Source organism: Embiotoca jacksoni, unplaced genomic scaffold, assembly GCF_022577435.1.
Source record: "Embiotoca jacksoni isolate LCO1_2020_lvr unplaced genomic scaffold, fEmbJac1.0.p SCAF_10, whole genome shotgun sequence".
In the NCBI taxonomy this organism is placed as follows: domain Eukaryota; kingdom Metazoa; phylum Chordata; class Actinopteri; family Embiotocidae; genus Embiotoca; species Embiotoca jacksoni.
Genome location: NW_027185230.1, coordinates 17,270,651 through 17,414,829, shown reverse-complemented (window position 1 = coordinate 17,414,829; position 144,179 = coordinate 17,270,651). Strand labels below are relative to the sequence as shown.

At 41.9% G+C, this 144,179-nt stretch overlaps 4 protein-coding genes and 1 long non-coding RNA gene across 23 annotated transcripts; 3 read left to right on the top strand and 2 right to left on the bottom strand.

The window, feature by feature from the left end:
* The first annotated feature begins 49,216 nt into the window (after positions 1-49,216).
* On the top strand, positions 49,217-57,347 carry LOC138211308 (alpha-synuclein-like). The gene is made up of 6 exons (XM_069171084.1): positions 49,217-49,530; positions 49,920-50,078; positions 50,228-50,257; positions 51,916-52,058; positions 56,180-56,251; positions 56,520-57,347. Exons 2-6 carry the CDS (start codon positions 49,958-49,960, stop codon positions 56,535-56,537), a joined length of 384 nt encoding a protein of 127 aa, XP_069027185.1. The 5' UTR covers positions 49,217-49,530; positions 49,920-49,957; the 3' UTR covers positions 56,538-57,347.
* A 1,996-nt stretch (positions 57,348-59,343) lies between these two features.
* Positions 59,344-68,626, bottom strand: nop14 (NOP14 nucleolar protein homolog (yeast)). The gene is made up of 19 exons (XM_069170914.1): positions 68,477-68,626; positions 68,035-68,217; positions 66,775-66,909; positions 66,277-66,418; positions 65,739-65,887; positions 65,461-65,598; positions 65,253-65,375; positions 64,556-64,687; positions 64,075-64,417; positions 63,799-63,929; positions 63,632-63,717; positions 63,382-63,517; positions 63,039-63,140; positions 62,571-62,724; positions 62,297-62,456; positions 60,374-60,521; positions 60,144-60,262; positions 59,854-60,009; positions 59,344-59,764 (listed from the first exon to the last, which is right to left on the bottom strand). The coding sequence occupies exons 2-19, from the start codon at positions 68,215-68,217 to the stop codon at positions 59,668-59,670; spliced, it is 2,634 nt and encodes an 877-aa protein (XP_069027015.1). The 5' UTR covers positions 68,477-68,626; the 3' UTR covers positions 59,344-59,667.
* On the top strand, positions 65,800-68,247 carry LOC138211301 (uncharacterized). The gene is made up of 3 exons (XR_011179327.1): positions 65,800-65,891; positions 66,271-66,582; positions 66,726-68,247. It is a non-coding gene; the product is annotated as an uncharacterized lncRNA (long non-coding RNA).
* A 1,251-nt stretch (positions 68,627-69,877) lies between the features above and the next one.
* Positions 69,878-96,238, bottom strand: add1 (adducin 1 (alpha)). Of its 16 annotated transcripts, XR_011179317.1 has the most exons (20): positions 96,074-96,238; positions 87,356-87,564; positions 86,672-86,834; positions 86,206-86,357; positions 85,776-85,856; positions 85,450-85,599; positions 85,213-85,356; positions 84,440-84,538; positions 83,918-84,091; positions 82,876-83,226; positions 79,804-79,899; positions 79,541-79,633; positions 79,154-79,171; positions 78,072-78,158; positions 77,063-77,219; positions 75,173-75,265; positions 74,208-74,241; positions 73,354-73,369; positions 72,468-72,521; positions 71,969-72,069 (listed from the first exon to the last, which is right to left on the bottom strand). XR_011179317.1 is itself a non-coding variant. In XM_069171001.1 (19 exons), coding segments are annotated over exons 2-18 (2,088 nt in total). In that variant the 5' UTR covers positions 87,551-87,564; positions 96,074-96,238; the 3' UTR covers positions 71,969-72,069; positions 73,354-73,368. The 16 variants fall into 16 exon arrangements, 15 of the variants coding, with proteins under 15 accessions (XP_069027026.1, XP_069027042.1, XP_069027035.1 ...); XM_069171001.1 differs by lacking the exon at positions 72,468-72,521; XM_069170975.1 differs by lacking the exon at positions 74,208-74,241.
* Positions 96,239-104,721: 8,483 nt separating this feature from the next.
* Positions 104,722-137,266, top strand: sema4d (sema domain, immunoglobulin domain (Ig), transmembrane domain (TM) and short cytoplasmic domain, (semaphorin) 4D). Of its 4 annotated transcripts, XM_069170881.1 has the most exons (20): positions 104,725-105,211; positions 107,608-107,723; positions 125,312-125,445; positions 126,887-127,032; positions 127,120-127,182; positions 127,282-127,380; positions 127,499-127,592; positions 127,730-127,846; positions 128,859-129,010; positions 129,465-129,640; positions 129,825-129,981; positions 130,104-130,326; positions 130,683-130,795; positions 131,027-131,199; positions 131,394-131,440; positions 131,750-132,121; positions 133,805-134,035; positions 134,942-135,154; positions 135,316-135,407; positions 136,439-137,266. In XM_069170881.1, exons 2-20 carry the CDS (start codon positions 107,686-107,688, stop codon positions 136,466-136,468), a joined length of 2,670 nt encoding a protein of 889 aa, XP_069026982.1. In that variant the 5' UTR covers positions 104,725-105,211; positions 107,608-107,685; the 3' UTR covers positions 136,469-137,266. The 4 variants fall into 4 exon arrangements, with proteins under 4 accessions (XP_069026973.1, XP_069026982.1, XP_069027002.1 ...); XM_069170901.1 differs by lacking the exons at positions 134,942-135,154; positions 135,316-135,407 and having other exon boundaries at positions 104,728-105,211; XM_069170872.1 differs by lacking the exons at positions 133,805-134,035; positions 134,942-135,154; positions 135,316-135,407; positions 136,439-137,266 and having other exon boundaries at positions 104,722-105,211; positions 131,750-133,761.
* The last annotated feature ends 6,913 nt before the right edge of the window (positions 137,267-144,179 follow it).

Sequence of the window (144,179 nt, the reverse complement as noted above, 5' to 3'; positions counted from 1 at the left end):
AAAACCATACTGGGTATTTATGGCGGCTTTGAAAAAAACCCACCTGAAATGAGCAGAGATAAATCATGAAAACCCTCCTCGCACACATAAACATTTTATATTAAGACGCATTTTAAAGGGTTTGACCACTTGTCGTTCTTGAACTAAATGCTGCAGGTTTTTTTTCTGTTCACTTCTCCATAATGTGTTTTAAACAGCTCCTTTTCAAAAGGCCTCCTTCTTCTGAGGTCCACGGCCTGAGCCGCAAAATGTGAGAGACAGAGACAGTTTTTGTCACCGACAGGAGCAATTTGATGCTTATCACCACATCAGCGCGCCACTCGGTCTCCGCTCCATGTCATGACCAGCTACGGCACAAAATGTCATAATTTTTTGCTATAAGGAAATGTTAAAGTGGACCACAGAGCGCTGGCCCTCATCTCATACTTCAATCAGATATGGCTGCAGACCGTGGTGACAAAACGCAACCGAGGAGCCTCTAAAAGAGACCGTTTGTGACTTTGTCCACTTCACTGTCTAAACAAAACTAATAAAAGTACTCGGAGACAAGGTCCATTTCTAAAATACACACCAGCGCGTAATTATTGGCGGCTAATTGGCTAGCACGGCGTTACGGTACAAGGGCAGCGTGGTCATTAAAAAGACATTTCCTGTTTGAGTTGACTGATGCTTTGATTGATAAGCACAAAGACAGTTTTATAGCGACAGAGATTACAGGCACCAGTCTAAAAAAGCAGAAATGTTCCATGATAAAAACGGAGCTCCAAGAAGGTGTCATAATGCAATATTTGTTCATTTAGGCCCATTTGAGTTACATGAGTCTCAAAGTAGTGTAATAGAGATTTATGCTTACAAGGCGCAAAAAGCAGAAAACTGAAGATCCAGTATGCTTGAAGCGAACGATGTGACATTCGACCCCGTTTAAAAGGTTTTCTAAACGTTAACACATCCCGAACAGTCAAACTTAAAGGTGTGGCGAAAAGCCTGCCTTGATTGCATCATCCTGCATGCATCATCGCTAATCTCTCTCAGAAATCTGCTTCTTCTGTGTGTCTTTTTTGTCTTGTACTGTACATTCTTGTTGGCTACTGTGTGGGCGGGACTCAGCCACAGCCGGGCTTTGAGCTACGTGAATGTCTCCGTGCTAACATGGTCACGGCGGCAAACATGCTGACACAATGCAAAAGTAAAACTGCTGCGTATAAATGGGGGTCGTGTTCACTGTGTTTAAAAGAAGATGACCCCCCCCCCCATCCTCTTCTTGCGGTATTCACGACGTCGGACCTCGGAAATTTCTAAAAGTCCCGAGTTCATGATTGGTGATGTATTTGCGGACATTTATGGGAATTTCTGTCTTTTTTGAGACACACAAAAGATAGTTTTGAGAGCAAATTTTTCTCACATTGCAATCATAAATCATGCTTGTTATTAAAGTCAACTGACCTCAACACAGTCTTCTGTCGAGCATTTACGATGGAAGGAGAGTATTTTGTGTGTGTGTGCGTGTTTCAAATCAAAACCACCAAAGGAAACTCTCGTCTCGTCCGTCAGCGTCAGTGTCGCCTGTTACATCCCACTCAACTCGCAACCAAAAGTTTTTGAGACTCACAACCGAATTCTGAAATCACAATCAAAAGGTTTTGTGCCACAACAAAGAGGCAAAATGTTCCAGTCTGTGACCAAAAACCAACCAACCTGAAAGGGACCATTTGTTTGCAACCCAAATAATTTTATTCTCATTTCATATGTTTTTACTTACACGCTTGACTTTTGATTGCAGCACGAGAACATTTGCTCTCAAAACCCATTAAAATTGTTGTCACGATATCTCGGTGTGGAGCAAAATCGTGGTCCGGCAGACTGATACTATCCTCGCCAGAGTCGCACCGTCGCCATCGCTAAGAATGAGTAAAGAAAAAAAAAAAAAAAAAGGGGAGACGTTTAACTCCTGGCCTCTTTCCTACCTACACACACCTGGCTAATTACTGCGTGAAGTGACCGCTTCTATTCAGCCACTGCTATGAAAAGCTAAGCAGTGAATGCTAACTTTGTAATTTGTCAAATGCTGTGTTGAATCATGATACAACACCTCCATGTTATTGTTTCCACCCTCATATACAGTGGTGCACCTACTGTAAGCAGCGAGCCTGACGTCACCGCCGACTCAGACCTACTTTCACTACATCACAGGATGCACTCGTTGAAGGGAGGAACGGGCAGCGAGTCGAGCCCGAGCTGGTCGGAGGTAAGCAGGCATAATGTGGGTCAAAGGACGATGACCTCATAACATTGTGCTATCAAACCCAAAGTTATGTAACAATCCCAGCGCCACCCATGTTGGCGAGGCCCGGGAGGAAGTGCCGAGGACAGACAGACCCCCCCCCCCCTCTCTTTCTCCCTCTCGGGGGGCCGGGTGGGGAGACAGGCCAGCACTCAGATCTGATTTCGCAGGAAGGAAAGGAGAAGGGAGGGGAGCCGTGGATAAGAGCGCTGCTGTTGCTTTATTTTATCCTCTCTCTACCACAGAGGTGGAGTTATTACACACACAAAGCCTGCCAGCTCTAATCGTGTTGCTATTCTGTTCAGTAACAATGCCGGGCTCTTTTTTACGGGGGGCCACAGTTCAGATAAGTGGAGTTCAAGACAAACAAACTGAAGCAAAAGTTATGCAACAGCTTGATTGAAGTATTTAAGAGATTGGCCTCAGAACCTTACGACATTTTAATTTTCTTAAAACCACCACAGAGCACTTAGTTTTGCCTGCTCACCTTTACTTCACTTTCTCCTTCACTGAGTGTAGCAGGTGATTTTTGAAGTCTGTTAGTCTGCGACGGGCCAATGGGGCGCCTCCGTCTGGCTATAAAAAGACAATTACTACAACAGGAAGCTCCTGTCAGCTGGAGGGATACACACAACAAGGCCCCGTCCACGATGAAGTAATGCACACACACCCATGCGTCTGCCGGTGCACACACAAATACAAGCTCAAGTGCCTTCATACACCCTGGAGAAATCCATGTGTCCACCCAAACAACATGCATGCCCGCTCCGATCCGCGGCCCTCCTTCCCCTCCCTCATTCCTCTGCCATGACGGGGCACTTCATCACCAGACAACACTGAATCTTTCCACCCACCGGAAGATACGGAGGCCCGTGCCAGAGATCTGACACAACGTTGGCAGGGGAAGCGGACCCACACCCTGCTGGCTTGCTGCAGGCCTCAATACCTGTCTGCCTCCATCTGACAGCCACCCTCCCCCTCCTCCGCCCTGCACCGTGTGAGCCGGTAGTAAGTTAAAACCTCTTTAAAAGGAAAAGTTGAACATTTTGGGAAGTATGCATATTCGCTTTCTTGCCGAGAAGATTGATAATTGTCTGTGAAGCCGAGTGTAAAAGAGGATCTGGAGGGAAACAACTGGCCTGAGTCATTATACAGCAGCAAAAATAAAAAAGTAAAAATGTGTTAAAATTCTAATTTTAACCTCCGTTTTCCCGTTTCTTTGTCCTCAGTTAAGTTATCTGGCTACTTATCCACAGATATTTTCTATTCAACACACACTGTATTGTCCAGTAGCCCAATATTTGTTTTTATTTGAACTCACATTGGATTTTAAATTAGAAATAGCTTGGTTATAGTGCATATAAAAGGTGAACACCCTTAACACCGAGAAGTCAACACTTCAGCTTCACAGTCTCAGTTCATATCTAAAGTGGTGAAATGAGGCCAACGTAGTAAAAGTCATACCACTTTCCAAATGCTGACAGATTGCACTGCATCAGTAAATCTGCATGTTTAACATAACATATCATCTGATGGTGAAAAAAACATTCTGCAACATTTTTTTTAAACTGCAAAGACACTGAAGAGCTGCGATTTCAAGACTTTCTCGTATAATCTTTTATCATTCTGCTGCGCAGCGTTTCTCCAGTGGACCATGCAAACACTGGCAGACTTATTTTTCTTTCTACATCTTTGACTCTCAACAACTAAAGCTGGGCTTATAAAAGTAAATTACATGTCTATAAACTAACCTCTTGGGTTTGTGGGGGCCATATTTGAAGTTGCGTCATAGCAGCAAAAACAAACCCTAAATTATGTAACACACACTCATGGTCCTCTGAGCTCAGCAGCTGCACAGATTAAAACATAAAAAAATATACTGAAAAGACATCTCAGTTTATGATGTTATGTTGGTTTGTTGTTCTTTTGTTGCTTGTTTGATAAAAGCTCCACATTCGTCTGAGCTCTCATTTTCAAATGATCTCATTTTCTATGGAGACTGAACTGGAGTGACTAAAGTGCTTTTGTTCAGGCTGCAGACAAATCGGATTGTTTTCTGCAATCAGATCTTCAGAACAGACCGTCTGCTCTGTTATTCGCAAGTGAGCCGATCGGTTTTGGTCTGTCCAGACATCAACTGCCTTATCTGCGCGGGGTTGCTGTGGCAATGACGTACGTGGAGCTACGCTGGTGATGCGGCTTCCCGACGCATCAGCTTGACAATTTATCTCCGCATCTGTCCACACGTTTTTGTTCTCGTTGTCCTCCGTAGAGCCAAAATGTCTTTCGACAGCGCTTTCTGGAAGCGTGCGGCTTGAGACGTATCTGTAGAAATTCAACTGAAATCTCATTTCAAACGACCTCTGAATGTGGTTTGTTTTTTTTGGTTTTGCTGTCCAGACTTTTGAAAAATCAACCAGGAAACAGTCTGGATGTGACAAAAAAAAAATAGATCTGGGCTTGCAGTCTGAAGGAAGCCATAATGGTCCAAATATACAACCACCAATCACAGTCAGTCAGCCACAGCTTTTTTTTTTGTTTTTTTGCATCTAAGCACTTCCAACCAAACAATATATTTGAGACTTTCAGTCTATTCAAGATTCAAGAAAAAAAAAAGAAATCTCCCCCACGAAGCTAGTAATAAATGACATATACATATATATATAAATTTTCTGCTTTGATATCTGACTTCTACCAAATTTGTGTTTTTCTGATTTGGATATAATCGTGTAAATCCAATCGTCTAAATCTGTCAACTCTCAGAATGACTTTTGCGAACGAGGACACGCATGTATCTGATTTACAAATGCACAGGTGAGGTTATGATGTGTGGCTGAACTCCATGGTAACGTCCCACTCCTGAATACCTGCGTCCCTCATTCTTCGACTGGCCTACTTTCACCCACACGTGAGTCATCACCAGCCTGCCATCTGATAAAGACTCTTTGTCCTTCTCCTCTATTTTGAGAAAACAAGTTTGTCTACCTGGTTACTATTTCCATAAATTCTGCCCAATTCCTTCAATAATATTTTGAATTTCACGTCTCGTCAGAACTAAATAAATGTCTCTGTCCATGTTGTCACAATATTAAATTATGAACCCTCTGCTGATATGCTCTTATCGCTGGTGGACTGCGTGGGAGGCTTCTCGTGGAATTTACTGCCACAAATAGGCCAAACAAAGTCCAAGTAATTAAACTGGGTTGGCTTCGCTGACGGGACAAGAGGAGGACAAACAAGCTTTAAGGGAAACCCCCCCCCCCTCTCGCCCCCCCCCTCAGAGACCATGGTCACATGTATGTTAGGTTAGGTAGTTACTTTATTAATCCCCAAGGGGACATTTTTTAATTACTTTTTATAATAATATATAATAATAATACATTTTTGTATGTGGTGCTCTGGATTTCCTTTAAGGTGAATCAATGATTTTAGCTTGTTCTCTGGTTCACAAACACACTTTTCACTTTGAGTAAAATTACTCCCATTTTTACTTGTTACGACAGAAGAATCTCAGAAGTGGGTAAAATGGGTAAACATATCTCTTTACATCAGCCTTTAACGAGCTACTCTTGAAGCTCTCTTGCACTTGAACTACCGCGCCTTTAAAATGCATATTGCTTATTTTATATTTTAACTCTATTTGTGTTTATTTTATGCATTTTCTCTGTTCTCATGCATCTCATTTCTTTTCTATATTTTTTAAATGTTCCTTTATATCTGTTTATATTTGAAACACTGCATGTATTTATCTTGCTGTGAAGCACTTTGTGCTGCATTTCTTGTATGAAAGGTGCTATACAAATAATGTTTTTTTATTATTATTATTATTATGATTATTATTATTATTGATGAGGATGCAGCCAATAGAGTAAAATAGGCCAACAAAAACTTAGGAATGTGAAATTAAAAGATTTTGTGTTGTGGACCAACACATTTTGATGAGACTAAAATATTCTGACGGATTATTATTATTGTTATTATTCATGTTCTGCCACAAGGTTTAATTGTGCAAAGTTTCCATGTTGCAACTCCATCAGATAAAATTTTGACCAAAACTTTAGTTTTTGCTGAAATTGCTACAAAACTAATGATATTCCAATTCAGCCCGAGCTGTACATTGTGTTAAGTGCGAACTAACCAAAACGCTGCATGTCAATAGCCTAAAACTAAGATGGTGCACATGGTGAACATTTGCATGTTCGGATTGCCACAGTGAGCATGTTAGCATGTGGAAGCTCACTACAACTAAGAGTAGATTGTGATCTCAACAAATGACTGGAAGAACACAGTCTTGGTCAAAACGATGAAATAATCAGACAAACAGAGAATAAAGAAGAAAGAGCAACACTTTGCTTAAAGTACTGTAGACTCCAAGTCTGGTCTCTCTGTTTCTTTTTCCATTTCCACCACTTACTCACTTATCTCAACCCTTTTTCCTTCCTGCTCCTCTTTCCTCTTTCTCTCCTCCTCCCTTTTCTACTTCCTCCTTCTCCTCTTCCTCAATCTTACCCTCCTTCAGTACAGACGTAATAAGTGAGTGTCCATCCAAAACTCTGACTGACTGCAGAAAACCCCAGAGGACGCTGCATACTTTCACCCTGCCCTAAACGTGTGCGTACACACACACACACACACACACACACACACACACACACACACACACACACACAAAAATGCGCATACCCCTCTCAGCTGCCTGTCTAATCACCACACCCATCTGCTTGACATCAGCCTGTGATGTCATCATGGGACCAACGCTGGCACGCTGTCCAGTGCAACTTCATCATCAGCATCATCATCATCATCATCCTTTGGCAGTGGCGGACAAGTCTCGGATGGGAGGCAGCTGGATTGTAACAATTCCTTCACCCTTTGCACATGCGTGTGTGCGCACGTGTGTGTGTGTGTGTGTGTGTGTGTGCACGTGTGTGTGCGCACGTGTGTGTGTTTGTAGGGAGCAGAGGGAAGGCTAAAAGACGCAATTTCTCTAATTCAAACAATCTGAGCCAGTTTGAGCCGGACTTTCTTTGGCTACTTTGTCCTGTTTATAAAGCGCTCATATTCACATCATGTTTGTCAATATTTCATCTGCTTGGTAAACAGTGTTTATTAAAGAGAAAGATGAGATAGGAATGCGAGGCAGTCGAGAAACAGAGACCAAGGGACATAGGGGGGGAAAAAATAAATCAGAGACCAATGGAAGGAGAGGTAATAAAGTCTGAGAGGAGGAATAAGTTGGCATGGATGGGACTGGACAGGGCAGGATGGGGTGGGGTGGGGTGGGAAAGTCAAGGCATGACAGGACGGGATGGGACTGGACAGGAAGCTGTCAGTGGTGTAAAGTGGGTCAGCACAGGGTGGAGAAAAGATAGGAAAAGTGGTGTAATATAGGCTGAAAAGAAGGGATTGGATAGACGAGTTTTGGGAAGGTAAAAGTAAGGATAGAGATGCAATGAAAAGAAGGTGAATTTATGACTTTATCACTACATACTTCCTTCTATCACCTGAGCAATCTGTCACAAGTCTTGTCATGTCCTCTAAAGTTTTAACTTTTCTCTGTTATTGAGAACAGTGCTTCAACAATTCATGCAACTATAATTCAGTTCCCAGAGTTTGGAAAGAGTATTAGCTTTGTTCACCCGCTTCTCTACACAGCTGGACTCGAGACGCTTATTTTTTCTGTTTTTTTATTCCAATCGGACTTTATTAAAGTCAACACATTAACCCCTTAAGCCCCAAGTTATTTTCTTTAAATTATTCACCTGAAAAAACATCCCCAAATTCAGAAAGTACCAGCTTCTCAACTGTGTGGCCAAAATGAATGAACCTTTGGGCTCCGTGGATAAGGGACACCTAGGCAAGATGTGGAAATACAATAAGTCTCTTTGTCCTCATCACCAGGCCAGAGGGAGATTTTAAAAAGTCAAACAAAAAGAGATTTTTGTTGTTTTTTGTCTAATCAAAATGGCAAATTAGAAGCTAAATAACAGCCTTGTAACAATGAGTCAGTAACACTGATGTTATTGAACCTGTTTCTCAACTGCAAAGCTTACAAATTTAATAAAAAACAGAAATGAAACACCAAATGCAACATCCATTTTAATCATAGAAGTAGTAGGCAGTCTCTGTGGAATGTGCCGTGCTCGGCAAACCTCTAATGGCAGCAAGTTGCTGTAACAACAAGATACAAGCCTGGTCCGAGTACAGAGACATTTGTATACACAATGCAGGATAAATAAGTTCATTTATGAGTTATATCATAGAAAAAGATGAGAAACAAAGTGTTTTTAAAGCAGGGAAAGCTTTCATTGTTGAAGTCTGAGTTTTTGACACTGAAGCTTTCTCCTGATCAGTAATTCCTCAAAAATGCAGATCAACATGCTGATCAAAACATCATATAGTTGCTCAGTGCAGAGGTTTTAGGACTTGTTGTGACTTTTGCTCATTTAAACCAACTGTTGATGAAAAACCTATCACGAGGAACCGCAGCACTCTGGCGCCTGAGCACTGAGTGTGTCAACTGGAAACAACCGCAGTGTTACAACACACCTGGAGCCCATCCCAGGGACAGACAGACAGACAGACAGACAGACAGACAGACAGACAGACAGACAGCAGCCCCGATTTTTACTGATTAATTGCCTCATTTATTAAAGTGCACGCTGCTTTTGGAGGGACCATCTCGTCTCTCTCCTGCTGGCTGTCAGGTATCAGTGCTGACATCGTGCTACCATTCTGCACAGATCACCTCCAGATGTGGCAAAACACTCTTCAGCCAGGCACACCGTGTGAGAGATAAGCTGTGTTTTACTGTATTTGTTTTAAACTGCTCTAGTGTTCCTGGTATTTCTGTGAGCCCACCTGGCCGAGCGGAAATCTGCAAAAATAAGTTACTTGAGAAGATGCTGCATAAATACTGAAGCAGCCTTCTCAGCACTATTGGCCCTTAACCCACTTCAGGGCGCAGAGGACTAAAGTATGTAAATCTGATGCAAATCTGATAATCTGAAATATTCAGTTTTCTGCCGGAGAAGTCTGTGACTGACAAAGGGAAAATCCTGCCTATAGTGTGCAGTGTTCGGCTGAGTTGGACAGCAGAAATCACCAGTGATGCATGTTTTACATTAGGGTAATAAAGTGGACTGGAAGAATCCACATTGGATCAATAGAGCAGGGCAGCTCGCCAAACCATGTCATTAACCGCATATTAATTCTGGCAGCAGACGGCGAGCTACATTCTGATCGCGCTGGTTTCTAGAGAAGTGTTTACCAAAACAAGACTTCCAGCTCTGCTTTAGTGGTTTCACAGAGCTATCCAGTGACGTAGGAAAATCTGGACGTATTACTGACTTTATGTACGCATGCAGAGATGTGAGGTCATGGCAGTCTTGTAAGTGTACTTTCTCACCAGAACGTGTTATGCTGTGGACCAAGTCCCAAAGAAAATGAAAGCCGGAGTCCTGCAGTGGATAAAAAGCTACATTTTTCTACTATAGCTTTGCTCCAAACAATGAAAGAATGTGAAACTCTGTTGACTGAAAAACTTGCATTAAAACAACTTTACTCCAGCAGGAGCAATTGCACTCTTGATGAAAAAAAAAATAAAACAGGACATATAATTTACTTGGAGTCTCAGTTTAAGATTTGCCATAAACCTAAAAGCACCTCGTGGATTTAACATCAACGGTGTATCAAATGTCCTCCATACAATCTCCACCTTCCTCTACTGCTGACATCTGATTCTTCTCACCCCAAATATAAGACATGTGTCAAAATGTTCCTCTCCTAATTGACCCTTAATCACATTTGCTGAACACACAGACGTCTGGGGGGTCAGTCCAACTTCTCTCTCCTGAGGGTGTCATGTTTGCTCGGCCCGACGCAGCCTCTGTCCCACAAACGCACCACATCGTCTGCGTACTCTGTATTTTTCTGAGAGCCTATATTTTTCACCCCTTCACAGAATAAAAAGCTCTGTTACTTTGTTAACTTCACACTAAAAAAATACTGGGCCAAATTAAATTGGATCATTGTCTTCCTAGATTTAAATGCTCTGCAACCCCATTTCATTCTTATGACCTAATTTCATGCCTTTAATTTATCTTATATCATTTTGCTTGAACTGTCTGAGACGAGCGGTCATAACGAAGGAGCTACTTCAGCAGAAATGAATTCTTTTTCAGCTTTGACTATAAAACTTTTATGTCTGTTGAAGAAAAACACAAAACAAAGAGAACATTATAGTTTAAGGGATGAATTTGGGATGAAGAAACGCTCGAGATGTTGGCACCAATGTGGACGAGGAATTTCAAGGGCTAATTTAATGAGAAAAACTTTGGAGGTTCAAACCCCGTGTCTAGAGCGAGAGGCTCAAGAGGATGGAGGTGAGAGTTCATGCTGATACTTATTATCGGCAGATTAAGATGTATGATGACCTCTGACCTCCCCAAAAATCTAAGCCACTTGAGGCCAAAAGACAACACTAATAAAGGTGATCTTTTTACTCCTTATGTCAGTCTTTATCAATTTAGAAAAGTCTCTTTGTTAGTCTTTCAATTTTCCTTATATTCAGTTTATAGAAGCTTTAAGAACAATATCTCTCTACCTTTCTTTCTTTCATAGGAGTGAGGTTTCATTGTAAACAAATCATAAAACTATATTTAAAATGCCAGAATGTGAAAATAAGGTTTTCAAATGTTTACGCATTGTAAAAGCCGATATGTTTTTTCTTGCTGTGTGCATGATGTTAACCCAGTAAGTTACAGGTAACTATGTCAAGTTGATTGACTCCAGTTGGGCTGAAAGGCTCAAAGTTAATTGGATTTTTATCAAGTTTCTGATCAAAACAATGAATCTAAATGAGTAAGTAGCTACGTACATTCAAACTGACTTTTTAAACTGCGTACAAAGTACGGCACGCTGTCAAAAACAAATAAAGGAACATGAGTTAAAGCCATACTTCCTATTAAACTTTTTTTTTTTATATTCCAACAGGCAAACTAAATCATTGGCTTCAACTTTCACCCCCGCTGCATCTCTGACATCAGCGCTCAGCAAACCATCGAGAGGAATTTGGCAGCTCATATCTGGCTCTAATTAGGAGCCCTGTCAGTACAGTTTGTTACAGAGCGGCACAGAGAGTTGTTGGGAAGAGGAGGGGGAGGAAGGGGAGGGCGGTAATTTTGCAATCCGAGATATGCAATTCCTTACTCATCATTAAATCAAACTTGTCTTTTTGATTGGACTTTCATACGAACCACTCACATCCATCAGTGACCCCTCCAAAACGTTTGACACGAGCATGTAAAGTTTTACAATGCAAATATATCCCATGCAAATATATTGGTGTTCATGAAAAGCGACAGTTGTGTATTTCCCACCACATTATGTGAAAGGAAACAGCCAGCGGTTTTCACATTGAACGACTGTGGTGGAAAGTGAGGGTGTTGTGGTTCGGCCGGTGGAAGGCTGGACGTGACCTCAAACTCTCCTGACCTGACTTTCATTCCCAGCTCATGCCAATGACTTTTCTACAGTGAGACATATTTCTTACTGAACCACTACCAAAATCTAAACCTCACTTTAACCAGCGATTGAGTTTCTCAACCATAAACAGAATCTGAACCAACTTGTTTTACGTTTCTAACCAAAACCCTAATTTTAACACTAATGCTGTAATTTCTGCAGCAGAGAAAGAAATCTCCACATGATTTATGTCAACATCATGCAATCATCATATTTCACAGTTGGGCTCTTTTCATTTCACTTGGATCATATGTATATCATTAGTGCAGAATATCCACAGGCGAAGAAACCACTTCACTGATTACTGACTAAACTTTTATTTGTGGTTGGTTATGAAGGTATTCATTGTAAATACCGCGGTGGAAAGTTTTTATCTACTGGTTAGTTTTTTTATGATGATGCTTTGCTTTACTTTAGAAGGAACAAAAAAAAGAGCAGTAACGGACAGCTATAACGAGGAGCTAGTTACTCAGTACGACGTGTCAGTTTAGTTGAGATTGCACTAATACAGTATGATTAATGAATTAATTCATGTGAGGTGACTAGTTTGCGCTGCTCAGACGCTGGTTCACATTTACTAATGAAGAAGGTGATTGTGGTTCCGTTTCACAGATATTTAACTAATTTATTACAAAATCAAAATAAAGTTTGACGTTACATTTTTTCGTTGTACTATATGAAAGGTTTTGTCACTAACAGTATGAAGAACACACTCCGGTTAAAGTGATTTAGTGAATGTGAAAGGACGTTTTTAGGGTTCAGTGAATAGCGAGCTGTGAAAATACTGCATCGTTTGTGTTCATAAACGAGAATAAAAAAAAAGAGACATTGCTCCATTGCCATGCATTTTGTGTGCTATGAGAGTGGCAGCTTTGTATTTTTCAGTCGGCTCACCACTTCGGTCCAGATCAATTTAGCTTCACTTTGCAAAAAGCGCCAAAAAAATATATTTTCTTTGCTTTAAGACCAAATGTCTGCAAAACTAACAACAAGCTTGATTTCACGATTAGTAATCATTTTTAGGGGGTTGCGAACCAGCATGTATGCACTTAACCCAGATGGTGGCCGTGGAAAAATAATGGCATGTTAGCGTTTTTTTGTAAGCATGTTATCACACCGACATTAGCATTGAGCTCAAAACACAGCTGTGCCTCGGCTTCACACGAGACACGAGCGCGACTGCAGACTCTCAGTCTGGGAGAAGCTGTAATCTCGTCTTTGTGCTCAGAGTCACCGAGTAGAAAAAGGATCAGCGCTGCTGCGACAACACTGAATTCAATCGGGTTACGTCCAGAAAACGGGAGAACATGGCCATAGCCACACATTTACAGAAAACTGTTCAAATGCATGCTACACTTTTTATGGAAGACACGGTTGATAATAAACGCTGCTCTACTGCAGGATGTTGCAAAACAAAAACACATCGTCACAATACCTTTCTAATATGAACATTAGTTGTTGCTGCCGTCTGGAAACACAAAACCCAGATGGTAATAAATGGAAGGAGATTTGATTGATAGATATTTCAGGCACTGATAACAATAAGATCAAAGCACTTCATGTGTCTGCCGCAAGTTAAACAAGTTAAAGACGACGCACAAAACCATTAACACACATGCACGCACGCTCGCAAATATACATACACACACAGATGTGGATGCAGAACAAAATACGACTAAAATCATGTGGAAATGTACGCGCGTAATCAAAAATGTAGATGCTGGATAAGCTGCAGGAGTCATCTGTGGTGGTGAATACTGCCAGTTATAACAGTAATTATGATGGAGTTAATAATATCAGAACACATTGAGTAACACTGTGCTTACCATTGTCTCATATTGTGTTTAGGAATTCTATTGAAAACACTTTTATAGGATCAGTGAGTTACCCACAAACACTCTGCCTAAGTGAAGTTATGATTACTATAATGATATAATGTGCTAACCACCTCCAATTTTTCCCCCCTTTACACAGAGAGATTGATGGTGGCCAGTCAGTTCCCCGAGGAATCCTTTGAAACCCTGCAACAATGTTGATATAACAAAGATTCATTATGCCTTTTATAAAACAAGTTGTACAATAAGATTGTGAAAATGATTTATCACCTTTGGAGGAAAACATTCCTAATTCCTAATAAGATGCAATAATTTCAGAGCGGCCATCTAAACCAGTTTTATACGACAATAGACGTAATGTCTCTTGCTAAATAAATTAGCATTTGCGAACAATGATTTTCTCCAAGGGCTTGAACCACAGGAATTTGACAAACTCCTGCTATTAATCCTGGTTAAATACCAAACTCCACGCAGCATAAATATAACTGTAAGCCAATACAAAGTTCCAGTTGGGTTTGTAGTTAATTGATGCATTAAACCAATTGTTTTAATGTTCAACTTAATGTGTGGCGTCATTTGTTTTTATGAGTTAATCATTTCGTAGGTACCTTAATTATGAAAGTGGATTTCAGGTATTTGTTTGGATACTCTGTTGTTTTTTGTCAGAAGTCGTGTCCAAACACTTGAACAGGAAACTGCATTTCAGACGTGATCACAGTTCAAAGCGCTGCGGTCTCCTCCAAAAAGCTGAAACTGAGCAGCCATTCATCGTAGGAATCAGACGCCACCATTTCCTGATCCAAGTATTGATCTGACTCAACACGAGCTTTTAACTCAGCCCCCCCCCCCCCCCCCCCCACCCCCCCCAGATCCACTAATTATTCATTGTGACTTTAGCTGTGGCTCGCTGGCCTTTTTTTTTTTTTTAAATGGAGTCTCTCCTGCCGAGTGAAACATGGTTTCAATAACAACACTGTAACGATTTGACAATCATCATGGTTGCCATTCGCCACATCTGAAATCAGCACATTCTTGGCTCGATGCGTCACCTTGAAGTAGCTCTGAGGAGCCGTACCTCTTGTGAAAGGAACGTATGCTGCTCTTATAATATTCCTGCCACGGTCAAAGGTTAAAAACTCTCATCTGACAAATAATACTTAGACTGACCTGAGGCAATCACTTGAGATACTGTTTTGCTGTGAGTGAAAAGGAGCTTGATTTGTCATTTGGCCAGTGAAATGAGCTCATCAGTACCACATGAGGCAACATCTGGGGCGTAATGAGCAACTGCAAAAGTTCTGATTTAGAAGATGGGAAACCCCCCCCCCCCCCCAAAAAAAAAGGCCTTTCACCTAATTCACAAACACATACATGACTTCAAAGTGCTATACTTGAATTATTTTTGATTTAAAACATTACAATATTATAAACAGAACATGCAGAATTAACACGTTTTGACATCATGTCCGAGACGTGTGCTGTGTTGCACAGATTTCTAACGATAGCACGCTAACACACTTCCCGCTGCCCCTTTCCGTCTTGTAATACCACTTCGTACCTCAAGAGGCGATAGTGAGTCACTGTAGCCTCCAACATTTGATGCTGAAGTCACAATGTTTTCTTCTACACTGGGAAGTAAACTAATGCTAACGGTGGCTATGTAGCGATGTCCAACTGAGGCCACTTTATGAAGCAAAACAAACCAGGAACACTGAACTTCAAAATGGATCTTTAGTGCAGCGAATGACAACTAATACTGGACCAAACCTATAGTTTTGCTGTGGTCCACACAATACAACTTTACAGTCATCAGTTATTAAAAAATGTTGACAAGTAACTAACATCGGGACAGAAATACACCACAGTGACTCACTATTGCCTCTATAGGTACAAGATGATTTAACAAGACAGGACTTCAAACACCTACATATATGATACCCCCAAAGCCCAAGAAATACTGATTTAGTATTTCAATATTGTGACACACTAATCAAAAGTGAAACAAACAAATACAAAAAAAAAAAAAAAAAAAAAATTCTGTCAAAACCCTCAGCTACATTATGTGTTTGGGTGGATAAGTCAGGTTTCCAAGGCTTTTAATGCAGAGCTCATGATCTCGGTCGTTGCCTTTTTGTCTCTAATGGAGATTAAACAAATAATTCAACTCAACGAACGGGTCTTAAAGTAGCCAAATTCAGCAACATTGATAACACTGGGATGACCTTGACTCTGACTCAGTCAGAAAGGCACATTCATTCTCATGAATCACACAGCCTCTGTGGCTTGGAAAAAAAAGAAACAAGGAAAAATCAACTGGATTTTCTGCATAGGGAGCAATTCTGTTTTGACATTTCTTAAATGTACTGATGTTGCATCATTTCACATGCAAGTTTTACTTATTGCTCATTTCAAGTAAAAGATCTGAATACTTTCGTGACTGTTACTGTAGCTCGGGAGAAAGAATCCAGCCACCAAATTCTCATGCATGAACGTGAAACAGACCTTGAAATCAGAGAAAATAATTCCTATGATGCAAAGACTGGATTAGAAGTTCAGTCTATGAATGCACCACTCTGCAGCATCTTTTACAAGGTGCCATGAAGCGAAGAAACACAAAGGCAGCATAGGTTTTTCATTTGTAATATGCTTTTGATCACATCCTGGTGCTATAAAACTATATGTTCCCTTTCATTCCCCTGCCAGGTCATAAAACCCTAATTGCTTGTTGTGATAAAACTAAATAAACCTTAAACTGGATTTTATGACTCCATACTTCCTGCAGAGTTTGGTAAGCAGACTGAAGGTGACATTCAGGGCAACGCGCCGTCGTATCAAACTCAGCAGATGACCTCACATCAAACATAACAAAGTGGGACTTTTGTGTTCCCATTCGTTTATGGACCGTGGTTATTTCATTAAGGCAAGCAATGAGATATTCAGGATTGAAAGAAAAATTGGATAATTAGTGTTTTCTGCCTTTTACAGAGTCAATCAATAAAACTTTTTATGCCTGCAGGCCCTGCAGATGGATTTGCATATAGCACAATCACTGCAAACAGCAGGAAGCAATAGCTCAAAAGAAAAGGATTCCAGCTGTCTTATAGACACATGATCTCTATTTATGTGGCTTTGGAAGCAACTGTAAAGTTTAATTTATTTCTTGTAAATGACTATTTACGAGAATCTCTGGACTACATCTCCTGCTGCTGCAGGTGCTGAAGTTGTACGTCCATTTTTAAGCCAAGTGAATTAGGAGAGACAGAAGGATGCAGTGAAACAGTTATTCTTGGAAGTTACTTGAAAGCTGCAGCTTATGTAGACACGAGTTTTATGGAACATGCAAACAAATATTGTTTCCAGTTTTTCAAAAACTCTGAGCCAAACACATGTTGGGTGGACTGAAAGCGTCAAGTGTAATTCATCTGAACTGAAGTCTATTACTTTATGTCACAGGATATAAAATTCCGACAGACCATCATTCTCAATTATTTTTTACTTGTCTTTAAGTTTGCAAATGTGATCTAGAAGGATTTAAGGTATCCGAGAGAAAGCTTGTCCAGGGATCCACACTTCTAAATTCTGCATTGAAGCAGAACTGCCATCGAAAACTAAATGTTCAATCACCCAATCAAAGCACGTGGTTTTATTAAACCGATAAGCCTCAGAGACGTTCCACGGTTTGACAGTGATTCGATTCAGGCCAGACAAGGGTGCAAACTAAGTCAAGGATATCCTCGCCGCACCCTGCCTCAGCAGGCAAGCTGCCCGCTGCATCGCGCAAATTTTCCATCAATCATTCTCAATCCAACTTTAATTTCACACCAAAAAAAACAAAAACAGGTCCCTGTCGCACCTTCTTCTCTTTGTTTGTTGCATGTTTTTCTTTCTCATTACTTCTGTGGCTCTTTCTGTCTTTCTTTCTCTGTTTCTTCCCCCCTTCGTTTTCTCTTTGTTTGTCCTCTCCAGCATGTCCTACGGTCCTGTGGTCTTTCTTTAGTGTCCATATGTTCTTAGAATTAAATTTGGGGGGGGATGAAGGGAGAGAGGAGGTGGGCAGCTCAAACCTCCTCCTGAGGGAGCATCTGCTTCTCTCCTTCTTCGTGTTCACGATCTCTCTCTAACTAACAAACAGCTCTGACCTCAGACAGTTGGACACATTTCAGGAGAGCGACGTGATATAAAGCAAAAAATATGCAGGCAAATGGCAAATCAGGTTTAGGGAAGCGAGCGCTCTCCGGTGCATCACAAACATTACCAGATAATTCAAATAACTTGTGCTGTAACCTGACAAAAGCACCTTCTCAACTCTGATATTGTGTTAATTAACATTCGGGTCAAATTAAAGGTCGTGCTTCACAGGTGCTTTTCATAACCGTCCGCAGAATGTTTGAGTTCAGCCTCTATGTTATTTATATCGTAGCTTTAGGAGATAACCGAAACATCTGACTCACGCTGTCAGGAATGAAGGTTTTTAGAAGCACAATTTGACCAAAGAACAGCTTGTGACGAGTTATTAAATGTCCAATAGTGATAAATAGTGTAGTTTAGAATATAATATGTTTTTACATTCAAATTGGAGCAATTCAGATGGTGTGTCTCTGCTTTTGTTGCTCACACTTTACTTTAAGTTTAGCATTTCTAAGCAGAGGAAAAATAGTAAATACATTTTTATTACACAGTGTAATGTTGGATATTTTAAGTGTTTAATTATGTACAGTACTTGTCAGTAGTTATAGCTTCTCCTATATGAAAACATGTTTTATTATTACATAGTTTGGAGAGTTTTTCTCAATAATTGAACCTTTTCTTTGGGAAACCTTAAATTAGTAACTGTGAATGCTAACTGCCATGTAAAGCCCTTTGTTTTTTTACGCTGTTGTTGTGGTTTTAGAGGAGTTGTAAACACTTCTACCACCTATCTGCTTGTGAAACACACTCAGAACCAGGAGTCAACAACAACAAGTAGAAGGTCACCACACAGGCGCCCGGGTGATGTGAATAAAATGCATTTTAATTGCTTTAAGCTGGTTATTTCCAAGAGGCATCATGGTGGCTCACTGTCACAGCGCAGCAAAAAAAAAGGTCAATGGAGTCCTGTAGTCAAAGACACGCAGGTCAAAAATCTGTATCCTCTGAATTATCGTTTCATGTTCATATGCTACTATATTAGTCTAACTTATATCCTCTAATAATGGACAATAAAGAGTCTACTCTGTAGAGAAAAGTAAGTTGTTGCTTATGAATTATCTTTTTTTGTTTTGTTTTTCTTGACTGACAGGTGACAAGTCGTGCAAGGGTGTTTTTTACGTCTTTGAATTGCGATGCATTACACTGTGGGATTTTCACAGTTATTTGGTTTCTTGCAGAGAGTCGACTATAAAACAAACAAAAAGCAAGAAGCCAGAAGATGTTTATCTTCGCAGAGCATCAGGATTGCAAAATCGTGTAAAACCCCCAAATGGAAGGTCTCCCACTTTAGTTGTAGTCTGAATGAAACAAACAATATCAGTTCATTAGAGAGCTATAGTGTGTTGCAGGCAGATTTTGTGACCTTCAGACAGCTGTTTCCCATCTTTATGCTAAGCTATGCTAATTGGCTAAGGCTATAGCTTCATATTAAACATACCATGAGTGTCATATTAAACATACAGAAATGAGTGACTGGTCTACTTTCCAGTAAGAAAGAGAGGTGAATGAGTACGTTCCAAAAATGTCAAACTTTTCTCTTCACGATTATTACTAATAAGAAAATATTATAATATTTAATATAAGTACAAATTACACCGTTTTTAATGAGAATCTTTATGCAATTACTTTCTGTAACTGTTTTTGGGCCTGTCCTTCACTGTAAAACACAAACTTAAAAATTTGACCTTGCAGCTGCTTACAGCCTGTAAAAGCATCTCTTTGCTATTCATTTCATCATCATTTCAGATTTGATTGCTGTCTCACTGTGTAAACACATCTTCACTGATTAAGTCTACATTTCAGATATCCATCAAGAAATACAGAGCAGCTGAAGTGTTAAGCATGCAGCGTGTCCATAAATCACAGATGAACCCAGTAACACACCCTGAGCCGTCATTTTCCATGAGCTATTCCAGAATATGACCGATATAAAATTTCATATCTCCAAACAATGCTTTGAAACATCCCATGAAATACATAAGCCTCATGTTGCCCGTGAGAGGCTGAGCAGCTGTTTAAAAACGAGACCAGTGACAAATTCGGCCCCAGAAACACGGGCGACGTATAATGTGCGTCTCGGCGGGCGCAATAAATACTGCAATAAAATTATGATTGTGTCAATGTTTCCAACTTCCACACAGGGAGAGCAGCAACGCGAGGTGCAGGCACTTCAGACAGATACAGGGCCTTTTCTTATGCGGCATATAAATTTAAATGGGTCCTATGACAGGTGATATTAAACCTGGAATATTTCAGCAAAATCATATCCTTTAATGTCTGCGTGATGCAGCCAAGCATTTCATCATTGGTGCAAAAAAAACCCCCAAAAAAACACAACCTCTTTCTTCTGCTAAAAATATAAAAGTTTGAATACGTCAAAGATCTGGTTTTACCTGTAAAGATCTGGAACCACTGATTTCATACTTCTGCTAACAGTGCAAAAACAGATTATTTTCATTTTTAATAATATGGAGAAATGTTGAAGTCTCTTCTATTGTGTTGTAGTACAACAAAACTCAACCCCATACTTTTCTATGATTATGCAATTACCTCTTTATACCTTTGTTCTGTCTTGCCGACTGTGTCATTAAAGTTGCCTAAAATACAGCTCAGCTCTTGCATTTCTTGTGTATAAAATTATGCTTCCAACCCCGTCCGCCATGTCTCACAGGAAAACACGGACTAAATCTGCAGGGCACCAGCTCCGCTCTGCTGACTCAGACCCGTTCAGGGCGTGGGGAGTCTTCTTTTTGGCACTGGGGCAGGAGTGCAGATCTGGAATAACTGGGCGACCTGCCATGTGAAAATGGCATCACACATGTCTTCTGCATGCAAATACATAGCAGCACGCTTTATATCAATCAGATTACACAAAGGGCTTTCCTCAGTGCGTAGGAAAGGGTGTGTACAGGAGAAAGCCTCTATACTCGATGATTCACGTGTCCTTTTAAAAGGATGGCATCCTTATCCGGTTTGCACATGACGTGTCCATACCTTACCTCCATACCTGACCTCCATCTGCAACCTCAAACTGAAGGGTTTGGTCCATTTCATAAAAGCCATAAAGCTGCTGCTACCCCGAGCTGCAAGTCTGACATAGTTGCGTCATCGAGGAGCAGATGTTTGTGACATTTTGCATCCAAACTCTCTCTCCTTCTGACGCCTGCCTCACTCGGTTTCTCCTCTCAGAGCTGTCTGAACTCTACCATCATATAAACTGCTTCTTTTGATGTCAGGGCACCTTTTGGGGCATTTACAAAGATTTCCCACTGAACATGTCGTGATGATGCATTTGCTTAAGTAAGATTAGATGATACGTAAACAAAGCAGTATATCACGGCAACCGTGCTCTCAGTCTGCCATGAAGTAAGGAACAAAAGAAGAGGGGAAAACTGGGATAAGAAAATAATGACAAAATCATGCTGTACGTTTGGCAGCCGACACAGAGGAGTAGTTCAGAGGCAATCCAGGGAAACTGAGTAAGCATATTTGTGTTTCTCTCTGGAGTGTCGTCAGCATGTACTGTGGTGGAGTGAAGATGAGACTAGGCATTTTTATCATGGTTTGATTTCAAACTTTTTGCATGACAAGTTCGGATAAAAAAAGGTGTCGATCAGAGTGAGAAACGAGCAGATTTCTCCAAATGATTGAAAAACCCTGCGTTTTGTTGTGAGGACTGAACCAGATTTCTTCCAGGCTAATTACAGGCCAATGGGGGTACAAGCAGAACCAAACAGCTTAACACACATCAGAGAGGAGAATGTTTCTGGTCTTCAAAGCCCTGCGTATGTGTCCTCAAACCACAAGCTGCTAATATACTGTAGCAGTAAAAAGAGCTATATTAAGTGAAATATAAGCTCAATAATAACCGTCAGACTGCTCCTACACAGGCTGCCGTACGACATGTAGCTCAGGGGGAGGAAAAGCAAGATGGGCACGAGACACAGTTTTCTCCTTTTGTTTGGCCTTTAAGGAAAATTTAAGACGTATTGGAAAATGTGCATTTTTGCTTCCTTGCTCGTAGAAGATTGGTGTCACTCTCAGATCAATCTGGTCATTGTGAAACTAACTGGACAAACATGGAGACTGGAAGCGAGCTCAGCCGAAAAAGAAAAAAAATAGTCCTGTGCATAACCCGTCTTTATGAAAAAAAAATTTAAGCTATGTTTTTTGTAATTTTTTTTACAATCAAAATATAACGTGTAAGTTAATGAGCTTTATAGGCTAATTTTTTGTAACCTTTTCTGGTAAGTTTTGTTTCCCGTTTGCAGTGAAACCTGTAAACTGAGTCAGTGGAGTTCCCCGGTGTCCCAAAGGACATTAAAATAATGATCATGTTGCCTGAACGCATCATTCTCCTTTGCAGTTTTTTGCAGCTCTCGTTGAATGTTTACACAATGAAATATTTAAAAAAAAACATATTTTACGCATCATTTTCTAACCCCCCCTCCCCCCACCACCACCCCCACACACAAAAGGCAGTTCCAGCAAATTGATGTATTCTGTTACTTTTGAGGAAGTAAACCTGACCTGAATGTGTACACAGTGAGAAGTTGAACACTTCTGCACCCCACCTGTCCATATTCTGCAACCTTTACCCCCATCATCCCCCACTTCTCTCTCACACACACACAGACAACGTCAACGCACACACAGGTCAAGTAGACGGTTGGAAATCCAAGCTATTGATGGTTACCTTGGGAAATGTCAGGCAGAATGGAGTCAGCCATCTCTTCCCACACCTGCCGCTTTGTGTCACTTTATCCCGGTGTGTCTTCTCCGGTCTCCGCATCCCATCCGTCCCTGAAACCAGCAGGAAAGTGATTAACAGGACGATCGTCGAATGTTTCAAAAAAATCACAGGCAGCTCACAGAAATATGTATTTTTATGTTAAGATATTAAATAAAGCTTCTATTTGCTTGCAAAAACAATACACTGCCCCCCCACACACTCCCCAGAGGTACACAGGTAACCAGAGCAGCGAGCAGATCCAGTGACATCAGACACCAACAAGGAGAATTGACTCTTTTCTCGGAGCCACGGGAAACACAGGACGCAATCTAGGCCTCTCACAGTCGACACGCTAACCAGCCACACAGGCCCGGAGCTTCGGTTACCACCTTCCCTTTTTCCCTTTGTGCATCTCTCCATTCAGCAGGGAGGAAGATGACAAGAAATATTTTAGGCCCTGAGGTGAGATTTAATGGCGTTTTCACACCAAAGAGGCTCGTTATAATCCCGAGGACTATCTATGAATTAAACAGGAAGGAGCCTAAATCCCTCATTGTCGACTTCAACTTTTGTAAATACTGTCATAAAAGTACTTTATAACTTTTGTTGCCAGTTTATTCCCACATGACGAAGCTAGTTTTAATGTACGAGTGTGTTAAGTGGGCGAGGTTGTGCACGGATGTTTTCTCAGGCCTGGGAAACAAACTTAATCTGAAATGATTCATTTTCTCAGAACATAAATTTCGGACATAATTAAACACTTCACAGAAGATCCACCAAAGGAGCGACCGATGGCAGGAGCATGTTTCATCGGTCTCAACCGGAACTGCAGTGTTTGGCTAAATAAATAGAGGGTATCAGCTTTCCCGCAAGCCCACTAATTAAATGTGGAGGTTTTTTATAGTGCTGCTTTGCATCATATCAGATAGGTTAGATAAGGCAAACATCTCGATGCAGATTGTAGAACTCGGGGAAACTTCTGACACACTCGTGGCTTTGAATTTTAATCAGATTTGTTTCCAGTAAAAATATTTGCCCAATCAATCGTTTCCCTCCGAGAGAAAGACAAACAATCATCACACCACGGGTCATTAGGCGAAATGGGCACACGCCTCGGTATGACTGTGCCCAGAGAGCCAAGCTAAGTGCCGCACAGCCGTGTTTTGATCAGCAGTAACAAGCCGACTTTGGTAGGTACAAAACAGTGCTGTTCACCACAGTGGAAAGACGTTCTCATTAACGCAACATAATAAGTGAAGGCACCAAAGTGCCGTCTGGGAAACAATGGCTGCGGGCCCAGTTTGTTCAAAACAGGCTTCTGATTAAATTATTGGCAAAATAAGAGAATGTGTATGTTACTAAAAGTCAGATTGCCATCCAGTAATTACAGCACTTCATTGTTAACACGAGTGTGGGTAAAAATAGCCAGGCGGGGAAGATACACTGTGATTTCAGGCGGAGAAATTACGGTGGAGGGAATGAAGGCAGCGCAGCGGTGGGATGAAGGTCAGAGAGCACCTGTTAAACATCAGCAACTAACAGCAGGAATATGAATCAAACCATCTGGGCACAGCTCTGCCCATCAGATTATTGTTTGGCATGCAGTGTGTGTGTGTGTGTGTATGTGTGCGAGTGTGTGTGTGTGTGTGTGTGTGTGTGTGTGTGTGTGTGTGTGTGTGTGTGTGTGTGTGTGTGTGTGTGTGTGCGACCAGCAGATACATGAGAAGTGCCACAGAGGAAAAGCAGAACCCATTTCCAAAACTACTCTGCTAGTGGAAATGTCAAAGACAAGTTGCTGTTATCGTGTCTCTCTACTATAAGTAACCTCTCGGTTAGAAATTAAACGCTAAAATTTCAACAACACGCCATCAGTCAGCCCGTCCAGGTTGAGCCCGCCAGTATAAGAGACCATTCAACAAACACTGCAACCTGCAGCTATGCCTGCGTTCAGAGGATTTAAACATAAAAAGGTATTTTTCCAGGTTCTGACCTCCTGTCCCTGTGCGAGTTGTTTCTTTAGCTCTACATCTAAAACCCTCTCTTTTGTCTCACTGTGAAAACTTATAACAATATTTTTGATTCTTGTACTCGCGCTTGAATATATGAATTGTGATTGTTGCTATCATAGAGAGACGTGTGTATTTGGACGTCAGCTGGCAAAAAAAAGTTTGTTTACATTTCTGGAGAATGGATTTTGAAATCAAATTTGTTTATTTGTCTCCGGTTCGCCTCCTCCTGATGTGATGGATGGAGGCCAGGAGCCCTCTATTGCTCCCCATTCGCTAAAATAAACCACGGACACATTTGAGTGATCCAATCGCTGATGAGGAATTTCATCTCAAGGCTCGAAAACGTATTTTCTCAATCATCTTGTTATTATGAGTGATGTGGTCCTGGATTAACACACAGTTCTGTGCCAAAGTCATTTCACAGGTTATTTCACAGGAGACATTTCCGACCGTGTTGTTTTGTGTCTCGTTGGTTTAAAGGCGGCTCTGATGGAAAACATCATGTCAAGTATTTCTGTGCCCCAGAAATATTTCACATCAGCAACATTTGAATGAAAAACTGATGACAGCTTTAAGATCATCACATTATGTTGTAAATTAAACGTGATTACATTACACCCACACAGCTCCGATGAATATTAGCCGGGTTTCTGAGGGAAATGTAGATAAATATTATCCGTGTTTCTTTCCAAAGCTGAAGTGTAACCGTTAGATAGATATACATTAGGTGTTTAGATCCATCCCATAACTGCCAGGTACGATCAAAAGGTTCCAAGACTGCCGAACACAGCACAGTAATTTAAATAACTCCGCGTAGTCCAAGTTACGTTGTTTGATCAACATCATCGTCTGAGTTACACGAGCTTTTATCATTACTGCTACGTGTGCATTTACGATGTCACCATGGATTTGAGCCAACAATGTTTCAGAAAGGTTGCAACGATGAAACAATGAGCCGGCTGAGGTGTTTTGAGTGGAATTGGCGCTTCAAAAGAGGCACTATGTCAATCTGTAAGGCCGAACCAGGCGGGTCGCGCACCATGAATTCGTCCCCTTCGTTCCACTCTGATGTTCTGAGATCAAACATCCAACCTGAACTGTTGTGCGATGGCAGTTTGGTTCTCCAACACGACAACATGCCTGCTAGGCTTTGAAAGTGCACAAGTCTCTCGCCCCCTCAACAACACAATCGTCACGAGGATTTGGCCTTCAGCGACTTCTTTCTGTTACACAAAATTGAATGATCATAAACCTGCATGTATCAGTGGTCATAAAAGTGGAGATGTTGACAAAAGGACATGACTTCAAATTCTTACTCATGAAAGTTGCTTCCCTCTGCTCCAGGTGCATTTTTTTTTGGATCGTATATCTCGCCTTCATATTCTGTTTCACTTGGAAATGATCACATTATGAAAGATTAAGATGCAATAACTTACATTTCAACAGTGAAGTGATAAACACACGTGGAAGACAACAGTCCCTCCCATCGCAGAGTTCTTCAGCATCCGGTTTTGTGGATCATAAAGTGGGAGTTCGGTAATGAGCTCATCTTGTTTTACACATATGGATTCACTTCGATGAGAAGATAAACCTTGTTAGATGGGTCAGCCTGTGTGAAATGAAGCAGAGAGATATTATATAAGTATTGCTGCACGATGATGTAATGATCTCAAGTGTGGTCGGGATCAACAGGACACAAAGGAAAGCTGTAGTTAACACCACAATCATTTCTGACAGTGATGGTTATCCAGCATCTAAACTCCAAGTCTTCAGTGAGAAATGAAGTCCAATAAGAGTCTGCAGTTCTTCATGTCGAGGGGACGTGTGGAGTTTACTGAAGGCTTGTGGCTCTCTGGGGGAAAAAGAAATTCATGGACTAACGGGACGTCACCTTTTAGAAGAAACAGATGAATTAACGGACAGACGAGAGATGTAGAAGTACCCATAAACAGCTTGTGTGTGTGTGTGTGTGTGTGTGTGTGTGTGTGTGTGTGTGTGTGTGTGTGTGTGTGCGAGCACAGCATTAGTGCTATCTCAAACAATGCTTAAAACTTTCTTGTTGTGTCACCGAATCGACTGTATGCTATTTTAGCTAATCCCTTCTTAGATTATCCCTCCAGGCATCGCGTATGTAACACCTGTTGTTTACCTCGCAGTCATCACGACACAAACAGCCTCGATGAATCCCTAACAGGCGCTCTGTGGCGAATCTCGAGAAAGCATGTTGCAGAGTAACATCTCGCCTACCCCCCCCCCCCCCCCAACCCCATTCCCCCCCCCCCCCCCCCCCCCCCCCCCCTCTGTTGGACACCTCCAGCAGCAGCTGCGGAGTGGAGAGCGAGCTGCTGACGTCCTCCGGGGGTAATTGGGTTGTAAATGTGAGGTTTGCGGGGGTAAATAAAGAGCTCGGAGCCAGGACCAAAGAGCAAGAGAGAGACAGGGAGGGTGGGTGTGTGTGTGTGTGGGGGGGGGGGGCGGGGTAATCCGACCCCAACCACCACAGCCTCTATTATACAGAGCTTCACCAGCACCACATCTGCCCTATATATAGCTTGTGGGCTGCTTTCAGTTTCAGTTTTTCCTTCTTTTTCTTTGTGTCTCTGATATTCTCACTCCTATTTTCTAAACAGCCTCCTCCCTCAGCTGCAGTCGTTTTCCCTCCTAACCCCCCACCCCCTCCCTCCCCACCTACATGTCAATCAGAGTGGGGTGTCATGATGTGTCACTCAGAAGTTGAGGCGTCAAGCACGCTGGAAATAAGTGACATTAGAAAATAACATTTCTGGGAGACGTTTGACGAGATGGTCCTTTCTGACAGCCGCATTTAACTTTTCCCAAAGGGCAATGCATCAGCAGATAAATCAGTGGAAAGTTAATTAATGGTTAATGTATTTAAACCTATATTTTGGAAACTTATTTTGGGCAACAGCCACCTCATGTCTTCAAGTTGTATTAAAGTCTTCCATGCAGTTTGCTTCAGGAAAGAAAATCTGCTTCGTCACCAGGAAGCTATAGCATCAAAAAAATATGCTAAAAAGGGAAGGAAACTACCATCAGCAACTTTTAATTATCCACAGAAGTCAAATAAATCTCATGGGTGAGTGCAGCTACTGCAAAAGGTGAAAATTCTCACCACTCTTATTTTTCTCATTTAGGGAAAAACACAAAGTAGTGGCTGTAGGCATTTAATCGTGAACCGAAGTACAGATAAAGTAAACCTGCACAGAAACAGACTGTGTTCGCCCTGAAAAATCACGCAGACTTTAAAAATCTGAATGAACTGCTGATGTTATTGCAAAATCTTTTGCCGGCCTGAGTAATAACTCGCTGCAGTGAAGATATGGGTTATGAAACAGTACAATCTGCAGTGTGTGGGCCAACATATTTCAAAAGTTTTACATTTTCATGTGACTCTGTTCTGTCATATCAGCCGGTAAACATCTTGGTGTGCAGCTTCATTGAGAGCTGTTCGCTTTTTTGGTTTCAGTGTGATGTTCAGGGAGACATGCAGACGGTTCCTGGTTCTTTGTGGTTCCTCCATCAGTGCCGAATCTGAGTGGGTGGCTGACTAACTAGTCGACTGGCATTCCCCCCAGAGACATAAGGAATGACAAAAACTTAGAAAAACAAAGGCAGACCAAAACCCCAATTGACTTGCACAATAAAATCCTAATTAGCTACTGGCAATAATGATAATAAAAATATAGTCTAGACATGCTGTATTGAATAAAAAGAGGGGATTTTATGGGCGTGTAATGCACAGTTTAAAAAAGAACTCCACAGTATCGCCTGCAATGCGAGTGACAGTTTATATTATCTTGTTTTATGAATAATAAAAAAAGCTTTGCCGTTTTCTTGTTTGCTGATGTAAGGGGAAAGTATGCTGGTGGGTGTGAGTGAAGTCTGGGTCAGACTCACACGCTGGAAACAGCTCAGTGTTTCATTAGCTTTCCTACTGTTGCTTTATTGTTATTGAAGTGGCTGTTAATTTAAGTTAACTATAATGAAGAGCCAGCACAGAATTAAGGACCGTGGCGGAGCCGACTCTTCAGCAGTAACCCTTGAAAACTGCTTGTGTGTGAGAGTATTTGTTTATGAACACATCGTAAGCAGCATGGCTTAAAGGAATAATTTGACATTTTGAAAAAAAAAATTGTTTTTCTTTTTTTGTGTTGAAAAAACTCTCACGTTGTCAAGGGTGGATCAAAAAGTTTCGAGGCTGCTCCTGTTGAACAGTAAGAAAGCAGAATGTGCACGCAAGCAGGGGGAAGCTACGACCTTCATCATCGGCACCTGAGTTATACATGCTTTTGTGAGTACCAGGAAATTGGCAATGGAGACTTTTCAAATACATGGAAGTATTGTATGAAGCCGACAGCCAGAGTAACCTTGCAGTGGAGAACTTTTGTCTCCCCCAATGGCAGTGTGAGTAGAATTGGCTCCATCCAGTACAAAACCCTTTTGGAAAGTCTAAATCATCTCTATTCAAGTTAGCGTCGGGCTAAACGGGCTAAAGTCTCTGGTGCTCATGTTGTACCCATAGAGCACAGAGCAACACCAGATTTTAAAGCTCTGTATTGTAGATACAGAGAGATTTACCAAGAGGAGACTGGCTTAGTCAGCATTATGGGAACTTGTATGGTAAGGACTTAAATATAACACCCACACCATGATTTTAAGTCAGTATTAAGACTGGAGGTTAAGCCTGGCTCTGTCCAAAGGTGAAAAACAATGCTGGTAGGCAAACACGCGTGAGGCAGCTCACTACTTCAAGTGTTATTTCACTTTTATTTAATCCAAACAAAAAACCAAAGTGTAAAATGCCAAATAGGGCATTTTATAGGGAATCATGCGTTTCTTGGCCAAAGTCGAACCAAGATTGCAAATGCAAATGCTCTTTCCCCACATACCAAACTATTCTTTCAGCAACAATCCCGTTCTACCTGTATCTGGAAACTGCAATTTAACCGCCTCATTTGCAGTCTTAGCTCTCCAACGGAAAAATTACTGGTTCTTTTAAAGATTTACCACAAGGTGTTTTTGTTACAGTTGTAAAGTGTACTCGCCTTTAAAATGGAGGAGGCAAGTTTAAAGTAAAAAGCAGACCTCAGTAGTAAAAAAAAATTGCATTGTATTCAAAAATATATAGAGCTATAGTTAATGACAGAATAAAATATATATTTTTCTAACTGATAAACATGTAGAAACAAAACAGACTGTGTAAAAGATGTCGAAAGGGAAACTAAATGACTGATGGCTCATCCAGGTGGTCAGATGTTCATTTGAGTTGCTGCTACATCATTTACCATCTTTAGAAATTTGGTGTATCCATGTTTGTCACAATGACTGACACCAGATCCTTTTGTCAAGTGACTTCCTGCCACTGTGTTTTATTGTGTGGAGACAGTGTGGCGATGCTGGTTAGAGCCGCAGCGGACAACCATAAAAACAAGCCAAGCTCTAATTTAGTTTGTCATTTACTGGATGTAACACATGTGGCAAAAAGGTCTTCCACTACAACTTTCTACAAATGTATAATGTGTGGAGGATCCACTGATGGAAACGTGCATTGATTTTTTTTTTTTTAACATGGTTGAGATGTGAACGCATCTATTTTCGTAGACCTCTGCTGAGGAGCTTTTCCTCTGCAGTGTGCGGCTTCCCTTCAGCTCCCTTTGATCTTTTTCTGGAATCAAATGTAATGATTGTGGCTAACTTTGAAATCTGGAAACACACTTGCTGCGTCTCGTTGCAGACCTCCTTTGCACGACTCTCTCCGGCGCAATTTAAGCTGCTGTTTTATTTATTTGAAATATCGGATCGTTTTTGATGAGATGCCGTGAATTGCTGACCGAGCGTCGTCTCATTAGTGCCGAAGTGAGTTTTCACCGTGTCAACAAAAATACACCAGGAATAGTTGGATATTTTGAGGAAATAGAACCGATTCACTTTCTCATTAAGCCATGGATGAAAAAAGTCAATATTTCTCTCGTCTGAGATGTGAAGCTGGAGCCAATAGATGGTTAATTTAGCTTAGCACAAGAGCTGCAAACAGCAGGTACACCAACACCTTTGAAGCTCAGACAGACATTGAAAAAAATGATGTATGGTGTACAGGATGAGCTTTCCTGTATCTAAATAAATTCATTTCTTGTTTGTGGATAGAAGAGATTAGATACACCAAATTAATTAATGAGCTTAAAAACGAGGCAGCTGCATCCTGCATCCAGTCTTGATGCTAAGCTACGCTAACCACCTCCTGAATAAATCTCCATAATCACAACATATCGGGTGGTTGGCAGAGGTGGTAAAAAGTTCCCGTGTTTAATTCAGGTCATCAAACAGCTCAAGAGGTGTCCATATGAACCCGTTCTTATTCCCGGGTTGTCAAATACTGACGTTTTATCAAAGACTTTCACGTCTCCTATAGACGTAGAAGGTGCTGTAGGTTTTGGCATTATATGGTTAGGGGTTATGAAAAAGATCATGGTTTGGGTTCAAATAAGTACTTCTAATTGAAAGAAATCCATGTTAACTTCTGCTTTGTAAGTCCTGGGTTTATCCCATCCAACCATGTTCCTTCCTGAGATCATGTGATGAAGTACCTGATGATTTACCTTTTATAATTTTTTCTTTTTTATAAAAACTATGTACAGTCAGCTTTCCATTAGTGGATCACTGCGTAAAAACTGGTTCCTTAAAGGGAAAATCCTATTTGTACTTGATCATAAAACAATTCATCGTCTTTGTGCACATCGATTTATTATCCCTCTCTAAATAACCTCACCTTGTGCAGTTTCAGTTTTGTTGCCGTTAACTAGTTCAGGTTATCTTCCACCATATGTTTTTGTTGAGTATCAACCATCATTACATAAAAACCAGTAAATGCTGAAAGGCTGATAAACAGAGCGTCAGTGTGAAGAGGTAGACCCAGTAAGACACTGCTGACTGCATGTCAGACTATGATGGTAGATGGAACTGGAGCACAGCGTGTCTTTCATGTGGCAATAAGCCTATTTGTTGGAGTTGGGGGATCGTGCTTTTATGTTATTTAAATGGCTTTACGAGGCAATACTCCAATATATATAAATATCTTCTTACCACAAGACTCGGAGTTGTTGTTTTTTGTTTTTTTTCATGTGAGCGTGCATTTTGAAGGGAATATATAGATGCATTTTTTTTGCTTGTTTCCCTTTTCTTGTATTACAGTATAATAATGAACTCTTTAATTATGAGGAGCAAATATTATAAATGTGGTACAGAATAAACTGAAGAAATTCTACTCTTAATACAATTTTGGGACTTTTGGGGATTTAAAAGAAACCATTTCAGTTTGTAAAATCTTCATTTGTTTCATAATTATTATTTTTTTGACTAAATGCCAGTATTTAAGTATATTTTAACATTAAAATAAGATGTTGGGGACCTATTTTAACATTTCACTATCACCACTATGTGATCTGACATCGCAGCCTCACAAAGCTAGATGGAGAACGTGACCTCTCCACCTTGATTATCCAGTGTAATGAGTTCAGAAGGTGTAGCCCATTAATCTGTCACTATGTGGTTAGGCTGCTGCACCTTACCTTGTCAAGAAAATGATTTGGCACTGCAATCAGTTTTGTAAAGGGATGTTGTAACTTGCACTTTTGTGTTGCTGCCTACTCTCTGTATTGGAGTTTCTAACTTTAAATCTTAGGTACAGCATGTTATCATTACGCCCGAGGCACAAGTTGACACATGCAAACAAGGTCCAAAATAAGAGTTTGTAATTTCAGCTAAACAAAGAGTCTATTATGGCCGACTGAGACGCTGACTGCTGATATTTCTGTTTGTTTAAACTTTTTACTCACAGCGAAACAATGTTAATTCTGGTTTGTGGGTTGACGGTGGTCTAGCATTGCAGAGCGGTGTGAAGACCAGATGGTCGGAATAAAACCTGTCGGAAAACGCACAGCCAGTTGTGACAGTGCAGTTTCTTTTCCTCTCCTGATTGTGAAAGTCGCCACTCTGTGACAGATCGCAGACTCGGTGAGACGGCAGATATTTGTTTTGAGCTTTTGTTTGATTTTTTTTTTGTGTGTGTATTCAATGCGATATGGTAATCATAGAAGAGAACAAGCCAAAGACACTGTACTCATTTAGCAATCAGTGAACGCAAGAGAGAAAAAATAAAAAACGAAAGCCCCATTCCCAGCCGTAGCACACACATGGGAATCCGTTCCCACTAGTGTCTTAAAATAGTCACAGAGGGCTTTTCAATTATACAGGCCACGCTGTAAGAAGGGGCCCAATCATAAAACCAGAGTGTTTACCTCGTCTCTAAATCTTATTCTGCTTTGATTAAGGAGGCAGAAGGCGGCTGGGAAGCTGGGATAGGAAGGACGAGGCCGGGGGAGAGCGATACTGCACGAACAGTGTAGGAAACACAAAAGGGAGCTGTAATTGTCAGCCATCTGTGACCCGAGGCCGGCAGATTTTCCGCCATAATGTCAGATCGGTCCTGTAAGACTGGAAGGAGAGCGAGAACATGAGTGGGGTCACTGAAGTGGCAAAGTTATGTCAAGGTGTGTGAAGCTGAGGTTCAAGTCAGACTGTATTAAAGGGGCCCTCTTCCATTTTACATGTCAAAGTCAATTGATTTGTCATGAGGAGTAAAACTCAGCCTGAGAAAACAGATGAATAACGTCTGTGAAATCACGTGATATTTCCAGAATATCCCAGCTTGTTTTTGGAGACTACAAATTTTAAACTCAGTGTTTATAAACTGGAAGAACCAGACAGGGAGGAATTAGCAATCTATGAAGTTGCATTATGGAAAGTGTTTCGGTAAAATCAAGATAACTCAGTCTTTGCTGCTTCAGTTTTGACCATATTCATCATCTGTCTCTTTAAATTCCTAAAACTTTATTAGGGGTGCTTTTACACCAACCTTATTTGGTCTGGACCTTTGGATTTTTCAGTTTGGCCAACAGCAAAACAAATAGCAGATGTGAAAGGTGCCTCAGATCACAGTCCGGACAAATAAATCAAAATTTCGGTCCAACTGAAACAGGTGGTCTCGGTTCAGGTCAAACTGAACCCTGGTTTGATTCATTTACAGTGTGAAAGGAGTTTGGTTTGGACTTTTGGACCAATTACAGGAAACTGAGGCAGGCAACCATCACAAATTCAACAATAGAAGGGGGGGAAAAAGAACTGGAAGAAAGGTAAAAATGAGCCGTGGCAGCACATGGGAAAAGGAGGAGACAAAGTATTTAACTGTAATCTGTTCTAATAAAAAAAAATCTAAAGTCAACGTGACAAAACGCATAAATATGCTGAAACCTATTTTCTGAGAGGAAAGTAAGTGCTGGTAATAATGCCATTATAATAATAGTTCAGTGGCAACGAAATGAATGTCAAACAGTAAAGGCTGCCTGAACTGACAACACGTTATAACAACGTCAAACACACGCTTTCCAATGAACAAATGTCAAATATAATAAGACGCAGCCACGCAGGTGACGATGATGTGACGTTGGTATGACATGCAAAGACCTAGAAACGAACCAGATGAAATGCTGAGACTGTAACAAACATGAACCGTGAGATCGGTCTTGTTCTAAATCACTGCAGTATTCTTTTAAACGAATAGTTCTACATTTTTGGAAATGTACTTCTGAACTTTCATACAGCACTGAAGAAGATCGCCTATTACTCAATACATGAAGTATAGAGTTGCACAGTAGGAGTCCCGTGCATATGCTCACAAGATTACTGTAAACTTCAGAGCAAAGGTTTGTCCTCAGAGTTGCACCACAGGATTCCCTCACTGTCATCATGGAAAATATTGCAAATCCCGCATCCACACGCACATTCGGTTGGGCTCGTCTTACTTTATGGGTCTGCCTAAAAGGGTGTGGATTCACGTGTTCCCAGGTTTCATTGTCCACCACTGCTTTTGAAGAACCAGTCCGACCTGTTCGGATTGAGCTCCCTCTCAATTAATTGCAACATAAAGCACATCTTTTATAGCACATCTTGCCATTCATGCTGCACGACAGGCCAGCTCATAATGTGCTGCTTTTGCCTCAACCACTAAATACAGGCTTCAGGACAACATTTTTCTCCTGTCTGTTATTTGTTCAGTTCCCCAAACTTAAATTGCAATGAAATTATCTTCATAATTCAGGTTTTGTCATTTGTAGAAAAGCACTGTCGCGAATACATTGTGTGGTACGAGTCATTAGATTTACAATAAAGAAAGTTTGGTAGAAAATACTGAACATTTTCACTCTTAATTGTCAAACATACACATCTGGGAGATGATAGTGTCCACTGAAAAATAAATATATTAAACAAATACTTGTTTTTAAACATAGGACTTGGCTATAAATCATTGATGCTCATTTAAGGGTAAATTAGATTTTTGTTGATCTTTAATTCAGCAGGTCAACCTCAGCATAAACACCCCCATCTGATCTTTTTCTGCTGGCTGGATGCTCAGGGGATTATGTTTTTTAACGAGCTTCTCCTCATAGGAGGTAGATCATCCCTATCAATATTTCAACGCATATATTAACATTATCCAAATTGATTAAGAGTTGTTTATCAAAGGAAATGTCACTTGATGTATTTGGCTGTCCAACAGGGTATCTTCCTGAGGACTCCATGGGAGGACACGGTGTAATATTGATAAATGGTTTAGCTGGGCTTATCATCACAAATGATTCAAGTAAATGTTTACACATGCCTTCAGGGAAACAGTAAAGGAAACATCGGTGTGCGTGTTTTACAAAATAAGTGGGGTCCAACTGAAAAAGCAAAAAATGTATCAACAAAGACGGTTATCGCAACGACTGCATGCAAATCAAAGTTCACATCAGTGAGAAACCGTGAAATTTGTGTTTAAGAGCCGGATGACAAACACTGCAAAGTGCCTCACGACTGCAGCGCCGTTAATCCGCCGCTCTGTCTGGTTTGGGCTGCTGTTCTGCAGGCGTTCAGGGTTTTAGGCAGTAAAACTACAGCAAATAAGACGAGATGAGTAGAGCTGGGAGGAAACATGACACAAGAGACGAACCCGCAAAACAACATGTTTGGCCTTCTGTTGAAATGTTCACGGCAAACATGAGACAAGCAGGAGTTCATTTTTGACGCAGTTTTTGATCATAAAAGTGGAACACGGCAGTCATAGAATAAAAGAGGAAAGAGGATGAATAGTTAAGACTACAGAGTGATGTAATTTCACTCACTTCAGTCTAGTTGATATCACATTTGATTCAATTTGAGAACAGAGTATTAAATTATTTATCCTGGCAGAGATGGAGACCTTTAATGAACACAGTGGTGTATGAAGCCTGTCTAATACTCCATTTGGCCTTTTGGAGGAGGTAAGATGATGTTACAGAGTGAAACACATGCGTTAAATTTGTTTATTATTATTATTTTATAAGACAATAGAGAACAGATGATCCATCAGTTCACTCCTCAGTCATTATTTCTTTCTTTCTCTGGGTAAAAACACAAAAAAAGAGAGATTTTATTCAAGTTAAAGATGACGTTTTCTGACACTGTGGGAAAATATAACTAAAAACATTTCTGTGAATCAGAGCAACAGTTGAGGTGCAGTTTAGCTGCTTTATCCTTCAATCAAAATGTGGCTTTGGCGCAATCTTGTATGGAAATGAAATGTGAGTAAATATCCCCGAAAAACATGAACAGGCATGCTGATGGGAATTCCCACCAGCTGATCAGGATTGTTTCTCTGGCTCACAATAAGAGATGGAAAACCCTCCAATGTGTGATCGGTCAACTGAGGAGAGAGACGGCTGTGATTTCATTTTTAAAAGGACTGACTGAAGTCTGACCATCAGAGCACTGATACAGTCTGCACCAACTGTGCAAGTTGTGTCAGCTGGCATGTGTCAAAAGATTTTTCATGGGTTTTGATATAAAGCCATTTTCATTTTTGCCATCAGCTTCTGTTCCCTGCAGCCTGATGGAAGTTCGGCCTACAGCTCTCAGCTTACAGGCCTTTTAGATGATTAGATGTTGCTTTGTATAGAATGGAAGAAAAAAAAAGTACAAAACTGGGACTTTCTAGATTATTCTACACTGAGATGCATTTCTTGTAAGCCTATAAAAACTGACATTTATCTCTTTGCAACATACACCAGAACCCGATTACAAATCACAGGCCAGATCTGAAGTCATCCTGAGATCCATAAAGCACTAAACAACGCTTACCACACAGACAAAACTGTGTCGCAATCACATTCTGTGCGAGGTTTTAAACTCCGACCCTCCCTGCTGTGTTTTCACAAACATAAACAAGCCTCGAGTTTGCAGCCCATTCATGAATCTACTTCTTTGGAGTTCCTGTTTGAAAGTGCGAGTCTACCAGTTCTGACTCAAAGCCAAGGGACGCCCTTGTTCTCTTTTCACTGTCTCTGCTTTGCAACCATTCATGCCCTGCGGAGTGTATGCTCCACCCAAACAGTATCTCCATGGTGACACACATACTGTATATAGAGCAAGCAACTCTCAAGGTGTGTGTCTAGGTGCATTTTTTTCTTTTTCTTTTTTTTCTTTTTCCATCTGTACCTACGCAGCCTTTGAACTGTGACAACGTCAGCAGATAAAAGGGTTTCCCTGCTTCGGCCTCCGGTTGCCCGGGCAACATTCCCTAGTCGACAAACATACGAGCGGCTGCATACCAGAGGATCTCCCAGGAAGTGTTGTTGTTGTTGTTGCTATAGTAGTGGCTGCCAGCCAGGGGGTGTGCACAGGTGACAGCAGGTAGGCTTCGCTGTTGCCATCCATTCAAACTATAGTTAGAAACACAACACTGTCTTAACAGACAAGAGGAGGACACACCTGAAAGACGTCACGAGTGGTATGACGCTGTGGGCTATCCCCGACGCTGAACGTTAGGGCATGTTTGTATTGCAGATGTGAACCGACATACATTAACCATATAGGAGTATAAAGATAGCGAAATAATCATTAAGTTGACATTTCTTATCACTGCAATCCTCCACAGGATTACCTCGAGTCAGTCAAATAATAATTTGCAGCATCAAAGCTGCACATAGCAAGATTTAGAAGATTTTTCAGACTCGACCTTTGAAAAAGTCATCGTACGTGGTCCTGCGCGCGCACGCGCGCGTGTGTGTATGTGTGTGTGTGTGTGTGTGTATATATATATATATATGTATACGTGTGTGTCCATGATTTGTCATGGTCACAAGGGAGGCGAGAGGCTTGCAGCCGTTCAGTGCAAACCCAAACCAGGGCCATCTGCAAGCCTGGATCCCCTCCAACAGCAACACTAGCGCACACACACACACAAGTATATCCACATCCACACACACTTTACATGATATCATGAACTGGGTGTCAGTGGCTGTAGCACCTCATATTTTGAGGTGCATGTATACGGTTTGGAGCCAAGGCAGATGTTCTGCGAGAACCTAAAGGAGTTTACGGCAACAAGTCCGATTCAACGCTCAGAGATGTTGAACAATTAACATGTTAAATCCGGCCACTATGATTTCAATTAAATTCCTGCAGAGTTTGTAATGGAGTCACATCACACAGATTGTGAATCAAGATATGTCTTTGCCTCAAGTCCTAGTTTCAGTGTTGTTGGGTAATGTGGAGAAAACAAGTGAAGCATGTTGTTATGAAACAGTGACTGATGCCGTGTAGCAGCAGGCCAAAGTGAAAATGTCTTTTTCCCTGCCAGAGATTTGTATTGGAAACCGCAGAGCCATGGCAAAGAACCACATAGGCCTTCCTCGAGCAGCGCCCAGGAAAACGTGGACGTGTGTTTGCGTGTGCGGTTGCCTGCCCGACACGCCGACGAGTGTAAAAAGGCTTCAACTGCATCTCCAACTGCAACCGTAACCAAGTTTCTTGTCGATTTTAACAGCAAGAAAATCAAAAGCTACAACAAACGACCTGAAAGTGGTTGCCATAGCGCTGAACGGACATGTGATGAATGCGCTGTCATGTTAAACTTTGTGAATGAGCTGCGACCTGAACATAAACTTGGGATCGCTTTCCACTCCAATCTCCGTCTTTGTTTTCTCTCATCTCTAATGGAAATGTTTTGAAGAAGACATCCGTAACTAATTAGGTCTTTGAGGTTGTCTTCTTGATCCACGTTGCTTGGATACAAAAAAAAAAAAAAAAAAGCAGCAGTGGGCTTCCAGCTGTATACACTGTACAGTTAACCATCCATCAAGCTGGTCTCCTTCCCTCTGAAACTCCACAACTTCCCTTTGAACTTAACATTATGGATTGAGAAAGAAAAACAGTTGATAGTCACAGTGAGCGAGCGAATTCTCCTCGTAACTCAAGACGGTCTGCCGTGTCCTCTTATCAGCCGTGCAGACGGCTAACGCACGCGGATTATTAGTCAGCGCACGTCCACATTGAGCTGGAGCCTCTTGAGCTGCAGCACAGCCTGTTATTTAGAGAAGAAATGTGGTCATTAAATGCATGCTTTTTTTTTTTTCCAATTCCATAAATTCACGACAAACCATGAGCGGCTGTAGCAGCAGTTACATGTTCACCTTTTTACATTCTGATTGAAGATTTCAGGTCAAGTGTTAAATTAGATGTGATCTAATACGCCTGGAGTTGACATGACATAATTGTGTTGCTCTTAACCAACAACTTGAGAACAATGCCTGCTTGCTTGTACAGGAAGCACTGAAGAGAAGAAAGTGACCACAAGAAGGCCTCTTTTGTGTGATGGCACTATGCGATGCCTCTGGGCATCCAATAATGTTTAGCTCTTTAAGAATTGAAATCAAAAACAAACCCTGTGGTTCAGTTCAGCTCCTTTCCATCGGATCATCTTTCTTTTCACTGGTTTCCACGACCGATTTAGATTTCAGTCGGTTTGGACCCGTTTATTCTGTTTGAGGAGTTTATAGGAAGCGTTTTGGACTTTAAAACTGATTTTAATCTAGATTTTAGACTCTTTGTAAACATGGCTTGGGATCAACTTTAAGGATAAAAAGAAAAATGAAGGACCGAATAGTGAGCGAATAGTGAGCTCACCAGATATTCGTCACAAGAAACAGCTGCATGCTGCAGCAACTATATTCTTTTGTCCACTTGGGCACACTTGCTGCAAACACAACCCGAGTACTCACTCCACTTCTGACTCAGTTTTGGTCTCCACCAACCCTGACAGAAATATCTGGGTCTTTAGCAGCTAAATGGTCCATTATGTTTACCTGATAGTCACTAACTGCATCACTTCTAATTCTACACTGTAACTTGACCCATTTATAATTCATTGAAATGATTCGTGTCTCTTAAAACAGAGATCAACTTAACAGTGAAAAACTGACATCACAGACTGACATGCTCAGTGACAACAGATCAGATTAGATTAAACTCGATCATGAATTAGTTATCACTCAATCTGACCTTTAGCGGTCCCTGTTTTTCCAGGTGGGTTTTCAGACGAGTCACTCTGAGGTTTTTCAGCCTCTTCTAGTTTTCTGTTTGGATTTCAACAGATACATTAAATTGCTACCAGCCTGTGCCACACTGATAAGATCACCGATTAGATGTACTGTAATACGGCCCTCACTGAGTAAGAACTTAAGCAGTTATGTGGCAAAGCTTTATCAGAAATCCCCGTTACACTCTCACTTCTCAACGAGGAGTTCCCTGAAGACATTTTCATGCTCTCACTAAAAGTAGTTATGCAAGAGACATCATTTTCAGAATTTGTGTAATTCCTTCAGTGGCAGACAAACATATTTGTGATATTCAGTTTTGAATTCTACGTATTGGATGCTTTTAGATTTGGTAGAATATCCTCCATTATACTGGTTGTGTTTGGCAGGGTAGCAAAAGTTGTATGCATCTTATCTGTTTCATCACATCACATAATCTTTCCTTTTTAGCTACCACTACCATCTAAATATGTAAACTCCATTTTCCTTCCTTCAGTGTTCACATTGAGATATGGACCACCTGCACAAACTGTGAGGGTGATAGCGGACAACAATCTGATGTGGCTGGTCTGTATCACAGCTGCACAATTCCCTCAAGATCTGTTGCAGAAATATTTCAGTTTTATTACGCCAATGCCAATTTAATATCTTGAATATTTTTCCTTCTGTTTCAGGGTTTTCAAAACTTTCAGCTCAAATCTTTATCTAACACTTACAGCAACTTTATCAAGAATTTGGGGGTACTAATGTGACCATGTTCTGCTGTTGCATATATTTCTCTGAATAATCAAGGCATGTATATAACTAAACTGTTTTCAGCCACAGCTCGGTTTAGTCCACACGAGGAGGCCCGGTCTACTATTTTGGTGTCATGTGGTGCCATCTAGTGACAATTGTGTGCAGGCAGGCAGTTGTCAGCATGTTATAAGGAAAGTAATTAATTATGAAATGTCTGACTTGTGTTTGTGTTTGACCTCTGAAGGAAAAGTAGGTCAAAGCCGTAAAACCACAGGAATCCTACACCCACAGCCTGCAGAGCCGACATAATCGGTGAGACTACGAAAACGTCCAGGTGGGAAACGTCAGGCCTATCTGAGGGAGCCGTAGCAATAAAACTGGTCAAGCAAAGCGGAAGATCACAGAGTCAGTGCATGAGATTCTCACCAGTGAAACCAGAATGACTGAAACCATTGTTGGGTTGCGAGGTGGGAGTGGAGACAAAAAAATAGCGTGGTTTGAAGAGGTATTGCGCAAGGTTCGGGTTAATCTATGGTATCAACCCACCAGTGCAATTACCTTAGTCATAGCCACAGCCTTAAATTTATCATATAGTGGTTGAAATGAATCTAACCAACTGTTGCATCCTGTATGACTCATCAACGGTTTGGAAAATAAAGGAGTCAAGTTGTCAAGTTGAGGCAATTTCATCTGCAGAGCTCAAAATGATCTCCGACCATATGAATATACACGGTACAGATCTGGGAAACAAAACTACCGCCACACCCCCGTTCTCACTGTGTCCGTCAGTAAAAGGACGAAAACAGCAGAAGAAAAGCATAGAAGCTTAGAAAATAGAACATTAGAAGAAGATATATTAATATGCACATGTGGGTGGATCAAATATGTAATCTTAAATGTCTAATGAAGGACCTATTATTTATATTCTTTTAGGTAAAAGGTAACAGCTTGTACACAATTGAAAAAAATCTGGACTGTTTGCCTGTACGGTACTATATACTATCATATATACAATTTACAAAAACACTTTAGGGTATCATTTATTGCTCCTTTTCTCTAAAATGTGCAGTTTCTACCATGCTCCGAACAGTCGTACAGATATTTTAAGTAGAAGAGGGAATTGCAAAAGGCAATAAGTGTTTTATGGTACCAGATTCATACAACAAAAGTTCACTGCAAACCACAGGCTGTAAAGTGTTGCCAGAAAAAGCCCCCCTGAGGGGGACACGAGTGAAACGACACAAAAATCAATAGGAGGAGGGAGCCGCTTTCTGCCAGAGTTAACAAAATGTCGCAAAGCTGCGATATAAAGTTAAGTTAAAATTTAAAGTGTGGAAATGTGTGCTGTAAAACTGCAGATAAATGTGCTTTGCGGAATTACTTAATGCAAAATGAGATGCAAAAGCATTTAACATCACATGTAAGGGCAACAAGTATAACTGAATTTGTATATTAAGAGTTAAATTCTTAAATCAGCGATTGTCTCATTCATAGATCACAAAAAGACACATCTGGGTGCATTTAACAGCCACTGACAATTATAAATAAAGGAACAAGCATGACGATAATACAGACAATCAGCTTTTCACCTTTTCGTGGCTGCACCTACTCTCGGACAAAAACATTGAGCAACACCCAAGGAGTGACTAACTACCGAACCGTCATCGCTCCTCCACGGCCTCCCAAGCGTCTGATGATTCAAAGTGTGGACGATGTCCAGGCAGATGCAGTGACAGTAAAGGTTTGTGAGCCATAAAGGGGATGGATGCGTCATCAAAAAAAAAAAAATGCTAATAAGAAAATCTGTAGTTGAGGTCATATGTTGGACAAAGCTTAAAATGTTCATTTTTTAAATAAATTAACTAGTATCAGAAGAGAAAATTCAGCAAATAAATAAATAAATGACATATGTGGAAATTTAATTTGTATAAATGACAAAGCCTGACGAAGCGGGCTCATTTATGCAGGATCGTGCAGTAGCTTGTCTTTGTGTGTGCAAGTTTTCACAAATGTTAATATAATGATTTAGAAATTTGTGTGATAGATACTCAAGTTTAAAGCCACTGAAAATATTATTTTGTGGATTTCTGTGGAAAGTTTGATATTTCATCATCTCAGCCAAATATACCAAAATATTAGAAGGATTAATCACCCTGATGTTTGCAGTAATGGTTCATTTATACAGCAGGTACACCTGGAGCCAGAAAAAACAGATGCGGCAATGACATTTTAACCCAATTAACGAGAGCCACGTGTTTTTACAGACGCATTGGACCGGTGTGTCGTGACCTCACCGAGCGCAGCAGACAATGTGACTTTCAACACAACTCAAATGCAGTCAAAGTCACAGGTTGTTTTTTTTATCCGAGTGATCAATGGATTTTAATTCTCTTGTGCAGGTGAGTGGGTTCAAATGGCTGTTGCACAAGTCCTACACTAGATGGCACTGCATAACATGAAATGAATTCAGGTCATTAAACACTTTTTGACACCTAAAAAGTTTAATAAAAAGTAAAGAAATAAATGATCATTATAGTTTGGTGCAACTCCATGTTTGAAACGGTGATTATCATCATCATTAGCAGCAGTAGAATTGTTCCTATTGTAAAACAATAGGTTGATCATTTCTTTCGCTTTCTGTATGATTTTCACATCCCTGTTTCTCTGTAACTTTAGATCTCAGTCAGTCAGTCCTTAATGAGGCCAGAAAAAAAGTTTCAGAGTGAAGTTCTTTGCTTTAACTTCATCAGCACCCTTCTGGTTTCTGCACACACGCGCGGTAGAAAAAAAAAAAAGAAAAAAAAAGGGAAGGAGATGACAGACTCACCAATTACTGTGACCGGTGGTGAAAGCAGTGCAGAGCTGCAGGGTCACACAGAGGTTTTGATGTGTCTTTATCCTCTTTATGGTCACTGTGCATCATTGGACTGAGTCTCGCTCTCCTCATACACTCAGTGCAATTCATCCTTCAGCTGTAACAAGAAAAGGAAGATTTTATAACCATAACAATAGTGAAAACTGTATAATGGATGAACGCAATATGGTATAGATGTAGTTTCTATGACTCACGAGGAGGCCCCTTCATAAAGTGAGTTGAGAGAAGAAAAAAAAAAGGATTACTCCCAGCTGTTTATGAGTGGGCTAATTGTGACTAACGAGCAGCATGTTGTTATGGATTGTAACTGACTGACGTCACTCCTTAAAGAAACTGCCTTTCTCTAGGAATGACAAGTGTCAAAAGAATTATGATCCCAACACTTCTGATATGCATATAGTATGTGAAAGGCCTTTCACCTAACACTGATATGGTCAAGTAATACACGAGAGTCCTGTGTCAATGACTCAATGGGATGACGATGATAATGAAGTGTCTTTTTTAAATGATTTGGGAAGAAAGCATGAAGAGAAAATGAGCTGAAGGAGAGAGAGCCTCGTTGGCACCGCCACCTGTCCATGAGAGGAAAAACATATGTAAATAAAACAGTGATTCGTGAAAATTGTAAAAAAAAAAAAAAAACAACAACTGGGTGGTTTCTTCAATAAGACGGTGTAACAGGGCATCACATGTTCAGCTGAAGAAACTTTCTTCCAATAGTTGCCTCTGTAGAAGATCTGTTAGTGAGTTTATCTATCAGAGTATCAGGGATCATTAACGGATCAAAGTCACTGACACTAATTCATTACTTTAAATGTAATCCACTATTTATATTCAGTATCTGACGATTAATATTCAGAGTTCCATGTCAGAAAATATAAACGAGGTGAAAACAAAGTTAAGATTTGACTTCATAATTATTTTTTTTCCTACCAAGAGTATAGAGTCACTAATGTATAAAAACTAAAAGGAATTGTTAAACAGTTGAAACAGAAAAACAAACTGTTCAACTGAATGAGAAGAATACATATGGTGTCCAACCAAATAATAATATCCAGTTTAATATATATTCCTCTGAATAGCCTACCGCAAGATGGATGTCTGGATAAAAAGGTTGAGAACAGACAAGACCATAAATTCATGTCTGTAAACACATTATATTCCAGCACATTATATTTCAGCGCTGTGGAGGAGCTGCGTCTGATATTAGAGACATTTTGACCTCATTTAATTCAACACCATTTGTCTCATCACTTTATTTTTTTTTGGCAGAGTAACATTGACATGATTAATATTTCATCACTGAATTCCATGTTGTCTCATAAAATTTAATCAATATCAATATCAGAAGTCAACAGAGTGAACCCCCCCCCCCCCCCCGCTCCCCCATTAACAACAGTAACAACAATATAGATACCGATGTACAGAAACGTCCTTCATGAAATACATTCATCCAGAACAAGAGAGGATTACAGGGTTTCTACATCACTCTGAAGAAACGCCAATGCTTCTTCAATATTAGTGTGGAATCCATCAGGTGCTTTTAATTGAGCCTTTGGGCGGCGGTGCTGCCGCTGCATCACGGTGAGCCCGCGGCTCGACAGCACAGACAGTAATGAGCCCGACTTGTCCCCTGCAGCTACTGATAAATGGCACGAGGCCATGACAGCTCGGCTCTCCAGCAACCGACTGACAGCACAGCGAATTAAGATTTGGTCTCGTTACACTGCGAGTACTCGAACACATCACATCCACAGTATTTTCTGATACAAAATGACAAATTCAGCAGTGAAGTAAATTTTAGAAAATATACAACTGTCATAAGACCATGTGACCAATCCCTGGACTAACTGAATAGCTATTCATACTCTTATTTACATAATCGATGTCTTGAACATATGTTATTGCCTTGCCTGCTGTATTAAGAAATTTCCCCCTGGAGACGAATAAAGTACCAACCCACACCTCTGATTGTGCTTTTCCTCGACACCTAGTCGTCTATTGAAGTAAATGGTGATTTTCTCTTTTGTTGTTGTTCTTTACAAAGTACATGTATACAAGTCAATGCGTGTGGCGCTGTCTACAGTATATAGTCAATATATGTATTCATAAATGGATGGTACCACACACACTCAGTGGGCTGTTTGCTTAGTGCACTTTGGTAATAATACAACTTTCAAAGTTTGGATTCAGCCTTTAAATCAAACAGAGTAATCACATCCAATGAACAAGTAACACAGGTGAAAAAAAATACTCTTCGTGTCTGTGAGAGCGATCGTGCATGATGATTCACAGGCAGGAAACATAGCAACAGACTTTGGCAGCGACGCTGCCTCCGAGCAGGGAGAGAAGTAGAAACTTGCAGAGCAGGAGTGAAGGGAAGCTCTGAGGCCATCTGGTTTCTCTGGAAAGATGCCAACTGCAACACTGAGGTTCAACGGAGAACGTTTAAGAGATGAAGTCTTCAAGCTTTCTGCAGTACAAAAATTGTTATCAGGGAGGACTAGAGGGGGCAAATATCACGCTGTCGTCATGGTAACTTGAGTTTATGCATGACCATTAATATTAGTCACGCGAGTCCACCTGTAAATTTGTCATCTAAGCACCCGGTCTGACATCAAAATGTGTTACAGTGTTGGTCCAAAGCTCAAAATGTTCTCGATTCACAATAACGGCTCTAAAAATGTGAGATAAATATTTGCGACTGGAAGTCGGGGTGGTCGGATAGCTCAAACGTAGGACTGTCACCCCGGAGACTGGTCTCCGAGATGATGAGAAAAGCAAAATATAATGTGGATTTATGTCAAGTAATGTAAATAAGTAAACTCACATAAACTCTTAGGTTTGAAACGTTAGCTACGTTGTTTACTTACTGTGACTTAAACCATGACCTAAACCTGAGACGTCTTGTTCACATGCTGAGGTCAATAGAAAACAATAGGCCAAGAGAAACAAAGGCATCTCACAATTCTTGGAGCAGTTATTGTAAAATATTACAATATTACACATGTTGATGTGAGACTGAGTTGCATATAAAAGATCCTGTGATTTGTGGCTCTCCAGACATACACAGTGTATTTGTTTCAGAGCCCCGCAGGTTGTATTTCACGGTTCATTTTGTGGTGTGAAATACGATTTTGAGAAGCGAACGCTCAAATCTGTTTTTTGTCCAACACACTCCGCCGGCAGCAGCCGTCACAACAGTGGTGCCGTAATGGCACCGGAGCAGTATCTACTAACCACTTAGCCATAACCAGGGGAAAATGGCTGCAAAACATTTTGCTGTCAAAACAAACTAAAACGAATGAAAAAGCAACAGGAAGCGATTTGCTTCTCACCTGTCAGATGGTCATACTGAGTTATGAATTGATATGATCTGGGATTTTCTCCCGTAACCTGCCAGTTAAAGAGTTTAAGAATCGATAGCAATGCCTGTGAGGTAATGATCACCGAAGTCATGTGGACAATGAATGTCTGCAACAAATGAAAAGGCAATCTAGTAAAATAGTTGTGATCCTTCATTCTGGAATCTAATTGGTGGATCGACCGACCGACCGACCTCGTGTAAAGTGAGCCGAGGCTTCTCACTCGTCATTTTTCAATACGTTGTCCGATTCTCACTTTTAAGCGGCATAAGAGGTTGACAAGATCCCAACAGCCTTCTCTAAACTTCCCAGGTCCATGTGTCTATTAAGACCGATGACTTTATGAATTACATGCACCAAGAATGATCAAATGAGGTTCTTCCGAAGCCAAATGTAGACTAAAACTAGTCAAAGGTAAACTCAGAAAGAGATGAACAAAAAAAACAAAAAAATTACACAAACATTTACAGCTCCATGACAACCGGCAAACTCCCATCTACTGATGAAGGTCATGTGATGTGTTCAAAAGGTCTAGAGCAGCAATGACTGTTCAAAGTCAAGAATGAATTGCCAAACTCAGATCATGTGGCTACCATCTCACATAAATACTTATTTATCTCATTTCAGTTGTTTTACATGACAGGTTCTACATGACACATTATCTAAACAAAGACAACAAAAAAAAACTTTAGAAAACTTTGAAAAATGTTGTAACTGTTCACAAAGATTAAATTAGAGCCTCTGACGTCACTCATAACCTGAAAGAAGCGGCACATCAGCCCAAACAGCTCACCGTCCTGTCAGCTCACCGTCCCGTCAGCTCACCGTCCCGTCAGCTCACTGCAAAACAATCTGGTTATTTTAGGATTCACGCTCTCACTTATGTCACGTGCCAATGCAGGAAGTAGCGTGCTCTATGTGGGTTAAACTTACCACACTTGTCTTTCCAAAACCTTTAAAACCTCCAGGTGAAGAGCTTCTGCCGGTGAAAGTATTTACAAAACACGTGCTTACATCCCGGGAAAAATATCTCTTTTTAAATATCAGAAATGTATCCATTTGGTTCAGTAACATTTCAAAACAAAGTCTCAAAGAGTCGCGCGCACCGGAAATTAGCCGAGCAGGCCTGGGGGAAGTCGCTAATGCGCATGCTCCGCCCACAGCCATGCCAGGTATGCTTTATCCGCTCAGCGCGGGAATGTCTCACAAGACACCTGATTTTACAAACTCCTCATCTACTCGGATCAGATCAGAGCTATCTGACAGTGAAAGGGTTAATCAGAGCTGCGCGAACTCCTAAAGGCTCACAGATATGTAAAAGCTCCACATTATAGTATTAACCTTATCAGTGTTGCTCTGCCCAGATAATGTAGAAAGTAAGACATTTAAAATCTTGTGGATGTAAAAAAAAAAGAAGAAGAACAGATTGAGGGTTGGCCGGTGTTTATTCTTTTGTTGTTTTGTGGTAATAAAGTTCTAAAAGCATCAAGTTTGCTGTTTTAAATGTTAAGCAGTCATTTAATAAGGGTTTCAATCATTCTGTCTGCAGTTAGGCTGGTTTTTGAAGGATAACAGAGTGTTTTTTTTGCAGCACTTTCCTAGAAATAGATAGCCTTTAGTTGAAGGGAGTTTTTACTAAGTGGCATTTCAAAACTTACTCTCCTATAGGTGTTCTAAATTACTAAATGACCCGTCAAAGTAATCCAACCATTTTTTTTTACAAATCATAAACATTTTATGAAAGGAGATCTTTTTCTTTTTTTTTAAACGGTGTGTACCCATATGATCAAAAACGGTCACATTAAGAGTGAATTAATTCCCAGATTAATTTGCTGTGAGCCAATTCCAGCGCTGCCTTTTAATTCACACTGCAATAACTTGACGTGGTCCAGCTGTGCAGCTGCAGTTAACACGTGGGAGCAGTGGAAAGCCCAGCAGTGTCATCTTACTACTGCTAATTGGTAAGTTTGGCCGCAGATGTCTTCAGCAGACTGATGATTTTAAAGAGCCTGCTGCTACCTACACGCTGTGGACAACCCACGTACAGAAAGAGCTACGTAATCTTCGTGTGTGTGTGTGTGTGTGTGTGTGTGTGTGTGTGTGTGTGTGTGTGTAAGAGAGAGAGAGAGAGAGAGAGTGTGTGTGTGTGTGTGTGTGTGTGTGTGTGTGTGTGTGTGTGTGTGTGTGTGTGTGTGTGTGTTACAGACAGGCAGCGGAGCATCTCTTCTCTCGCATCAGCATCACGGGGTTTAATCGCACGCGCTCTCCATCGCCGTGGCTGCAGGAGGCGTCTGTCAAACCTGTGGAGCGTCTGTCTGTCTGTCTGTCTGTCCCCTCTCTGTCTTTGTCCGTCGGTCCGTTTGGGAAGACACACTTACACTCACGTCGGCTTTAGAGTAGCTGCTGGTTGAAGTTTGGAGACAATAAACCGGTTTTACTGCTCCTCGGAGGAATCTCCGCTGTCATCCCGGAAGACTCATCACGTTCACGCCTCAAAGGAAGTTGAAGCAAACAGGTGCGTAAATTACAGCTCTTTTATTTCTTGTCTTTAACCTACAAATTTAAATTAAAAAAAAAAAATCATTTTAGAATATTGGCATCTTTACAATGTTGTCTTACTGCCACATTTCACTCCGATAGATCCGTTTTATCTCCGTTTGTTTCATTTAAAATAGCCTAATAGTAAATCCATTGGTGGTTTCTGAGCCGGACCGTAACCGATTCCTACAGGTGGGATTTTCAGCAGAGCTGCTCGCATCAGCAGCAGCAGCCGACGACAATATGTTGGCTTGTCAGAGAGAAAAGCAGGGCGGTGGCATGGTTCCGGGGGTTTTCATTTACCGAGTGCTTCACCATTCGTCCCCCGTGTGCCTTCTCATCGCGCCTGTTTTGATTCCCTCACAGCTGTGTGTGCGCGCAATTTGGGAGCCAATCGAGCAGCCATGGACGCGTTCATGAAGGGTTTCTCTAGAGCCAAGGATGGGGTCGTGGCAGCGGCGGAGAAAACCAAGCAGGGAGTGACTGGAGCGGCCGAGATGACGAAAGATGGGGTTATATTTGTCGGTGGGTTCTGGGAATGCGTTTCATTGATGACCATAATGGACAGAGGCTTTATTTTTTTTTTTTTATGATCTTATCATTATTATTATTATTATTATTGGAAATTCTGATCACAGTGGGACTAATTGAGCTTCACCTGTATTTTGTTCCAGGTACTAAAACAAAGGATGGCGTCACAACAGGTTAGTACAAGTCTTCATGCATCTGTTTCATTCCCCTTTCCTTCTTAAAAAAAAAAAAAAATCTATATTGTATGACTTTACACGTTTTGTGAATCCAGACTGACTTGTTAACATCTGAGGAAGTTTTTTTTTTTTTACTCAGTACATCTTTGACACAAAAGCAAACAGGGGTAATTTAACTGAATCCTCAGGTGGTCAGTGAGAGATGTACTGAAACTCTGCAGGTGAGTTAAGTGTCATATTTCACCACCAATAACTCAACACAACCCGCCTAACACCTGCCCTCCCCCCCCCCCTCCCCCCCCCACGGGCTGAGCCTGGCCTTTTCTCATACATAACAAGCAAAGAAGCCGAGGGAGGCCACCTGTTAAGAGGCGTCCAGGGAAACAGCTGTATTGTTGTATATGTTGGCTTCAAGTAAAGCATGTGAGCGTTTTGAAAGCTGGGATTATTATGATTTTTGCGGTTTGTTTCTCTCAGTGGAACCAAGCGATCTACATGAGGTGATCTGATATCCGCTTTCAAGAGGTCCACGTAGGCAAAGATGGTGGCCAAGGAGTAGCTGAGTGTTGATTCATTATCATTTGTTTTGTTTAGGCCTGAAATAACTAACATTGTCAAGAAAGGCAAAACAAAACAAAAATAGTAATAATAATTAACATTATTTCATGTAGTGGATATAATGTCCTCAAATAACTTCTCATTGAACCTTTGTTGGGGGTTTGATTTGGGAGTTGCTGGTCTACAGAGCACTCAAACAAGACTTCAAAACACAATTGGCTCCATTTAACCGAAACGTCACTGAAATGAAAAACCTAACACTCCACAACAGTTACAGAAAACGATAAATGTAAAACCAGATACGGAAAATTACACAACAATGACTTGCTTCAACGGTCGAAGGCGGGGTGAAACCTAAGGAAGTCTGCAGAAGGGTTTGGAATGGAAATGCCTCGAGGCTGTCATGAAGGTGTGTCAGTTATCAAATGACTCCACAGTTGATGATCCTGTTTGAAATAATTGTGTTGGCCAGATCACAAGGGTTAGCACCCTACATAATGAAAGTGCTATTTACAGGGTTATATAGTCCAGATCATTTATAAGCACTCCTACTTTTGGGGGTTTTGCAGCAACAGAAATGGGCATAAATGTATTAGATGCATTACTTACTTGTGATGATCCTCGTGTTTGAGTTTATGTGATCGCCTTCGTGCAAAACTGGGGAAACCTCATTTCTTGTGCATGTTTATATTTCAAATAGAAGGAACTTTTTTTTTTTTTTTGTGCTTTTCGATACCTTATAAGTGTTCCTTCATGTAAAAATTAAAACTCTGACGGAAGGTGAGAGTGGAAGTCTGTAATCAACCCAAATAGAGCTTTTTCACGGCAGACATTTTATCTTGCCGTTGTAGGTTGAGAGTAAGTGGTAATAGTACTTTCTATTTCCTGTCTGGAAATATCACTGACAACTGAAGACTAGTCAGTAAGTGCCACCACTCAGATCACTGTGGCAGCTTTGTTATCCAGTATTGTGGGAGCTGTGTCACCTTGATGTCTTTTTCTATATGCTAATCCTCAAAGGTATTGAGGCTCTATAGAGATACACCCTCCTCAAAATGCCCCCCCCCTCCCCTCTTCTCCTTCCTCCATCCTTACAGTTGCAGGTAGAACTGTGTCTGGAGTGTCTCAGGTGGGTGGAGCGATGGTTACCGGGGTTACCGCTGTGGCCCACAAAACTGTGGAGGGCGCAGGCAATATCGCCGCTGCCACCGGATTGGTCAAAAAGGACCCAGCCAAACAAGTAAGAAAGATACTCACATTTTTTTTTTTTTCTTCTAAGAAATCAGTAGACAAACTGATGCAACAAGTCCTCCAACCCAATACGACCACAGAGGTTGTTTGTTTCTACCCTGAAATCTGATCCACAGGTGTGCTTCCTAAATTAGTGCCTGTGGTTTCGACACAAAAACAACTCGTTAGTGTTAGTTTCACGAATAAAAACACATTCAGAAACGGTAGTTTGCAGCAAAGCACATCCTTCTCCTCCATTTCATGTGGCTGCAAGCTATAACTCTTCACGGTTTCAAAATGGCCCCCTGACCTTGAATCATTTTTCATCACTTCTCATATCTGCTGCGTGTCTTTTCTTTTCTGAAATGAAAGCTGTTACATATTGTTAGCTTTCCAGTATTGTTCATCAGTCAGTCTGGCCTTCGTTTGTCAAAGGGGGAGGAGGACGAGGCGAAGGCAGTTTACCGTAGCAAACCATTTACTGCTGAGACACAAGTCAAATATGAAAAATGATTCTCCTTTCGCCTTTTCCGCGGGTTCTCTGATCCTATATTTTGCTGGTATCTTTCTATATCGTTCTCTCTTTCACTTTAGCTTTGGATTTTAATAGCTACTTATGTACAATCTGGCCCACAGGTAATATTTACAACCCCGAGGTCGTGTTTTTGGTGTTTTGATGAGTTTATAAATTTAACGTGCTCATTTATGTGCAGATTTTTAACAAAGCAATTTTAAAAAATTTGGAATTGGGAAAAGCTTGGCTCATTTGCTTGACTGTTTGTCTTTCCAGGGTTCTCATAATAATCAGGATGAACTTTAAAGACCACTAGTAGTGCTGCAAAGTGAACACTATAGGTGGTCACAGCTGTCACAAGACGCACTTGTGTCAATCACTTCAAGCTCTTCTGCCTTTGATAATTGGTGCCTGCACTGCACAAAAATAGCAACGCGCCAAAAATAAAGTAAACACAGTCAGAAACAATACAAGTACGGAAAAGTTACTCATGAAAGTTATGAATTCATTTCAAAATTATTAATGGGAAGGAAATGCTGCATATGAGGTGCGATTTAAAAGTTGGGTCAGCACCTGATTCACACCTTTTTGTGACCAGTGGTATGGACGCGTTTTCGGTTTCACCGTGGACCTGAAACTGGAGCAGATAGAGCGCATCCAATTTAGTGTCAAGTTTTTGGTGGAACAGAAAGAAGTTGGTGGTGGGGAGTCACGAATGTGTTCTTTGACATTTGAGCGTCATGTTGTGATGTCGGAGAACCCAAAGTGCCGTCACGTCACAGTTCGGGTCTTTTGTGCTGAATGTTTTTTTCCTCAGTCTGACCCCGGGGGACAAATTCACAACTCCGCTGATGCCAAAGAAAACCAAGCTTCTTTGGACTCGGACGGCGAGGTGTCCCTCGAGTTTGACACCAAAAAATTCGATGTGCACTCCGTGCTCAAGTCGATATTAAAATCACAAATGCACACTTACCAATGGTCACAAAAACGTGCGTAACACAGGTGCTGATGTTGATCAAGACGTCACTCAAGAGCGTTGTAGCTTCCCTCCGCTCCGTGCTCATCACTGTGCTGCACTTCCTGCACATCAGGAACCATCTCTGGACTTTTCGAGCGCTCCTCGTATTTAACTGTGTTCGACATCGAGGACACACGCAGCATGTTTAGCTGAAAAACACTGAACGTGACAAAAATACCATGCAGAGCACCAACGTTTTTACACTTTTTACTTTCCACCAGCTCCAATTAGAGATGAAATTCTTAAGCAGGTGAACTTCAGAGGAGCAGATGGACTTTATGCTCTGCTTTACACAGAAAAACACTCTGTCCTTCATTTGTTGTCAAATCCAAGCAGTCACACTTCCTCGTGCTATTCTATCTCTGGATTAATAAAGGTGTTAATATCGGATGTAGTTCTGAGGGGATGGCTGCATTTGCTTGTAATTACCCTCCTCTCTCTCAGCACTGCTGTTGAGTTGCAGGAAATAATAAGCTGATGAAGTATTTCCCAGGGCAGTACAAACACTTAGTCGAAGGTTTGTTGTGATGCTCGATCTCCCGTCCCTTAATTAGTGATGCAACACAGGGGAATCCATAGCAACAATTTATCATGCACACGTTTCTTTAACTTTAATAGGCTGTAATTAGTAGATAAGTAATGCACAAAACGATGAAATACCAACAAAATGATCAAGTTATTTTGCCAGCAGTGGGAACACCTGACACAGCAGTTCCTTCAGCACTTTGTTGCTTGCAAAAAAAACAAAACAACAACAGGTATTTGAATCGGTTATCAAATCATGGTAAAGCATCCAATCAAATCCTTTCCTCTTTCGAAGCCGTTGTCCTGGTGAGGCAGAGAGATAGGTGACTCTGGTTTTCACCCTGAAGGATAAAATGATCAATATGATCAGTGTCATTATGAGGACTCCTGACGAGCCAAACTGGCAGGCAGAGGAGACAAACAGATGGACGGCAGACTTGAGTGGAGTGATTGATGAAGAGCGAGTGGACTGACGGACAAGAATAACAGCACAGACTTCAAATATATACATAAATATCCCAGAGAGAGAGATTGACATGCAGACGGCAGTAGATTGTCCTCATTTAACTGTCGTTCCCAGGTGGCGCCGCCATTTAACATCATTAATATTGATTTTATTTAAAAATTGATGGCAGGTTGAGAGTTCATCAGCGATTCTCTCCGATGTCTGACACACACACACACACACACACACACACACACACACACACACACACACACACACACACACAAGCACACACAAGCACACACAAGCACACACAAGCACACACATGCACACACAGATCAGCAAACAGATGACGGTGGGATCCTGAGTCCTGATCAATCTCCTCATCTGGTTGCTTCACTAATTCATCCGCTGCCGATGACTCATATCATGACACAGAGATGCCGGGAAGGTGGAAGACAGGGGAAATGACAATGAGACGGAGGCGCAGGCGGCGTGTCGTAGGTAAAAGTGGACGAAAGCAGAGGAGGAGGATGAAAGATAGAAAAGGCTCTCAATCAACACGTGTTACAGCTCAGATCTTTTTAGATAGATGTAATAAAAGATGTCAGCAGGAGGAGATTTCTATGTGAAAATTGCCCTTTAAAAACAGTCTCTGTAGGCGAGGCAGCGCTTTGATCTTGCTTTTTACTTTTTTACAAACTTTGATCTGATCACAGACAGTTTTACGGGCGTAGTCCAAGTGTGTGTGCGCGCTTCACCCGAGCACGCACATCTCTGTGGCTCTGCTACGTGAACAGATGGAGGCTTGATGGGTGGTGTTAAATGCAACAGCAGGAGGAGACGGTGCAATAACTAATTTAAGGTTATGTGAGCCGTCGGCTGGCGCTTCACATGCGCACGCACGCACGCACGCACACACGCACACACACACACACACACACACACTGCACTGTGACCACTCCCCATTAGGGAAGGTCAGTTCAATGACACAGTGTAATCAAGGCATCCTTTCATCTAGACAGGAGAGACATCACCCTCATCCTTCATTAGCACTCACCTCGTCCCCGTTTTAGCATCCCACTCACTCTGGATGACCACCGATCGTAACGAGTGTTATGAAATGAGCTCAAGTGCCTTTTTTAATGTATGCAGGGACAGAAGCAAGAGTGGGGTCAAGTGTCTGTGTTGTTTAAATTCAAACAAACGAGCGACCATCATGACTTTTCGTAAAAGGCAGTAACAGACAGACGTGCCTGCACCAACCGGTCCTCCAAATTAAAGAAGCCAGTCGTCATCTACCGCCCTTCAAAAGAGCTCATAGAAGTGTGTCAGTAAGATGACGTCGTTGTGCTGTCGTCACGCGTGTAATCTTGAACACGCTTCAAATCGCAGCTGCAAAAATAAAGCCATTTTCCGGTCGTACAAAGCTGGCTGTGGTTGAGGTTTGGTTAAGTTTGGTGCAAACAGGAGTTGGTTATTGTTGTTAAAAGTTGCACAAATGCAGGGACAACAGATGGAGCAGGACGTTCAAAGTAAAGAAAAAGGTTTTATTCACTAAACGGGAGCTCTGATGCATCAGAAAGCAAAACTGGTCTGAAAACGTGTTTAATTTTTGTCTTATTCCAGGGTGACGACGCCTCAGCGGTGCAGGACATGGCCGAGTCTCCGGTTGACGCCGACCCTGCTGATGCTACAGAGGTAAGACCAAACACACACCTCCCGCTGGGATACTTCTCCGCTAGCTACGAGCTAAGAGTTGTTTTATATGACGGTGAGTTATCTCGTCACTCGAATCCCATTTGATTGGATAGGAAGAGAAAATCGAGGTAATTTGGTATAAAATGACTCAAAAATAGCATTATCTTTTTTTTTTTTTTTAACAAAAATGAACTATTAACACGGGGACAGGACTTCCAGGTATGTATGGAGGTATTTTTCACGTCACTTTTCTCTCTTCCTCTCTCAGGACGACACCGACGACTAAACTCCTCGAGAGCTTCTCAGTCAAAGATCAACGACCGAAACATTCCATGTCGCTCTGCCAAGTCCCGTCGTGCCTCGTTTTGGTCCTTCATGGAGTCTGTGCTCAGCGTCTGTGTGTGTGTGTGTGTGTGTGTGTGTGTGTGTGTGTGTGTGTGTGTGTGTGTGTGTGTGTGTGTTGTTACATATGTCTGTACAGTACATGTGTAAATGTTGTAAAGATTGAGAGGAGATGGTGATGATGTTGTGTGTGTGTGTGTGTGTGTGTGTGTGTGTGTGTGTGTGTGTGTGTGTGTGCGCGTGTGTGTGCCTTTTGCACATCAGTCCTGAAACGGGACCTCAGGTGTGTGTCGTCTGTGACCAGCTGTCATTTTCAGTGACTCCCTCCCACTGAGAAGGTCACCTGCTCGCTGTGCGTGTGTGTGTGTGTGTGTGTGTGTGTGTGTGTGTGTGTGTGTGTGTGTGTATATATGTTTCCTGTCTAGTCTGTGGCTATGTCAACAACTCAAACATGGAAATATACCACAATCCACAAACACCTAAGTGTCTCTATATAAATGAAGAGTTGACAGTGATGTTTGAAATGGAAACATAATGATAGTCTCTATTTTTGTCTGTATAATGTCACTGGTTTTTGCGGTGGATTATGAAGTGCTGAGCTATTTGTGCATTCATATTGTATTTTTTAAGTTATCACTGTTATAATAGATAAATATGATAATGAATGGACTTTTCAAAGCATGTAAACTACTATTCAGCGCTGTGTCATGAATTTACTGGGATTTAAATGTTGAATAAAAATATGTAAAGTGTGGGATCAGTCGTGTTTTTAGAAACCGTAAGAGAAACAGAATTACCTCCTCCGCCAATCGATAAAGTTAGTTTCCATCCACATCTGTGCACACACTCATCACGTGTTCACATGATTGGCTCATGAAACTGATTGACAGTAGAAACTGTCAAATATGGATATTGATGCACAGAAATTCTGAAATGTGGATACGTCACACGCATCTTTAATCCTGACATCACAGAGGATCTATACAACGGTCATGATGTCACACAGCGTTATGGTGCCGCAGTAAAGTTGACCTTTGACCTTTTGGACATAAAATGTTACCCTATTCCACATTTGTGCGAGATGTTGTCATAATTAGTGCATGTTATGGCCACAAACGTGTCCGGCGAGGTCACAGTGACCTTTGACGGGACGGACGGAGACACAATGGGTCCCTATGATGAGTAATGGTGTGGTTATTAATTTAATAATATAACAAACCCAACAAAATACAGAAACTTATTTTCTCGTCAAATAATAATAAAAAAACAACCACATGCCTCTCAATCATCGACTGCACCAATTATCAAATTAGGTGTTGATGAATTTTTAGTTGATCAACTAATTGATTAATCAAATTATTCCTGCAGCTTTAGTCATCTTCACCCTCTAATTATTATAACATGCACCAATAACCGGCTGCTGTTTTTGGGGATTTCGGTATCTTTAAAAGATTTTTAGCAAAATAGGGTTTTATTGTCAGACGGTGTCATTTTGCTACATTTTAATCATAAAATAATCTGTATTTGGCCACGTGGTTTAAGAGGAGTGATAATCTTGCCTGTAGCCATGCAGCAAAACTCAAAAATAACAATAAAACATATTGTCCTTGACGACATGCTGCATCCGGCTGCAGGCGTTACAGCGTGTGAAGAAAGACGAGACAGACATGAACTTCTGAAGGTCCATCCTTGTAATCAACGGCTTCAGTATTTCCAGTTTTTTTTCCTCCGAAAAAGAATTCTGCTCAATTAATGCAAAGACCAGCGAGTCCTGCAAGTACATCACCGCCTGTACTGTGGTGCTTGTTGCTCATGACCTACAGCTGCAGCACTATATTACACCGTACTCAAGAAGATGTAGTAAAACATGAGAGATCCATGCACAAGTACACAAAAATAACTGGCTTACACGAAGTGGTGGCTGTCAGACGGAAAACAAAAGTGAGTCATTTCTATCTCTTCTTTCCGCCTGCTTTTCTTCCTAATGAACCCTGAAGTTTCATGAATCAAAAAGTTTGTTTTTTCATCCACACTTGTTATCGAACATACCTGTCATCAGTCGTTCCCTTGCAGGCCCAAAGAGGCGGGCGACTTGATGTTGTTGTTGTTCATCATGACTCCTGCTGAGGGGTCTGTGACAACAACACAAGCTTCTGCTTTATTATCCCAGCCCAGCTGCAGCTTTAGTTTTATGTGTAGTGATATTTCAATAGTGGTCTGCAACCTACCTAAATAATAAAACCCATCCTGTGATTCAAAGATTATGAGATGCAGGATTTTTTTTTTTTTTTTTTTTAGCTGGGACAGTCACGGTGCTCATGGGAAATCAGAAAATTCTAAAAGAAATAAGTAGAACTCTGAAAATAGGCTTAGAAACACTGTGCATGACATCCAGAGTCTGGTAAAGCACATAGTGCTCTAATACAGGTGAAAGTGCATAAAAAGTGGCGTTGCACAAGAGCCTGAAAACCCTGTTGTATTAAATAGCTGTTTAACATGGTAAACATGGTTAAACATGGTTTAACATGGTAAACACGCAGACGTGATGTTATAATGAGACTCTTGGGAGCTTTTGAAGCCGTTATACCAGCAAAGGTCGTCAGCCTTTCACTGTCGGGAGCCTTCATCACTCTCTACTGTTGCTGTTTTCAGGAGATCCTTTATGCACATTGAAAACAACAGGGTTAGATGAACCTTGACCTTACTTTACTGTCTAAATATGTGCAACATTGACCGGACATACGACACCATAAAGATGAGGTTATTTATTTTTCCTGTATTTTATCACATCATGAAAGAAAGAAAAGAAAATATTCGCTGCTTTGTTGACTGACACTTCCAACAACAGTATCCCATCGTCACATCAAACACCTACATTGTAATATTTGACAACTTGGTGTGCAATCATGACAGCAAATTGTCAAACAGTTTAAAATGTGTCCAGCAAGGAGGTTGAGTGATAAAAAAAAAATAATTGTACAAATTCCACAATTTTCCACCTCGTAGACGTTATCCACAGCTCAACATGAGAAGTCCACTTGAAAAGGAAGAGATGATGAAGAGGACCGGTGGTTTCACTTCCTCTTCCTCCTCTTCAGGGCTTTCCACTCTCCCTCCTGAGTGGCCAAGCTGCCGAAGAGCTCTTTCACTTTCCTCTTTCTCTCGGCATCCCTGAAACACACGATGTGTATAAGTTACAGTCTTTTACGAATAGAAGTAGAAAAACGTTTTGGTTCCCCTCTTTTAGGTTTCATCCGTACCTGCTCATGACCTCGTTGAGCTTCTCTCTGGCCAGGAAGCGCGAGTCCTTCCTGATCTCCCTCAGAGCGCCCTTAAACTCCTTCTTGTACTTGTGCTTCAATCGCTCCTTCTCTCTCTCCTCTCTGGTGCAGCCACGCTTCTTCCCATAGTCCAACCTGGTCAATAAAAAAAAATAATAAAGAGGCAAACGAGATATTAAAAACACAAGCAAATACACATGTTTACCATCAACTTATTAAATAACGCAAGACTGATTAGGTCTGAATGAACAAGTCCTGGTTGTGCTTACACTTCAACAATCTTTGGTGTGAATAGCTTCAGTGGAATCGGCTTCTTCTTCTCAAAAACTATCCGACTGTGTGTCACAGGAGCGCTGCTGATGGTCTCCAGGATCTCGCTGCGAAGCTCCTGCAACACAAACAACAAACAACAGACAACATGATGCCACGAAAGAGGAAGATACAAAGACAGAGAAAGCCAGAGACGCAGCTCGCTGTGTGAAACCGATCCGCCACTCACCTGCAGAGGCTCCGCAAGTGTTTGGGTGGAAAGATGTTTGGAAAGAAGCGTCCTGATTGGCTGGAAGATGTGCGTGAAGGAGGTGAGTTCTTTGTAGAGCTGGCAGCATCTCTTCACCAGGTCGAGGCAGGTGGACAAACAATTCAACCTGTGAAGAGAGAAGACTTCAGCTTTTAGGATTTACTGTTTGTCACATGGTAATGAGCCTCGCGACCTCTGACCTCTCAGTTTTCAGCAGATGAGACTTCACATGCACCAAAGGACAGATTACCATCTCGATCCTCTCCACATGCCGCATGTAACTTCTGTCTGTCCGCTGATGCAGGACCGTATGATGGAGTATTAGTGCCACAATATAGGAGGGTTATGTAAAATAAGTTTTTTTTTTTATTTTGAGAATAAGGTGGAAATGTCAAAAAGTTTTGCACACAGGTGTAAAACCATCAATTGACTGAAAGCTTCGACCTGCCTGAGGAGCTTAATTAAAGGTCAGCGGACCAACAAATTCATTAAGATTCATCTTCTGGGGACCACGAAAGTCTTAAAATTGAATTTCAATCCAGTGCAACAACGCAGTTTGCAGCAGTGGCGTTTTTTTTTTTTTTTTTTTTTTTTTTACATCTCACGCATCCATCTTGTAGAATTAGTCACATGTAGGGCAGAGAAGGCACACAACACTACGAGACAGAAAACTACTACGGACTCGACTCTATCTGCATCTACAGCAACTGTCCTTCATTATTACTGCACGTCCTCATCTTCACACATTTGGAGCCCCTTTAGCCTCCGTGCGGTGGACCCTCACTCGGCCCCGCCTGCTTCATCACCCTGCTGGTAATTACCACGGCGACTACACTCCTCACACACAGCTGCTGCTACTAATGTGCTGGCGTCACTGGACGGCCTGCAGGAAGGCAGAAATTAGAATATGACTCGGCACCCGTGTGTCAGGAGCCGGACTCACGATAGCAGGCATTTAAAGATGATTGCATTTCGGGTAAATCAAGAGTTAATATGAAATAAAATGCTGAAAAACAAGCGCTGCTTTCTGGTGAGTACACTGGATATATTGGTGTATTTTATTTTCTTAAATTATTACAGGTAAATAATGACTTTTTATATGTCTATAATAAAATTGGGGGAATAAGTTCATTCGTTGTGACTCACAGGTTTATTTTCCATTTTTAAACAAAGACAGTAATTGGAATTTGATGAATTCTTTCTAACATATCTGCATTTGAGTGTTTGGTTACGAGTATTAATTTTAGTTGAGTACAAATCAAATTAAAAAAAAGTATTTTCCTCACTAACTGTGCACCATCGCGGTCCGCTGAAGCCCGTTCGCGAGCTTCGCTTTGTGCCCACACACCAGCTGCTGTGTGAAAACACGCTGGCGACTCATCAGAATCACACGAGTGGAGGCTTCAGCTCCGAGCCGCTCAGCGAGTGCAGGTAAACACAGTATGATGGCCTGTCAGAGGCTTTCATATCCGTACAGCGGGCTCCACAATAACAATGTAAGTCGTACTGTACATTTCTGTAATATGCTCCAAAGCAGCTGGTTACAGGAGAGATCTGTTTGAGTGCATGTTTTTTTTTTGTTTTTTTTTTGTCTTCGTAGAAAAAATAATATATGAGGTTGTCTTTTTTTTTTTTTCTTTCTTATAAAATGTAACCAGTCTCATTTCATCTCTCGTGGTCGTACTCTGGTCAGAACTGAACACGAGAAGCTGCGTGAAGGAGAAGACGAGAGATTTTCTCACACTTCGGCTCCCTCTCCGTCCTCCAACTGTGCCGCACAACAACAGCGTCTTATATAACTTGTATAAAAAGTCAAATAATAGTAAATAATTCTGTGGTATTGAAGTTTAAACCAGCTTCTTTGCATTCAGTTCAGGTGTGCTCCCCCCCTCCCCCTCCTACCTGTGGTCGTCTCTGTCAAGGTCACTCTCCAGTTCCAGATGTTGGGTCGCGGACAGTGGCAGGCTTTTCTTGCTCCAGCTGCTGTGGGACTCGGAGGCCGACAACACCAGCAGATCACTGTGCTTCCCCGACCGCCTGAACGGCGGCACCACGGCGTAACCTGCGGCGCAAAGTCAAGGTGAGTCGGTTCTGTTTCACACCGCATCAGTGCTGAAACCGAAACACGCACAAGGGACTTGTGGAGAATCATTTTAAAGAAGGAGAGTGACGCTACCTAAAGAGGTTTTGTCCTGCACCGCCAGGTGCAGCGTTCCCGCCAGGAAGTTGATGAGTTCGGGCAGGAAGCGCTTTGAAAAGGAGACGTACTCCACCGCCAGACAGCAGAGCACTAACCCCGAGGTTAGGTCCTGTAATGATCTCACTGGACACTAGAAATGTACAAAACACAGACACACAGATATAAACATAATATTATGGAGGCATTTGTACTAAAAAGCTGAACATCCATTCTTCTATTTACTGACACTGAGGCAAAATCTGAATAACTTCAACTGGCCCTTCATAAATAAAATAAATAAATAAATAATCAGAATAAAGAATACGGGAAAAAAATGTAAAAAGATGGTGAAGCGCCTCCAGAAGCCAACAGTGGTAGTAGGACGGCAGAAACAAAGGTCATAACAGAACAACAACTGCTCTGATCAACACCAACATAAAGGAAAACATGGAAGGCGGTTTGCACCTTGGTGAGAGCCTGGCTGATGTAAAGCAGCGCTGGAGTTGTGACTCGGTGTCTGAAGTCGGAGGTAGGAAACAGCAGCGCCGTCACCTTCAGGTAGATGAGCTAAAAACACAACAATTATTTACATGAAGAAGAACACGTGGGGCGATGAGAGGCGACATCCCATTGAAATCCCATTTAATGTCTCCTGCAGTTCTATAGTTTCAGTTTGACTTAAAATCATGTCGGACGGACCAGATGAGGATGATGAAATATATAATTTAGTATCATGAAGCCCGCTGACTGAATCAAGTGACATTTAAAACCTCTAAAGATCTCTTGATGTTTGAACATGTTTGCTTACCATGTCTAGCGTGGGGAAAGCAGCATGACCTTTGACCTCAACCACTTCCTCCATGCTATGAGCAGCATCTCCGAGGACACCCTGCATGGCCTTACAGGCCGCTTCTGGAAACATCTGGCACAGAGCGTGCAACTCACTACAGAGAGGGAGAGGGATGATGGAGCACAGATGAAGAAGAGCATTTAGTTTCCAGGATTAAATGTTTGAATTCTTACGTAAACTTGAGAAAGAAAAGCACTTGTGTACTCACGGTATGAGCTTATCGATGGCGGTGAGTTCAGGTGGACTCCTGGTGGCCACTTCGCCGACGTACTCCAACAGGAAGCCAAACAGTTTCTGAGACAAACGGAGATGACAGTGACACACCGAGAAGAAGCCACCACACTAATCTAGAGAAATGTGTCCTCTGTGTTGTACCTGCAGTTTGAGCTTATTGCCCACAGCCAAACTGGGGTGGTTGCTCTTCTGAGTTCTGGCCACAATGAGGCGCTGGTTGTCGGGGGTGTGACCCTGGAGCAGATGTTTGAGGTCGCTGTAGCTCTCGGGGGCTACAGGAGGAAGAAAAACAGATTCAAAAAACACAATCAGTGCTTTTCTCATCTTAAAAAACCTCCAACGTTTCTAGTTTATGTAAAAATAATAAATCACAGCATCCTGCTTCTTTAAAATTGATTTAATCACACGTGTAGTTACCAGTGAATGTGTATGGCAGCTCTGCTTTGGCTGCCTCCTGCTGGGCCTTCAGCTCCTCTTTGGTGAGACTCTTCTTCGGTTCGGCATCGGTCTCTTCTTCCTCCCGTTTTGTCTCCTCACTCTCGCTTTCTTGCTCAGAGTCCAAGTCCGAGTGGCCATCTTCTTCTTCTTCCTCCTCCTCTTCTTCTTCACTGTTCCCCTCCTCCTCCTCCTCCTCTTCCTCCTCTTCATTATCTTCATCTCCTTCTTCCTCCTCTGCATCTGATTCCTCTTCCTCATCACTCCCTCCCTCCTCTTCATCCTTATCTTCCTCCAACTCCTCCTCAATGTTCCATTTTCCATCCTATACGTAGGAAGACAACACATTAACATTAAAAAAACAAAAACATTGGCATATGATTGTCTATTCTTCCAATGATATGCCAATGCTGTAGCTTGAAATTAAAAATAAACTGTTCTTCAGCTCCGCGTCGTCTCCTACCTGATAGGAAAGCGTCTTCTTGTCGAGTTTATCCAGGATGAAGCCGTCGTTGAGGTCATCGGCCGACATGTAGACCTGACTCCGTGTGCTGTCCCCGACTTCTTCTCCCATCATCCTCCTCAGCCGGTCAGCCTGGAGAACGCACAGAGAAAAGAAATCTATCACACGCAGCATTAAAACATCTGATTAAAAATCAAGGTCAGTGACAATTACAGCAAAAAACTGAGTTTGTTTATGCACTAGTCAATTTTTACATTTTGTTTTTTCAGTTTACTTATCTTGCATAACATGTCTTTCAGATGAGTGGAAATAAATATCCATAAAATAAACATTTAGGTGGATATTTTAATACATTTTGTGTTTTTATGTCTGTAGATTTCTCCTAAATTCTTTAAAATGAGCAAATCTAAAATGTTTTTTAAATTAGGCTGCGAATGAAATATGAACAAACCTGCCTGGTGTGTGTGTGTGTGTGTGTGTGTGTGTGTGTGTGTGTGTGTGTGTGTGTGTGTGTGTGTGTGACTGAAAAATTCATTCAGAGAAAATCCAAATCCAAAATAATTCTATCTCATTACAAGTAGTATAAGTTTCATTGTTAAATCTTTTATTTAACATTTTCACCCTGTTCACCTGCAGTTTCTTGCCTTAAATAAAAATGCACAACGACTTGAGGGAGGTTCCTCCACTGTTTATGTACCTCCAACTTCTGCAGCTTCTCCCGCTCCTCTCTGGCGAGCTCCTCCGGGGTTTTCAGCTTCTCCGAGGGCTGAGCTTTCATCTCAAAGCCGAGCTCTCTGACCATCATGTCATATTCTTCCAGCTGGAACGCACGAAGAAGAAGCTTGAGATCAGAGGAATATCAGAGGAGCAACAACGCTTTTGCAGTTTGATGGCTGAAACCCTACTTTGGGTTTCTCCTCCGGTATGTCGTCGCGTTCAGCTTTGGGCGTCTTTTTCACCATCAGAGCCTGAATGCTCCTCCACTCCTGATCCAGCTTCTCCGTCAGCTCCTGGGCCTCCTCCTTCTGCACCTGTCGTTCCCTCTGAGCACAAATACAAACATCAGTCAACCGCTAAAACGTCACTGCAATCAATAGTCAGTAAAAAATGTTTAATTACTAAATGAAGTACAAACAAGAGTCAACTTGGACAAACATCCTGACAAATGAGGTGCTTTCATCACCTTCTCCTGCTTGGACTTCTGGATGAGCTCTTCGATGAGCTCCTGCCTGGACTTGGCCCGCTGCCTCCCTTCCTCGTCCTGCTCCCCCCCTGATCCCTTCTTCCTGAGGAGGCCCCCTCCTCCTCCGAAGTGGGAGGCAGTCAGCTCAGCTAGGTGAGAAAGAAAAATATTGTCACTTATACCTGCCAGTTCTGTCGTCTGATAAAAACATTTAAAAAAAGAAAAATCACCAAAAAAGAAACTCACAAAAAGGATTTTGCTCTACGAGCATCATTTACTTATTCAGGAATTATTCCTTTACTTTGTTACACACACACACACACAGATTACACATTTACTGTTGTTGTTGTTGTTAAATGGATTCATGTAAAAATACTGATATTTCTCAGACCACAGTAAATTCACCTGAAGGAGCACATAACATCAGAAACAGTGACTACTCCTGCATATTTCTACGATTATAAATTTGTTTCATGTCGTTCAGGGCAAAGAGGCTCAAGGTTTCACATAAATATGTTCCCGTTACGTCCAGACTCACCCGACAGAAGACCCTTCTCCTCTGACTCATCGTCGCTGTTCCCTACGTCGTTGAATTTCTCCATTTCCGCCAGTGACTGGCCGTAATGAGTCAGTTCCTCGTCCTCGTTCAGGTTGTACAAATCCTTCTTATCGTGGGCACGCTGAAAACAACAACATGAAATAAAAGAAGCTGAGGGTTTAATGTGTACGTACATAACCCCATGTTTAGTCACAGACATAAACATCGTGATAACATTTGCCTTTATTTCCTTTTATTAGAATTATTACTTATTGTCACATCTGGATATTGAGGAGAATAAAAAAGGTACTTTATCCATAATAATCTCAAGCTGGTAAAAAAAAAAAAAAAAAAAAAAAAAAAAAGGGGCATGAGGAAGAAATATTACAAAATATGTGGTTATATCTGTCCGCTCTGATTATTTTATGCTTCTCTAAACGGCGTTTCAGGACCTGACGTCCTCTCAGGTGATCAGAAATGCATCATCACGTCGCTGACCTGTCTCTCCATCGCAAACCTCTGCAGGATTTTGTCTTCTGGCGCCATGTTGGTGTCGTACTCTCCGAATCGCCTGTCGATGAACTTGTTGGACTTGTTCTTCTGTTTGTATTCCTTCAGGAGGGTTTCTTTTCTCTGCAGATTGAAAAAAAGAAGCAGCAAGAATTGGTTCTGATTTACATCCACTCCCTCTTATCTGAACATGCACACAGAAATCTCCAACACCTACCTTTTAAAGTTTAAAGTTTTAGTTAAAGTTCCATACACACAAGCAAAACAAATTTAAAATCATAAATTAGAAGCAAACTGCAGTTCAGAAGAAGATTCAACTTTTGTCCAGCTTGTGTTTGGATCGGTTCACGGTTCCCTCTGTTCCTACAAACCTCTCGGTCACTCCTGCAGAAAATCCCTCTCGCAGCGTGACGCTGTGATCACCAGGCGTCACAGCAGAGTGTTGAATGGATGGCGAGTTGTGACCAAAGACTGCGAGATACGGCGCCACGACAGTAGATTTTTTTTATCCTTTCATTTCATCCGAATACAGAATCTTATATCATTTATTCAAGAGTCTGCCTTCTTTTTCTATATTCTGTCGTATTCCCATTTTTATGTTATTCACCCCCTACGACTTTAATTTGCAGTTCTTTGGGTGTTTGGTCTAAAAAAAAAACTAACAAAAAGGGGTTTTCTGTTTATTAAACATCCTATGGAGTTTGCAGAAACTTATAAAGACTTACATATTTATTCACAGTATTTTTAAGTGTTAAAACAAGCTCCTTCATCTGTTAAGAGGTTAAAGGACCCATAAGACACTGCTGATCAACTTTTATAAAGTATAACTTGATGGCAGTGAATTTTTTAGGGAGTAATTAAAGACTTTAAACACTCCGATTAAACTGGAGATGATAATTTAGTGCAAAAAAAACAACTTGCAACACCGACGGACGTCTCGACCAATTGTCAGATTTGTTAAATCAAACAGGAAAACTCCACAGTATCAACACACAGACGGCCTTTGACGCCAGAAATAAACCGTTTTGACAAGTCAGTATTTATCTTTGTTGCATGTGTTAACTTCTGCGACAGTTAAAAGAATAAACTATTAAATGGTTGGTACTTAAATGTGCTCCTCGATATCCTTTTCAAATTGTGACACAGGGAAGACGAAGAAAACCATAATGTCAAAACCACTCAGTTTGATTAATGAAAATAATAATAATACATTATATTGGATGTGAAGAAACAGGAACACACTCTCACCTTATTGTTGGCTTTGGATCGAGAAACACCAGGCAGACCCACATCGTGTTTGCTCTTCCTCCCCAGAACCTCAAACTTCTTCCTGTTGATTTTCACCTCGAAGGGGTTGTTCTTGATCTCAGTGGAGGTTTTGGCTTTGCGGACTTTGTCTGCAAGGCTCCTCTTCTTCGGTGTCTTCCCCATCTAAAATGAATAAAGATGAATTAACATCAATCCTTCTGCATCTGTCCCAGCTCTATATATCCCGTCATATCCATAAAGTTGTGTTTCTGACTGCTCCTACAGGTTTTAACGCATGTTGGACTGTAACATAAAAAAAAAAAACACATGAAATTAAAGAGGAAACTTCGATTCTGTGACGAGCGAAAAAACAAAAGCTGAAGCAACTTTAGCTTCCTTGTAAACAAACGAATGAACATGTTGTTGTTGTTGTTTTTTTTACCTTTCAGCTGCAGTCAGGAGTTGAATTATTAAATCCAGTCGGAGCACAACATGGAAACACAAACGCTCTGGCAACTCTGAATTTAATAAATAACTTCAAATTGTTTGATATCCACGTTGCTTCACCGGCATCCCATTTTCCAGCGTGAGCAGCCCCGAGGTCAAAGTTGAAATAGTACAAGTCACTTCCGGTGCAATGGTCCCTGCAGCGCCTCTAGCGACGTAAAGTGGAAATGCGCCCTAAAAAAAACAACAAAATAAAATTCAAACTGCAAGCAGTGATATGCGGGCAAGCTGCACCGGGGAGCTCCCGCCTGCAGTTTAAAAAAAAAAAAATTCTCGATCCTTATTATTATTTAACCATGAACCAACCGTGAACCATGCGGAGATCGAAACCAGTTACTTCTCACTGTGAGGCCACTGCTCTAACCACTGCACCACTGTCATACTACAGCATGTCCTCCGAAATATGATTAACAAAAAAAAAAAAAAATCAAATATGAAAATATGTTATAAATCACACTGGGATTTTGGGGCATGAAGTTTGTGGTAGTTTGGACAGAAATCCCCCAAAAATTTAAAGACTTCTGTTAAGGTGAACTTTTTGTTTTGTATTGTTGTTGAAGTTGGTTTAGTATTATTGTGAAACCTGAGGGAACAGTGTGGCTTACCCTTAGAGGGATTCCCCTTAGGAGGTCTCACCCTCTGGGAACAGTGTGGCTTACCCTTAGAGGGATTCACCATGAACCATGAGTGTTACCTTGGCGGGGCTCAAACCCGTGTCTTCATGAGGCCGGCTGCGAAGCGGCATTATAGACTGCTGGACTATCTTCGGTGCCAGAGGACAAACTGCCAACAGTCTGTTTAACTCAACAGATAAAAGACTACTTCACCAAGGTTGCTATCAATGGTTCAGATTCCAGCTCGGCCGGTTGATGGTGATTCAACTTTTAGTGAAGTTGAAACGTTTGGAGAAATTGAAAAAAGTTTTGCATACACTACACATTACAGGAAGATATTTAATATCACTGCAGACCCCCTTTGAAAACATGTATATCTACTATCCAAAGAATGTCTGCACCAATTTTGGTCGCATTTGAATGAATATTTATGGACGGTGGAGTTTATAGGTTGCAGTGAGTCAAAGATTTGTCACAATGCTGTCTGACTCCTGGGAAGACAGTTGGTGCAGTGGTTAGCACTGCTGCCTCACAGCTAAAAGGTTAGGTGTTCAATTGATTTTTGTATTTGACGGTCCTGATTTATCTCATCATCCACTGAACCGTTTACTTATCTTGTTTATGATTGTACACCAATATGACATGACTGAAATACTCTCGTATCGGCTTACAATATTTATAGTGAGATTTTCCCGTAAATGACTACAATCACACAAAACAGATTTTCAAGGTAGTGTTTTTTTTTATTCATGGCTGTAAACGAGGCAGAACCATGAGAAAAGAGAGAGGTGCAGTATTAAGTCTGTAGATGGTATAATGATGAGAGACATTTAAATCAGAAATGGTTCAGACAAACAAATCAGCATAGTTTTGACATTTAAAAAAAAAAAAAAAAAAAATCTATGGTTGACTGAAATGACTACAAGGACTTTAGTATTGTTATCAGCACACTAAAACTAAAATAAAATATATTTCAAATATAAAGGGGGTAGGTACAGTCATTTGTAAGACAGTAAGCCCTCTAAGCACCCTTCACATGCAGTTCTTCAGGAAGTAAACCACCTGTCGTGAACAAGGGCCGAGGTTTTATTAATCAGGTGAAGCTTCTCTTTCCCCTTTTGGTTCACCATTGAGTGAGTGATGATGGAGCCTTCATTAAAACAGGATGAATAAACAATAGTAAAGCAAAGCATGTAAAGTGGCCTCGGTATTAATGCCCTGCAACCTCAAGCACAACTCATTAGCCATCTATAGATTACAGTGACGTAACAAAAATAGCAGAATTGCTTCTCCAGTGTACGTTTGTGTCTTCACTGCAACAGGAAAGTCCACGTCAGACGTTCTGAACTACGATTGATCGTGCAGCTTTTGTAACGGTGACATTGTCATTTACGTGTCCTGTAACATCTGGATGAATATGATTCGACTATCTGAAAGCAACATTGTGGTACGAGTTCCCAAACAGTGGTTTATAAAAGAGGAGGTACACAGTGCTCTCTCTGTCTCTCTCTCTCAGCATGGACGTGTGGAAGAGCAAAAAAAAAATAAAAAAAATAACACGATCACGCAAGAAAATGTAGCATCGCTGTAGTGTTTCTGACTTTTACAGAGATAAAGAGAAATCAAGGGGCAAATGCAAAACAAAGCTCCAATAATCCCGATAAATGAAACTGAGATTTCCGTCATACTAAAGACTTACAGCCAAGAGCAAATACATCACATCCCCCTCGGAATAATCAACAAGCACCGCTCACACTTCATGAGCGTCTCTGTGAACTCTGCTCAATGTCAAAACGGTTCAGAAAAAAACATCACCTGCAGGTTTTGCAGCGATGCAGGCTGATATCTTTTAAACTCAAAACATACCTGGCCGAGTGAAAAGCTTGCGGGTAGAAGAAAGTCGACAAAAAACATCCAGGTGTGATTTACGGTCGAGTGTGTTTTAATGATTTAATAAAAAATATTGCATTATGGACACATTTTCCTCAAGTACATTTTAGATTGAAAGAATCCCAACTGTTCTCTCAGTCTGCTAACATGTCATTACGTGGGGGGTGCAGCTTCGAGGGGGGGGGGGGCAAATAGCACGATGCAATTTGTAGTTCTCTGTCAGAATTTACCACCAGTTAAATGGGAGGTTACAAGATTCTCTTTCTGCATTCACGGTTTTGTTTTTTTGTTTTTTTTTAAAGACACTTGACATATTCTGATACAATCCCAATACATTCTAGTGATTACAATGATTTAGTAATACTCTATTTTTTTTGTTTTTTTTGTTTATGAAAAAATGAGGGATAAAACCCTGGAGCCTCACATCAAGTGTGTGGACCTGTAGTATTAGACATGCATAAAAGGCCAGATGAAGTGGACAAGACAGAACGCGTCACTCGCTCACAACTAAAAAGCCTCTAATAATTAAAAACATTTATGCAATCATTTTTACACTGTATACAAAATTGGCACACACTAACGAGGAAAAATAGGTTAATAAGCCGCCGACAAATGATATCAAAACAACAAAAAAGCATAACTGCGTGTAAGTGTGGCTCGCTCGTAGGGTGCGATGAAAGCAGACAAAAAGCCAAGCAATGAAAAGAGGCCAGCCTTGAGGACCGATCCAACATCCTCCAAATCTAGGACTCCGTCTTTTTTTTGTTTTTCTTGAGGAAGGAAGGAGTGCGGAACTTCTTTTTCTTTTTGGAGGGTGATTTGCTGGGAGACTCGTCGCCCTCCTGGTCGCCAGCGTCAGCGGGTTCCTCCCCCTCGGCTGCGTCTGCAGCGGCAGGGGTGGAGGTGGAGTCCTCGGCAGGAAGTGCTGGCGCGTCGGAGGGGTCGTCGGGTGTTAAATCTGGGAGGGTCTGTCTCAGGGTGGCTGCGTCGCTCTCATCCTTAGAGGTTAGTTCTGGCAAGGACTCTAGTGGGGAGGGAAAAGGGGGGGGTGGGGGTGATGGAGAGAGTTATTGATCTCAGATTGGCACTGCTGAGCTCACACGACAGATCAGTCACCTGGAAGCTGGAAAATCCACACGATTTTTCTACTTAAACAGCATCAACTGCACGAGTCCACACAACATTTCTATCGATCGAAGACGCTGTTGACTTCGTGCTCTTTTCTGCTAACAAAGCCTTAAACCACAAAAGCCAACAGAAAACACACTCTAATGCATGTTTTCCTCAGATCAAAAGCCAAAACAAGATACACTGATTTTACAATGCAAACTGACAATAAACACAACACAGCTGTCATTAATCAGGACTTCTTCTCTCTTATTTTGACAGGTCCAAGCTGGTTCACAGCACTGTTTGTTTTACCTTCACTTCAACAGGCAAATCTTAATGAGTGCCGTTCCTTTGCTCATTTGTAGCCTGCACGTAAAAACAAAAAAACATCATGAGACTGAACAAAGGAAGAAAAAAAAAAATGAAAGTCCACAGTGGTTTCAAGGATTTTTTTAATAACACCACAAGGATTAGACTGTGCCGTCACAGCAGCATAAATTCATTCAAAACTGGAGCAGCTCTCAAGAAGCAGTAAGTCTTGAATTATCAACGGGAGCCACAAAGTCTTGTGAGTGCAGCATTACATTTGACTGCATTTTAATCCCGATGCTGGGAGTATAGAAACCAACTACGGATGTTCCCTGATAGAAAAGAGAGAGTCCATTTTTTGTCTGCAAAGATCCCGTTTCGGAGTGAATTGTTTTATTAATATCCATATATAAGCTATCGTGACAGGTTTCTAACTCCCATCTATGAGGGCAGAAATGTTTGTGATTTAAGTGACTGGATCATCTTTTAAAATACTCCCAGCAAAATGAGATTTGTGTTACAGCCCAAAGGTCAGCCTCACGACAGCTTCAGGGATCAAGTGGCCCAAACAGCCTCCAAAAAACACTGCTGCAAGCTCACACTGTGCAGTCAGCTGCAAAACAACCACAGCGCGTCCTTTTAATACCGCTCACATGCGACGGAGACCAGCGTGAAACAGGACCTGAGAAAACACGTATCAGGTCGTCATGTTAACATCTCTCACGTCTGTCGGGACAGAGACGAGGCCGAACAACACACAGATAAAAACAAAACATGGAGCCGAAGCGCCGCGCAGCCAAAAGCTTCGGCCTTCCACCGTGTTACAAAAGCTAAACCAACAGAAGCAGGTTGGGTTGGAAAGCAACACTCAGATAAAACACTGATGTACCTGGTAAAGGACTCGTCTGGAAGACAAACAACATTCAAACAACATTACCTGTTTGTTTTTTTCACGAGACCGAATTATACAATGTCTTTACAACATTTATAGGTTGTGCTTATGTGCAAAGAGAGGTTGGTTAATTTGATAGTGAGAAACCAGCAGGAAGAAAGAGGTAGAGAGGTTATCTAATGTAGAAGATTCAGCAGGCTGCAGGGTTTACTTCAGGAACATCCTCCACTTTCCTTCAGATCAGGTCACTGTCATTCAGTTAACTGGAGCTTTAATGCATTATGGCCAGAAAGGAATTAGGTTTTAAGGAAAATGTATCAAGATTAGGGGTCAACCGTTATGTTGTCTTCAGGCCAGATACCGATTATTGATCATCACGGTGGCCGATAGCTGATATTTGGAACTGATGTTCATTCACAGTAAAAATGGAAATCTTTGTGTTAAAATTTATTTGTTAAACCTTTTATTGAAACAGCAGCAGAATGTTTCATATAAGATTTTAAAATGTGCTTTTCTGCACAACTCTAATTAAGATAACCATTTCTTGTATATTTATTTTGCAATGATCCATACATTTTTCTTTATGTGAACTGGGAACAATGAATCACTGAGTTACGAGAGGGAGGAGTTGTGAAATAACCCCCATCAACCCTGAGAAAGAGAGTCAGGAGTTCAGAGAACCAACAGAAACCCCGACAGACGGGTTAGTTTGGACCACAGAACAGCTCTGCTACTGAAGCCATGCCGAGAAAACCTCCCCCCCCGAAGAAGGGGGTAAATGATCGAACACAGGCGTGGAGGGTGGTGGGTAATTAGGATGGTGGTGAGGAGGTGGAACATTACATACTTACTATGGCAACAGGTACTCTTTTGTATTTCCATCTCCTGATTGTAATCGCAGCCACAAAGAAGAAAAAGCACAAGTAGAAACAAATGTCTATGCAGATCAAACCACAGGCACCGCGTTAAATTAAAAAAACCAAAAAAAGGAAAGTAAAAATGTGAAAGAGAGAAAAAAAAAAAAAAAACAGAAGATTTGAAAAAAATAAATAAATAAAGAATGGTTGGGAACCATTCTTAGTCGACCCCAAAAAGATGGCGAATGGAAGAGAAGGGGGATAGGAGATACTGTACATAGAGACATATGTTATAGAACAACATTTCTGGTATTAGATTACACCTGCGATCAAAACTATTGATCCCCTTTCTTCCTTCTGCTGACTACAACTGAGTTTGCAGAATTTTAATTTAATTAAAAAAAATAAAAGGTTACTACTAATTATAACTTCCTGTTTGACGCCAGTTTTAGTATCATCATGCATGATACTGCTGACATAGGTGTAATCCAATAGTAATAAAGACCAAGAGGGAGAAAATAATAATAATAATAATACAAATAAAAGGTCTGCACTGGGGTCCATAAAAAGTTGATAAATACTCATTTTTCAAAATAAAATGAAATTTGTTTCTCTCAAATGTTTCACTTTCCTGTCTTAAAATTACTTCCTGACATTTTAGCTCGTGATCTTTGGCAGATTTTGTGATTTTTTTTTTTTTTTGCTCCGAACATAAACCTGATCAAATAATGAAAACCTCTTGGCCTGTTATTACAGACTACACAGCACGACACTTGTAGTAGTATTATTAAAAGACCACAACAAGGGCAGACCCCAAGACAGACAAGCAGGTCGGTGGGCAGGAGCCTCTGCGTTCACTCCTGGAAACACCCAAGCCACCCAGCCAGAGCACTGGAGAAACCCATGCCGAACCACGCCGGACTAAAGCCGGGTGAGTCGAGTGTGTGAGGCCAACGTACCTTCCTCTGCTCTAACCGGGGTGCTGGGGGGGGTGGAGGTGGGTTTCGGGCCTTTGGGCTCCTCCTCCTCAGACTCCAACGGCTGCTCTGGATCTAAAAGTAAATCAGCAGAAATGAAATAGTGAGAAGCTGTTTAGCCCAAAATAAAGAAACCTTAATAAGGAAATCCTTAAATAAATCAGGGTTTAAAATTATTCCAAATTTGAATTGAAACAGTTTTATGTCAGGTTCCTTTTGTGCAACAACAATGCAACAAAAAGGAAAAGGGAGGACAACACAAAGACCCAAACCAGGGAGTAAGCTTTAATCAGGAGAACGCTGCAAAACTATCCAGATAGATCCCACGAAATCAACCTCGAAACATCCCGGAGACCTGATTAAAATCATTTGGTTTCATGGAAATTAGTCAGAGGCACAGAAGGGAGAGTTGACACCAACAGAGATACAACCAGGACAGGTTAGCAGGAAGAGAAGGAGGACCATTATTCATGTTCCACACAGGGGACGCTCTGATTGGATGACTGAGCTCAGATGCAGCTTCCCCAAAAAGTTAGCGCAACACTTAGCAGCTAAAGCTCTTTTTATACTTGAGGAGTTAAGAGAGGGGACGGGTTTAAAAACTTAAAACGAGCCGAACTTTACTCCAAACATCCTCTGTCCTCAGCTCCTCGTCCAATCAAACTGCAGAAAAGTATCTGATCTGCTAGAGCTCTGATGCCTTTGGACAAGACATCAGAGACGGGGGAAGGAGGGGAGGCAAAAAAAAAAAAAAATAATCAAGCAGAGGCTTCAGAGATTGAACTGTGGGTAGGGAGGATGCTCGCACATGGTAAAAAAAACAATGGCAGCAGACTCCAGACCCTCAGAAGAAGGAGAGGACACAGCAGGAGGGGACTCCCAGACTCCCAGTGTAATGGTACGGAGGAAGATGGGCCAGGGCTGAGCAGGGGAGGAGGGAAGTGGAAGCACTCCACTTCATCTGGTGTACCTGGAGCCCGACCCATCCGAGCCGCTGCCTCTATCGGCTCCTTGCTGAGGGCTCGCAGCACGGCACAGTGGAACTCCTTATGGGGAGAGTCTGGAGCGGAAACAACCTCATCTGCAGTCGGAAAAACGTCATCCGCTACCGTCCCCGCGGAGTCTGCTCTGCTCTGAGCTGCCTCAGCGCCGCTGGACGGGCCGAGAGGAGATGAAGAATCCGGCTCGGAGGCCGGAGGCCGGGCTATCTCTAAGCTGGGCGAGTCAGTCGCAGATTGCAGAGGTGTGGAGCCAGAGTCCTGATCCCCTGGCACGGTATCAGGCACTGGACCGGGTACACTGGAGGCCGATTGCTTCCTACAACCGCCTCCTCCCTGCACTGTGAATCCGTGTATGTATTTATGTAGAGAGATAACATCACAGTTTGGCCAATCTGAAGGGTTTTTCATTATTCTGCAGAAAGGCAATTATTTTTTTCCTACAGTTAAAAACTCTCAATTTCATTTTTGAATCTTTGAAATAAAAGCACATTATTTAAAATAATAATAAAAAAAACAACAACCAAGTGACCAATAAGAAAACGGACCAGCTGTGAAATGAAGAACACACTTCCTGTAATGTTGCTGCAATTTTACCCCGAGGATGAAAAAACTTCAAAAAAGGTTAATCTGCTACATAGATGTCATTTTGAAATCAGAGAAGGATATTAAGTCATGGCTGTGGAAAAAGTTGTACCCGTCTTAGCTTTGTCTCTACGTCAACGCCAAGTCAGACCGTCAACTGATCTGGTTAGTATAAAAATATGTTGCTTTTTTACCAAAACCTCAAGAGAAATGCTACTAAGAAGTAGAGGAAGGGTGGAAAGCGTTTCTCTGACCACAGTGAAATTCATGTCATGTTCGTCAGCTTTACCTTCGCTTCCTTTCTGGTTCTGCTCCACCTCCCTGCGGTACTCCTCCAGCGCCTGGTCGGTGAGTTTGGTGAAGGGGTTGGGACCCTGCTTGCTGACGAAAACCTTGGGCTGGTACTCCTTCTCAATGATGGCCTTGGACGCGGTCACGAGCTCACCCTTCGGGACACACAGAGCGAAGGCAGAACGTCAGAGGAGGAGAGATCAAACTGGAAGCATATTTCATATTACAGAAAACGGACTGCAGTTGCAGTTTTCAAACAAAAATGTAGTTTGAAGTGTGATTATCCCCCCAAAAAAACCACGGAGGCCGTTCTTAATTCTTACACAACATGAGCATGAGTTACATTCATAAATGAATAAATGTAGAATTTCAGGAGTCAAATAAGAGCTGCGGGGCTGTTTCCTAATTCAGAAAAACAAACAAAATGATGAAAAACAACACATTTATTTTTGAAATGTCATACAGTAACTTTAATATGGCAAAGCACTGACAGGTCTCAGAAGCAGTCCGCGCCAACGGTACAACACAGAGAAGGCAAACAAACAAACAAACTGACAGTAAGCTGCAGTAACTCTACATCTAAGGCCAAAATGTCACTGTTGGTTAGTTAGAAAATGTCACACGTTGTTAAACGCTGTAGGAGACTGTAGGAGTGAACACAACCATCACTGGATCAGAAAACCATTTTACTGCTCACGTCAACTTGATCGCAGCCGTTTAAAATAATGATAAACTCTATTCTGCAAACACGAGTTACGGCAGGAAAGTAGACGATCAGCAACCACCTCAAGTATCCTCACCAGGAAAAAAAAAAAAAAAAAACTATCTTTATTACACTGCATCCAAAAAAAGGCTGTAGAAATGTAAAAAAAAGAAGGAAAAAATAGGCCTCATTTTAGCAGTACTATGACTCAGGTTATTGAGCATCTATCTGCAGGCTCAGCAGACTGACTGGAGGACGATGTATAATACAGGTATAAGATATTAGTGACTGGAGCAGGAAGTACCTTTCTAATAGATTTAGCAGGACTAGAGGACCCCTCGGACACATCGAGGCCATCAATAGTGTCTGTACAGTCAGACAGAGGGGCGTCCTGCAATAGTAAACCCAGTGAGGAGGGGGGGGTGGGCACAACCCAGGTCTTATACAGCAACACACACACACACACACACACACACACACACACACACGGGGGGGGGGGGGGGGGGGGGGGGGGGGGGGGGAAGAGGATGACAGCATCTCATTCTAGTAGGAGTGCTATTATATAAGAAATCCTCAAACAAACAGATGCGAGGCTCTCTGTGGTGGGAACTGCTCAAATATAAAGCAGAAATCTCAAAGTCTACGTTGGAGAGCTTACATTTTTACATATTGACAAAATCCAATTTGCTTTTATTTACTTTAACCGAATGATACGTCAGCTGTCTTTGTGCTGTGGGACTTTCCACCTCTGCATTCATACATACAAACATACACAAACACTAGAAGAGCATGCAAAGAGAGGGGGGTTCTGGAAAAAGACACGGGGTCATGAAAAGCCGAGAGGAGATGGAGCCGGTAGCGTGCACTGTGAAGGCAAGCTGTCCACACAAGGGGGCGCTAGACAGTATGTGGATCATCTGATACAAGACAACAGTTCATCAGAGCCTCGTTGGTCTTCCTACTGATCCACAGTTAACTCTGAAGCTTGATGATCCGACTATCAGAAATAAGTAACAGCTCCGTTTTCATTCAGCCGGGAGCTCCACAGTGACAGAAGGGTGATCCATGCAAACTGAACTGAACATTTCAAGCATGTTCTCATGTTCTGCATTTGCTTCTCTTAAAGAAAAATAGCACATGCATAGAAGAAAAGAGGCGTTATTTGACTGTAACGGGGATTTTTGTTTAAAAAAAAAAATGACTGGCTTGCAAATGCCGTGACAGATAACAGCCGTACCGCTTCTCTGAAGTACCGCAAGAGAAGACAAACCAAATAAAAATTAAAAAAAAAAAAAGTAGGAACAATGTATGAATATGGAGCCAGCCTGAGCTGGCAGGTTGGGAGAGCAGAGGGACGTTACCTCTCCCTCTTTAAGTACTACTCACCTGCCACATTGACAATTTCTGTGGTCAAAGAATAATGTCAGTTACAAAGTCACTCCACGCTCTGGTAAACAACACGGAGGACATGTTTTAGTGCTCCTGTTATTACTGGTAATTTTGTTCAGGAACCGATGTCAAATCAGATTACAGAGGATACGTTTTAATTGCGCCAATTTCTTTCCAACAGCTCACAGTTCAGGACAGCTTCACGCACAATATTCACACATTGCAGCTTGTTGGTTTATGGCGCGACTCCAGACCTGGACAGAATATAGTCGATTTTTAAAAATTTGTTTTACTTTAGCGTCATCTTAACGTGACAAATATTCATCTCCAGGTGAGGACAGCTGTAGCAGCGAGGTATTTAAAGTGCAGAGTTCCCGGACTGACCTGGTTAAAGGAGCGGTCCACCACAGTGCCGGCACACAGAACCTGAGACTGGGGCCCGGCTGTCTTTATGTCCTGCAGGTTCTGCTCCCGGATCTACAAACGACAACATTTGAAGCCATAAAAAGGATGAAAAACAAAGTGTGTCGGGCTCGATAAGCTTCCATGTGCATCAGGAGCCTTACAAACTACAGGCAGGGAAAAGGGAAGGAGCATTTAATGATACATGACAGTGAATCCAACTAGACGGACGAGAGCTGCGATACCTTATTCCTCATTTCCAGCACTTCCTTTGGGTTGGTGTTCATCGGGATGAACTGATTGGCTGCGGCAGCCTGGCGGAGACCGTCTTCCTTTGTCCACTGTGAACACCATATAAAGCGTTAAAAACATCAGCTAAAACCAGACACACAGACTGACATGAAAACCCAAGCAAAAAAATATATTTCAGACATCATACTGTTCAGGCTTCACAATACAAGAAACATGCTGAACTCAAATTGACAAAAGGTGGATGACAGATAAAAAGGTCTGAATGTAAAAAGTGAATCAATGATGATGAGGAACATTTAGGACATTATAATTTGCATTAATTTAGTAAGGGACTGTTCTCCATCATTACCTACACAACCTGTCTGATGCTTATTTATCCAGCCACGACGACACAGGATGATTTAATTTAACTGATGTTTGATTTGTGCACAAACAGACTAGAGAAAGGAATAAATAATCCAAATGGAGAGTTTAGTCTTGTTTTATATGAATGTTTTTTTTTTTTTTTTTTAATGTAAACTGGAACTGAAATGTCTTAAAAATTTTCTCAAGAATTCCTAGAAAACATTCTTTCTGTGGTAGAAACTGTAAACACATTTAGGAGAAACAGACCCGGTAACGCATTAGTCCCCGTTTCCAATGGCAATTTATATTTGTATTATTGTGTTGTTCGTGCTGACTGTACAACAAATTTCCCCCCAGGAATTGTAAAGAGATGCTTGATATTTGAAACTTTAGGGAATCTACAAGGAGCAGATTTACAGTTTTAGATCGTAAAGATGATTTTAAACCCAATAGCTGGACGGTGTACTCTGTACCTGATTATTTGTGTCAATGCTAAACTCTAAAAAGACCTAATCAGACCAACATGTACCAGGAGGTGAGAACTGAAATCAACATTTGACCAGAGAAACACATTTTAAATTCATGATTTTTGATCAAAGGAGTTTCAAAATGTTGAATGAACATACAGGATCTGTTGTTTAAGGGTGTTGGTTGAGGTGTACAATTCTTTTTTAAATACAGAGAATCCCAGAGAGGACATATTGTGTTCAAAGCTAAGTTTTCCCATCCTTCAGATATAAGACTATAAAGCCTTTTAAAATGATCTGTGTTGGGGATACTATGTCAGAAACAGATGAAAACCTTGCGCACGACAGCGGATTAAAGACGTAATAATTAAAGCGCAACAGTGTATTCTGTAAATCCTTTGTCATCATCATTGATATACAATTTGAATTAAAAGAAAAAAAATCAAAAACCAACAGAAATAGCACACTGTGGATCAACGGAAAACATCACAGAATGAGAAAAGAATTTAGGGGTTTAGGGAGGGAGAGGTGAGGGGTGGTGGTGAGGAAGAGGTGAGAGATGGGCTGAGTGAGACGATGAAGCTGGCTTACGAAGCGAGAGTGGCAGTGAGGGGTGAGCTGGCATCACCAAAGTCATTTTCCAGGCTGATACACGACAACAAGGACGACAGAGATAAAAAGAAACACACCCGAGGACACTCGCCCATGTTGGGACATAAAAAGCCATCGTCACAACACTACAAGTCCGAGATTATCTTTCCCGCAGAGGATGAAACCTCTTAATGTGAAGGAGGAACCTGTATAAAAAGTGTTTTTGTAAACCTGGTAATGCTCAGCATGATTGAAGGGAAAAGTCTGCACCCATTTTTTTTTTTTTTTGCACCGAACTGAATGAGCAGCAGGTGAATATAGAAATAAAATATTCAGTTTAAAAAAAGGTTGAACAAAACATTTTGCATGAAAGCTGAACATGTAACTCGCAGTGGAAAAGCAAAAGCTCATGACGTCATTCCTGAGTTTTACCCCAAGCTTGGCTGGTTAGCTGCCAAACCAGGGGCTCGATGGGGGAGGAGAGGGGGGGTTCTGGATGGAGATAGCTGGGTTGGGTTGGTTGAGTATGAGATGAACATGTAAACACGATATACTCACTGAGAAAGAGTCTCACAACACAACATTTCCTACTTTCCCAACAGGAGATAATTGATTCAAAAGTCAGGTCAAATTTCAAGATTTTTCTTTTTTTTCTTCAAACAAATCCACTCATGCAGGCCTTAAAGGTGCTCAAACCCACTTTCAGAATAAAACTGAAACCAGAAATTAGAGAGAACAAAAATAAAAAGAGGCAAAACAAACGTACAACTGGGAACAGTTGCAAGCGTTCGATAAAAATAAAAATTTAAAAAAGCAGGCTGCATAACTCTTTTGCCAAAGAAATCTTTGCTTTGGTATAACTCAATCATTTTTTTAATTAAATGCTATAATGACTTAATTCTGGAAAAAACTAATATTCTCAGAAACATGCCACCTTCCTGCTCTCTCTAATAAATAAATGTTCTTAGAAATCCACAAAGCAAAGCCACATTTGTGATGTTTTGATTAATAAAACCTCACCGAATCATTATTTTCGGTATTTTTGCACCCGAGTCGTCTTTTTTAAGTAACAAAATTTGCCAAACGCCAAGATGCGGAGACAAAACTAAAAGTGTGTATCAAGGGGTGGTGAGGAAAACAGTGGTTAGCAGCAGCATCACCTCGTCTTGCCACATTCACCTGCCTACCCGAGGACTCATGCCGCACCCCTGCTGCTCGCTCCTCTGGGAAAAACATCAACACCAACAATGCAATTTCACTACTACACATGCAGTGGGGTTGGGGGGTGGGGGGGGCATGCTGTGGGCAGCTGGCCCGGCATCGTGAAGCAAAAGGAGACCAGAAGAGGAAAAGAGCAAAGAGGGTCGACACGTAATCACAGCTAAGAAAAGAGGTAATTCACAGATAAGAGTTGACTGGGTCTGATATCACAGTGCGTCAAAAAGTGGTGAAAAATCAGTATTGTACCGATTTGTAATTTTTAAGCTGACAAGCAGTTCTGTGAAAGGTTTGAGGAAAAGATGAATAGAGAGCAGTTTCAGATTGTAATTTTCTTTCACTCCCCGCCGTCCCCCCGGACCCTCAGGATGCCGACCACCTACCCGTTTCCACCAACAAGGTAGCTGTAAAATCTATACTATGAACAATAAGGTAGGCACAGACCAAGCAGTTGGTTATACAGCTTGGCACGCAGACACCGGACGAGAGAGACTGCAGCAAGGGTTTGACGTGATCGTGTGTTATGTTCGTCCACACCTTAGGCTTCGACTTGGGGCTGCTGCCGTCGGGCCCGTCCTCGGAGGGCTCGTCGGGGCGGCCGCCGGCATTGAGCCAGCGGGTCTTGTCGCGCTGGCCGCGCTGGAAGCTGTGTTTCAGCGGGGAGCGAGCACCTGAGTCACTGTCCTCCCCGTATGAGTAACCACCGTGGGCGGAGGAAGCGTTCTCCACGTCACTGTGCTTTTTACCTTTGTCTCGCAATGCCGGGCAGCGGTAAGGATAGCCCGTCCTGTAGCCCTGGGAGAGCGACAGAGGTCGGAGGATGGTTACTATGGTGACAAGACATACACTTAGACTATGTCACCTTTTACGAGAGAAAATAAATGCTTGCTTTTACACCAGAAAAAAAACAGTCTAGTATAAAGAATAAAACAAACTCTTGTTCAATTATGAGTTTACACCCTTATTAAGCAGTTTAGATAGATATCACTGAGCTAATAAATCCAAAGATTTAAAGCCTAAAATTTAAAAAACATCTGAGTTTTGAATTAAAGTTTTAGCCACATAAAAGGGAAAACCGAGAAATGGGTAGTAATCTGGTAACCATGGAAATGAAAGGGTCAGTGCAGCTAAAATAAGACTTCATCCACCTTTTTCAGTCCCTCTCCTGCTGGTTGTACAGCTTTATTTTCATCGTATTTGCAATTTCCTACCTCCTACCAGACACATTTGCCACCTTGTTCAAAGCGTAAAAAAAAAATTGACACTGAACACAAATCTTTTTAAAACCATTGTCTCAAAGTGTAAGGACATCGTATATCCCACAGATTGTAGACAGCGATAAGGAGGGTGAAGTTTGAGGCTGATCTTTGTTCCTGTTGAATGAATCAAGTCATTTGGAAGAATTTGTATTTTTGGGATTAATTATGAAATTCTCTCATAATCTCTCTGACAGGTTTAAACGTTGTCCCTCTTCATTTGTACTCACCAAGTTGTCGAGCATTCTCATGAGAGCCTCAAACTCCTGCTCCCCGACTTGCCACTTGGGGTTTGTAGCGGACCCGTCTCCCGCTGGCTCGGGGACCCGCGGGCGCGACTTGTATTTCCCCGGGTCCAGCATCACCAGATTATCGGGTCCTCCAGCGCTGGCCAGTGTTCGCACCTGGAAAACATTAAGGTGGGGTATACAGACAGAGAAAGGCGCAGACAGATCCAGAATAAAAAAGAAATTAAAAAATGAGCAGACACGGAGAAACAAACATCCAACACAGACAACAGACATCAACATGAAGAAAGATGGACATGTATAAAGATGTGGAGAGACAAGAGACAAAGGTAATCGTTACGAAAAAATGCAGACAAACGTGGTGCCAAATAAAAGAAACATGACTCTACACATCATACCACCATGATTAGAGAATTTCAAATGAATAAATGTCCATGTGCTGGTAGCTATTCCCGACTGATATTTCAGTGGGAGCGTCCTTTATAAAAGATGAGTGTGTCCTACCTGGATCTCACAGGCAGTGACCAGATTGTGGATGTAAAAGAAAGCCTCTTCCACCGTTTCCCCGACTGTCACCAGGCCGTGGTTCCTCAGGATGAGCACCTGGACGGAGGAAACATCTTGGGTTATTATTCTTACATACGCAGCAAAGGAGGAAATACATCAAGCATGTTCGACCATCTGAGAACACAAATCCCTCCACATGGATAAAACTATTGATCCTTCATAACTTGAATCCCTGACCAAAAAAAAAAAAAAGCATGTAAACATCAGTCATAAATGTGCTCTAAAAATCATTTCCCAAATGTCGTCTCCCGCCTACATCTGTCTCTGACCTGACTTACAAATACACAAACTGACCCCATGAAGAAACACACACACAAACTGTCCTGGACTCGGGGATGGACACTAGTGAGAGTGGAAAAGGTCGCACACCTACAATAACTCGGCAACTACTTCGATAATCGCTCACAGCATTTCTTGCTATTTTCAGACTTTTTACAGACCGAAACAATCGATCAAACAAATCATAGAGAAAATAAACAGTAGATTAATCCATAATGAAAATAATGATGATTTGTAGGACACAAAGCACTTAATCTCAAACAACAACAGTAAAACCCTGCTTAAATTTGTTTTAAATTGTTTACAAATTAAACTATGATAAAATGTTTGGTCAACAAAAAAAAGAAAACTTTTGTTTTTAATCTCTTGAGGGTCATTATGATAATATAATGCTGATGATAATAGTGAAGTACTGTGATATTGTCCGTTACCTTGCTGTTGGGCCCCAGGTTCTTCTGTATGAGAGTACTTTCCTCCTCATCCACCAGTATGCCGTGGTAGTCGTGATAGGACACCTCACCGAGGGACAGCGCCTCGGGCGAGATGGGCAGCAGCCCGCACTTCATGGCCGACACCTGCAGCCAAACAAAAAGGGGTTACGCAACATCTGACTTAATTATAGTGCGTTTGAATTTGGTGAAACTCCCGCATGTTCAGCTGTCCCTTACCGCAGCGCCTGCAGGTGTGTGTACATGTACGATACACCTGACGTCGGGCCGTGCAGCGTAGATGGCCGAGTGGAGAGTGAAGCCGGCCTGGTTGACCCCGAGGTTGGTGCTGCCCCGGTCCACTATCTCCCCCTGAAGGTTTATCTTCACCTGGAGGGTGTCGCATACAACAAAAGGTTTGTCAAAATAACAGAACCGGTTCATTTCCACACATTTTTCGACTCATTTAAATCTGATCTGAAGAGATTAAATAATAACGTGGCATCATTTTAATAGAGAGTAGAAGAAGGCTTGATGTTCTATTAGAGATCTGGAATCCTTCTTACCAGACTGGAGGCAGTGACTTCACTGTAAAGGAGCCCAAAGGGGACGATGATGAAGCGCTCTTGGTCCGAGTTCACCCTGACCTACATGACCAGAAGTCAGCCGTGTTAGATTATACTATGCCGTGAAAAGTAGCTCAAATTGAGCGGAACTAATCAATCAATCAAAGCTATTGACCGACACAAAAGCATTTTCTTTAAGCCCATGAAAGAATGAATTAGGAAATGAAATGGATATTCATCAAGAAAAGTATTGATTAAACAAATGTGAGCTGACAAAGAAAAAATATCAACAACTACTTCTACTAGTTTATTGGAGCAGATCAAAACTAGACATTGTGTAGACTATATCTTTACTGAACTTTAAGATGACAAAATCCTTTTATTATATGAAAAAAAAAAGAAAAGAAAAAAAATGGACAACTGATCTTACTGTGAGGTGGTTATAGATGAGCTCAGACCAGCCGAACAAGTCAGCGAGCCGATAAAAGGCGGCCAGCTTGCAGCGGAGCAGCTTCTCGCCTTTGTCGTAGGAAATGGAGTCGGAGCCGCGCAGATCGTTGACCGGAGTTACCATCCCCAAACCTGAGAGGGAAGAGGTGGAGGCGCACAGGAAGTCAGAGTTCACTCACAGGAAAGAGGGTGGAAAAATGACAATAACGTTGAGGGGGAAGCCGCACAACGAGGGAAAAACAAATCGGATAAAACAAGAACCACTTTCCCCCTTGTTCCTTTCCCAACAAGACGGAAGAAATCTCATTTACACATAATTACTGAAATCGACTGGACTCTTTGTCCTGAAATTAAGTCCGGCATACGCTGCATTACTCATCGTGAGTGCAGACAAAGCACGGCGGAGGTCAAGAAGTCGCATACGCTCACGTCTCCTGTCTGCTTACTCATGTTGAGCGCCGCCATGCCTCCCTGCGGTGCAGCGGGATACATGGAAGGCATGCTGGTGGTCATGAAGTCTGCGATCTGCTGCAGAGCCAGCAGGCTGGTGGGTGTCTTCCCCTTCTTCAGCTGATCCTGGATCATCGTCTCCAGCTCATCACAAAATGCCTGCCGGCCATGAAAAAAAAAAAAAGAAAGACAGAAATACAAAAAGCTATAAGGGGCAAAGTTGATTTTCAGATATGAAATGGTAGATTCTGAGGAGGAGCAGTGATGTGAAGTACGGTAGCTTTTAGAAGCATGACAAATAATAGAGAAAGTGTAATAAAAGGCAGATGACATGTACACCTGCAGCCAATAATTCAACAGCATAAGGCCGAGAAAGGCCACAGAGACAAAAACAAAAACCCCAGTTAATCTCAGCACAGTATAAACCTCTAAGCACCATTAGACGCCCACTGTGGATACATGTGTGCTTTTCATATGTACAATAGGCCTCGAAAAAAAAAAGGTGCTGTATCTGTCCTGGACATTCAGCTGGTCATAAACACCGTGTTGGTGAGGAATAAACTGGATGCATCATGTGGTGGTGAGAAGGCTGCTCACGTTACAGAAGTACGTTTTATTCAGTTAGAAATGTAGAGCAGAAAAAACCGACTGTGCAGAATGAATGCGTTTCTTCCACTGACCGGGCTCTGCAGTATCATGGAGACCCTCTTCCTCTGCTCCATCATGTTGAAGTCTTGTCGCAGGTCAGGCGCCATGTTCCTCTCCCTCTGGTACTCCGGGCTGCTCTCATCCACCCGGTCAAAGTACCGCTCCTTGTGGGGGGCTGTGGTGGGAGGGGGGGCCGTCACCACGCCGGCACCTGACTCGCCGTTCATCCTGTGCTGGCCTCCTGATGGAGTGAAGGAGACGCCTGTTAAACATTTTCTATCCGAGTAAAAGAAATAAATAGCACACTTTTACTTTCCCTAACTTTCTTCCCCCAGAACAGAAACATGAAATCGAAGTTTCTCTGGTGAAACTTTTTCCCTGTTAAAACATACAGGCAATCTAGTAATGGCTCACAGTTTGTCTTCAGGCATTTGTATAAGTAGACAACAGCAAAGTCAGAGAAGGATCAAAGCTTTAACCGTCCACTAATAGAGAAATGACATGTTTTGGCCGAATGCAAAACTTAAAGCATTTAACTTAATATTTTGCCGTCACTGATGTCCAGTGTTTTATGTGAGCTTGTGTGGCAGAATAAATATACGTTTTAAGGATGCAAACGGTTTTTTGAAGTACAAAACCTGAATATATTTGCTTTAAATCAACATAAAATAGATAAAAGCATCAAATCTTCCCATCGGAGGAGCTGCAAACATAAAATGAGCAGCATTCTTTCAAAACAATTATCAGAAAAACAGATTGAATATCAAAATAGCTGGCATTTTGATGGTGATTAATTAATTAATGTTACATTCAACCAATCCAAAATGTATAGAACATAACGGGTCAAATCTGTGATTGAAATGGTCCGATATGTACTTTGTTAATTGTCTTCTGTGGAAAAGTTTGTTTCTTGGAGAACTAATTAAAAAAAATGCATTAAGACACTAAGATGCTGACAGCAGGACGAGGAGAACGTTTCTCCTGATAAATGAGGAAATGATAGTTGCCAGTCATCGGAGCACAAACCACACTCTCCTCTGACTTCCTGTTCCTGCCTCGGTCATGTGACCACTCCCCTCGGCTCAAGAGAGGTTTTCATTGATTTCCACAATGCGTTTCCTAGACTCTAAAACACGACTCGACTCTGGGCAAAAGAAGAGAAAAGGAAAACTGGTCTCTGAGCCTGAGATTTCTAGTTATGTCTTGCTGTCAACTGCTAACTTCTAGTTCTAATATACAAATCATGCATCAGCACATATTCCTTTAAAAAAAAAAAAAAGCTGTTGCAAAATAATGAACTGCCAACAAGAAGAAGGATTTCCGATTGATCACCCAACTGGCTGTGTGTTTGAGGATGAATAGTCTCCACCCGTCTCTCTGACTCTGAAGGACGCAGGCACACTTACTGTATGAGCAGAGGGGAAATGTGTGTGCAAGTATGCGTGGGTAATGGGCGGTGCTCTGTCAGAGACTGATGCAGCCCATTAGTCCGTGTCAATACAAATGTTCAGCCACAACTCCCATGACAACTGCAGGCCGAACCAAAAGCATCCAGTATCACACAGAGAGCTGACAAACCCTCTCTGTCCTTTTCTGTCCGCTTTCATTTGGAGTTCTCAGATTTTCCACCACAACAAAACCGACGTTTCCACCCGTCTCAGATCACCCTGTTTTAAATCGGGGCTTCTGTGTTCGTACGCTGTTTGACTAATTCTGGGACGACAACCTTTTTGTCCTGGTTTACTTCATAAACACATTAAATGAAGTGAAATTTAAATGTCACATTATCTCATTTATCTGGGAAAAAAAAGAAGAAAAAAAAAATCGAAATAAATTGGCCAAGATGTTAGTTCATCATTAGGGATATATTATATACATGTGAAGAGTGAGAAACTTCAGCTTTAGCCATAAGTGGATCTTTTTGTTTTGAGTTGAAGCTACTCGGAAAAGGGAAAGTTCTTATTTTTCCCACTTTCTGATTGAGAGCATTCAAGTGAAGACGACAAACATAAATCATGGTCGCCCCAAGAAATCCGCTGTATTTCTGCCGTCAGAAAACGGTGACAAAACAACATCAACCATAAAAACCAAAACAGGGACATTTTAATTATAAGATTATTACAGCTTGGTATACTAGGCAAACCAAATTAGGCTATTTCACCTTGTTTTTTTGGACATGAGTATATATTACCTTTCACCACCATGTAAAGTGACATCAAAGCTAATTCTTGTTGCTCTCAATAACCTCCTGCTATCCTGGTGGTAAATTCCCAGTTTGACGGGTATACAAGAATTATAGACCTAATTTGATAGCTTTCACTAGACACTGCAAATGTGTAGTTTTCTTTATTCTGGATAACCTTGATCAATATCATTCAGTCAGACAAATACTAAAATGAAATACTCTTTGAATCCTTACGCCTTCCCCGTGTGAAGAAACTCCAAACTCTGTCCCAAGAGGAGGCATTTGGAGTCCAGACCGACACCTTTTCCACAACATTTGCCCTCGATTTCCTAAAATCAAATCCCTTCACGTTCTTCACCTTGCCTTCTCCGCTCTGCTGGTTTCCTTTGGTCATAAATACAAGCTAAATTGCGAATAAGAAATAAAAGAATATGAGAAAAGCAGGCTGTTATAATCCCTCTGCAAACAAGGACATCTCTGTTGTTCTGTCTCAGTCCTGATTATGGACATTGGTTGCTGACAGAGAAATAAGGACATCGGCAATTAGATGTGGTGCCAAATACACTCATTAGGCAGAGAGAGTCCCAGTCCCTGGCTTGATAATAATAAAAGTCGCCAAAATGTTAATATCTGCTTTGGTTATAGTTAAATGGTGCAAAATACAAAAATGAAACGCACATCAAAACCTGCCACATAAAACACCCGTAGTGTCCTTTAAAGTCCCAATGAACTCACACTTTGCTTCATTTCTGATAGATACAAGAAGAGTTGTGTGGAACGAACACACACACACACACACACACACACACACACACACACACACACACACACACACACACACACACACACACACACACACACACACACTTAACAACACTGCAGTGTCTGCAGTCCTTCAAACACTGACCCGTGTCAGCCTGGTTTACAGCGAGGAGGTCTTAATGCTTCCAGACTGCCAGTCAGACCGTATTCGCTTTGGTTTGGACTTTATTGAAAGTCACATGCTACATTTGTTGTCGGTTGTTCACGTTAGTGTTTACTGCAGAGAGGCGAAAGCAACCGTCTCCGCTGACAACAGGACAACTGGGAAAAAGTAAAAAAAAAAAACAAGAGGGACAAAACCCTCAGGATTGCCCTCGGTTGAGGAGAATACACTTGTTTACACCATCTGAGTAGTGAGGACAAGAGATGTCAGCGTTTTCACAAATTTCATCCACTTGTGTTACAATAAACTCAAACAAAGCCTCAGAGCGGCAATGTGTCAAAATTTCACAAAAAAAAAATTATGAACAAAAAGTATAGTGTTTTATAACACTAGAATTTTAACATTTATCTCCAGTCTTTCCTTAAAATAAATACACTTATTGTAATATTTCTAAGTAATGCCCTACAGGTTTTTTTTTTTGTTGTTGTTTTTTTTCAATATGGAAACACTTAAGCATCATCCATTTGAGTTCACTGCCCTGAAGTGGGCAATAAGCTATGATCAATATTGTGATCAACATTATACGTAAAGGCTTGGATTGTGTCTCACTTTAATTTTTACCATTATTGTCCAATGAGAACTTGACTAATTTACGTTTTATCTGTTCATCTGAAACCGATCCGATTGGGCAACCCAGAACACAACCCACCCCCACTGATATAAAAAAAATCTGACAGCACCACAGGCCTGTCAATCAAACAGACACGCCCCCAAAAACACAAGGTTTGTTATCTAATTAATTACGGGATTATTTTCAGATGGACCGTCAGAAACCTAATAACAAAGAAAGACTCTAGCTAACAACACTGTAATGACTAGTGGAAACTATTTATCGAGTTTGTATTTCAGCAGACAAGTTGAATGGGAGTCTAATGGAGCCGGAGCCTTTTTGAAGCCAACCCCTACAGGCCTACTGTGGTATTGCAGTTTCAGGCACTTCAACATCAGCCTCATTTATCAGACCTGGCAAGTTACATCCACTTTTATCTACAGTCTATGGCCGTAGCACCTGAATTTAAGATTGATTTTTAATGCTAATCTTGCTCAGTGCACTAAAGCACTAAAGGAACTGTGTAATAGGATCCTTTCGGTGGAAGCTGCCTTCCTTCCCCAGACGGAGTCAAACACTGCAGTGCACACGATGTCACAAGATCTGCTAACACCTGAATATACAGGGTGAATGAAGTATCTGCTCAGTACCATCCAAGACTGCATAAAGGAGAAAGACAAAAAGAGGAGCTGCTAGAGAAAGGAGGAGGACACGTTTATGCAGAAATCCCCACGCTTTCCAATATCATCATCACCTTTAATCAGTGTAAACAAAGTTAGGCGAGGTCAAAAGGAAAATATAATTTTGTCTGTTAGACTAAACTCATTTCCTGCCTCGCCACAAATGTTAACTGAATCCCTCCAGCTGTGAAATAATAGACACTGTAACAGCGTGATTATCTCCATCTTTTTCTATTGCATGTAAACAAAGTTAAAACAAACGATCAGCTGTTTATTTCTTGTGGACACTGAAGCAATAACACAGACGCAGGAAGTTTTTCTTCATCTATGCACAACGCAGTCACTGATTTCACCCTATATGCTCATCTCTCCTCAGATATGTAGGAGCAGGGGCTCGGCAAGCCTCCTCTCCCGTTGAGAGTGCGATCACTATGGAAACCAAACGCATAACCATGGAAACGCGGGACAGCCTTTAAAGATTACCGTTATGTAAGAACAGCTGTAGGCCAACATCACACTGCGAGCCGGTCCATGTCGCCACCATCAAATTAACGTGTTACTCATTTCACATCGAAGTCACAACATGTCAGAGACTCGTGGTAGGTCAGAAGTGCACATGAATTCATAGAAATGCAAAATACAAAGAATCAAAAATGGCACACGTTTGTTTCACATTAAAAGCCTGTAGGCTGGGAATCAGAGAGGAATTATATTTTTTAGGCATCATTGAGCTAATTAAATAAATCAGAATTAGAAAAAAAACCTCCAGAAATGGACACTGGTACAAACCATGAAAGCCCAGAGATATTCAAGCTCTTCTACATCGGTGTTTATTAGCAGGGAAAGAATAAGAAAAATGCAGTCATGATATAAATGGAACATCTTCTGATGAACTTCCTTGCTAAAGGCAGATTCGCCCTGAGTTATTACCACCGAGTGGAGCCTTGGGTGTGTCTGAAGCTGCAGCTCATACACCACCCTGCAAATGTTTGGGATTTTATAGCCACCCCGGCTGCCAGGATTTAGTCTAGTCAATGCTGAAGGGGCTCTAACAGGTTTGGAAAACCAAAGGGAGTTGCGGGGTGGTCGTGTCAAGAAAGCATTTCTTACATTTTAAAAAAGCCTCTTTGCTCACTGCATACAGGAGACAACTAAGTTAACCAAAGAAGGAAAGTGAGTTCAGGAGGAAGCTGCTGATGAAGAAACGTCCTCTGAGGAGGTTTTGGCTGACGGCCAGACTCGGACGCGCTCTCACTTGCAGTAGCAGCATAATCACCTGGTTTGAGTTCGTCCCTTTAGGATGCTGCTGTAAGACCTACTGATGAGTAGAGCATCTTATAAACACTAAAAGCTTCTCTATTTCTACCACCATATTTATTACACGGACCCTTTTACATATATTGGTTTGACAGTGAGTCTCATCATTGCTGAAATGTGAAATGCTAAAGACCCACCAGGACAATATACATCTGTACCCTCGAGGAGGAACATGAACAGGACTGCTGTTGTGGTCAGATTTTCTCATGACCGATGTTTTAAACTTGCCATGACACCCACCAATACAGATGTTTCTATTCTCTGCAGAGGCTGCGATAACGCACTGATGGTGAGAAACACACAGTAGACGTACTGTATGAGAAGTAGCACCAGACTCTCTCCGTGTCGAGCTCTTTATAAACTCGAAATTAATCTGTGTATCATAATTTACTTATGAGCGACGGAAGCTTGCAATAAAAACATCTATTCAGCGAGCGATGACTAAAAGAGGCATTTTGTTCCGTCCAAAAAACCGCCAATCAACCGACCGCCAATAAAAAAAGATCATTATGTGTGTTAAAAGAAAAGAAAGAAAAGGTTTTGGTTTTTTTTCCCATCATGCTGGTCTTTCTGGACCATTTTTTGTGAATGTGTGCGTTTCAAGCAGTTTTCAGACACTTAAGAGAAGCACACAGACAGGACCTCTTTATATCTCCGAGCTGGATGCCCGGCATTACTGGGGCTGAAGAATCCAATGGGAACTGCTCGTGTGTGTGTGTGTCGTCTCCAACTACTATGACCAGTAGGAATGCCTTGGGTGTCATTTTAGCACTGCCCCATGTATGGCCTGGTCTCGTGCATTAGACCGTATTTAGCGTGCACAGAGAAGTCTCTGTTGTTAGCTAACAACACAAGCTAACGGCAGACAACAAGAATATAGTGCTTAAAAACAATTTGACGTTACCGACGTCGAGATCAGGGAAATAAGGCTTCGCGACAAAGAACAGTCTGGAAAAAAAAAAAAAAACCTGCTTATTCTGCATTAATCAATATCACAGTAATGGAGTTTGTTTAGTCTCTGGAGTCGGACGGAACCGGCCTTCATCTGCTTCACAGGATTGCCGTGTCACCGTGTCGGCGAGGAGGACGTTACGTCTTCATCTGCTCCCACTACATTTGGTCTGTATCCATTTTTCAATGGATATGAAACAGTGCAGCTTCCAGATATTATAGCTTGGTCATGTGACGCTCGCCCTCGAAGGAAACCGAGTGGGATCAACCAAAGACGTATATATATATAATTATTTTTTTTTAAATGTACACCAAGTAGGCTTCACCATCACCGGCATGTGAACGGTATCGTCTGCTGCTGACTGCCAGGCGTCTCGTGACGCCGTTATATCTGGCTGTCTCCTGTCATAATTTGACAGAGTGGAGGGAGATTGTCCTCTGAAACAACCCCACCCCCCCCTCTCTCCCCCCTCCCCCTCCACCAGTACATATTTTCCTCTGGCCTACCCCCATCATGTGTGCATCCGTGCAGCATTTTGCTTGCTAAATATGCACCCCCAGACCTCACGACACGCAGCGACACCCACACGATCTTCAGTGACCTCGGCGGTGTGAATGAAAGTTCACGAGTGGACTCGTTTTCACTCGGAGACTAAAAGCGACATGCGGAGAGGACGGACGGACGGACGGAAGGAAGGAGGGACTGAAGTAAGAGAGAATGGAGCCGAAATGAGGAACACATTTTCAGCTGCAGTGCAGTCGAGGGTGTGGGCGTAAGGGGGTGGAGGAGGGGTGGTGGAGGACGGGTGGGGGCGGTTAAACAAACACAAAGCTCTGTATCTACAGCAGGCCTGTATCTGTAGTAGTGAAGTGTGTATCGATGAAGCAAAGACCGACAAGAGCTAAACTCCGTCCTCGGAGAGCTTCACTCATTCCAATGCAGGGAGTTACCGTCGCTTCACACACACTCACAGACAATTTATCCTGACAGCTTTGCTAATCCTCATGAAGTGAGAGGTGTGGAGGGGGGGGGCTTTACAGTGGACCTTTTTTTTTTTCTTTTTTTTAAGAAGCCAGACACAGCAACAGCTTTATAGTCAAACTGGACATGAAAAACAAACAAGACAGCTGTCAGAACACAACAAACATTAAAAAAAAAAGGTTGCACCTTGCATGACACAGGCTTTTCCTTCGCCTCTCGTGAGCTGCAACTAAATAATACATATTATAGGTGCAATTTATTCAAAAATCCCTGGAATAAAAAAATTGACAAAGACGTTAAAAGTAATCAATTTACAATGATATCAAATGAAGTATATCAAGAAATTTAAAACAACTCAGATTTTTCATTACCATGAAATTTTATCCAGTACATTTAAACTTCTAATGTCCATGTTTGGTTGTTTATTTTAGTATATCTGACTGGTGTGATGTGGAATTTTAAAGTTCTAGGATCGGATCTCATGCAGTATGGGCCTGGTGTGTTCCCCCCCCCCCCCCCAACACCCCCTCCTAAGGTACTGCTTTTCAAACTGATGATGCACAGATCGTATCGTGCAGGACTAACAGCTGTCCTGACCTCGGACAGGAAGCTGCTCCATCACCAACACAGCTGAAACACATTCCGCTACTTCGAAACAACACCCAGACTAGAAAACGAAAAAAGAGCCCTGAAACCGCTGACATGGAACAGCACAGGATATTAAACATTAATAAATAAATAAAAACAACAATAAAAAAAACAACAATGCAACCACAGGCCTGCTCGTGCAGCCAGGGAGAGGGGGGGAGGGAGGGAGGGGGAGGGGGGCAAAACACTCCAAAAACACAAAAGTATGCGCTTCCCAGCTGCTGTTTTTCTACCCAGGTGCGTTCATAAACCGCAGTGAAACACAGAGAAGCTGTTGTTGTTGTTGTTTCCTTTCCCCTCCCGGTGTGTATTGCAGCCTGCGTGCAGACTCCCCCGCTCACAGGCAGCAGCGGATTAGCACAACACAAGCTCGCCACACCGAAGCGCAACGGAGAGACCCGGACAAACGCGTTACGCACATGCAAATGGCACCGATTACTTTTAGAGCTTACCCTCTCTTTGATGAAGTGATGAAATGTGAACAGTGCTGGGTGAAAGCTGGACGGTGGTTTCCACTGGGTCTTTCTTTTTTTTTTAATTTTTTTTTTTTTATCCCCTGCCCTGCTGGATTCAGAGCGGGTTTATCTCCCTGCGCTGCGTGTCGGAGCTCCGCCCCATCCACCATCATCCTACTTGGGTGCGGCAAAAGGGCTAATCTCCGTCTCCCTATTGGTCGCCTGGAGACACGTGATAGAACCGGAGCTGTTGATTTGTTTACAAGCTGCGGGCCCGCCCCCGCCACTCCAGAAGGAGCTTTTTATTTCAGTACTAAAAGTTCATGTCAGTAAACTGAAGGCTTCAGAGTTACTGATTTTTATTATTGATTAACTTGCATGTTATATTTGTTGATCAGTTCCATAGATAGATAGATAGATAGATAGATAGATAGATAGATAGATAGATAGATAGATAGATAGATAGATTAAGATCCATAGCTAAACTAGAAGTAGCCTACCATATAAGTACTTAGTGGCACTGAGCTTTAATTTGATATCATGTCTGAGATATATCTGATTACAGAGGAAAAAAACAAGTTTTATCTGTTGCTTTGTGGAAATTGAATTATGCAGGCTATAATTACAAAATGACATCCTGCCAATTTGTCATAATACATTTGATTGTAAATGTCATCTAAGTCACCGTTACCATTGACGTAACATATTCCCCAGCTGCGTCACCGCTGACCTCTAAGGATGTGCAACTAGACATTTTGTTGGATATGATTAATATGAATTATTATATTAATTCATTAATTATACAGTGTAAGGTTCAACAGCATACAGAGACAAAAATAACTAATGTTGACAGTGCTGCAGTTTTTTGGGAATCTTTTTAACTGTGATAGTGTGGTGATTTCATAATTTAAGACATTCACAACCTTAACTTAATTATCAAATTAATAATTAAACTGAGTTTATTTGCAGGAAAAATAAATCATATTCGTTTTGAGATATTACACACAACTCACATGCGACCAGTCAAAACCACTTTCAAGGGCGTAGGGTTACACTTAGATCATTTGCCCCAGTGCAATGTCACGTTACCCATTTAGTTGTACATCTACCAAATTACCTTTATGTCCCTTGCAGCCAACTTGCAGTCGTGGTGCTGTTGCAGATTTCTACTGAGTAGTCGTCCTTGTGTTTATTTCATGGTTCAAGTCTGGTATTTAAATCGCACCCTGGTGACCTCCAAGGGTCTGAGTGGGCCCTCAAGGTTTTTTTTTTTTTTTTTTAAAACATTGTGCATAACTGGACGAAACATCGCTGGCAGCCAGGGGGCGCACTTCATTAATTTCATGGAGACCTGAGGCAGGATTTCCGGTGAAAACACCAGTCTTGCACAAATATCACAAATATACTAGCTCCTACCTCTGATGGACCTGCTGACAGGTATGTTGTCGGAGCACATGTGCATTCATCACATAATTGCTGCAGAAACTGTACAAATGGGCATATTTATGAAGGGTTTTAGCGTCTGTAGGTGGTCAATGGTTCATCAAGCATATTGACGTGTTCAATATTGGCCGCTAGATGGTGCTGATTTGCCACATTTATATTAAACACTGCTGCTGCATAATAAGGACGTTACATCATGAAGCTGATGGAGGTTATAAAAATTCCAACCTGAACAAAGACACTTAGTTTATTAAGTAAATCAGGCTGAAGCTAATGTGCAATACAACAGTCCTGCTTTAGCTAATGTTAAAGTATTTTACAAACCATCTTCGAGAGAAGTAAAATTAACTGTTGTCATTTTGGAGAATTCAATCTGTGGTGCTGTTGAATTGTACTGTGTTGTATAAGCAGGTGTTTTCTATTTTTTTCCACACTGTATATATCAGTGAGTGTCAAATAAGTAACAAGAACACGTGATGAAAGAGCACCACGAAAACTCAGCTTCACTGGATAGTACAGATGTACCAGGATTTGATCCAGGACTGTGCAACAGTGTAGTTGAAGGCACACTGCAATATTACGGGTCTCGGAAAGTATGTTGGCAAATAAGTAAACTTATCCTCCTCACGGAGGAAAGTGGGAGAGTAAACTTCAGAGAGGAGAGGACGGGCACAGCTGCAGGCTGCAGCATAAACAAGAAGCAAACAAAACTCCTTCTTCCACCTCTGTTTGTAAAAATATGTGGTATGTGTACAGCAGAAAGCCCTGGCGTCATACAACCCACATCTCTCTGAGGGGATTCAAGGTGGCTGCTCAACAACAGTCTTACCAGGTGTCTGGAAAAAAGAGCTTCAGCTTCTGCCTTGATATTTCTGTATATTGTGTTTTTGTTAAGTTCCATGGTTAGTCTGTTTCATCACCGAGAAGCATCATTGCTCATTAAACTGTGTAACAGAACTACTAACTCTTTTTAAACCTCTGTTGTTAAGCTCCACTTCTTCAAAAGTATACATTGAGAGTATTTTCTATTTACCACCAGTTAAAGTTGCTGTCTACACTGAAAACTTAATCTGTGCCAACCTTTGCAATATTAATAAAATGTAAAATAATCTTCTACTTTAAGCTCCTGAGTTTACGCCACGTACTTTTAATGAGTTGAACGTCGGCCCTGACCTCTGACTCTTGTGGCGTTAATCCTTTCCCGTACCAGTGGACACGCATGCACCCTCCTCTTGACTGATCTCAGACCAGCGCTGGCCCTTCCACTGTTGTGAATAATTGCGGTCTGCCTTGCAGCATGGATACACCAGCTAGGGACTCTAAATATATCCAACTGGTGTGTCTGAAGAGCTCAGGCATGAAGATCATATACTTACACTGGAAACCTACACCTTACTCTATCACTTTGCTGTCTATTGTGTGTGTGAGAGTCTTCCTGACCCCCCCCCTTCCCCGTCGCTGTTACGTTTACATTATGCGTATTAATTTGCTATTCTTATCCCAAGCAGCATTAAAATGATCATTTAAATGTCCGTACAAGTACAAGTTTGTGAAAGAGAGACAAAATAAGATAAGAAGGACAGACAAGAAAGAAAAGACCTCAAAGAGAAAATGTATAAATCAGAGATTAGATTAGTAGGCTGCATAAAATATGCCTTCAAAATGCAGACTTGTCCAAGTGGTAACAAATCATTTGAGCTCCAGTATTACGTTTAAGTTTCAGCACACATTCCTGGGTCACCTGTTTTCTCTTAGCAGCACATGTCACAGAGTGAGTGAAGATAAACTCAGCTGCTTTTCGTATTCATTTCAGCCAGCACTTGCCATCCCCTTTTAACTGCAGCCAGCCTTCAGCTCTGAGCTCTCAAATCACCAGAGGCTGATATGAAAATAAACAATTTGTAGTGCAACTCATGATGCCTGGTAGTATGGGCATATTTAGGGATAAGGCCTAATTCTTTCTCGCTGAAGTAACAGACTTTATAGACTCATTGGAGCTCATTTGGGCAGGTAAATTTTCCAAAATGTGTTATTCAGTGAACGCACAAAGCAGCCACAGAGGTAGACTGGGATACTGTTCTATCTTCGACCAGCTGTAATCTGTCTTTAACTCAAAGATGGTATTGTGTTCGGCCTGCAGAGCCATGAAAAGCCCCCACTTCTCCCTCCTCCTCCACAATGAGACAAGGGTCAGTCTGTCCTCCACTGTGTTTTTGAGTCTGTCCGCCTTTAGGAAAATATTGTCTAACCTTTGACCTTCAACAGCGACCTTTTAAACCCACTGGTTTCTCCAGAGTCCCTGTCACCCCGAGTTTAATGGAACCGGTTCTTCACCGGGGTTGTAGCTATAGATACCACAGAGGACATTAAAGTCATGTGACATTGAAGTCCCTGTGCACAAATCTACCTGCGAGAACTGTAGAGAAAGCTTTGAAACAGCAATAATATAATAACAAGTGGTTTCCAAACTTTTGGGCATCTGAATTTTTCTTCTTTCCTCTCCCAGTAATCATTTGACAAACTCGTGTCAATTAAGCAATATTCCAAGAATTCATATGATTTAAAAAATAAAAAATAAAAATTGCACGATGAGCTATTTCTTGGCTACTTTTGATACATTAAGAACATTTTGCAGTACTTTTACTGAATTTATATTTTGAATACATGGCTTCTACTTGTAACTGGGTATTTTTTTTTCTTTGTTTTTCTTAGTTCTTCCACCATTGAAAGGAAAGGAAAGGAAATGTAGCCTATAATTCAGGTGTAAAGTCCTGCTTGCATGTTCCTCTGAAGGATGCCTTGGTCTCTCGTACCCTCCCTTCCCCCTCCCCCCTGTCCCCCCCAGTCTGTTTCTATCACAGCCCGTAGAGGTTTGAATCCAGTCTGTGGCTCCAGCCGCCGCCGCCATGCTGCGCTGAGAGAGAGAGAGACCGACAAAACCAAACTTTGGCACGCTGCTGCTGCAACACTTCATCTCCGTACACACCGGGACAGAGAGGACGACTTCCCCACGGTGAGTACCGGCTGCTTTCAGTGCGGTGAAGAAGACGTAAACCGCCGGTGGAAGTAACGCAGGGGACTTGTTTTGTGTTTGAGAGTTATTTCAGGCTGTGCCCGTCTCTCTTCTCGTACTCATGCGTGCTGTCGCGGACTTCAAGCTCAGCTGCACTTGTTGCCCTGCAGCCGAAACTCCCACCGAGGCAAAAAAAAAAAAAAAAAAAAAAAAAATACATGGTTGGGATTTTCTTTTTTGCGCCATTTCGCGTTTTGACGCAGTTTAAAACTTTTAACACCACCCTCACGCGACGTTTTAAAGGCAGAAAAAGACGATGTTAGCGGGTTGCGTCCACGCAGTCTCCGTCACTGTCCTTGAAACTCCTGCAGATTCTAATTTTTTTTGGTGTCCACCAGCTCGCACACATCTTATTTTGTTGCATTCATTTTAAAAGCGTCCACTCCCCTTGCACCTTTTTAAAATGCCGTTCTGGCACGCAGAGGTCATTCAGGGGTTCCTACCCTTGGCATGCATAAATCAAGGGTGCTCTTTCACTGCAACAACAAAAGCCCTTTATTGACAGCGCCGAAGCACGTACAACCACAGTGTATTCGAGGAGCAAAGGCCATCAGCAGAGAGAAATACCTGACTTTTATGTCTCTTAAGACGGCCGGAGGCGCATCTTGTGCCAGGACAGGAGGGCAGTTGAGTGCAGGTGGGGCTCATCGGATGGTCATAAACCTTTCACCTGCATGCATCTGCCTGGTCTGTAGGAGGAATAAGATTTAGTTATGGGTCTGCGTGCTTTCTGTCTCCCCGTTTGCCCTCTGGCCTGGCTAGTCCAGCATGTGTGACTCTCTTGGCTCTTTGCAGTATAATTCAAAGTACACCATTATCATCATCATCCTCCTGCTCCTCCTCCTCCTCCTCCTGTGTCCTCTCTTGACCTTCAACCCTGGCGAGAAGTACAGAGACAGATGTGCTCTCAGTCTCAAACCATTTGGATAATCAATTTCAAGCTGCAAGTAATGAATGCTTTCTTTGTCAGTTCTTCTGCTATTTATTTTTGCTCCCAAAATGACATCTTTCTGGCCTTTGGGAATTGTAACGACCATTTTTGGTACATTTGCTAGGCCAAATAAAACTAATCTACAGATACATTGGTAATAATCGGTGGTCAGTCGCAGCCCGAGTCCTTGTGAATTGCGATGTTTGTCTTCCTTCATGCTCTTTACCTTCCCAGGCTCATAAAAAATGCATGAATGAGTGAATGCTCTTAAAGGAACGCCCCTCACATTATATCCAGGCTTTAGTTTGCATTGCGTAAGCACTGTGGAATTTTGGAGCATGTCAACAATGCAGGTTTTTTTTCCTCTAAACACAACTGTTGTGTTTGTCTAAATCTGTTTTCTGCAGCTTTGTTAGCGACATTAACCGCTCACCCTCTCCCTCCTCTCCTCTCGGCGTTTTACCAGCATGCATGGGCTGTGACATCCCGTCCCTCGTTGCCTCAATAAGTAATTCTTCTGCCTCATCGATTTCGATTCCACAGGTCCTTGGCTGGGTCATATCAGGCAAGGGGGAAGCCACCCGGATCTTGTCAATATGATGGGCCGACTGGCACCCGGGCAAGCCAGAATCATGTCAGCCAGACCCTGAGGGGGGCCCAGGGAACTAGCCAGAACAGGATATTGCTGCGTGATCATTCACCAGCAGTAGACAAATCATTAAACCAGTAGCTGCATGCCACCGAGCGGTTCGGGCGTTTCTGTCTGTTACTCTTGACTTTTCTCAGGTTACAGGTTGTGTTGGTGTTGTCAGGTTGTCATTGCTTCTTGCAGGTTTTGGAATTTATTTTGGAAACACAGGCAACCTTTTGTAGATTCATTGTGTACTCTGAAAATAATCAGGTGACAAGCATTGAGAGTTAAAACCGATCCTCTTTGATTCAGCTCTTTGCTCATCTGTGCATATGCATCTAGATAAACTGCAACCCTGATTTGTTAAGTAGAGTTCTGCGCTCCTTGTGCTGTTTAACTTGCCTGCGGCTCATGGGTGGAAATCCTTACATACATGAAACTCTTCCAGAAGCTAATTAGCCCATTTTATAACACGTCTGTATTTCATTTGTTTAAACTCTATTGGTAGAGAAATGGATTTATCTTTAAGTTACTTATCTTTTATTTTTTCCGCTTTCATTAGAGGCACAGGATTCACATGTGCTGAATGAAATGACACGGAACACTCTTGCTTGTTAATGGTAACCACAAATAAACACGCAAACCTGTTTTTGGAGGTCTGTTTTTTTTCTATCAATAATCAATTTAAAATGGGAATCAAGTCAGGAATTACATCGCTGAAAGAGAGCTTTGTTTTAAACTTGAACTTTGTGCAGAGATGGCATTTGTTGTGAATGTCCGGGGTTATTTACTTGGATGCCTTGTTTGGGCTTCAGACCAAGATCTGGCTGTTTGTCAGATTTCTCTCGTAAATAAAAGTTGGAGCACTTAAATCGACTCCTACTGGACCGCATCCAATGTTGCATATAGGGAGTTCGCATTAGGCACGTCCAAATGCAATTAGTGGACCACCTCAGAGACCCCGCTTTTAGAGCGTCCACGTTCCGTCACATGCCTACAGTGAGTGACTAATTGAATAAACTCCTAATGGATTTGATGGTGACCAGTCACGGTCATCAGGCTTTCTTCTCTCGGTCATCAGCCAGCTCCTCTGGTACAAAAAGCAGGAATACCTGCACATGATCTGGGCAGTAGCATCGCCTCCTGCTGTGGAGGTCGCTGTAAAAGCTGCGGCGTCCTATTGTTTCCCCCTCCTCATTAGAAATCTGATTTTCTCCTAGCAGACGAGTCTGTAAACATGGTTCTCTGTTTAAATGAAAATCGTATGTGCTGCATGCCGACAGAGGAGATGGTGGTGACCTTTAATGTGTCACAGTTGTAGGAAGTAAGGTGGGCGTGTCTGATGTATGACTTGCTGCAGCCTCATTGTTTTGGTCCTGCAGGAGTTAAAGGGTAGAGGTCAGGGGCCGGACTGTGCTGCTCTGATGTGGAGGTGTGCTCTGCTGGCTCTCTGAAAACGGACATCTGGGGCGACCCCCACCTCCTTTTCAAACACACAAGCCCCCCCCCCCGCCACACCCTTCATACCCCCAGCAGCCTGAGGCTGGAATAATTTCCTCCTGGCAAATAGAGTAGCATCTGGCTCTGTATCAGCAGCAGACAGTGGCATATGTAGGCACTTTGTGCGTGTGTGTGTCTGACTTACCATGCATAATGCATCACTGCATTCCAGAGATGTCTCAGCAAAATTGTCTCATGTTTGAATTGTGGTTTTAAATCAGTGTAGATGAAGATAAACACGAGATGTTTAAGCTGGCTTTTATTTTTTTCTTGATCTTGTTGTGTAACAGTAAAGGTTAGGAGCAGTTCACACCCTGTAAGGTTCGGCTGTTGTATTTTTAGATATTGTATTGTGTACAATGTTGACACTCATTAATGAAAACTGTCTGTAAAGATTCCTAAGATGCTGCACCCTCAGCTGTGACTGATATTTCTGAGAAGGCAGGAAGCTCACTGATCCTCTGCTGCAGTGCTTTTGACAGCCTACTTGTTGTTTGGAAAAGGTTCCCAGCGTTGTGCTGCTGCGAGCAGAGAGCTGGAAGGGATCGGAGCGGGCAGAGCGAGCCGACATACAGTACATTCTGTTGCTGTGGAGGATATCACGGCCTGACACAGCTGACCGGAGAAGGTGCCGTCTGTCTTTGTCCAACTTCCGTCAGGAACAAAGCGGCTCAACTGTCAGATACTCAGTGGTGTTTATAGTTTTGCGTGGAAATGATCTGACGTGACAGAAACGTGATTTCCAATCAGCAAATTTTCATCTTTTTAGCAGCTTGTTGTCGCTCACGGTTTGATTTGTGTTGCATGTAGAGAGAGAAGTCAATGATTCATCGCCTGAGGATGTTAACTGTCATTACAGTTAACATGTGTTTGTGTGTGTACTTCATATGTGAATGCAGTGCTGAGAGAGGGCAGCAGCTGAACCTGCAGTCGCCATTCACTCCTTGAAAAATGTCCCCACAACAATAGACACACTCCCACAAACGCACACACATTACCCTAACCCCAGCCCCCTCCCCCCTTTCTTCTCTCCCCAAATCCCCCCTCCCCCTCCTCGGCAATTGTGTGCATTGATGCTTTCCAGAGGAGCGATCTCCGCGCTGTCGCTCTCCACTTGGCGAGCGGCGTTTTGACGGCTGTGACAGGAGGGAGAGGCGATCCGGCCGTTTTCTTAGACGCCCAGACGGAGACAGTCTGCCACCGGCATGCGCTGAAGTGACACAGGTCTTGAATGGAAGCACTATCTCGCCACCTTGTGCAGCATTTTTTCCTTCACTGTTTATCGTTCTAGATAGAGATAGGGAGAGAGAGAGAGAGAGAGGGGGGAGGGCAGAGGAGGAAAGGAGGGAGGCTGAGAGAGAAGGAGCCTGATCTGGAGGAGAGGGAGGAGGTGACAGACAAGTCGTGTCGGATGATCATATTCTATTTTCTTCATCTGTCATGCAAACCACTGGTGACTTTCCGAGTAATAACAGAGTGACTGAGGCAGGTTGGAGGAGCCTCTCCCTTCAAGCGTTCTTCCCTCTCAACCTGCAGGATCTTCCCACTCAGATTATGGTAAGATGCATGTCGCTCACGCAGCCCGTGTTCACACCGACGTGCGTTTTGACTGCTGGAATCTAACAGTGTTGACACCTTTTTCTTCTGTAACGGCAGAAGATGTGTTTTTTGTTTTTTTTAAAGGTTACTCTCTGCTGTGGAGAGAGTCTCCAGCATAGTGCATGCTATTTTTACCCAAATCGTATCCAGGAGGTAAATAATTCAGTATTGTGGTTGATAGCAGGTTCGCGTGGTGCAGTGAATGGGATGTCCACTTGACCGATCTGCTTTTTGCATCACTTTGTCTGTGTGACTTAACACTTGAAAGTGTTTTGAAGAAGAGAATTTTTTTTTCTTCTTGTTTATATTAAGATGTGGAAAATGTGTGTCTTCTCCTGGCTGATCTCCCTGAAGAGTGAAAGGCGTGGCAATCTCCTCCCAAATTAGACATTTCAAATTTTCCTGCCACAAGTTGGTCTCCTTAACTGGCCATTAAAACACTTGCAGAAACATGCCTGGTGTAATTGTTTGTGAGCACCGAGTGCAGGTAGATCAAAGCTGGCTGACATGGCTTTTTCAAGTGCTATCACTTTACTTCAAAGAGCTCTGAGTGGGTCTCTATCGCTGCTGTGCACATGTGGAAACCGCTATATCTATTGGTGTGGTCTTTTTTTTTTTCTAAACCACTTGCTGCACAAGTCTTGCAGCTCAGAAACTGCTCTGAAGTGCATTGAGTGCATTGAGTGTTGTGTTGAAAGTTGCACCAGCATCCTGCTGCCGCGTCCTCGTAAATGAAAGCTGACATTTAATTCACTCGTGTTATGGATGAAAACAGAGAATGACACAAACTGCACCAACACCCCATAATTCAAATGTCAACCTTTTTTTTTTTTTAAAGGATTACTTGGGTGTATACAGCTAATGCCCGTTTCTGCCCTGAAGACAGACTCATGGAGTAAAGTTCAATGAACTGAACTTAGTCAGGAAAATGAAACAGACAGACTGATGGGTGAGCAAATGCATCGGAAATGAGACGAGTCTTGCAGACTCAAAGTTCAGAGTTCAGGGGAGATGAAGAGTAGCTGAGACGAGAGGGTAAAGGAAAGCTGGGAAAAGGGAGGCGCACAAGCCCATTTAGCGACGGTCCCCAGACAGACTGCATGCCGCTGGCTGCCCGAGGCTGGTGGCCGTCTGTCTGGCTTTGAGGCTGATTGGATTGGGTGTGGTCGAGACTATAACTTCACTCCTTTTGGTCCTATCATGTCTTCTGTGAGTTGGTATTTAATGTTTATCTGCTTAGACAAGCTAAATCCCACTCAGTCTGTGTCGTGGCAGCTCGTTGACACATGACGGGGTATAATCTATGAATCTAATGTCATGCTATCGTAATCTTTTAAATGCAGATAAGCTGAGGAGCTAATGGCAGATTTGGAGTTTGCTCATCAGCCGGCAGGACACACAGCAAGCAGGATATGGCCCGTCTCATCGCCTTATTAAAATGTATAAATCAGACTCCTGGCAGGGTGGAAAAATCCCCTGATTGACGTGTATCCCTAAATACACGTCATTAGTGATGTGCTTTATAGATTTCTCTGTTGGATTTTGTTATACCGTATTAATTTAAACTTTTAATGACCTCTTCATTAGTGATGATCAGCGAATTTAATCCTTTGATGCCGGACGATAATCAGCTCGACTGCCTTCGTACTGTCTGCTCACAACCTGCTGGATTTCTTAGTGCGCTCTATTTATGATAGCTCGCTGGCTGGTTGGCTGCCTTGGTTACTATGGTAACGGTATCCCCCAGAAAGCTGAAGAGACCGGGACTTACGAAGCTAATTGTGAGCAAGTGAAGCATGTTTGCAAAGTTTGCCGTTGTCCCGGCCTGGACGACGGCCTGTTAGGTTTTTCTTGTTGTTGTTGTTGTTTTTCCACAGACCTGCAGATGATATGAGAAAAGACTCGGAGCTTTGATTGATAATGATTTGTCTCTCAGAGAAACCCCCGAGTTGCTTGACCTACATACATGTAGAAGAAAACAATGTACAGAAATCCTGATGGAAAACAGTTTGAACTCAATCACAGATGCAAATACTGTTAAAAAGTCTGACTTTTAACAATCAATTTACTGTTTTTGTATTTCAATGTATTTAGAAAAAAATATTTTTGTTGTTTTTTTGGCATTTAGAATAATAAACCAATGAAGTTTGTGTCGTAGACTGTTTCCTGAATAAATCAAGCCATTTGAATGCATCACCTTGATGCAGTTTTACTATTTCCTGACATTTTACAGACAAAACAATCAATAAAGTATTTGGTATGTGCCGCCCTTCGTTGTGTTATTATACATAGCGTGATTGATATGCTGTGACTAAATGATTTACTTTAACCCACCATTGTTTTTTTTGTTGCAGACCTGTGCTGTGACACTCGCCCCGGGCCTCTCCCCCAATCATTTCCAACTGTGAGCAGGAAAGTGAAAAGACGATTTAATGAATCAGTTCTCGCTAGCCGACGCCATGACGGACAAGTAAGTGGTTTTCTCCTCCTTCAGAGTGTGTTTGTCTGTTTCTGTGTGAAGAGCCCAGTGTACTCAGGCCCTTTGTTTGTTTGAGTGTGAAGTAAGACGATGATGCTGCCACTTGTGGTCACATTTCTCGCTCGCTCGCTCGCTCTGCGTGAGCGTGTCTCCTGGAAGTGGTTATGCGAGTGTGTTTCAGATGTGGAGGAGAAGCGGGGGATTCAGATGGCACAGAGCGAAGTGTGTTGTGGTGGGGGGTTGATATAATGACAGTCTGTTTTGCCCCTGAAGACGTATGACATTTGCATCAGGGCTGATTTGCATTCCCATTTCACTGTGCTGGTATGTTGCTGCTGCTGTTAGCTGCTCTTTATTTCTTAAAGGGTTTTTTGAGCCTTTGCCGCATCTCTTCTTTGGTTCCTTTTTTTGTACTCTCCCAGTTTTTTTTTTTTTTTTTTTTTTTGTGCTTCCTTCTTCATCGTCTCCCTCCCCCCCTTTTCATTTTGCAGGAGTTCTCCATCTACGCTCGGTATCTCTTTTCTCTTTTTGTTTCCTTTGTCAACTTTGTCTTTGTCTCTCAGTCCAGCAGTGTTTATTGAATTTGATCTATAGACGATAGTGAATTTGGGTGCAGTAAGCAAAATAATGTGCTGTCAGTGTTCATAATAAGCGGAATAAGTGGTAAAGGCCAAACAAGACCAGGACTATTATGCGCTTTAGTTACAGAAAATGAAAGGGTTAGTTTAAAAAAAAAAAAAGTTTGGGGTGTAACAAAACCAAAGAAACAGGTTGGTTTCAGTAGGAACTGTAACGATGATGGTTGCTTCTGCAGAAAGAGAGAGTTTATATGCACAGAGTTGGTAGATGAAATGAGGCTGATCTGATTCAGCTGTTTGTATGCACTTAGTCAACATGCAGCATCGCTCCACTTATTACTAATGCACCTGTTCACCCTATTGAGAGAGCAAGAGGGGAAAAGAGGGGCCGGCTCTGGTGAATCACTCAGTCTTTTTAAGACACAGGGCCTCAGGGTGCTTCCCCTGGCTAACAGCAACACTATAATGTCAGCATAAAATAGTGTGCATCTCGTTGTTTAGTAGAGCCGGATAATGCTATATTTGCCCAGAGGGGAATTTCTCTTGCAAATTAGAAGGCATTGCAATTTGTGCAGAGCCAGACTTGAAGGGGTTGGAAGTTTTTTTTTTTTAAGTGTTTTGGACTCGACATAAAGAAGAAAAAGATGTTCCTGGAGACTTTATTTTGAAAACAAGACGCAGCAGAATTTTTATGATGTCTCTGCTGCACCAAATGGAGCGAAGGTTTGGGGAGGTTTCTAAGTAAGAGATGATGTTGTTGACAAGCTGCCCCACTGGATGAAAGGTATCCAGGCAACCAGAAAGAAGTGGGGGGGAGTAGTTTATTGTGCGCTAGATGCTAGTCCATGTTGTAGGATGATTGTTTGACTGGAAAGAATGATAAATGTGATGCTAAAAGGAAGTGAGGGGAAAAGTTGGAGGACGTGCCCCCCGATGGTGACGGCGAACAAAGCCTCCCTCAACATGGGACTACTTAAGATTCATACAAAGGCAGAAGAAGACAGCTTATTTTCTCTCCAACACACACGAATACGTCCCTCTCCCCCTTTTTTTTTCCGAGCCTGCTCATGAGCAAACATTTACACATAGCAGGATATCAGTGGACATTCCTGCAGATACGTGCATTCCAGTCGGTATTCCCACATACAAGCTGTCCTGTAGACACATCTACACCAAGTGGGTTTCACACAATGTTTTGACGTTGTCCAACAAAGTGTATGTGACCACATAAGTGCACAATTGTGATGGTTTTTTTTTTCTGTCAACGAGCTGTTTACCGTGCAGACTCTGGAGCTGATTATCCATCTGCAAATGTGCTACTGTATCCTGAAAAATGAACATGTTTCATGTTCGGCCTCCTTTTGTATCAGGATGCTCCGGGATGAGGAAAGTTTCTAAAGCCAGATTTGCTCCATAGTGCTTGTAGACAGGGATTCTTTCAGTTTAAATTCAAGCCTGCATAATCCTCTTCAACAAACTGCTGTGTGTGTGTGTGTGGGTGGGTGGGGTGGGGGGGGGGGATTTGAATGAACAGGAATTTTGCCTAGTTATTTTTTTTCCTTTCCATTTTGCACCAGGGTTCACTGTATTGCATCATATAGGAAAGTAGCACAGACATTCAGTGCTCCAAACACAAAGAGAGAACGTAGCCTCTCTACAATGTCATTTTACTAATCAAGAGCATGTCAGTATGCTTCGTTTAAAACATTTGAATCGCTTTTAAGGATAAAACAAAACAAAAGCACGATGGAAAACTGCTTTCTTCCTTGAGCCCTCGAGCCATACGATCATGTTTCTTTATGCAACTGTTCCATTCTTATTTTCCATAAGGAAAATCCTCCTCCTTCTCGTTTCTCCTCGTTCCTCCTCTTTGTTCCTCTCTCCAACCACTGTATGAATTTGCACGCTACAGTATCCTCTCTCCTTGCAAAGCCTGTTTTGCCTCTCGTCCTGTCCCTCTCGTTTTCCTTCCCTCCCCCACCTGTGGTGGAGTTCACTGACAGCCGTGTCAGGGACTTGGGATGTTTATAGATGGACAGTAAGGGTGGCTGCACTTCTTTGTGTGTGTGTGTGTGTGTGTGTGTGTGTGAGGGGTGGGGAGGGGTCATAGAGATGACTGGCCTTTCCCAGCCTCCTGGATGGATGTGTGCTTGGCCTATCTGCATCAGTCAACATCCCATGTGTGTGTTCATGTCAGTCTCAGAAGAGTAAGTATAGAAGCTGGCTAAGTGCGAGCCTATACGTTACTGACACAACTGCAATGCATAGAAACCTGCTAAATACCAAGAGGGTTGGTCTGCAGCTGCACTCTTTAGAGTTAATTGCAATTGACTCAATGTTAGTAGGTTAATTATTGCATATTTCCTGTTTTCCACCAACCAGCTGATGAACAATAAGGACAAAAATGGTCTTTCCTGTTAACTGTACTATGACACAATAATAAGTTTTAGGAATCAGTGTCAAAATATCTCAACAGCTCTTGGATAAAGTGAACTGATGGTGCTCAGAGGATAGTTCCTCAAGACTTTCATAATGCCCTGCTGTTTCCTCTTGTGCCACCATGGGGTTGACATTTGTGGGTTTGAGTGAAATGTTTCAACAGCTGTTGGATGAATTGGCATGAAATTTGGATAAACAAGCCAGATTTGCTAAACATTTATCTCAGGATAAATTGTTGGCACTGCAATTTCCCTGTAGCACCACCATCAGGTCAAAATATCCATTTGTCCGATACTGATTTCTGACTACATACCTACAGAAAAATGGCCCTCTCAGCTGCACCTTGTTTTTAGCAATAGTTTGCAAATGTTAGCATGGTAACATACTAAACTAAGATGGTGAATATAGGTAAGAGGAGACCTGCTAAATATCACCATTGCAGTCATTTCATTGTGAGCATGTTTGCATGCACGAAGCAGCTAGTTTATGTAAAGCTGTGCCTTTAAGTGTAGAGTCACAAAGCCACTAGCATGACTGGAGAGTCTTATCTTGATAGTTTGTACTTTTGTGAACCAAAGCTGATAAGGCTTTTTCCATTCTCACGAAGCATATTGAGACATTTAGCCTATCTCTGAAACGAAACTTTATTTTTGGCTGGAACATTTTGCATTGAAAGAAATTGGTCTAATTTCCGTGCCAGTTCAACCTTAATGGCACAGATGGGGCCAGCCCATGTAAGAAGAGAAAATCAGGTGTCACAGTGGAGAGCTCAATAGCTCATCCTGTCAGTATGTTTACCATCAGATGAGTTTCTGAAGTAGGGCCATTAATACATCTGTTCCGGCTTGAGGAGTCCTTAAAAGAGCAGCTTTGCCCGGTCCTCATTCAAGGCAGCTCTCATCAATTAAAACCTCAGACGTGTTACATTTCCTCTTCGTCCCTTGTCCAGACCGCCGTGTCACCCAGGGCGTGGTTCAGGGTCAACGCTGGGCTCACACCCGGGCTCGACAGCCACTCAGGACATCCTGAATTGAGTCATTTAAAGGCGCGGTGACACCGGTGTCTTTGGGATTCGTGGGTGCATGGTTAAAACTCTATATCAGCTGTCATTGGGTTTTGTGGGAGCCGAGGAAAGCCAAGTCAAAGTGCTTCCTGAGGATGTCGAGGGGGATGCACCCTTTGGCCTACGACTCATCAATCTTATGCAACTGTCATCTACTCCCAGTGCCCCATTGATGCTGTCAGAGGACGGCGAGGGGCAGGGATTCGATGCGTCGAGTATTTGTGCTAGTTTGCATCCAGGTTTTTTTTTTGTCTGAGTGAAGAAGTGACAGGAGAAGGGGAAAGCGTAGAAGATGATGGAAAACATTGTGCACATCGAAGAACTGCACGCAGCCATTATCAAACACAACTCTTGACCTTGACGGCTGTGAACGGTCGTCTTCTGTGAAATGGTAAATACTTGTATAGCGCTTTAACATGGTTTTCCCATTCACATACTAATGAGACAGATCACCATGCAAGGTGCTGCCATCAGGAGCACATTCACACCGATGGTACACCATCGGGAGCAACTTAAGATTCAGTGTCTTGCTCAAGGACATTTAGGCATGTGGACAGGAGGAGCTGGGGATCGAACCACCAACCTTCTGTTTAGTGTGCAACCCACTCTACCGTCTGAGCCAACTGGTCTCTGGAATAATAAAACCAATCTGAAGTAATACTCAATGCTATGATTTATGGTCAGTTAAACTCTATCGTGTAATAAGCTTTCTGCCTCTCTACAGGATACTGTGGTCACCACTTTAATAAATGAGAAATCCGAGAGGAACAGTTAATGTTCCTGCACATCCAAAGCTTTTTTTATGTGATCAGTGATCTAATCATGTTTGTAGTCTGGCATGTATATCACTGCTTAACATAATCTGATTATTCTTTTATACAGTAAAACAGGGGGCCTGCATTACTGTAGCTTACCCCACCGGGCAAATGCTAATGAATCTGCATATTTGGGTTGATTTGGGTGACCTCAATTCAGTTGTCTGGAAGATTTTGTCTCCTTGTTCTGGGACAGTATTTGTTGCTTTGCTAGTAACATCTCTTTAGATTTCACCGACTTTTGTTTTTCTTGGTTACTTATTTAAAGATAATTTGTAAGGTTGGTGTAGTGAGACCAAAATTATGCATCGATTCACTGTTTAAAAAAAAAAAAGAAGAAGTGGGAACTGACCATGAGTCCCAAACTGAACAAATATGTAAGCCCCTGTTTTCCACTCAAACAGAGCTGGACTGTGCAGGACTGTGGGAGTAAAGCTGGTGTACTTGTGCAGGGAGAATGTATTCAGCCTTGTTGTAAGGGTTTTCATCTTGCTCAGGGAAGCAGTCTAAAGGAACAGACTGGAAAGTGTTGTGAATGGAGGCCCAACCATCTGTCACCACGACAATAAGAAGATTTCTACCTTCCTTCCTTTGACTTAAAAAAAAAAAAAAAATCTTATTTTCATGCACCAGAAATGAAAGCAAAAGACTTTTCCAGCTGACTGCAGATTATTCCCGAAAGTCTTTGTTCTCTTTGTTTCATTAGTGATGCACCACCAGTGCTAACACTGTACAAGATGTTAAAGGCCCTTAAAACATGTTTTTTTTTCAGGTGGCTTTAGGCTTTTTGTGGTGTGAAAAGAAAATCAGCTGACAAAGTTAAAGTCATCTTGGTGGTTTTAGAAGTTTGAAATGGGAGATATCGTGTACTTCTACATATCAACCAGGATTTTTGCAATGTTTGAAAAGAAATCCGCAAACTACTTTCAATCAAATGTGATCAAACAAAAGGTGCACAGTCCTGATGTAACAGATGAGTTGAGTTGTGAAGAGTTTAATTCTCAATCTAGCAGGAGTTTGACGTTTCCAGTTTTTCAGTTAAATATGTCAACATGCAACATTTGGATTGGTACAAAGGTTTGTACATTCATTGTTCCCCAAGGATGAATCCTGAATACTTTGGTAATACGTGAACCTTTCCTCTAAGCTCAAAGCACCGGTGTGCCTCCCAGAGCCGTTATCTTTAAACGTTATCTTTTGATTGTTTCAAACTTGAAATATTAATACAAAGCTTTAAAACAAACAATTTAACTCAAAACATTTTCGCTGATGCAGAATTCAACATTTCTTTTGATTGCTCGACTGAAAACCCTGTAAATTGTGTCAGCTATTCTCAGAGTAAATGTCAAGCAGATTTAAGGCTTGACCGTGTCTGACCTCTTGTGGGATAAGCACAAATACAGCTGATATCGTTCAACACTGTTCGAAATGTGAACGACACAAGTTTACTTTTTATTTGCATCATGGCATGGCTGACCCACAGCCTTGTACTCCCATCGGCAGCCAGTCCTCTGTAGTGGAGGGGAAAATAATATTACCGACACAGACCCTAAGTTCCCCTCGTGGTATTCGCACCAGATAATGTTTATCATCCGGCCTTGGGTAGAAAAAGTCAACGCAGTTTCCGGATATACATCATATGATATCACCAGCTTAGTGGTTACGGATAGTCACATATGATTGTTTTGTCCTTTCACAGAAGGGTTATCTACCGTGTGTGTGTTTATGTGCTTGGATGGTTAATCAGGTGACTTTCCTTGATCTTTTTGTAAATGTGATTTTAATGGCAGTCTTGAACTGCAAAATGTGCTTTCATGGATTCATCATTATGTCTGTCTAACCAATGTCTTGACCACTAACCACGCATACACACTTCTTCTCCCGGTAGGTACACACAAACACACTCCATTACTGTCTTGTCTGATCTTTCTGTCTTCTCCCCCTCCCTCCCTAGCTTGAGGATTTTATAATTCTCTCCGGAGGAAGAGCGTCGCATCTTTTAAGGAGCCACAGGTCAGAAACTCTACTCCTCTCCTTCCCTCCCTGCCTGTTTACTGTGCAGACTGATACTCTGCTGCTCCCCGGGCCTGCAAGCTTCAACACGAATGCAGCATGCTTCTCCAACCCCCGCCCACCTCCCCCATGTAACCCTGGGGCTTTGCTTTTTGTTTTTTGTTCCCCCTGCATGACCACACCTGGCCAACCCACCTCTGATTCATTTCCTCTTGATTTAGTTGCTTCTGGAGAAAAAAAAAAACAACAACAGAATTTTAATTTTCGTAATGAAGATTTCCTTTTTCACCAATCATTCCCTTTTTTTTTTTTTTTTACTTTTTTTTTTATTCACCGTGTGATTTGGTGTTTCTCTCCTCTTTAAGTTGTGATTCCCTCGCTTTGTGTCTGCTTGGTAGCCAGCTGATGGTGTGTGTTGTTTTAATGACTGTCTGTCTGATGGTGTTTATAGGGATAAGCATTGACATGTGCAGCTGCCTGTTTCCAGTGGCCTCTTGGACAATTAGCTTTGCTCTTTGGCTTGGCTCTGAAATTGTTAAAGGCCCCTCCTTCGATGTTCATTGTCTAGTCATAGCTTAGCAACCGTAACTAGGCACGGCAGGTCTGTCAATCTTTGAATTTCTCCAAATGCCAAAGTCTAGTCAGAATGAAACTTGGCATCTGAAGAGTTTAGTTTGTGTCGCCTTTTCATTGCTTTTCTGAAACCGGAGCTGTCAAGCAGAAGTGAAAGCAACGGACAAAACTGTGATTTGTGTGCATGTCCAACTCTCTACCTTGCCACGCAACATATCATGAGCTAACTGTCACTCTGTGGGGTTACAGTTTATGTTACAAAAAGCCACACGCTACGTCTAAATTTATTACTTTAGCAGGTTATTTGCTTTGGACCACTTTACAGACATGGAACTTAATTCCCCCGTTAGCCTCACATTTCCAAAAAGTATCAGAAATGTGCTAACGCCCATCCTCAAAGCCCTTTTTCCTTGTAGAAGAAAAGAGAAAAAGATCGTTTGAAAAAAATTGACCTTAAAAGTATGTTTTTCTATATCAAGCATCATTGTGATAGAAAATAATATTTCAATTACATTTTTATTTCTAGTGCTGTAGGATAGATTTGCTTTTAAGAAACGGTGAAGGATGAGTGTGCATCGGGGGAGTAGAGAACAATGTCATTAGAGCTTAAATACACACAGACTGCACAAACCTACTACAGTTAGACAGAAATCAACAGTGAATTCCCCAAAACATCCACTGGCAGATTCTGAGCACCTGTTGGATGTGATGTTTTTTTTCCTCTGAACAATTGGCAAAAAGACAAAAGGATTAGACGACATCAGTCTGCTGTCATGAGTCCCACACTGAAACTCATTGATCAGCAAGGTGTTGATCACAGGACCTGACACACATTTGCACTTGTGATTAAAAAGGCTTACTTTTGAAGCCTTTAAGTTTTAAACTACTCGCAGCCTCTGACCAGATTTGTGGAGCTAATTGTTCATTCTACAGTCTGATGCAATCAGGTTTCAGCACAGCAAGAGCTTCACATGTTGATGTTATCATAAGCACTCAGCCACTGCTATTTCTGCCTTTAAATGGGTCAGCTGCTTGCAATTGATAAAACTGTCTGCTTGAGACAGTTGTCAACCAATCAACTTCAGCGAGTTAGCAACAGCAAATAAAATATGTATTTCAGCTGAGAAAATCAGGCACAGAAAGGAAAACAACTTTTGTTTACTTCTGTGTGAAATCAAGCATTGAAAGAATTCCCTCAAATCTCTTTTGTTAAATCTGCCACTGTGTGAGGATAGAAAGCTTGACCTAAATCTGCCGGCCAGATCACGAGAAATCAGTGTGATGGGTGTTTAAAGTTTCAGACTTTTCTTTGTGCAGTTTATCCTTCTCTGTGCTGCGGAGGAAACGGTGAAATTAGTGTTTTATGTACTGGTATGCCAAGTTCAGGAGGACTCACTGTTAGTGTTGTGGCAGTCTGTGGGTGATGGGGTGAGTTTTCACACAGCACTCCAAAGGAGGTTTTTGTCTCTGCCGGCCAAAATTACCACCATGAAATCAGCGCCTGCTCAAGACTGCATTGAGGGAGAAGCAGGAGAGAAAGGAGGCCTCTTTAATGGCAGAATGGGTCGTAGAAAATATAGCAAGCCTGTAGTGATGTTTACCGCCCCCTTCGAATGTTCCCTGACGGGTGGGAAAGCTCAGTATCTGTAATTGTCTCATCAGATTCCTCCACATAGACATTTATTCCATGTTAGCTGATTTTAAAACCCAGACATACGGTATTATTCCACTCTGGGAGCTGAAGTCACCTGCCCTTGGCTTTTACTGTTTAAGAAACTACCAATGCGACTTCCATTCACAGACTTTTGGACCGCAAGGCCTTCAGCCGGGGACCACAGGACCTTCGGGCTGGGCTTTCGCAGCTTCCTAAAATAGTCCCACATTATACGCCCCAAGGCTCAGCCGGCATCACAGTAGCCTCAAGGAAGTTACATTAAGTGGAAGATTTATGACTTTAGTATTGTGAGGAGCGGCTTCCATGTGACCTCAGGCTACATTGTGGATTAGCGTCGCTCACCTCAAGAAAAGTGACAAAACTTAGCCGTCACGTGCGAGTCTCCCTCATAACAAACAGCTTAGTTAAAGTGGTTTTACTACAGGATATCTCTGATCCATTCAGTACTTTCAGTGTATTATTAAGAATATTTTGGAGTTTAGGCACAACTCTCATAGCGACGGTGCACGGTCCTGTTCGTGCAGGAGGAATAACTGCTCGCGTTGCTGTCTAAAAACCTCCATTCATATCTAAAGGATAACAGAAAAAGGACATTTTTTATTTATAAAAACAGTTTCTCTTGGTGACCCACCACCCCCAAAAAACAAAACAACAACAAAAAAATTCCTGTTATACTTGCCATTGCAGATGTCAATAGTAAAGCTCTTCTACTTTTTTCCTCCTTTTTAATTAAAAGAAAAGGAGCCTGGTGATTATGTTTTCATGTTCGACTACAGAGGCACATTCAGTCCTTGGACATGGGACACCACACAGTAATCCTTGTTCCTCGAGCTCACTTCACTCGCCCGTGTGTTCATAAGGAAGTTTTTCAGATCTTTGAGAGCCATGTGACTCGGTTGAAAAGGGCGTGTTGTTTTCAAAAAGCTTGCCATCGGCAGACTAAATATACCCTTTTACTGGACCTGACCCCTCATTTGCCTTTGCTGTGGCCACTTTAGGTCGACATGCTAGCTCAGCAGGGGCCCGACAACTAGTAATTATATAGGAGGGTTTCCATTTTACGTCCCCTGGATAGTGTTGCCTTCACACAAGCTCTTTTCCTCAATTTAGACATCTGGGTTGTCATTGATGGTTTACCTACATTTCAATTCTACCTACTTCATCTCATGTGACCAGAAATAGTTTGTTTCCAGCATGTCGGAAATGAGAATCATGTGCACCTTGTCATCCCTTTAGCCTTAAATGATGAAGTAAATGCAGTTAGATCATGCTGTTAATCCTTCATCTGGCTTTTTAATAGTTGAACTTTTCCGCCCATCTGTCATCCGGTGAGCTCAGCATGGATAATGTACGATGACTGCTGCATCATTTGGTGCCGTTTGCAGATGATTTTCTCCATATGACCAGCAGTCAGCTGTGCAGCGGAGATTGTACAGCTGTTCGCTGGCTTTTCGAGGACTTTACGTTAACATTACGGGGCTTTGACCCCGTGGCTTTGCACGTCTGAGCTGAAGGCTGATGTCTATCCTCCTGTGAATTCCAGATGGTTTGGGCCATGACTGCAGTTCGAACTGCTTTGTGTTGACTTGTGCTGACAACTTGGGAGGTAAAACAAATCAAACTGTTTGTAAAAGTAAGGGGAACCAACCAATTTTACACTTGAAGGTCTGTTTGCAGGTCCTGAACAGTAAAAAGTGTCTCCAGGCGAAGATAAATTGTCTCAAGAGATGTTACTTTAGCTCTACATGAGCTGCTGTTAGCATGGCTTGCCAGCGGTTCAAATTGTTTTGTGGGTACTAGGCTTTGACAAAGAAGGACAATACATTGAATTAAAAAATAAGATTATCTCTGGTTCTGCTGCATCCAATTTGTTTTAAAAATGTCCGGTCATGTTGTAGCTGCAATGGTAAACCAGTGGATTACTCTTCTAAGATGTTGCATGCGAGTAACAAACAAAAAAAACGAGAACAAAATGTGATCATCACATGCATGTGTAGCAGCCAGCTGGAGCTCTAAGGCCAGTAACTTACCAATATTGAGAGACCGTAATGTCCTGGCTGTCTCTGCTCAGACTGTCAAAAACGGTCCATCAGCCTGCGAGCAAACACAACCCGAAACTCTGATGCAGCTGGCAGTATTTTAGGACGGGCCCTCGGCCCCTGTCAGGTCTTATAAGAAGGATTTGGTGTCCACGTTTGGCATCATCATGCACACATGTGAGCAAGCATGTGTCTCTGCCACATCTATAGCCAAACTCTGTTAATCTGTAAATGACATTGGAGCCGACATCTGTCCCCAGCAGTGTGTCGACCTCTGTGGTCGCAGGATTTTGTTTCGAGTGAATGGATCTCCTTCTCGCTCGCTTTTTTTTCATGCAGGCCTGGTTCAAAATAACTCACGGCAACATGTCAACGAGCCCAAACACAGCCTGAAGAAGTATCTTCAGCAACAAGAAGAATAAGGAGCACTGCAACAGATGGTTTAGTCATTTAGTCTTTAAAAAGTCAGCAAATGGGGAAGAACACAAGTCACCCGGCCCGTGGTGAGATGTGTTTTTTCTTCCAGCCAACAGTGCAGAACACAAACATTTTCAGTTTACTATCCTAACAGCCTATGAACAAATAATTTATTTACGTTTGAGATGCTGGAACCAGTGAATTTTTGCAACTCCTAAAAGGATGAATCAGTTTTCACAAAAGGGGCTAGTTTATTTTCTGTTAACCTGATATTTGACTAATTATTTCATATTTAAATAATTCAAATCAGTCTTAAGGATGAGTTTAGATGACAAAGTGCGCTTTAGAAATATGAAATATTAAAAGCAAATTACCATCACTAACATCATTTATCACTTCAATAAGATTATCTTCCTTTTTTTCTTACATTAACTGGTGTCACTGGTCATAGACTGGCTTTTTTAATTAATGTATCAGGTGCCTTGATTAATTTATGCAGCAATATGCAGTGACGGTCACATGATTATTGTTAGCAGTTCTGACATAAGAGGACCAGACGGGTCTATTAGAAAACCTTCAGTGAAGCAACCTGATAATCAGGAGCAGTTGGTGCAGCATTATCATCAGTCCCACAGCTGGGTGGGTTCTGTGCAGATGGGCCTGCTGATTACATCAGTCATCACAAGGAAATGTTGGTAGTTTGTGGCGGACAGTGTGGCTAGACTGCCGGCGCTCGCCTCAGTAAGGCAGTAAAGTATGCAAATGTCAAATGAGACCTTTACTGTAGGTGTGAAGTGTGACCTGACCGCCTAAAGAAGTTATTTCCACAAAGGAAGAGAAAGTTTGTGTGCAGCGCTGCATGTCATATTAAAATGCCAAATTATACAAATTGAAATACTTGTAGCACATTTCCCATTACACAGTTTGTTAGTGCGTGGTTAGGCATGTTGGTATTATAGCAACAGATGCAGCCGGGGGGAAAAAAAAAGTCAAAGCTTCTTGGCGGGCTGCAGCAAAAGGAAGAAGAGCATCATTGATGCTGATGACGAGTGAGTACATGGAAAAGAGAGCCAGCAAGGGGAAAACCAAGTGAAGGGTTGGAGTTGTTGGCAGGGGCTGAATGTCCAACTCCCTCACACCACTCGGTGTCCTCGCCGTGCTCTCTGCTCACAGGATGCAGAGCTTCTTGTCTCTGCATCGGGAATGAAGTGGCAAGTGGTGAAGTCGCCATGTGGCGGCGACCATTTAAGACGGGAATCAAGACGGGAGCCGGTTGATTTTAAATTGATCGTGTGGCCTGGTGAGTCGGGATCTGTCCGCCTCAGCTCAGGAGATGATACAGATCAGAGCACATGTTTGCTTCACAGTGATTAATCAGAGCAGGATAGTGAACAGATACGTAAATGACACAATCAGTCACAATCAGGTGGGAACATGTGATGAATAACAAGCAGAGAGGAAGCAGGGCAGCAGTTTGTAGCCAGATCTAACCTCACCGCAGTTTGTGTGAGCGGAAGGCTGCGTCTGGTTCTGTCGTTGGTTTCACTTGACTTTTTATCTGCACCTGGCAGAGCAGAGATGTTTTTCTGTTGGCTTCAGTTGTGACTGGGATGTGTTGGGGATGCCTGTTGCAGACTCTGCTGCCTCTTGAGTAGGAAGTGCAAACAAGCTTTCATTAAAACTGGCTGTTTTTTTTTTTTTATTATAGACTATCTTGTAGCAGGCTTGTTGTCATGTTTAATCAGCAAACCAAAGGAAAAACACTGGGCAGCAAGTGTATACAGTAGCTGCAACAAACAGTGACGTTGCCCGTTGGTTTGTGAATTGCCATGATGAAGCTTCCAAGTTTGGATTTTAGCCGCCATCTCAAGAACTCGACTTTCTGAGGCCTATTTTCTAATTAATGATGGAACTATTTTCAAATAGACCACATTAAAAAAAATAATAAGAAAGAAGGATTTTAGGAAACAACAGAAAATATATTGACTTTGTATTTCATGAGAGAAGTTGAACCTCTTGTGGCTTTGGAGGTGGTATCCCTCACTTTTCAGACCCAGAAGCTACGTCCGCTTTTATATACAGTCAATGCTGCAAACACAGTGCCAATGGTTAAATGTGGTTGTTCTGTGATTTATTGTGATGGCCAGCCTCAATCAAAATTAAATTATTGGTTCACCCCTAGTAATTTGTTCACATAAGGACCAAGCACAACCTTCCAGCTGAAGTTGATTTTTTTTTCTCTCTCTTTCAAGCTCACAAACACATTCGAAGTTCTCATGCACAGATAGGCTGAGCTCCAGTTTCCCCCTCTCCGTCCCCTGTCCTCAGTGGGCAGCCTGCCAATATCTGTGCCCAGTTAGCAGCACAGTGCTGGGAACCCCAAGGCCCCAAGCAGGTGTCAACCTCCCTGCCCAGCCAAAGGAGCTGAGAGGGGAACACAAAGGGCTCAAAGAGACCTGCCAGCATGGTAACCGTCTTAAATGTCCTAGGCCAGTGTGGCCACTCCTCTAAATCTCTCAGCAGCAATAGGGGAGCTGCCAGTGTGCTTTCTCTGCTACTGTAACACTGACTTTCAAAGGGTGTTTGAGGCTTAAGCTTTGCCCTTAATGGGGCGCAAGAATGGTGAGATTGATGGAGGGCATCAGGAGTGCACGGATACAAGGCGGAGTCGATTCGGACGCTTTTATTTATGGAAATTTTGTACAAGAGGATATTTCTCAGAGGACAGAAACAGATTAATTCTGTGTGCCTGTGGTTTTCATTGGGAATTTCAGTGTTGTTATCTCATCCATTCACGCTGTTGCTATTTCCGTCTCCTTTATGTCTCTGTCTTTCACAAGTTCAGTTGCTGCTGTCATCAGGCAGTGTTTGTGCCGTCTTTATGGGATGCTTCCCCAGATCTCATGGGCCTGTGTGATCTTTGGAAACACTGGCTTGGCTCGGAGCTTTCCTCCCAGCTAAGCTACCCTGGCATTTAGATTGGCAAGACTGTAGACGAACTGGATGAGGAGGGGGGGGGGGGGAGCGATGCCTCTCTCTCCTTCGTTCTCTCTCTCTCTGTTCATTGTTGACTACTCTGCAGTGATGATGTGGATGTGATGGGGGATGGGGGGGTGCAGTGCAGTGGAGTGGAGGCTACCCTCATCTTCAGTAAACAATAGGTCCTTGTGTATTTGACCCCCTCTTTTAGCAGAATGGAGTCCGTGGCTCAGCCTGAAGTCGGGATGGAATTCCATCTTTGCCAGATTTTGTCGGTGGAAACCTTCGCAAAAAAAAACCAATCGTAGCATCAGGAGGGTCATGGCCTCTGGGGCCTCATGCACAACCAAATCAATAATCAATTGTCATACTCCCCCTTTTTCTCTAGCTGCGGTGGGCCTCATTGATTGTCTGTATGTGCTGTGCCACATGATATACCTCCCCCTCTGCTGGGTCACTGATTACTAACCTATATTTGAGCCACAACGGTGCTAGCAAGTCATTTAAAAGTAGTTGGCCATGATTTATCTATTCTATGGGCTTAAAATGTGTTCTGTAATTTTGGTTATAATATCCTAAATGAAGACAAACGATCCCATAAAAGCAGGAAATGACTTTACATTTTCTTTGTTAGAGAGTATTTTGTATGTCATTTATTTTCATTGTCTCCTGCCGCTTGATTCAATTCTTGTCTGACGAGACATCCGATAACCTTTAATCGCATTCCTTTGCGTGACCGACCCAGCCATCTCGTGGAGGTGTTGTGCGGATGCTTCAGCGTCTCTTGAGCCTTTTGTGGTTCAAACCAGAAGAACCTGCTTCGTGCCAGATCGGTTTACTTAGTCAGAGGAGAAGCGTACGGCACGGCTCCGTCAGCGATCCTCTCCAATCACGTAAAAGCCAGCTTCATTCGCGTTGAAGGAGAGACGCCAGAGTACAAAGCTGGAGTTGTGCAGACACTCTCCCAACACTGCTGCTCTCACATGATTGGATCAAGAGAAAGGAAGCACTTGAGCTTTACAATTGAATCATGTCAGCTAATACCTCTTCAGTGTTGATAATATTTATAGACTAAAAGAAGATTATCAGTCCAAATGCATTTGGTTGACAGTCACGAAATTGACCTCCGGTATTATTTTTCTTGTCCTGCATTGCTGTAACTTTGGCAGACATTGCACGCATTACAAAGCAGGATTGAGAACAGATTTAGAGATTTATTTTAATATTTCCTGAAGCTTTAAAGCCTGTGCTTTTTTCCCCCGCCGCTGACCTAAAACTGCTGACTTGCAAAATGTGTTTTTTTTTACCTGCAAGATGAAAATGAATCCCAACAAAAAGATGAAAATCACATGAATATTGTTCATTATGTTAACTGAACTGTCCATATTTGAGCCATTCTCCTTTCAAAATAGAAAAAAAGTCATTTTAATGTACAATATCATTTCTGAAAAAAGAAAACATGGTCCAAGGAAAAAAACAAACTATTTTTAAATATGATACACTAGCTTTTATTGAATATGACAACATCCTCCACCTGAGGGGGATCTGGATAAGTTAACCGCTTCCGCGAACAACACAAAGTGGCTTAATGGACTCTTTATCAGGCTCGTCCTGTGGTGAGTACACCGAGGATCACGATGCCTTTTATAAATTGACAAATGGAAAAGGACACCGGCGTGTGATAAGAGCCGATGGCAACCAGGACGGCTGTCGTCATCGTGGTCGTTGTTGTCATTGTCACCCGAGGGAAATGGATGCACCTTCAACAGGAGCTCAGTGGCACGTTTTTAGGAAAAGGGGGATTTTTATGAGCCCAAGGTGTTAAATCTTTACGTAACACACAGCATTAAAATGTCATACTGGATTCATTATAACACACATCACAGGCTCAATTAAACAGATGCTGTAACTTTCATGCTGGGTGTGGGTGTGTTTGTTTGTTTTTCTGTGCTTTGTACAAACCAGAGCGAGCAGTTTTCTGCCGCTCATGTTAGTTCAGGCCCTCCTCCTCCTCCTCCTCCTCCTCACTGACCCCTCTGATGCCCCTTTTTTTAGGTGGAGCTCCACATCCATCTGTTTTCCTGCTTTGTTATTTTCCCCAAGTCCCAAAAGCAACTGGTCATTTACAAGATGGCCTTTTAGTTATTCACTTACTGGTAGGGAAGTGTGGGGATTTGGAATTGCACAATGGCATACTTGTCCTTGTTGTGACAGAGTTTCACTTTTCTTTATGTAACATTAGTGAGAGTTTACTTCCTTCCCGAAGTGAAGGTGACTTTTGCGGGGCCCTGCTTGAACAGAAAAGAAATAATATCATATTTTACAACTGTCTAAAGTGTAATCCAGGGCAGCAACTAATGAATAATGTTATTGTTGATTAAGCTACAGATAATTATTTTCAACTAATTGATTAATCATGTCGTCAAAGTCAAAACATTTTTGAGAAATTTGCAATTTCATCACAGTGACATCTTCAAAGTGGTTCTTTTGTCTGACCAAAATATTGGCTGTCATATGTAAAAGAAAAGTAAATGAAAGCATATGATCACAAATGGTTGTCATTTCTTTTCTTGTAAAATGACCAGAGATTAATCGATTGACTAATTGTTGGGGAAATAACTTTTTTCATTCAAATTGTTTTTATTTGAGAAATATCTTTATTTTACATGTGAAAATGTGGATTTCACGCATGCTTTTAGCGAGATGCTGATTTTATTCAGATGCATGTGAACTAATGAAAAGAGAAGAGGATGAATGAATCAGGCTTTCAGTATGAGTGAGCTACATTTGGCATCTGTCCCCTTTCTGTGTGTGTGTGTGTGTGTGTGCGCGTGGGTGTGTGTGTGTGTGCGTGGGTGTGTGTGTGTGTGTGTGTGTGTGCGCGCGCTCTGCACGGTATGATCAGTGAGGAAGTCTACATCTCTGAAATGCTTAGTCAGTGCAGGATTTGGTCTGTTGCTTCATTTTTGTCTTCGTGTGCCCTCGCAGGGGAAACTTCACAGCTCCGAAGTTATCAGAGTCCAACATGGGATTCGGTGTGCTGGGAGTGTTTCTGGGGCTGCTCCTCGAGGTCTCCACCCACGGACCCCACGCTGTGCCTCGAACTTCCTGGAAGCACCAAGGTGAGGCTCCAATGTGGCAATATTTCTCGGCGATTAAACCAGTTGACTGGTTATTACGACAAAAAATAGAGAGCCATAATGAGACAATACTAGTATGTAACTGAGTAGTAGTGTAACTAAATACATCATTTAAAGACACCTGTTTAGGATCTTGTTACTTTTTATCTTTGGATTTTGGAAAATCTTTGGAAAATCAAATAATAAATATTTTAATTATTAAGGTTTTGTATGTCTTTCTCACTTTTTTTTCTTCTTTTTGTTTATAGAAATCACTATTCATATTTCCAATGAATGCTTTTTTTTTTCTTATAGAAACCCCAGATGCTGATTTAATTTGAAACTGTGCACGAACCATCTACACTCATTTAAAAGCAGCCAATAGAGGAAGTCATGCTTGTTAGTCTGAACTGGTATTTATGAGCTTCCACAATGTCAAAACAAGAAATCTAAGGCATTACAGTTCAGTTGCTCCACTGGTAATACAGGAGTAACTGAGCCTTATCAGTCTGTTCATCTTAAGAATACATCAAAGTTCCATTTTAAACTTGGTGTCTGAAGTTTACAATAGATCGCTTTGTCACACCTGTTTCTTCATTTTATCTCAAAAGGCTGCCCTCGTTCTCACCACGGTCTCTCAAGTTGAAGCGGAAGTTCTATTTGCATAACGCCGTTTACAGAAATAGCTCAAGTCACTGAGTCTGTCTATGAGAACGAGTACAGTTCACCCTTTAACAAAGTCTCTGCGCTCATGGGTCTCACTCACCGTTTCAGTCAGTGACCGTGTTTGCTTTCATCATTGTGGTGTTTATGACCCATCACCTGCAACCTGAACCCACTTGCACCTGCTACAACCAATACCATCCCAACACAAACTCTCCGTTAGGTTTACCATCAATCACAACACAGAGTATAAGAAGAGATGGACTTAGTCATCTTCCATACTGCGTCTGTCACCTTTGCCGACACTGTCGGCTTTTACCCGATGACATCAAAGTGCAGCTTAAAGCTACAGTGCCTATTTTTGGCCACTGGGGGCAGCAGAAACGCGCTGTGAACACAAGACTGACCTAATAAAACAGCCTATAAAGTTGTTAGAGTGATCATGATAGCAAAATCACGTCTATTTATACGAGCAGACATGGACCAACGTTGTCACTTGGAATTGTGTTTTTTTTTGCTTCCTGATTAATCCGCGCCCGACATTCGATTTGCTTTTTAGCTCTGTTTTGGTCCCCACCGACACCTGAAGGAAATATCTGTCTTTGTAGCTGCTAAATTCTCCACAATGTTCGCCAACTACTCATAACTTTGTCGGTCTGTTGCCAAGGAGGTTGTGGTCAATGTTTTTTGTTTTTTTTTAAGGTTTTTGCTTTTGTGAAAAAAACCTAATGTGCTTTGTTTCGGACGCTGAAGTCATGTGATCGTATGTTTTTGTGCTCAGATTTAGATCTGATGGAGTTTGCGGAGCCTGGCATCTTCAATTACTCCACGTTACTGCTGAGTGAGAAGAGGGACGCGCTGTATGTGGGAGCGAGGGAGGCCATCTTTGAGCTCAGCAAGAAGAATGTGACCGTCAGAAACAACAAGGTATCAAAATGTGGATAAAATATAGACCAAAAAATGTTTAAATACTTTTGATTGCAATTTTTGTTTTTTGTTTTTTACTATTTCAAGGTTCAGTGGACAGTTGCAGAAACCCCCACGACGATGTGCACACTCAAAGGAAAATCCAAAGAGGTTGGTTTTAATTATTCAATTATTCATTCAGGCCAAAAAATGAATAGCCTGTAATAAGATCTGTTTATAACAATTTGCTTATATAACGTTTCTTTTCAGAGGGATTGTCTGAACTACATCCGAGTGCTCCAAGTTGTGGACGACGAGCGGCTGTATGTTTGTGGCACGCATGCCTTTCAACCTCAGTGTGATTACTTGGTAGGTTGATGTTCAGTCCCTCCTCAACAGGGAACACCACACTTCACAAATAAACATGTGTTCAGACTTGCTCATCAACGATGCGACCTTCTAACTGAAATGTAATCTGCTCTTCCAGAACCTTGGCACGTTTTCATTGGATGGTCGACAGGAGGACGGCAGAGGGAAGTGCTCCTTTGACCCCTCTCAAATCTTCACTACTGTCATGGTTGGTGAGTTGAGGCCACTTTTATATCTCATTTCACAAAGAGCTCTTTTGGTTGTCTGCCCTGCAGGAAAATACATAATAATAATCCTCAGAGGCAAAATGGACTGATTGGACAGTTTTTGTTGTTTTATTTTCCGTCAGATGGAGAGCTATACTCTGGAACGTCTTATAACTTCTTAGGCAGTGAACCAATTATTTCCAGATATTCTCCAGCCCAGTCTCCGCTGAGGACAGAGTACTCCACATCATGGCTCAACGGTGAGTTGGAACAACATGTGATCAGTGTACATCTGAAATCAACTGAAAGCTTCTTTGAAAGGATTTTTAAAAAATAATTTCCAAAGCATGAGAGGAGATGTATAATCTGGTAGAGATTTTCTGAAGTATCGAAATCGGGGCTGATCAGGGCGTATTTTAATGGATCTGTATAAAGACCATACAAATCCGATCCCTTTTGTATTTTTTACTATGGTTTGTTTAGTCTACTTTGTGTTGCAGCAATGCTCTCAAATCTGCTGGCAGATCTATCAGCTCCCACTAATCAACTCTAATTCTGTAAGTGACTTGATGGCAGACCAAAATTAAACGAGGCTGTTGCCTGGTCAAAGTGCTCTCTGCAAGCTGGTGTGATTTCTCAACCACAGAATAAGCAGAAAAATAGAGTGCGGCAGATTTAATAGGTTCCCACATCAGTTATAGGGCTGCAAATAACAATTATCAATTAGCTTTTAAGTCATTAAAATGTCAGAAAAAGATGAAAAATGTCAACCAGTGTCTCCCAAAGTCTAAGATGCTGCTGAAAATGTGTTGTCAACCAACAACCGCGAGGTATTTAGTTTAATATCATGGAGGAGTAAAAGAAACCATAAAATATTCACATTTAAGAAGCTGGAATGAACAAATATTTTTGCATTTCTATCATAAAATAACAAAAAGTTGAATTGATAATCAAAACTATTGACAATTTATTTTCTATCATTTAGCTAATTGTTGCCGATCAGATCCATATTTAATCAACATTTAGGCTCAGAATCATCAGATAACTAATATCAAAGGACTCAATTTGGGCTCGAGGCCATCAAAATTCCCATTTTGAAATTGAAGAGAATTTTAGGTTTCTGTTAAATAATTTAGAATAACGCCTTCAGGAGTAGAACGACAGTGAGGCTTTCACAACAGCTGATGAACCGTCCAGGTTTTCTTCCCCCCCCCCCCCCGCTCCCTTTTATTCATACCGGCGTCTGTCTTCTGTCTCTGCTTTTCCTCGCAGAGCCCAGTTTCGTGTTTGCCGACGTGATCAGAGAAGGGAAAAACAGAGCAGATGGCGAGGACGACAAAATCTACTACTTCTTCACCGAGGTGTCGGTGGAGTACGAGTTCTTTGGCAAGCTGCTCATCCCCAGGGTGGCCCGCGTCTGTAAGGTCAGTACATGTTGTGCACCATCTGCACATACCAGCACTAAACCTCTTTAGCCCCGAACTTCCTGTTGTTTGTCTTTCTCCTTTCCCTCCATCCATCCATTTTCTTCTATAATTAATTGTGTCTCAGACAAACAGGGGCCCAGCTCACATGGACAATAACAAAAAATCTGTTGTAGCGTCGAAACATTTGTTGGACAAGAACCTAAATTCCAAAATACTGTATAACATTACAGTGCAAACAAAAGAACTTTGACAAAAAACACCTGCTAAAACCTCATAAACGTTAGTTAGAATTTATGGTTTATTTGGTGATGTAACAAAAAAACAGATGCCATTTAGACTTTGGCTAGAAAAACAACCCGAACAAATACGTGTCATCTCCCGCAGTGGAAATTACGTCGTTACACAACCGTCCCCCTCTTTTCATTTGTTTTCTCTTAATATCCCCCCGCAGGGCGACCTCGGCGGCCAGCGCACTCTGCAGAAGAAGTGGACGTCCTTCCTGAAAGCCAAGCTGGTGTGCTCCATGCCGGAGCTCAACTTCGTTTTCAACGTCGTGCACGACGTCTTCATCCTGAAGGGGACAGACTTGAGAGACACGGTCATCTACGGTGTCTTCACATCTCAGTGGTCAGTGGTTTGAAGACTTTCAGCTGGGGATGGATGGCGGGGGCGGGGGCGGGAGGGGGAAACGAAGCCAGGATACACTGGGACACTGCAGTAAAATACAGCCTGTTAAATTGTTCTTCTCCTGTTTTTTTCCTCTTCCTCTTCCATCTCCATCATCATCATCTTCATGCCCTCACCCCCCCAGGGGCAATGTGGGACTGTCAGCTGTGTGCGCCTACAACATGATGGCGGTGGAAGAGGTCTTCTCCAAGGGCAAGTACATGCAGAAGGCCACAGTGGAGCAGTCGCACACTAAGTGGGTGCGGTACAACGGCATCACTCCTTCCCCGCGTCCCGGAGCAGTAAGTGCTTTAAACGCAGACTTTAAAAAATACTTCAGTTATATTACTTCCCAGGAAAAATTGGCTTGTCTTACACGATGCCACACAGAACGGCTGTTGTAATAAGTCTCTTTTTTCACCAGTGTATGAACAACCTGATGCGTGAGCAGAACATCAGCAGTTCGCTCCACCTGCCGGACAAAACGCTTCAGTTTGTGAAGGACCACCCGCTGCTGGAGGATCCCGTCCTGCCCATCGGCAACGGGCCTCGCCTCATCACCAAAGACATCAATTACACTCAGATTGTTGTGGAGAGGGTCCGAGCACTGGACAAAAACATATACGACGTCATCTTCACTGGAACAGGTAACAAAGCCTCAGTTAACACTAACTCATGGTAAAATAACATAAATGCAAATCTGACCTGAAATTGTTAAAAAAAAAAAAAAAAAAAAAAAAAATAGGAATAGGAATGTCCTCGTCACTGAGTTTTGAAGTTGTCAAACTCTGAACTTTTATCATATGTGGGTGTTTGGAAGTTTTCATCTTTCAGCTTAAAAAAAAAAAAAATGTCCCCTCGGGGATTAATAAAGTATATACCTACCTACCTACCTACCTTAAACTTTAAAAAACAACACCTAAACTTGTCACTACATATAGAAATTAAAGTCGTGTTTCTAGCGTTGACCTTGGCTGAGTGACATTTTGCCCGTCCTCTTCAGATAAGGGAGTCCTGCACAAGTCGGTGGTGTTCGAAGGAGAAGTTCACATCGTGGAGGAGATCCAGCTCCTGAAGAAGTCTGAATCCATCAAAAACTTAGTGCTGTCCTCAGAGGTCAGTGTGTTGTTGTTGTTGTGTGTGTGTGTGTGTGTGTGTGTGTGTGTGTGTGTGTGTTACACATTTTCAAGGTCAGCTAACTGCATGTTGTTCTTTACATGTCAGGTTTTTTAGAAGACTTGTTTTATGTGTGTTTAAGGGTTCATCTTTGTTGCCTTTAAACTAAGTTAAGCACCAGGTTGCTTTTTCCCCCCATTTGTTAACGTGAATAATCTCGTGCTTCCACAGACACAATCCCTGTACGCTGGTTCAGACTCGGCCGTCGTCCAGTCGCCTACAGCTTTCTGTAGCAGGTATTCGTCCTGTGATGACTGTATCCTTGCGCGAGACCCCTACTGCGCCTGGGACCCTCATACCGCCGCCTGTGTCAATATCTTTGATACTTCCAACCACCAGCTCTGGTAACTACCCAGATTTACCCTCATATCTCCTTTCAGCATACCAGTGTTCCAGCCGTCCATTAAAACCACCATCGAGAGACATCTGTGCCGACACTGCAACCAGTTCGACCTGCTTTACTGTCTCGGCCTCTATAATCTGTCTCCTTGGAGTGTGTGAATATTTTGGACTCATGAAAGTCCTGTTTGTTTTTCAGGAGGCTAATCCAGAGCTTGAACGGTGACGCAGACAGCTGTCCTGCAGGTAGGAGGCGACGTGCTCGATTACAGCCTGATAACATGAACACAGATAAGACGGTTTCACTGTTTTCTCCCCTGAAGCTTCTCAACATCTAATTCAAAGCATGACTAACTGGGTGATGACAAATCATCCAGGATACTGAATGCTCACATTTCATCCTCAGTGTTTGAAAACCTAATATCATTTTTATTTATAATTTTTGTCTGCGTTTTCTAATTGTAAGCTCTGTTGTGTGATTGTTCTCCAGGATACACTGAATTTTCTTGTAACCATCCAAAAGTCATTATTGTGTCCTTTTTTTTGCCGTTGTAGTGTCAGGTCAGTCTCAGAAGGACTACCAGCGTGTCACAGTGAAACCCGGAAGCTCTGCTGAGTTGCCGTGTTTGGTTCGCTCCAACCTCGCCCAGGTGATGTGGAAGTCAAACGGCTCTCTTCTCACCGAGGCCTCTCGCTTCCACCTCATAGCCGAAAACGGGCTCCTCATTTACAGCGTGGGTCCAGAGGATCAGGGTTACTACGAGTGCTGGTCCGTGGAATGGGCCCCCGCTGCCGGGAAGAACTTCAGCCGTCTCCTGGCGGGATACTTCCTGACTCTGGATCTTCCACTCCGACCCCCGCAGCAGGCGGGCCATGCGACCACCACCCTCGGCAGCGGGGAGACATCTGGCACGCATGCGGCTGAAGGTAATCTTAAAACAGACAGAGTCCCGCTCACCTCGGCACTTGCCCCTCCCAGCTACACGACCACAGTCCTCTTCACCCCCCCACCCCAGACCGACTCATCACTAACCCCGCCCCCCAGCAGCACCGTCAAGTTCCAGTCAAAGCAGCTTCTTCCCCCGAACCCCAACGTCCCCCATCCAGACAGCCAGGACCCAGCAGCTGAGTACTTGCAGCACAACAACACCACCGCCCTCCTCTTCCTCTTCCTCCTGTTCTTCCTCCTCTTCCTAGCCGCGCTGGTGTACAACTGCTACATGCAGTATCTGCCGGCGCCTTGCCTGCGTCTCCGAGCCGCTCTGCTGGGCAGTCACAAGAGCGCCCATCAGCCCGAGTACAGGGCCTGTGAGGCCGGTTTTATTGAAGCGTCCGCAACCGACAAAGTCAACATGACAGAGCGGCCGACCCAGAACGGCAGCCAAACCACTCAGAACCTGCGGGCGCTGCGTGACACCGGCTACGAGACCGAGCCGGAGTGCAGCAACGGTCGCATCCCTTCTCACAGCTTCGGAGGCGACAGCTCCTCCCAGGAGAAACCGTTCGACGTGGACTGTGAATCTCAGCCCATCCAGTTCGCGGATGCAGACGAACCTAACTGCTAGCCGTAAGCTTGAGCCTCGGCACGGAGACCGCAGGGGGTCCCGCTCTGTCTGCAGCTGCCCCTGATGTATAAGCCTAAACGGTGTCCAGTGGATAGCGTCGCGTGAAGTTTAATCACGACGAAGCTTACGTGAGGCGTCCCGCTTAGAGCTGTAGAGTTTTCACTCCTGCTGTCTGGTTTAGGGCGTTTAATGTTCGAGGACGCTGCACTCTTTCAGCTTAGCCCAGCAAGAAAAGCTATTTTCTTAAATTCCAAATTGGAAACATTGTTTACCAAATTGGTAAGTTACTGTGATGTTTTCCAAATTGGAGTCGTGTCTCTGCAGCCTGAGTGAAAAATATTCTCTCGCAGCTTTTGCATCTTTTTGTTGCGAAGCAGTGTGTCGTTTATCGGAGGGTAAAAGCTTCAGCGTTGTAGTCATTTTCTCAGGGACGATTCGCTGCGTATGTCGTGGCGCCGTGTTGTCATCCGCAGCGCCCCGTATGTGGGCCTGAAGCTCACCCGGTGGGGTGGCAGAGGGTTTGAAGGTCAGACGAAAAGCGAAAACAGCACGAGGACGACTTGCTGGAAAATATCAAGCCGCCGTCTCCTGAGTGACACTGCTGAGTCTCTTGTGTATTTTATTTCTTTTCCTCCCTGGGAAGTCGACATTCCTACACGGATGTAACGCCTGTGTATTAACCTTCATTTGTCATCCTCCCTCATGTGGTCTGTTAATAACAACAACAAAAACACTGTACAGTATGACATGATGCTTGATATTACAGCCCTGGAAACAATCTGAAGTTGTTTTTTTTTCCTATCTTAATTTTGTTAAGCCTTCTGTATTAGTTCATTATCAGATGATTGTTATTTAAGATGAGTCACATCTGTGGTATTATCTTGTTTGCTGCGTAAGTACTTGTGATCTTCCTTTTGTTTTATTTTATTTATTACAGATGTTTTTTTGTTTTTTTTTATAGATTGTTCATTCGACTCCCTTTCGTCATCCCTTGTTTCCTGTTTTTCTTCAAAACTCTCTTCTTCTCCGTCACTCCCTCTCACAGCCTCCTCTCCTGTCGACACTTCATCCTCCCTGCTCTCCTCTGGCGGTAGCACTCCCTCTGCCCTCCCTCCTTCCTCTTCATCTTCTTCCTCTTCTTCCTCCTCCTCCTCCTCCGAGCTCCACAATGTGGAGACTCGGGAGGCGGAGGTGAGACTGCTGCCTCCCCTGCTGAAGGACCAGGCCTGGGGGGTTCACGCCCAGGAGTCCTTCCTCCTCTTCTGCCTCGCCCTGGGTGAGTGGTGCCTGTGACACCGAACCCTCCTTCAGAAACACCTGCTCGGCTTGGAAATCTCTTCCTCTCTTTCTAACCCATCACTCATCCTCTCATCTCTCTACACCTCGCATGTCAGCGTCACCCAAACCTTGACTAACTGGGCGTGAGTGTGTTCCCGGATTTCTTTGTAAAAAGCCCCCCCCCCCCCCCTTTTCTTTATTTTTTTATGTGTCTTGACTTGTAGAGATCTTTTGATCTCCATTTTTAGGAGTCTTTCAATGGGTGAATGTTAAGCAAGACAAACTTGGGATTCCTTGTTCAACTGTCAATCTCTCACTGATCAGATCATCTCAGTTCTCACTTCGATGTCAACAAAAGGTACAGTTGTGTGAATATTGTTGTATAACCACAGTAAACATGTAAAGTTTAGAAGAAATGGATCCTTCCTGTTCAGGATGTAAAGAAGCTCTCCTCAGAACAAATTATAAAACGCTCAACTGTCTTGCATCTCAAGACTTTATCTGGATATTTTTTGTGCCTGCAAACAAATGTAAATATATTTGTATATATGGAAAAATACCTTTTGAAGATGTACATAAATCTAGGGGGCATTTTGGGGCTTTGGCTCTTGTTAGGGAGGTGAAATAAACCTTTTCAACACTGGTTTGTTTTACGTTTTTGAGTTCGGTCGTCGTTTTTGTAGGCAAAAGTAGAGAAAACTTCTGTGTTTGTGCTGCTTGAAACTAATGAGAAAAAAGGATGAGTTCTTTTTTTGCACATAATTTCATCTATGCATGTGTAATCAAACCTCTACAAGTCCTCTCTGAAACGGAACCCTACAAACGGACCGACTAAAGGCAAGTATTCCCCGTTTCATGTCTGGACAATCAGCGGTCAACACGAAGTCCAACTCTTGTCCCGCAGGTCCCAGTGATGTCCACATTCACTGGCTGATAAACGGACACACTCTGGACACCCCCATCATGGAGCACCGCCGGCCGCTGGGTCAGAGGGAGGTACTGGTGAGCAGCTGGCTCCGAGAGGGGCCGCTGATCAAGGACGCCCGTTACCACTGTGTTGCCGAGGCCAGCACAGGAAATGACATGTCTGAGGTGGACCTGCGCCTCACTATTGGAGGTATCTGGGCCTGGTTTTTGTGTGGCTGTGAAAATCTCCAGAGTTACATGGTGATCAGAGTCCTGCATGCGGAGTGGTCGTGGCGTAATTTGGTTTTATAATCCGTGCAGAGATGGATAATTGAAATGGTTTATAGCATAAAAGATGTTGTTGTTCGACAGATGAGGAGAACATTCCATCCAGAGATTTGAACCAATGGAGAGGTGCGCTCACTGAGCACGAGCAGCTGCTAAAAAGATGGGAGAAGGCCTGGGTAGGTCTCTGTTCTTTGAGAGTGCCGTGATCATGCTGTTGCCTGGATTGAACTTCATGGTGTGCACCAGTTTTAGTCTGCTCTGCATGTTTGGTTTTAGGTGTGTAGTGAACTCTCTGCCCGATTGAGTTTGTTTTTTCTTGCAGAAAAAGCAGAGCAGAAAGTACAAAGTCCAGATTTATTGGAGCAACGGCAAATAATCACGAATACAAAGCAGAAGCCAGATGATTTATATTCCATAAAATAAACAGCTTTAGTGCTCTACGTGACTTTTACTCTACCTTTTTTTTTTTTTTCAGTCTGAATGAAAGCTTTGCAAAACAGCCTTCTGGAAACTTTGAAGTATTCAGATAAATAAATCACTTGCAGTTCCTTTAACTTCATTACATCTAACTGCATTTTCTGAACTACGTGATCTATTAACCACATGCAGCTAATTCTGTTGGGCATAACTCAACACTTACATGTTCCCTTAAAAGGATTTCTAAGGAGATTTTCCCCCTAAAATATAAGCCCAAGTCTCCAGACCTTTATCACAAAACTTTTTGAATTTCTTATTGTAGCAAATCATTTGTTCATTAGATATAGATTAGAGTTTACCTCACATTTCTTTATCCTATACCTTCTTTCTTTTTCCCATTTAGGTTATCTAACAGATATTAGAGTTTTCTTCCAATAGTCAAGTTTACGTTTGTTATGTGTGGATTCAGATGTACTATTTGCGAAGTTATGAAGTCTTCGTTTAAACTGAAAAACACAGATTTCCTCACTGCAAAGCCGTTTCCAAATAATAAACTGGCTTAACTTGAGCCAGATAGTTTGACTGAATTACTATTCAGATTCATGAGTGAATTGCTGATAAAATCGAAGATGTTGGCAACGCTTTTTACAAATCTTGTATTATTACCACTTAACATAATTTTCCTTTCTAATACTGAATGACGGTTTCTTGTGGCTTTACGTGCCTTTTGATGAGTTTTTAGCGCATCAATCCCAACAACATCTCGCCCAACAACATCTCTCCCCTGCAGGAAAGCTGTGACGGCCACAGAGCTCTGTGAGGATTCAGCTGAATCTGGTTGTGAACATCAGCCCAGGTGGACCACATCTTTGACACTCACAAACAGATGGAATATAATGTCCCAGTGTCACCTCTTACACGGGCATTTGATGGACCATGAAGTAAAAACAAACAGCACCTGCTTCCTGCAGGGGCTCACCTGGTTGCGATGATGGTGTTGGGACTCCTACCAAAAACCTTACGAGGAGATGAAGCTCATCGGTTTACCTCAGTCTGAGGCTGCATTTATACTATCTGTTATTTTTATTGATGAAAACAAACATCCTGAAAGCAGTGCTTGTATGGAATAACTGTCTGTATATGGGGAATGCTGATCATCAGCGTGTCAGGAAGTGAAGCAGCGTCTGTGGCCGTCCACACCTGTTTATAGTGTGATTGATCTTGAGATGTTCGCACCTTCACTGCCTTTAAAAGACTCCATCTGTTTGGTCCTTCACAGCTACCTTGCAGTTTGACATTTTCACTTGAGATTATAGTGTCTTTGATCTTCTTTTTCCTCCCAGAGAGTCAAAGCTTACTCAGGATTTGACTGCATTGACGGAGCTGCTGTGGTTCGTAAATATATTTTTAAAAACCACAGTACACCGGTCATGTTTGACGTTAAGAAAGATTATACAACCACAAAGTGAAATTCGGATTAAAAACCCAGCAATCAATGGAATTTATTCCAAGTATAACAAATTGAATTGTTAAAGACTCTTTCTGTCTGCAGCTGTTTTCTTCACATTAAAACTGTGACTCTTTGACTCTGGAGTAGAAATAAACGGTTTGTTTTATGCATCACATTCCTGTCATTCCTGATATTAGATCATCTTTTAAAATATTTACAAACCTCTTTCGACCATATATAAAACTGAAGTGGTGCGTCAGCCTTTTCCACAGAAACAACTTTCTACCATCTGAATTATTTACAAACCTCCAGAAAGCACCAATGACCATTTCTGTTTGGAAGTCAGTTGTGGCATTTGCACAAAATATAACAGTTTCACTAAAAGATGTAGGTTTTAAACCAAATCTCAGCCTATGGTTTGTAGATTTACAGACTAATAGGGATTTAGTTATAATATATTATAATCTTTCAAACATAATCTGTTAAATGTTACATTCATGTTATTTAATGCATGTGAAAAAAAAATTAAACCCTAAATTTGGTTCTCCTGCACCTCAGCATGAGCTATAAGAATTTCGTTTTCATTGTGCCATCTGCAACAACTTGAGCCACTGCGCCCTCTTGTGACCAAGTAAAGGAACATCAGCAAAACAGAAAAACTACATGACTCCACAGTGTCATCTAAATACAGCAAACACACTGACACCCGTCTGAGAATATCTGACCACACATTAACGTTAATTAGAGCCATATTTATTTTCATTGAACACTATCTGAAAACTTGCTATCTGATTGGTCTATTATATCCTGCTTTCTGATTGGTCTATTCTACCCTGCTATCTGATTGGTCTATTCTACCCTGCTATCTGATTGGTCTATTCTAACCTGCTCTCTGATTGGTCTATTCTAGCCTGCTTTCTGATTCTACACCACACAACATAACTCTCGTCAGGGCTCTGAACACAGTGAGGTCCTTACAACAGAAACTTGCAAAGACATAGATCATCTGACCTGCCTATCATGTTCAGGTTTGTACCATAAAACATTTCATCATCAATAAGCAACATGCCAACACATACAAATCTGTCTAGCTGTCTCAGCAGCAGCAGCTTGTTCATATAGCTCTTATATCATATAACCTGCAGCTGCTTTGTATTTTAAGCGTATAAGTGTAAACCTCAATATTTCAGACTGATGAGCTGACACTGTTTATTCACCCAAATATGTTGCTCTCTAAAATGTACAGACCAGACACAATGTTAAATTAAATCTAAGTATGTTTAATAGAAACAACCTCTTTTTACAGCTTTTTTGCTGGATGTAAAACTACAGTGTGTGTCCAGATGTAAAACTACAGTGTGTCCGTGTCCAGATGTAAAACTACAGTGTGTCCGTGTCCAGATGTAAAACCTGAGCTACAGAAGGAGCAGATCAATAAATGAGTAGAGGTAATTACAGGAGATAACTGCTCTGAAGGTCTTGCATGTCGGTGAAACAGAAAACCTATCAGCATAAAGTGGTGTCGTCACAGAGGAGGTTCTGACCCGGTGCCGCCGGAGAAGAGCAGCAGCAGCGCCTCACTCAGGAAACCGCAGCGTCATTAAGGTGAGCCTAAATATCACGTGACATCGCAGCTTCAACAACTTCGACAAGCAACACAAAGGTGAGATTCATGCTTCTTAGAGTGTTTTCAGTAGTTTTGGTTTTACTAGAAAACAATGAAGACATTATGTTGTTGTTTTTTCCGACAAATGTACGTCTGCTTTTATAGCGTTAGTTAATGTTACAGAAGTCAAGTTAGAAGTTAGAAGACTGCTTACCTGAACTCACCTGTACTGGTCTTCATGTCTCTTTCAGTAGTTCTGGGGGTTGTAGTTTTAATATAAAAAAAAAAAACAACTGACCCGCACAGCTTTTAAAACTACACTCATATTTCTTTGTGCTGAATGGTGCTGATATTTTGGCATTTCATTTTATTTTGCATTAAATGAAAACCAGTGAAAACACCAAAATTGCGCTTCGCTCATACATTTCACTTGTACCTATAAATATTGTATACAAGATGCGAGTGCCAGGAGTCACTATAAAGTGGAATAAGTTTAATACCATATCACAACTTTGATGTGTCTTAGCATGCAAGATTGGTACCTAATAAATACTTCACATGTTGCATAGAGTTGAAAGAACGAGGCTGTCCACCGTGTAAAGTTGAGGAGCCGTTGCCATGTAAATGTAGATTAGACTATTAGATTAAAGATTCATCATAGATTTATTGTGACACTACATATCCAACTATTTAAATATCCCCAGTGGATATACGCTGTGTTGCTGTCATATGACAGATATAACGTCAGAGCTACAGTGATTGGTCAATTTATTGAATCAAACTATCAGTTAAAGTCATTATTATATCTTTATATTCTCTTCTGTTTCTTAGGCTAATATTTGTGCATTATATTATGTACAGTATGTATACAGTGTCGTTTTTTAAAAATGTTATATCTCTAATGTCTTTAATTTTTTTTACCCTATTCTCTACTACTATTTTACATTTTACATACTTTCTTCTTGCCTCTGTCCATCTCAGTGATGTAACACCTTAATATTATGAGCAAGCACACCTCGTCCGTATTATTGCTCTCTTTATTTACCAAGGAGATTTAATTAGTTATGGTAATTACCAATTTGTTTATTGATTTAAAAAAAAAAATCGATAAACATGATTTTATAAGTTGATCTATCGAAGTGACTTGGATGGCATGTGCAGTGTAAGGTTAGTGGCTGCACACACAAACACACTCATGCGTATGTGAGCCTCTTGTGCTTCCACTGCTTTTTAATGAACCATTCACAGAAAGCGATGCCCCAGACATGATTATGAAAATCAGCTCTCAAGGCTGTGGATGTTATTGTCCACACAGGAAATTCTTACATCACTCTGTTCCCTTCAAGCAGGGCTATCAATATTATTTCCTTCTGCCATTCATTTTATTGTGCTTTGCTGAGATTTTAAGAAACATGACACACGATTTTATAACCACAGGCAACAGTGTTATTGAAATACAGTCGCATACAGGCCTGGTATTAGCCCATTAATGTAGGGCAGGAAAATGACACTCTTGAAATTTCATTCAGTGGGAACATAATGTGAACCAGATGTTGCATAATCTTTATTTATGTTTTCATCAAATGTAGAGGTGACCCTGATCCACATCATCTACATTAGATGCAATGTATGGCCTTTAAATTTGATGCCATCATTCAATGAATTGTAACTAAAGTCATAGCAGGATGTAACCGACAGCTAAAACTAATTAATGACTGTGACAACTTCAATTATTCTGAAGGCTCATTTGCAGTTAGTGGTTTTTGTTTGACAAAATTGGAAGTCATTTTATTATGACTGTGGTTTTGTGAATGTAAATCAATAAGGATGATTTTATTATTGATTCTGCATCTGTATTTTAACAAAAATCGGCCTTGCTTCCTTTTTTACAACTAGTTAAGTTCTCTTCATTCCTTTTGCAAACAGTCTGCGACATTGCGCGTATTTTTTGGTACTTATTCTTACTACTTTACATTAGGTCATAATCTTAATTTGGTTTACGACCAAATAGCTTAAAAAATGGTGACATTTCCATCAGCTTTAGCTCTGTTTTATAATAATTTGTAAATGCCAATTAAGATGGGAAATATGCTAAACGTGTAAACATAAATCGCCTTGCACTGTTTTTTCCAAGCGGATTAGAGCACCTCAACCTTTAACATGCAGTACGTTAAATCCAAAATGTATTGTCTGTTTAGTTAATTAACTCGCGTGCCTGGTTGTTGTCGGGACTCTTCATAAGTCCTCTGGCTGTTTCTTTGTTTAGAGTTTGATGTGGGAAACCGGAGCGCTGTATTGACGGGTTTGTGTCATTATCTATTCAAAATCAGTTTAACTTTGGAGACATGGAATAATGTCACTGATACAAAACCTTGTTGCAGCAGTTATGTAACAAAGGAAACTTTCCCTAAAAGGTGGTTTGTAGTTTTCCCGGCAGCAATTGAAGAGGGCATATTAGTTGTCTGGGGAGGTGACATGAGCGGGAGGCTGTGGCTCAGACGGTAGAGTGGGTTGCACACTAATCAGGAGGTTGGTGGCTCAATCCCCAGCTCCTCCTGTCCACATGCCCAAGCGTCCTCGAGCAAGACACTGAACCCTAAGTTGCTCCCGATCGTGTACCATCAGTGTGTGAATGTGCTCCTGATGGCAGCACCCTGCATGGTGATCTGTCTCATTAGTATGTGAATAGGAAACCATGTTAAAGCGCTTTGAGACCAAAAGGTGATAAAGCGCTATACAAGTACAGACCATTTAGCATGACGAACAGTCCCGGCCTAACTTGGGGATTTTTGACTTTTGTGGGGAAAAGCAGCAGTTGAGATAAAGAGATAAAATGACAAATAAATGAAATGCTCTTAAGAATATCTCTCATAATTTTTTGTCATTTGTACTGTATAGTCATGTTTTATTGTGAACGTCTCCTCAAACATTACAAACATCACAAGCCAAACCTTTGATGCTTGTCATTGCTGTTGTATTTTTTGATAATCACAGAAAACGGTCACATTTTACCACTTGCATGTGTCTGCCCTTTCTGTAACATTGGTTATTTTGCTTCTAGCTACTCTGAAAATAACTCTTGCTTTTTTGAATGTTTTTGGTAACCTGGCAACAGTAGTCAAGTGGAGGAGTGTCTGCTGCTTTCCTTGCCAATGGATGCTCTTTTCCTCTGTTTCCCCTTTCTCATTTGCTCCGAATGTATGTCTGAAAAATGGCATCGAAAAATGATATTAAATCAGTGGTTTAATTGCAATGGAACAAACGCTCTTACTTACCACGAGTCATTATTCTTTCATCTGTTAAATGCTTTGAGCTCAGGGTGTGTTTTCTTAGTTAATGCACAAGATTTATGAAATTAGTGGAAGATACGTTAATGGTGATATAATCAGAGAACTCTTATTTTGAAAGTTTTACTTTGGGCTGTTGAAATGTTACAAATAGTTTGTTAGTTTGTTTGGAAAAGGAACCGTCCATCCATCCATTATCTATACCCGCTTTATCCTGAACAGGTTCACGGGGGGGCTGCAGCCTATCCCAGCTCACTTTGGGGCGAAGGCAGGGTTCACCCTGGACAGGTCACCAGCTAGAAAAGAAACCTTTAAATCTTTTTAATAAGCAGGCAGATCATGTCTGTAATTTATTATTTATGAGATGCTGCGTGCCCTGTTGACTTATGGCCCCACTTTACAACATACAGGAAGCTCCACACTGTGGCCTGTGTGCCCTACTGCAACACCAACCCCTGCTGAGCATCAGTCAATACAGTGTCAGTCAATAAGTGGGAAACGCTCCTAGTGACCAGCTCATCATTGTTCATTCTAGCAGCAGCAGCAGATGTTCCACATATTCCTGCCGCTTACTTTAAGCTCAGCCCTCTTGTTCTTCTCTCCACAGTGAAACAGTGGGTCGGTCCGCGGTGCCTCAAGATCTCAGCCTTACTAGACACCCGTTTGCAGAACACTACAGAGCGTGAGTAGAACTTTTTGCACCTCTGTCGACGTGGCTGCACAGTACTCAATTAATCTTCTGCAAACTTTTCCCACTGCTAGATTTAGTTGATATCAGTAGCATGGGGTGATGATTACATGTTGGGTATATATGTGAATAAATACATAGAGTGCTAATAGCTGTATTAATATTAAATGAGGAGGCAGAAATTCCCTCCAAGGTAGTCCGAATGAAGATAATTTTTTTCTGGACATAAGAAACACTTTCTATTACCACTTTCCCACTGCTTCCTGCATCCTGTTTCAAAACACAGCAGCTGTCAGTCATTGTTGTAACTTCTTGATTGTTGATCCTGGACCTGATAGTGACTGATTCATGGGGTTTGGGATTAGCTGGGGGTCTCCCATCTGCCATTGTAATGCAGGCTTTGCAGAATGCAGCACATTATCTTTTAAAACAAAAATCCTGTAAAAGGGTCTTAAGATAGCTGCACACATGATGCAAGGCAAAAGCTAAACGAGAAGAATTTATCTCAGAACATGATTCCTGGACAGATTTTTTTTTATATACATTTCCTTCTAACCATAGACTGTATAAAAGTGGCTGTAGATTCCGGGTATGAAAATTGAGGCCAGTGGGGAAGCTTCTTAAGCTGCAATACCACCAAGGGCCACAAGGACTTGGATCTAAAAAGCCTCTGACTCCACAGACTCCCATTCAACTTGTCTCATGAAATACAAAGTCAATACATTTTTTGAACAAGTCATTTTGGTGTTATTAGCGAAAATCCCTCTTTCTTATTAGTTTTTAGCCGTGTTTTTGGGGGCGTGTCTGTTTGATTGACAGGCCTGTAGTGCAGTCAGATTTCTGCTATCGGTTGGCAGGATGTAGTATCGTCAGGTTTCCAATCAGATTGAGTCAGTCATAAGCAACAGAGGTTTGCTTCGTGCTTTTACTTTTTATATATTTTTTTTTAACAATCTCTTTCTCTTACTAAGAACCAGTGAGTTTGGGGAAATTAAACAAACTCTTATGTTAGGGGACATAAAATTGGAGGGTGAATGCTTTGATGTCAAACCTGAAGTCTGTCCTTGTTCGTGCTTAACCAGTAATGTTTGCTGATAATTTAAACAGTTTGTCAGTTGCTAAATATTTTTGGTAGCGTCAAATAATTTGATTAAAACAGACAAAGGGTGACATTATATTATATGATTGAATTACCCCAAGAAAAATATGATAAGAGCATATATATTGTCGTGCTATTAATAAAATCCTAACCAAATAGAATGTATTAGGAGGGTAATTATGTATGTTCAGATGGAAAATGTTCAATGTCCAAAAATATCTGCCAGCTCAAAAATATATTTCTTGTTCTTGTGCATTTATACTATCTGCCCTCACACAAATAAACAGTAAATTACTAATTAAATGTGTAGGTGGTAACTGTTCCCATGAATGTGGAGGGAAAAAAAAAAGGTGATGATGGTGACAATCAAAAACAGGGGGGTGTCATTATGTCTTCTATTT

Bases quoted from the DNA above. Each gene is read 5' to 3' on its own strand.
- LOC138211308 (XM_069171084.1), top strand. From the start codon at position 49,958: ATGGACGCGTTCATGAAGGGTTTCTCTAGAGCCAAGGATGGGGTCGTG. The intron at 50,079-50,227 runs GTGGGTTCTGGG...ATTTTGTTCCAG, and splicing joins AGATGGGGTTATATTTGTCG to GTACTAAAACAAAGGATGGC. The intron at 52,059-56,179 runs GTAAGAAAGATA...GTCTTATTCCAG, and splicing joins AAAAGGACCCAGCCAAACAA to GGTGACGACGCCTCAGCGGT.
- nop14 (XM_069170914.1), bottom strand. From the start codon at position 68,217: ATGGGGAAGACACCGAAGAAGAGGAGCCTTGCAGACAAAGTCCGCAAA. The intron at 65,376-65,460 runs GTAGGGTTTCAG...CGTGCGTTCCAG, and splicing joins TACCGGAGGAGAAACCCAAA to CTGGAAGAATATGACATGAT. The intron at 60,263-60,373 runs GTGAGTGGCGGA...TTTGTGTTGCAG, and splicing joins CACTTGCGGAGCCTCTGCAG to GAGCTTCGCAGCGAGATCCT.
- add1 (XM_069170925.1), bottom strand. From the start codon at position 87,550: ATGAACGGCGAGTCAGGTGCCGGCGTGGTGACGGCCCCCCCTCCCACC. The intron at 85,857-86,205 runs GTAAGATCAGTT...CTGGTCATGTAG, and splicing joins TCATCTATAACCACCTCACA to GTCAGGGTGAACTCGGACCA. The intron at 79,900-82,875 runs GTCTGTGCCTAC...TGGTGTTCACAG, and splicing joins GCTGTATAACCAACTGCTTG to TGGACAAAGGAAGACGGTCT.
- sema4d (XM_069170872.1), top strand. From the start codon at position 107,686: ATGAATCAGTTCTCGCTAGCCGACGCCATGACGGACAA. The intron at 129,641-129,824 runs GTCAGTGGTTTG...TCACCCCCCCAG, and splicing joins GGTGTCTTCACATCTCAGTG to GGGCAATGTGGGACTGTCAG. The intron at 131,200-131,393 runs GTAACTACCCAG...TTTGTTTTTCAG, and splicing joins ACTTCCAACCACCAGCTCTG to GAGGCTAATCCAGAGCTTGA.